This window comes from Natrix helvetica (assembly GCF_964273705.1).
Source record: "Natrix helvetica genome assembly, chromosome: 7".
Classification (NCBI taxonomy): Eukaryota; Metazoa; Chordata; class Lepidosauria; order Squamata; family Natricidae; genus Natrix; species Natrix helvetica.
Genome location: NC_138558.1, coordinates 54,374,559 through 54,518,737, shown reverse-complemented (window position 1 = coordinate 54,518,737; position 144,179 = coordinate 54,374,559). Strand labels below are relative to the sequence as shown.

The window sequence follows — 144,179 nt, the reverse complement described above, 5'->3', positions numbered from 1 at the left end:
CCCGTATGCCACCAGGCTCGAAATGTTGGGCTTGGACAACCTGGAACTACGCCGCCTATGGTCTGACCTAAGCATAGTACATGAAATTGTCTGCTACAACATCCTACCTGTCAATGACTACTTCAGCTTCAACCTCAATAATACATGGGCAAACAACAGATACAAACTCAAGGTAAACCAGTCCAAACTTCATTGCAGAAAATATGACTTCAGTAACAGAGTGATCAATGCCTGGAATACTCTACCTGACTCCATTGTTACATCCTCAAACCCACACAGCTTCAATCTTAAACTGTCTACCATGGATCTCACCCCATTCCTAAGAGTGTGCATAAGTGCACCAGATTCCCTGTCCTACTGTCCCCTTTTATTTGTACTCATTTCCTCTGTTCATAGCCATGTTTATACTTACACCTGTTATCCTGTACATGTTTGACAAACTAAATAAATAAATCAACCTCATATGGCTACCAAAAGCAGCTCCCTAGATAACAGAACTATTAATGCCCTATCTGCATCGTAGGATGGGCAGATGAAAGTGGGAAGAGGCTGCCCCTCAAATAACCTGGTTGCATGACTTGAAGGGCTTTAAAGGGCAACAACAACACCAGTGAAGGCCTTGAACTGGATCCAGAAAAATGCTGGTAAACAATGCAGCTTGTGATGTGCATTCAATTCTTAAAGACTGCCCAGTTAACTTGACAGTTTTACTGTCCTTACATTGCTCTCTCGACTCAGTTCAAAACAACCTCATTTCAACTCTGCTAATTAGGGCATGGTTTATTTGAAAGCTAAATCGGTTCACGTCAAGCTCAGGCCATTCCCAATTTTAGACATTTCTATTGTCTAAAGTTATCAACTGCAGAAAGAAGCTTCTCTCTGTGGAACATAATCAATCCTGAAAACCTCCATATGGTGCAGTTTGCTAAAGTGTGCTTGCATATACATGTGCATAAATTAGGAATCTCAAAGCTAAGCTGCAAAGAGCTATATAGCATTAGATGGCAGGAAAGAAATACACAGAATGCTAACGTTCAGCTTTCAGAATTTCCCAAACAACAGGGCTATTACTGAGAATTCTGGGAGCTGAACTTAGTTGATGTGCCTGGAAATTGTCATTGACTGGAAAACACAACATGGGACAAAATTAAGTTAATCTGATAAAATTTAGCTTCAATTCATTTTGAATTTGGTGTTTTTAATGTATAATTATTATTATTTTAATTGAGTAACTTCATCTGGTTTCATCTTCCTGGTGTCTTGGGAAGATTTTATTTTTCACAGCTTTAAAATAATCCCCAATGACAACAGTAAGTCCCTGAATTAATTGAAGGCACAATATAGCTTGGAATTGAGAAGATTTTATTTTTAGGAAGAAAAGTAAGAGCAACACCTTGGAGGATGGGGGAAATGAGAAAGTACATAGGTAGAATATATTTTCCTGTCCTGCCAGTGTTAGGCTGCATCAAGCTTAGTCTTGCTGGCTTTGAGTGTGTTGCAAGCTCTTTTATTGTTGTTGGGAACAGCAGAGAGACAGACACTGAATACAGAAATATAACCATGATTTTAGTAACAGAATCGGAAAGGACTTTAGAGGTTATCTGGTCCAACCGCCCTGCTCTCAGAGGAGACTTATACTATTCTGATAAATGGCTATCTGGTCTCTTCTTAGAAGCCTCCTGTACTGGTTAGGAATTTTCTTCTTAGTTCTAGGTTGCTTCTCTCTTTAGTTCGTTTCCATCCATTATTTCTGCCTACAGGTGCTTTGGTTAAGAAATTGGCACCCTTCTGTGGCAGTCCTTAAAGTATTGGAAGACTGTTATCATTTCACTTCTTTTCACTAGACTAGGTATATCCCGTTCCTCCAATCATTTTTCTTTTGTTTTAGATTCTAGGCTAATCATTTTTGTTGCTCTTCTTTGAACTCTTTCCAAAGTCTCAATATCTTTTTTGTATTGGGGTGACCAAACTGGACGGTCCCATCAAAGCTTGTAGAGTGTTTCTTTATATGATCTTGATTCTATTCCTCTCCAGTTGGGATGGTGCCTGATTGGGCCATGTGATGGACATGTGGGTGCTGGGCAGGGGTTTGGACTTTCATTTGGGTGGAGGAAACCTGGAAGCTTTCAGATTCAGGTTTTCTCAGATGTGCCAATATGACATCTCTAATAAAATGTAACTTTGAGGAACTTGAAGCCTTGGAGTCTTTTTTCGTTGGAGGTGTTACTTGTAACCCTGACATTAACCCGAATCTTCTTTAAAACTCCAACCAGCTCCCCAAAGCATCGAGGATCCTGAGCCTCAAACGTCAAGTTGGCACCGGTTGGCGTGAAGACTCAGGGAAGACGGAGGAAGAATAGGTGCCCACAGAGGGAGCCACAGGGCCTGGTTCAGAGATTTATGTCAAGACCATCTATTCCCTTTCCCAAGCCATGGTGGAAGCAGAGATGGCCACAGAAACAGAACATCAGCTGGGTGCCTGGGCCAAAAAGCCAGTTCCCGAGCAAGCCGTGCAGCCAGACTTTGCTCTATGGGGCAAAGCCGCAGTAGCCACGCTACCCCAGGAGGCGATGACCGGGACGATGCTGCCAAACCAGCAGATGGGAATGAGCAGAGTGGAGCAGACCCAAGCCCTTGAATGGAGAACCTCACCGTAGGTACTCCTGAAAATGCAGTTTTTTGCTGCCATCATGCAGCCAGTCATTGGCAAGCCTCCCGGAACAGTTCAACCAACTCAACATGGGTGTCAGCTTTGGAAGCCATATTAACACTGGATGCTTCCATGCTGCTACATTCTTGTGCCTAGAAAAGCAGGAGGGGGGATTTGGTAGAGGGGGTGTAGTTAGATAAAATAGCATTCTTCTTTTCAGTCAAGGTCATGCATCTGGAGAAGGAATGGTTGGAGTGATGTCTCAAGTTGGGATGGATTGGGATTGGACCATGTGATAGACTGATGGGTGAATGGGATGGGTTTGGACTTTTGACTTACTGAGGGAAAATCTGAAACTCTCAAATTTGGATTTTCCCAAATGTGTCTGTATACCTACTCTAATAAATGGGAGCTTTGAGAAAATGCCTGTCTTGGAGTTTCATTGGAGTTGGGGTTTTCAGGAATGCTGACATTAACCTGAATTCCTAAGTAGTCAAACAACACCATGAAAGGGGGCTGTCCGGGATGCTGAGTCCCAGCACTGACCTGAACCTTGGGGATGTGAAGACTCAGTGAAGATGGAGGGGAGAGAGGAGATTGCAGAAGGAGCCATGGGAAAGGATACCAGAGAACTTAGCGAGGTCCAGTATTATCCTTCTGAGGACATGAGGTGAGCCCTTGAAGCTGCAGAGGCAACACAAAGTCTAGGTGCCCTGCCCAAGGAGACAGATTCCTGGAATAACTGCCAGTATGATCCAACTCCAGAGATGGGACAGGAGAAGAGACCACCTGATTATCATTCCGGCTTCATCCCAATGCAGACAACTCATGGGCCCGAATGGAGGGATGTGAGAATACTGGGGTCTGACAATTCCCGAGACTGGAACCTGATGCCTCCGTCTCGAAGTCAATCATTGACTGGGCTCCCAGAGATATTTGAACAGCTTGAAGTGGGAAGTTATGCACCACAATCCCAGCCTCCTCAAGTGAGATGGAGTTTAACATAACCCACATTCACTTTTCCTGCCCCAGGACGTCCCAGTGGAATTAGCATGGCATCAAACCCTTTCTACTCAGCCAGAGATGATTGAGGGATTGGCTCGGGACAGCAGGCTTGAACAGCAGGATGGAGACAACAGATGCAGACAGTATCAGGGATGCTACAACCGCCAGCTGCCCTCCTCACCAACCTGCCTTCATGCTTTCCCCTGCGGAGTGTATCCCCCCAGGCTTGGGATTCTATCCCAGCCATGGGTGGGTCCAGTGCCAGTGGATGCCAGCCCCATTTCCTCCACCTTTTTTGGAATCTCATGGGCCCAACATGCCCCAATGATCCTGGCATAGCAGTAGGGTCTGATCCAGCAGCCAGCTGGAGCCCCTCTCCTGTTGCACCTCAGCTGCCCGCGCAGCAGCCAGCTGCATCACCACAGCAGATTACAACTCATCCCCCAGCGTTCATCCCGCTGCCCGCTGTAGTACCCCAACAAGACGCTGCAGGGGAAATTCCACAAGTAAGACCACCGCCCCCATGGTTTAAAGCAACTTTTGATGGTAAGCCTGCGAAACTGGCTTACTTTCTCAGCCGGGTCTGGGCTCATATAGACCAATATCAGGAGAAACAGATTGTGACTTAGTATCAGCGATCACAGAGGACATGAATGAAGGAGACACTTCCGAGTGGGTGGCCCAGCTGCACAATGAAGGGACTGCTGAACTAAATTACACTGAGGGCTTTGTAGAATTTCTTTGGGCTAGATTCGAAGACCCAGACTGAGTCAATGAAAATGAAACCACAAAAAGATGATGAAGCAAGGTAACCGACCCATAAAAGACTTTGTATGGGACTTTAGATGGGTTGCAAGAAACTTGGCCATGATTCCTAACTAGGGGGGCACTTTGGATTTTTAAAAACCCTCCATTTGGTTAGGGGACAATTCTGGTGGACACGGATGAAATCCGACGCAGAAGGCTATGTTAGAAGCTACGCTATTTGTGCCACCATGAAAACCAGAACAGGGAAACCCCCTGGCCTTCTCCAGCAAGTGGCAGAACCCACAAAACCCTGGGAGCAGATCGCAATGGATTTTGTTGTCAACCTCCCAGAAAGTGAAGAAAATATGGTAATCTGAGCTGACATTGATTTATTTTCCAAACAAGCCCGCTTCAATGTCTGCAAGGGACTGCCTTCAGTCAAAAAGCTGGAAAAACTTTTTGTGAAGCACATTTATAGACTTCATGGCGTTCCAAGGAGAATAATATCAGATTGTGGGGTCCAATTCACTGTGAAGTTATGGAGGACTTTCCTGAGGTCCATTAGATCATCCTAAGGGCTTAGCTTGGCATTCCATCAGCTGAAAAATCCAATGCCATGGTGGAACAATACATTGGATGTTATGTAAATTATCAACAAGAAAATTGGGCAGAGTTAATACCATTTGCAGAAGTGGCTTATAACAATGCAGTACATAGCAGTGACTCCTTTTCAAATAACTATCTCATGGGAACCAAAGTCATCTCCACAGGTGTCAGATGAGAGTGGAGAAGAATGCCTAGGGAGCCCACCAATGAATCTAATTGGACAATGTGACCTGTGACACTTGGGGGGGAGGTGATCATTTACTGTTTTAACTGTACTGAAACCACAAAAATATTCAGAGTTGGTTTTACATCTCATCATGCCAATATGATGTGCCCAATACAGAAGTTCTTTGAGAGAGATCTGAGTCTCATAGTTCTGATTTATTTGGGCTAGTTAGTCATAACCTTGATAGTTAATTTATATTCTGTAGCATTCTAGTTGTGGTGACTGATGGAACCTTCCTTCTAAGGGACAAGCATTTCCACTTTCAACATATCTTAAATCTGGTAAAGCCATTTACTCCCTCAGAAATTAGTGAGCTGCCTTTATGTATACTAAATCTCTCCTGCTCATGTTGTGTGAAGGAAATAAAGTATTACCATCATTTCAAGTATTCCTTTTCTAATAGAATTAGGTATTTAGCCTTTGCTAAATATCTCTAGATTTGTCATTCCTAATTATTAAGCTGTCCTTGAAAAAGTTTGTTTAGATTATTAGTCTGAATAAAGATATGATCAAGGAAAAATACAGGGATTAGTGTAGTTTGGAAAGGAAGGCCAAGTAAATTGAATCAACCTCATGACAGAAATGACAGAAACAGATTGATGGTGAAGTATTTACTTATTCTTTTTTTAAATATTTTTTATTTTCAAAACAAACACAACACATCCTTCTTTACATACTGTAGAAAGTGTATCAGTTGGTTACAAAAAGGCTTTCGTGCATCTCTTCCACAGTCAACAAACATAATTCATATTAACTCAAGTATTTTAACTCAGATATTTATACATGTTACCATCATCATACCTCCATTTTCATTTGACTATAATTGTTTAAATGTCCTTCATCATAAAATATACCAAGATTTAATACATAACCACATACTGGCATTTCATTTACTATTTCTAAAATCCTCCAATAACACTGAATCCTTATAGCCTATTCTAGCTAAACATCCATAATATTTAATAACAAAGTTTTCTAATCCTCCTTTCCAAATCACTGTTTACAATTTACATCCAGTTTCCTTATGTTGTACCCACACCTGTATATACGTTGTTATCATTATCCCTCCTTTATTTAACTACATCCTGCATCATAACATTTTCCCCCTAATAGTCAAGACTTGTCTGTCTGTCTGTCTGTCTGTCTGTCTGTCTGTCTGTCTGTCTGTCTACTTAGTTCTTTTTTATTAACCTTTATATATAATCCAAAAGGATTTCTAATCTTCCTTTCATGGGTACTATTCAATATTCATATCCAATTATTACTTATCATAACACTACATATTGTATACATAATTATCATTTATTTATTTAACTATATCTATTGTCACTAATTTTCACTAAGTTTAACTTGTTTTAAATTATACTCTTCCATCTATCAACCTGTATCTTTCCAGTAGCAAAACAGTCTCATATCTTCTGCCATTTGTGATGTCAGTCCTCTAATCATCTCCTTAATCAACTTTGTATGGACTTCTCTTAGCAACTCCTTGCTTATAAAATCTCTTATGTAATTTTGATGCCCTTCTTCTGTTTCCTTAATCAGCTTATCTTTGATTGTTGGTAGTGTTATCAATGATATTGCTAATAAAATTTTTCTCTTTAAATCCATAAATTCTTTTGTTTTTCTTCTTCTTCTGTATCTTGCCATCTGGGGTAGATTTTCCCTCTATTTAATTCTTCTTTCAGTATTCCACTCTTTCCATTTTCATAGACAAACCAATCACCATAAATATCAGTAATTTTAATTTCTTTATATTCATTTTCCTCTTTGATTTTTTGGATTTTAACCGCCACTTTTTCCATTTGATGAACATCTTCAACTTCTCCGTCATATTTTGCTGTTAAATGCACAGTCATCCAACTTCTTCTCTATCCTCTCATATGTATTTGATAATTTCTTTATTTCTGAGAATATCTTTTGCAGACTTAAAATTTCTTTCTGCTGTTGAAATTGTGCCATGATCTCCAGCTAACAAACACTGCTGATCTAGCTTGGAAAGTTTTAACAAGATTAAGCATAGATTCACAATAAAGTTTTATTTTCACCTTTCTCTGGTTAAAGATAATACTTCAAAGGAACATCTGTATGCTTTTCTTCTTATCACTCTCTATAAACAAGCAGTGAGACCTTAGAGTGCCAAGCCAGGATAATCAATGAGAAAAGTAAGAGTGTTTCATTTCCAATACACAAACCACCAGCCTCCGAGTAGCAGTGTTATTGTTGCAATCTTCTTTGTTTCTTTTTGTATCTTTTTTGTATTTCAAGTTTTTTAAAAAGTCCAATTCTTGAATGAGTTAGAAGAACACCGACAGTAATGAAAGAGGAGAATTTTAGTCCATAGGTTACAAAGAATAATAAAAGAAAAAAATAGAAGAAGAAAACTTAATCCATTTGTTTTAAAAGGCTTGCATAAATTCCATCCATGAAGATAGCATTTAAAAAGTAAGATAACCCACTGTCCAAAACCATTCCAAATTTAATTCCGCCGCTTATTTCTTCTGTTCTCCAATTTAAATTAGTTTTAAGTTTTTTTATAGGCAGTCTCTTTTAAAACAGTAAAAATTCCTCACCAGCTGCAAACACTTTCTCTTTCCATATCCTTCCATTTTGGAGCCGCCCCGACTTCATCAGCCTAATGGCTGGATTTTTTGTCGCCAGCTTGAAGAACTTCTCTTGGATGAATCAGGGACTTTGCAATATCCTTGAGATCAGCAAGTTGTATTCTTCCTGTTCAATGTCTCTGCGGGATGGTTTAGGTCCGTTTGGACCACCCAGTGGCAAAAGTATCAATGGCAATCTCAGAGCATTGAGATCGCACGTTGTCTCATCGTGACATTGCCTCCTCCTCCTCCGAGGTATTTACTTATTCTTGTAAAGCAAGAGTAGTTGTTTTTAATTAGTTTTTAAAGCCTACTAACATACCATGACAGTTTTATCATATTGCATTAGAGTAAAAATATTCCCCAAGGTTAAGAAGGAATCTAAGGAAACTTGACACATGTGAATACCCAGTTAGGTACTTACTTAATTTTTTTAACAGCTATGTGCATTATGCCTACAGCTCTAGATGGATAAAGAAAATTTGAGCTATAGAGGTACAGAATTGTTGTGGTGGAAAAGGCATCATAACTTCCAACTAGGCCAAGCCCCAAAGTGTCTTTCAGCCACAGTCATTTAAGATGTTGGATAAAATTTACTCCAAACAAATACATTCACTTCCAACATAGGCAGAATGGACTCAAGAATCTTTGGAAGATTCTTCAAATTGCCTTTTTTTTCTTTCTAGACATTCACTGCAGATTTTGGTATGGAAGGCAAAAAAATGTGCATGCCATGGTGAAGTTTGCAATATACACAAAAAATAGGCATGGTGGTGGAAAACACAAGATTCTCATCATTGGGTTTGTTGAACCTCAAAAGGGAAGAAAGAAGCTGACGAAGGTCTAGAGAAAAATGTACCTCACTGGGAAGGGTTACACAACCTTTCTCTTTAGCTCCTCCCTCCAATTATCCTCCTGTTGTTGGGTCAATGTAGGAAGGCACCAGGCACAGCCATAAAGCACCCCAATTTAGGAACTTAAGGTTTTTATTATAAAAGGGATATTTGAGTCCTTTTAGACATAAGTAAGAATTTGTGTCAATTTTTAGCAGGCAAGTATACTGTAAAAGCTCGTCCTGTTGCCCTTCTTTAACATTAATAGAAAGCCTATGCAGCAAGCTATTTCCTATTTTTAAGCCTTATTTTCTACCTCTTCTCATATATTTACTTAAGTCTTACATCTTATCTTACTCTTATCTTTTAGTTTCTGTAGAACAATATGTCATATTCCTAAGATCATTTTACTATTATCTTGCTGTATTCCTCTTCAGCTGCTAAGCCAACATTTTGGGCCTCCCTATACAGTTGCCAGCCTCCTGGACTCTGGGTCCAGTGCTCTGGGCCTTCTTAAAACAATTGTCATTGTCTTCAACCTTCTGTCAGGCCTGCAAGCCATCTTTTCTTTTTGGACTTCAGGCTGCCATACTTTCTACTATTCATTTTCTATTGTGGGAAAATGGGAGGGGGATTATACAGAGTTGGGTGATATGTAGCCGTAATAACATTCTTTCTAGAAAGCCAAGGTCATCCTTTATCTCTGCACCTGGCTGGAACTGGATGGGTTGAAGCTACCAGTGTGGCAGTGGAAGATTGGACCATGTGATGGACTTGTGGGTGTGGGGGCAGGATCTTGAACTTTCAACTGGGTGGGGAAACCTGGAAGTTTTCAGATTCGGGTTTTCCCAGATGTGCCAACATGTCTCTTTTAATAAATTGGAACTTTGAGGAACTTCTTGCCTTGGAGTTTGATTTGTTTGAGGATGCTATTTGGAATCCTGACATTAACCCAACTCTCCACTAAAATACTCTACCAGCTGCCCGAGCCGTGGAGTGTGATCTGGAGTCCTGAGCCCCAGTATCAACCCGAATCTGGGTGATGCAAAGACTTAGGGAAGACAAAGAATAGAAAGAACTGGGAGAGGTTGACGAGGCTTACCACAATGGACAGAGAACCCCTGGGACCATCTGGCGATGGGCTGGATCGGCAGAAAGGAGCACTTGGCTGAGACGCATGCAGCTGACACCTCACAATCCAGACCCAGCTGAGAAAACCCCTGTGGGAGGATCGCCGGAGGGACTGGGAACCACAAACATCCCCCTGAAGACGGGATCGGTACCTACCCACCCTGGGTAAGTCAGGACTGCATGACCCCTGGAGGCGGCCCAAGTTCAGAACATGGGGATCTCACTGTTTTCTCCCAATGGGATGAGCAATGGCTGCATGCAACCCCAAATGGTGTGCTAAGGACAGCCAGGTGAGGCTCACCACTCAGGCCACAGTTGACTTGATTCGCTATGGACCTGCACTACCCCATCGCTGCAGCTACCAGGCCCGATGCCACAGGGGGGGGATGGCTATGCAGTATGTGGCTGGGCAAGCATTCAACGGGTCTTTGCTCCCCAGTCACTGTAACCACTGCAAGGCCTGACATCACCCGTAGGAATCAGCTGCGCAGATCACAGCTGGGTGAATCCACTGTGGATTTTCTTCCCTCCCCCACTGTGGCCGCAAGAGCTATGGCCACCCAGTGGGAGTGGCAATGTGATTTGCAGTGGTGATGGAGTTGTGGGTGTGGGGGCAGGATCTTGAAATTTCAACTGGGTGGGAAAACCTGGAAGCTTTCAGATTTGGATTTTCCCAGGTGTGCCAACATGGCTCTTTTAATAAATTGGAACTTTGAATTCCAATTGAAGTTTGATTTGTTTGAGGATGCTATTTGGAACCTTGACACCTTCTCTATCTCTGTACTACCTTAGATTAATATTCCTACTGGGCCATTTGCTTGTAACTCAGTTCCCTCCAATGGATTTTCTTCCAGTTTTCACAGCACCACTGCCCATCTGACAGCTTCATCTTGATTATGGCTACTCAGTAGCTTGTTGAAATAATTGAAATGGAAAAATATATATAATTATACACAAGTGCCAATGAGTTTACAATATTAACCCAAATATAATTTTCAATTGTAACCTTTATAATAATATTAGTCATTTTTGAAAATGTTAGGTATCATTGATAGAATGCAATACAAGAATCATTGACTTTGCAATCCTTAATGCATTCATCAAAAAGTGAATTGGTTGGTGGAGATGACTTCCGGTTCCCCGAAGGCGACAGACGTGTGCGTCCGCCACTCGTCTCTTCGGTGGGCTCCTCTTAGGAGCACAGGGGGCCCTGGAGGGACTCCCTGCCATAGGGCGGCTTGTTGGGACCCCCTGGATCAGTGGCAGCCGCAGGGGGGTTTCCAGCCGGGGAGCGTGGGGGGTGCATGGCAGCATTTTCTGCTGTCGCTGTGTGCCTTCGCCGATCGGATTCCGGAAGGAAAAAATCAATTAGATGTTACAGCTGAAGAGCGGTGAGGTGAGAGGTTTCCCTCAATCTCCTGTAAATCTATTTAACTGATGAACAGCAGCTTCTCCAAATAGTGGATTCAATCTTTTGAAGTGTTAAGATTGGAGGGGGGGATTTTCCACCTCCCCTCAGAAAAAGCGGCACTTGGAAGATCTCTTTCTCTCAGGGGAGAGAGAGAGAGTTAAAAGCTAACTTTCACTTCCTCTAACAATGGGAGAATGATTTTTGCTACAATTGCAAGGGATGACTGCTGAGTTGTTTTTTTATAAACTACCTTATGAAAACTTTGGACATGTTGCTCCCTGGTCCTTTGTGAAGGCGGAGCCAAGATGGCCAACTTCCTTCTTCTTCTTTGCTTTTACGAATGAAGTTTCCCCTTTGAAAGAATTTCTGGCTTTATATTATTTTACACCCCGGAGATCTCCTGGAACCTGTCTTCTTATGTGGTCCCCTTGGATTTGGATTTGACTCTTATCCTCTGGCTTGCAGCTGTACAGGAGGATTAACTTTCACTTCTGGCTTGTTTGCCTCCACGATCTCTCTCAGCTGTGCATTCCACAGATGCCATTTCTTTTGCATAAGACTTATAGCTATCTCTGAACTTGCTATGGGACCTAAAAAGCCACCGCCTGGTAAGGCATCTTCGGCCCCAACATCTTCTACGTCTAGTCCGATTACACAACAGACACAAATGGCTTCATTTCTACAACCTAAAACAACTGAAGAGAGTTCAAAGGACTTATCTGTTGCCCAAATGTTTCAAACTATTTTGAAGGTACAGGATGAACTGAAAAGCAACACAAAACAAACAGAGAATAGGTATGTTGGAGGAAGACATGACTGGGTTGAGGGAGGAGGTTAAGACAGTCCAGAAGGGGAATAAAGAATTTGAAAATCATATGATAAAGGTGGAAATTGAAAGAATGTCTTTTTTTCTTAGATTTCAAAATTTACCAGAGACAGAAAATGAAGACCTTAAGGAGATTATGACCACAATTTTATCAGAATACATTAAAAGAGACAAACAACAGCTATGGTGGGATATTGATTTGATTTATAGGATCAATTCAGCATATGCTAGAACACACAACGTTCCAAGGGAAGTACATGTTAAATTTCTTAGAAAGACTACAAGAGATGAGGTCTTAGGAGCTCAGAGGGGGGGGGCATTAAAATATAAAGACAAAGAAATAGCCATTCTTAAACAAATTCCGAAGAAGGTAAGAGATAAGAGGAAGAAATATTCCTCTTTATCAAAGAAATTATATGATAAAGGAGTTTGGTTCAGATGTCTATTGCCAGAAGGAATGTTGATTTTTTGGGAGGGCACTAGAATTAGAATCAACACAGTTGTGGAGGCAGAGGCCTTCATTAAAAAACACATTGCCTTTCTAGATGGAACAGGGGACAGTACACAAGATACGAAGGAGGGAGGGGCCATGGCTCTGCCAGAGGACAGGGGGGAGGAAGCAACATCGAGAACACTCAGGTCACAAAAATAAGTTTGAATTATTATTGCAATTGTTGTTATAATGTAATTGTTGGAAGTGACATATAAGATGATTGAATATATTGTTGATATAATGTAAAACAAAAAGCTGCCAATGTTTATATTTTAATTTTTGATCTTTACTTTTTTTCTGTAAAAGTTGTGAGATTTGGGGGGATTTCTACCTTTCGCATGATGTAGCTGTCAAAATTTTGTATACATACCTACCCCCTTCCTATAAATATTTGTAAAAACCAATAAAATTCTTTTTAAAAAGTGAATTGGTTGGTGTTAACATTTTTATTTTAAAGTTCAGGGAACACATACTATGGAGTTTTTAATCAGATAAATGTTTGCCAGTGAAATAATTAGCCTTAACCATTACAATGAACTGGTTCCCAAGTTCCAATTCAGCAGATAGAAATTTTATATAGTTCAGTTTGAGTTGTCTTACATATGTTTTCTCAAGTTCTTTGATAATTATTAAAAGTTCTTGTTTAAAAGTTTTATTCTTATATCTTTACAAAGCAAAAGTAATAAACCGCATATATCAATAAGATCAATAATAACAAATCAATATCAACATATCAATATTTGCATGTCCTTTACTTTCATGACACTACGTGGCTTACAATATATAAAACTGAAAATATCCATTTAAACTTATATAAAAGCACAATAAATAGAATATATGTCTTACAATTTCCTACCTTTACAAAGAGCTTTAAAGAAGAATAAGGGCTTTAAACTAAAATTGATAAACTTATAAACAAAAAGGATAAATATAAAAAAATGAAAAGACTGACACATAATCTAACCAAGGCAGAATACCAGCATACAGCCCATATCTGCAGGAAAACAAGTCAAGGAAACAATCAGTTCTCTAATGGGAGAAGATGGAAAAGAAGTGATGGGCAGAAGAGAGAAAGCAGAGGTGCTTAATTCCTTTTTTGCATCTATCTTCATGCAAAAAGAAAAAAATGGCACAACTTATCACAAACAGAACTGTAAAACACAGATAGAAAAACAAATTAAAATAAACCAGAAAATGGTAAGAGAATATCTGTACTGTTTAGATGAGTTCAATTGTTGAGAATCTGACAGATTACCCAGTTTACAAAAAACGGAACTGCAAATGACAATATAGGAAAGCAAATTAAAATATGCAAAAATAAGCTAAGGGAGCACCTGTCAGCTCTAGATGGATTCAAATCACCGTGTCCTGATGGAACTGACAGGCGTGATTTCAGAACCATTGAAATATATGTCTGGAAAAGAGCTGATGTGGTTTCCCCTCTTCAAAAAAGGAAAAAAATAGAAAAAAGCAGACCCAGGGAACTACAGACTGATCATCAATACCTGGGAAGATCCCGGACAAGATAAACAAGCCACAGATCTGTGAACACCTAGAAGCAAAGTTTTAACCAGTAGCCAACATGGGTTTGCCAAAAACAGATCATTCCAAACAAATTTCTAGTGACATGTTGTGGACATAGTACAGTTTGATTTCAGTAAGGCATTTGACAAGGTAGACTATAACCATAATTAATCCATCAATCTTTTTTTTTTTGTATGGACCCTTTCCCTTTCTAAGCATTTCAAATCCTTTAATTGATCTTATCACAAGTTTTTTAGCCTTTATGATGTCTGCATTTCTTGCTTGCAGTGCATTTGAAACAAGAGAAATTTCATTTCAAATACTGATCATCAATGCCAAATCAGTTACAAAATATATATTTTCAAGACAGGCAGCCATACCTGAGTATTTTTCATTTGCATGAAAATACTGAGGTAGCACTGGATAAGCATGCCACACAGCTAGGGTTGACCTTAAACTACAGGTAGCCCATCTTGGTCCCAAAACTCTACCTAACTTTATGATTTCAACTACATGTTGTTTGGATATTTTGGTAAGTTCTATTTGGCTCCTCCAGAATTTATGAAAAACTGTATATCTTGTCAATAAGTATTTTTAAATGATTTAGCTTAATTTCCTTTATGGAGTCATCTAAAACAAGTTGGAGGCAATGGTTTAAGCAGTGCCATATTATGATGTTTGGAAACTCTTTTGCTATTCTAGTGCTCACTCCAGATTTTCTCCCAGGGATAACACTGGCACCATCAGAGCAAAATGCTACTAAATCTTTTTGCAGGTAGTTCTTTGTAAACCCAACATTATGTAAATTTTCCATAACTGAAGAACATTTTGTCTCAGCATCTTGTTTTTCCAATTCAACAAGCTCAACAAAAAATGTTGGTGAGTTAAGTAAATCCTCAACTTGTACATGAAAACTATCACAACTGGTTTGCATGGTAGCATTGAGGCTTTGTCAATAATCAAACTATTTTCAGATAATTTTCAATAATGTTAGTAAACATTTTGGTTTTAATTTCTTCTGCAATGAAATCAACTATTTTCACTGAAGTTGATTGTGAATGCAATCCTATTCCCATATCTAGCCCTTTTTCCATTTGTAATTCTATCGCATCTTCTATGTCTGAAAATTATTTACATCCTTTTGCCAGGCTGTAAACTGGTTTGAATATTCTACAAGTGGTACCTAAATATTTTTCGGACATCTTATCGATTCCTTTTGTTATAGTATCCTGCTCCCCTTGTTTAAGTTCTCTGTGCAAATGGTGTGAGCTTTTGATGAAAAATGTTCTTTCATTTTTTTCATAGAGACGCTTATTGTACTTCTTGATTTTTCCCTGCTGCTCAATCTTAAAATGTTTCCATTCTTTGGACACATGAACACCTTTCTCTTTTGCGAAGTCATGTTTTGCACAGTACTTGCAACCTATTTTTTTGTTGTTGAAAACTTCCAGTTCCTCACATTTCTTTTGAAAGTTGCTATACCAGTGATGGCGAACCTATGGCATGCGTGCCACAAGTGGCACGCAGAGCCATTTGTCAGGGCACGCGAGGCGCTGCCCTGTCAGCTGGCCAGCGTGCATGCGCGCGCTGGCCAGCTGAGTTCACCTTTTTAAAGGCTATTTTTCGCCTTCCCCAGGCTCCAGAGGCTTTATAGGAGCCTGGGAAGGGCGAAAAGAGCCTCCCCCCCCCCGGAGGCTTCAGGGACCGTCCGGAGGCTTCCCTGAAGCCTTCGGAGCGCTTAAAACGATCCTCCGAGCAAACCGGAAGTGACTTCCGGGTTGCTTGGAGGGTCGTTTTAAGCATTCCGAAGGCTTCAGGGATCGTCTGGAGGTTTCCCTGATGCCTTTGGAGCGCTTAAAACAACCCTCTGAGCAAACCCGAAGTGACTTCCCTTTTGCTCGGAGGGTGGTTTTAAGCGTTCTGAAGGCTTCAGGGAAGCCTCCGGACGGTCCCTGAAGCTTCCAGAGGGCCTCCGGGGGGTGGGGGGCTCTTTTCGCCCTCCCCGGGCTCCCATAAAGCCTCTGGAGCCTGGGGAGGGCGAAAAAAGCATGTAAAAATGGGGTGGGGTTGCGTGTTGTGCGCGCATGCACACTGGGGGGGGGTCGCTTGTTGCATTATGGATGTGGCACACCCGCACACGACCCCCTTGCACTCCCCCCACCTGTGGCACGCGAGCCAAAAAAGGTTCTCCATCGCTGTGCTATACTGTTGCAATGTCCAGCGGTCAGGAAGATTACTTTCACTAATAAGTGATAGAATATCACTTATAGAATGATTGAATTGATATTGACTTGATTTGACTTGATTTGACTTGATATTGAATTGAACTGAATTGAATTGAACTGATAGAATTTTGTCAAGAGAATTTGATGGTCATAGCAAACACTCTTTTCCAACAACCCAAGAGATTACTCTACAAATGGACATCACCAGATGGTCAACACAGAAATCAGATTGACTATGTACTCTGTAGCCAAAGATGGAGAAGCTCTATACAGTCACTAAAAATAAAACCAGGAGCTGACTCTGGCCCAAATCATGAGCTTCTCATTGCAAAATTTAGGCTTAAATTGAAGTAAGTAGGGAAAAGCACTAGGCCACCCAGGTATGAACTAAATCATATCCCTGAAATAGTAGAGGTGACAAATAGATTTAAGGAATTAGATCTGATAGACAGAGTGCCTGAAGAACTATGAACAGAGGTTTGCAACATTGTACAAGAGGTAGCAGCTAAAACCATCCCAAAGAAAAAGAAATGCAAGAAAGCAAAATGGCTGTCTGAGGAAGCTTTGCAAAAAGCTGAGGAAAGAAGGGAAGCAAAAAACAAGGGAGAAAGAGAAAGATACATCCAATTGAATGCAGAATTCCAGAGAATAGCTAGAAGAGATAAGAATGCCTTCTTAAATGAACAGTGCAAACAAATAGAAGAAAACAATAGAATAGAGAGGACCAGAGATCTCTTCAAGAAAATCGAAGATATGAAGGGAATGTTTCATGCAAAGGAGGGCATGATAAAGGACCAAAATGGCAGGGACCTAACAGAAGTAGAAGAGATTAAGAAGAAGTGGCAAAATTATACAGAACTATACAAGAACAAGCTTAGCATCCCTGATAACCATGATGAGATGGTAACTGACCTCAAGCCAGAAATTCTAGAATGAGAAGTCACATGGGCCTTAGGAAATCTGAGCAACAACAAAGCTAATGGAGGTGACAGTATTCCTGTTGAGATATTCAAAATCTTAAAGGCTGAGGCAGTAAAAGTGCTACACTCAATTTGCCAGCAAATTTGGAAAACTCAACAGTGGCCAGAGGATTGGAAAAGATCAGTCTACTTTCCAATTCCAAAGAAGGGCAATGCCAAAGAATGTTGAAGCTACTGCACCATTGCACTCATTTCACATGCTAGTAAAATTATGCTCAAAATCCTACAAGCTAGGCTCCAGCAATATGTGGATTGAGAACTACCAGGAGTACAGGAAGGATTCCGAAGAGACAGAGGAACTAGAGATCAAATTCCAACATACTCTGGATCATGGAGAAAGCTAGGGAGTTCCAGAAAAAGATCTACTTCTGCTTCATTGACTATGCTAAAGCCTTTGATTGTGTGGATCAGAACAAATTGTGGCAAGTTCTTAAAGAGATGGGAGTACCAGACCAGCTTATTTGTCTCTTGAGAAATCTATAGTATATGCGGGTCAAGAAGCAACAGTGAGAACTGGACATGGAACTATTGATTGGTTCAAAATTGGTAAAGGAGTCCGACAAGGCTGTATACTGCCACCCTGCCTATTTAAATTATATGCAGAGCACATCATGAGAAAGGCGGGGCTAGATGAATCAAAAGTTGGAATTAAGATTGCCAGGAGAAATATCAACAACCTCAGATATGCAGATGATACCACTCTAATGGCAGAAAGTGAAGAGGAACTAAAGAGCCTCTTGATGCAGAGGAAGAAGGAGAGTACAAAAGTTGGCTTGAAACTCAACATTAAGAAAACTAAGATCATGGCATCTGGCCGTCTCAATTCCTGGCAAATAGATGGGGAAGAAATGGAGGTAGTGATAGATTTTATTTTCCTGGGCTCCAAGATCACCGCAGATGGGGACTGCACCTAAGAAATTAAAAGGCACTAGCTCCTGGGGAGGAAAGGTATGGCAAATCTAGACAGCATACTAAAAAGCAGAGACACCACCATGATAACAAAAGTGTGTATAAACAAGGCTATGGTTTTTCCAGTTGCAATGTATGGCTGTGAAAGTTGGACCATAAGAAAGGCTGAGCACCAAAGAATTGAGGCCTTTGAACTATGGTACTGGAGAAGACTCCTGCAAATCCCTTGGACTGCAAGGTGATCAAACCAGTCAGAGAAGATCAACCCTGACTTCCTGAAGATGAAACTCAAATACTTTGAGTATTTCAGGAAACATCCTGAAGATGAAACTCAAATACTTTGGCCACCTAATGAGAAGGAAAAACTCACTGAAGAAGAGCTTAATGCTGGGAAAGATTGAGGGCAAAAAAGAAGGGGATGGCAGATTCTGGAATTAGAGCAAATTCTTGGCTGGTGGCCATGTGTAATGGCACATATCCCATGCTACTGTGGACTGAATGCCACTTCTACAAATGGTAAAAGGTTCGCCAGTCCTTTTGTTGATACTTAATATAGCAGTGAAGGTACTGCTCAGTGGTGGGATTCAAAAAAAAATTATTACCAGTTCTGTGGGCATGGCATGGCTTGGTAGGTGTGGCTTGGTGGGCATGGCAGGGGAAGGATACTGTAAAATCTCCATTCCCTCCCCACTCCAGGGGAAGATTACTGCAAAATCCCCATTTCCTCTCAATCAGCTGGGACTTGGGAGGCAGAGAATAGATAGGAGCAGGGCCAGTCAGAGGTGGTATTTACCAGTTCTCAGAACTCAAACTTTCCACTACCAGTTCTCCAGAACTGGTCAGAACCTGATGAATACTGCCTGGTACTGTTCCAGTAGCCATTTGTATATTCACAAGCTCCATTAGTTTGGAGGTTTTGTGGGGAACTAAGTTCCTGGGAACTTCCCAACAGGTTTAAGAATTATGGGCAAATTTTAGATGTAAACTGTACCCCTCAGTTTGAAATGATTCTCTCTGGAGCTCCATGGAGCCATGGGGTTCCTTCTCACAAAGTTCAATCCAGTCTGCAGGGTGATGGGTTGGGCCTTCCATGACATCAACTCCCAGAGGGAGCACCTCTGGTTCATCTAGACCAGGGGTTTCCAAACCTTTTCAGTCCACTGCCCCCTTGGTGCTACAAACTGATCCTCAGTGCCCCCCACCCAGTGGTGGAATTCAATTTTTTTTTACTACCGGTTCTGTGGGCATGGCTTGGTGGGCATGGCTGGGGGGTCATGTGACTGGGTGGTTTGTAACAGGAAAATTCAAAACTATAACAATTAATTGCACATTTATTCAAACTCCAATTAAAAAACCTTTTTAGTTAATGTTAATTCAACAAAATTGTTGAACATGATCCAGCGATACCAGGTTTTCAAAGTCTGATAGTCATTTATCAAGAACCTTAGTAACTAGTAACTTAGTAAACTCAATAAAATTTAGTAACTACTTCACTGATCAGTAAATTCTTAATGTGATGGATGGGCTTGATGAAGTGATACCAGTTTCCCAATGTCTAGTTTTAAGTCACTTAAATATCAGAACTGTTTTCCTCTCCTCTCCTATTACAGTATCAGAGGAGCCTTTTCGGTGGCATTAACTCCTGGCTCTAGTTTCCAGTAGTTTTGGGTGATGGTTTGTCTTAAAAGACACTTAAAAAGAGCGGCCTGTTTCCTACCAGTTTGCCCCTGGAGTTCATGCAAAACTTGCTTCGTCGTCGCCCACGTCAAAATTCCCTTTGGCCATTGCCCGGCTGCCCCCTTCCCACCCAAGGAACACCATCCACCACCCCCTTTTTTGTGTCGCTGGAGGATTTTAATTGCCACACACACATATGGGGATCCCCGGTCCTGGAATCGCTCTTTGCGCGCCCCCAGAAAAGAGGGCTCCCTGCCTGCGGAACACGATACTGCCATCCTTGGTGCATAGTGCACAGATCGGCAGAGCATGCGCCAACTGATTGGCTACCCTGAGGAATGTGCGGTATGCAAGAGGCCAGAAGCAACCATTTGATGGGACTGGGAGGGGGAGGACGGGAGTGGCCCATGTCTGCGGCGGGCTCAGGGAGCATTCATGTTCTGAGCCGTGGCACTCGGTCTGGAGAGGGGGGAGGAAAAAAGCCTGAGCGGTGTGTGCCTAGCCGCCACATGGAAGCGGCTCAGTGTCTTCTGATTTATTTGTTTCGACTCCCTCCCCTCCTCTGCTCAGTTGCACGCTCTCTGTATGTTTTCTTTCTCTCTCTCTCTCTCTCTCTCTCTCTCTCTCTCTCTCTCTCTCTCTCTCTCTCTCTCTCTCTCTCTCTCTCTCTCTCTCTCGCTATGTGATGGTTGAGGCCGCTGATAGTTAGGAATGATTCTGCTGTTGCTTAAGTTGCCGTGACGGACAGCAGCAGCAGTGAGAAGCAGCAGTGGTAGTATCGAGTAGATCAACGAAGAAAAGGCATTTATGGCAGGCTGGCCAGCTGAAGCTGTAGGCTCAGTGTAGCTCCTTTTCTGCTACCTGCCACCCCCCTTGCCTCTTAACACCCCACTAAGTCATCCCACCGCCCTCCACAGGGCGTTACCGCCCACTTTGGGAACCACTGATCTAGACCAACAGGGTTTGGTTCCACCCAGCAAGCCCTTTTACCAATCTTCTGGTATCATGGCTGGGGAATATCAGTCTCCCTCCTGCAGCCTTTGGCCAGACGCCAGACTCAAGCTGGCCATCCCAGTCTCCCTGCTGGGACCTGGGAGTTTCTTTTTTTTTCCTGGTACTGTATCTTCCATCTCTTCTGGCTCCTTCTCTGGGAAGGATATACTCACATAATTTTTGCAATGGTTTGGATCTCCAGATAGATTGTTGTTGCAGATCTGGCTTTATATCAGCCATCCCAACTTGATCAGTTAGAAAAAAAAAGACTTTCAAATCCGTTTGTGACAAAAGTATATTTTACTAAAGCCAAGTGGTTACAATGTAGCAAAGCCGGATATGAACTTTCATGCCCAAAGCATCTGTGGAACAGCTTGCCTTCACAAATTGTGGATGCTTTCATCACTGAAGGTTTTTAAGAAGAGACTGCACATCCATTTGTCTGATATAGTATAGGGTCTACTATTTGAGCAGGGGGCTGGACTAGAAGACCTCCAAGCTCCCATCCAATTCTATTCTATAGCATGACATACCTACAACTAGTACATTCTGTTCAGGAAATAGCAGTGGCTTTCACCTTTTCCTTCCAGCTATAAAAAGATATAGAAAAAAAGGTGCACGACTAAAATACAAAAACTAACCTTGGAACACAAAATATCTCAAGAGTGCATTGATTTTGGCCAAATAATTATTCTGTTTGCTAAGAAGGAACAATTCTTCTTTTTAATTTAAGTGCCAGGGAAAATTTCCAATCTTAAGAATTAGAAATATAGGCCTCTCTCTGCCAGTACAGGATGTAGATTTCATGGGGTGGCGGTATTTGACTAAGAAACAGTGAAATAGGATAGTAAAGCCATTGTAAGCCAGTTTTAATAGGATGCATAAATATTATCAAATCATTTTTTTTAAGTTTGTGAAACTGCATTTCTGCTATTTAAAACACAATAAGGCTACTAAACACACAGTTGAGTCATGCTCCCCTATTGCACTAACATAACCAATTAGGATCCTGTCAATATCAGAATTACTATCCAATTTATGTTTCAATTTGAGCAGAAGCTACTATTAAATTTTTGTAGCTCTGTGTAAGTAGTTTTATAGGAGTCCCGGCACCTAATATTGCCCTTGTTCAAAAAAAGAAACCATTCTCACACCTGATTGATGTTGTTATGTATTGAGTGTATATAGCTGTGTTAACTGTGCTAAAGTGAAACTAACTTTTAAATGATCCTAACTGTTCGCTCCAACTGTTTAGGAGGGAAATTTAGAACATTCATATTTGGGTGAGCTTTTTCTAGTTATATGATTGGTTAAGGCCCTGCGGGCTAGAGTATAAATCACAGGCATTTACCTGCAGTTCCTCAGTTACTGCAACTATGCTGGTCCGGGTTTTGCCTACTGAATCCCACTACACAATAGTGGTGATGAAGGTGGGATGCTGCAGGGAAGAGAGCTGCTGCTAACCAAGAGACCGAAGTCACTGGGTGGTAGGGTGGGTAATGAAGTCCCGGCAGGACTAGTCTTCACCCCGCCTGCCAATAAGCCACATTAGAGGCACACTGAAATCACTGGGGGTCAGACCAGATTTTAAAAAAAAACTGGTGGAACCATGCTCCCTGCCCCGCCTGCCAGTAGGGCACACTGGAGGCACAGAAAGATCCTGAGGGATCTGTCCCCAGGAGCAGCCCAGCTCCACCTGCAGTAGGACAGGCATTAACCAGCACCATAGGGGCCTTCTCAAAATGGCTAAACTGGGAAGACTCAACAAGTTCGACATTACTCACTCGGAACAGTGGAGCTCATATGCCTCTGAGTAGACAACTATCTCTGGGATAACCAGATCACGGACAATGGCCTGAAGGTGGCAACGCTGTTATGTGTCTGTGGACAAGCCACGTTTGATATAATTGAAAACCTGGTAGTACCGGCTAGCATAGAGACAGTGGCCTATGCAGAGGGTCTAGGACTGTTCGCCTTGTACCCTTGGCTGCACCTGGTTCCCCACCAGGGTTCCACCCCCAGCCATTAACTCCTACTGTTTCCTCTCCGCTGACATGCCCCTAGCTGTTTGCCCTGGCCAATGAGCCACAGCCTCTTCTGTCCCAAGCCATTTTTTACATGCTTTTGAACTGGGTTGGCAGAAGCTGGGACAAGTAACAGGAGCTCACTCCTTTATGTGGCACTAGGGATTCGAACTGCCAAACTGCTGACATTTCTGATTGACAAGCTCAGTGTCTTAGCCACTTAGCCACCATGTCCCTTCATTACTGCTGGTAGATTTTTGTAAAGGGTGACAAGTTTTGCTTGAAAATTTTAAGGTTATTGCATTAAATCAACAGCTGAATTCTGGCAATGAAAGAAAAAGAAAATTAAGGATCCTTAGTGTTAATGGTCACATTTTTTTAAAAAAAATACTTCAATTACATTTTGATATGGCATCTTTCTGAGTAACATTGTGGGAAAGTAAATAGTGACCTCTGCTGGAAGTTGACAAATCATTTTGTCTGAGTCATATTAAGATATTTAATCTGTTTTACAGCTGATTTCTTAGCAAAAGATGATTAGTATCAGTGGAGGAAGACATAATTATTGCATTGAAAGATTTTTCTCTGTCTGGAGGAAAAATGAATTAAGACCATTTTCACTGAATAATTTGGACCCCCTGGGTTCCAAGGAGATCCTTCAAGCTACTTCCCAATTGCAGGGCATGAAATAGATACAAGGTAGTTGCACTTTGCAATCTCACGACTAAAATATGGCCCAAAGCTTTATGTGATAGATTCACAAGTGGTACTTTCAGTGTGAAAACATCAGTTATTTTAGAATTTTAGCAGATTGGAACAAGATTTCTAAAACGCATGGCAAGATATTGCAACAGTGTAGCTTTTTTGGCAATTGGGTAGCCAGAAAGTAAAAAAAAAAAAAATCGCTAGCTGCAAATTTCTCATCAGCTGAATACTTTAGGTATAGTCACTTTTGCAACTTGATTAAAATATTCTAATGAGAACCATTATTGATTTCCACACATAATCACATTGGGCAACTAACTACCACAGCTTTGAATTCAGCTTTAAAGTACTCTCTCTCTCTTTTTGCAATTCTCATTATTGACAAATCAGAGAGCAGTAAATGCAAACAAAATGGCATCAAGGGGAAAAAAAGGGAAGCCAAAGAAAACAAATTATTACTGAAAAGTATTTCTAAAATGAATGAATATTTTCAATCAGATGAACATGGCAAATAGGAAATTCAGCACAATCAAAATTTAGCTGCCAATACATCTAATATCTTAAAATTGTAGTTTTTCTGTGCATTTTTCTCAAAAAAAAGGTCATATCTAAAAGATTATTTAATATCAATTAGCTTTGACTTCCCATGCCTGAAAAAACAACAAGAAATGACAACCACAGGCTATAAACATAATCAATAAATGAAAAATATTGCATTTGTAAATCTTTTAGAAACTTTTAAAAATTTGTTTTAATATATACCTTTCTTTCCTTCTCATAAGTCTTGAAATGTTACAGATATTGTGAAAGAATTACATTTGAAAATCTGAAACCTATTCTTTTCATCTAGCAGCTTCTACCACCTATAAAATATAATTATTAGCAGTGTTTAGGCATCTTTGTTGGAGAGTGGATTTCAGACTGAAAGATTATGCCATGAGGGGGGAAAAAGTAGCTTTGGTAAAATGCTATAATGGTTGCAGTCTTTTTTTTACTTCTGCAACTTCAGTTTCCATGGAAACAGAAATGAGAACCATTGGAAAAATACCCAGCAGCATCAGTAGAATTGACTCATCTTCTCGTGGGCTGTTTCCATTACCCATCCAGCTTCCATGACAACAGATGTCAGACTAATGCACAAATGGTAATGTTTTTTAAATGCTCTCTTAAATAGAAGACAAAACTGACTCTGACTTCTGAGTAGATTTTTAAAATCTGGTCTCCTACATGAGCAAGATAGAAAGATGGTTGTTTAGGAAAGAAAAAACTTCTGACTGAAAAGGGAAATAAGAATACTAATTACCAAGTCATCTTATCCTGATCCGTTGCATGATATTTCTGAAAAATTAAATTAATTTTAAAAATGATATCGTATAACCAAAGTTTTTAGCCCAAGCTATCGTTGTTTCTTTCACTTGTTCTTCTTCTAATTTAATACTCAGTAAATAGCTATGCAGTTTTTTTATCATCCTCTCTTCTATTCCTGTTAATATCTTATCTAATTCTGTCCATTCCGTAAAAAAACCATACAATTTAGCATCTTTTTCATACCTGGATTGTATTTGCAATTGTGTACACCAATCCATATTGATCCCTTGTTTTTCTAGATCTTGCTTAGTTTTATGCTCCCCTTTTTCAGTCAGGATAACTTTATATCTCACAATATTTCCCCAATTCATAATATGGATATATTAATGTTTCCGTTGTTGAAAGCCAGACTGGTATCTTTAAGTAATGTTGTTCTCTAGCTTTCTCCCAAATAAACAGTAAAGCATTTCTTAAATAATGTCTTTGAAAGTACCTATGTATCTTATTTTTCCCATACCATAAAAAGGCATGCCAACCCAATTGCAAGTCATGTCCTTCCAATGTCAATAATATTGTATTTCTCAATGCAATCCATTCTTTCATCCACATTAATACCTCTGTCTGGTAATATAATTTCCAATTTGGTAGTCCAAAGCCTCCTCTCATTCTTGTATCTTGTAGCAGTTTTAATTTAATGCTTGCTTTTTTCCCTTGCCAGATATATTTTATAATTAGTTTATTCAGGTCTTCAAAGTATTTTTTCCCAGCCTTATTGGAATTGTTTGAAATAGATATAATAGCCTTGGTAGTATATTCATCTTGACTGTAGCTATTCTTCCTATTAACGATAGTTGCAAGTTTTTCCATTTTTCCAAATCTGCCTTAATTTGTTGTATCAATTTGTAATAATTATTTTCATTTATTGTTACGCATCTTGCTGTTAATTGAATCCCTAGATATTTTACTTTCTTTGTAATCTGAATGTCTAGCCTGTTCATTAATTCTCTTTTTTACTTTTCCATAATATTCTTTTCTAAGATCTTAGTCTTTTCTTTATTTATTTTCAGACCTGCCAGTTCACCATACTCTTCTATTCTTTTTGACAATTTAGGCCCTGTTTCTTATGGTTCTTTTAAAATAAAGACTAAATAATCTGAAAACACCTATAGTTTATATTCTTCCTTTTTTAATTTCCATACCTCTTATCTCCTTATGCTTTCTAATATTTCTGTTTAATACTTCCAATGTCAGTATAAATAATAGTGGGTTCAGTGAGCAGCCCTGCCTTGTCCCCTTTGTTATGTTAACCTTTTCCGTCATGTCTCCATTTACTATCATCTTTGCAGTTTGTTTATAGTATATTGTCTGAATCATTTTAATAAATCTCTTGCCAAAGTCCATGGCTTCTAGTTGCATTAACATAAACTTCCAGTTCACATTGTCAAATGCCTTCTGCGCATCAAGGAACAACAGCACCATTTGCTTCTCGAATGTACTTCATAATATTCTAGTGTGTTTAAGATTATCCTCATATTATCTTTTATTTGTCTCTTTCGTAAGAAGCCATTTTGATCTGTATGTATAAATTGATTAAAAAATCTTTTTAATCTTTCTGATGTCAGGGTTCCAAATAACATCCCAAATTAAATCAGAGTCCAAGGCAAAGTATTGCTCGAAGTTCCAATTTATTAAGAGAGTCATGTTGGCATATCTGGGAAAAACCCGAATCTGAAAGCTTCCCAGTTTTCCCCACCCATCACATGGCCCAATTTTCCACTGCCATGCTGGCAGTTCCACCCATCCAGTTCCGGTCAGATGCAGAGATGTAGAGACAAAGGATGACCTTGGATTCTAGAAAGGAATTTTATTTTGACAACATCACATTCTACTTCTTACTATTCCACTTCCCAATTCCCCACTAATGAAACAGCATAGTAGAATAGAATATTAGTGTGGCAGGCCAAAGATCCCAAAAGGAACTGACTGCAGGCCTGACAGGTGGCCTCTCCTCAGAAGAAAACATTTCCTGAAAAGAGAATAATGTAGGAGTTAACATAACAGAATTAACCACCACTCCCCCCACCCCACCTAGTTGGACCCTTTGGCTTATCGGGAAACTTATCATGGAATTGTTTATTAACTTATCCGCTTTTAAGTTCCAGCTTTTCACCCAAGTAGCTTCAGACAAAGAGTACCCCTTCCAATGCACTAAATATTATAAGTGACCCCTATACAGCCTGGAGTCTAAGATTTTTTTCACCTCATAATATGTTTCCCCTTCTATCACTACAGGAGGTCCTTGTGTGGACCCAATGGACCTCATGAATTCTCTCAAGAACTTGGAGGTGAACTGAACTCCGCGGTCTGAAATGATCCTCTTGGGCACCCCGTGCAGGTGATAAATGTGTTTCACAAACATTTAAGCTAATTTCTTTGCAGACGGCAAGCCTGAGCAAGCAATGAAATGTGCCTGCTTGGAAAACAAATCAATAACTGTCCAGATTACTCTATTCCTGCTGCTGTCTGGGAGCTTGATGATGAAGTCCATTACGTTTTCCGTTAGACTCAAGGAAGGGGTGACTCCTGGGATATTCTCACAGATTGATTGGTCCAAAGACTGAGGGAAATCTCTTTTAGCTTCCTCCTTTCCCTGTTGGCTCCCAGTTCCTCTCAGTCTTTGGTCCAAGCACTGTGTTTTTTGGTTCCCAGAGAGAGTGAGTAAATTTTTTTTTAAATTGAGTATCGAATTTGATCCATTGGCTACTTTAAATTCTAACCTTTCTGAGCTGCTATCTTGCAGAGACAGGGTCCTCCAACTCACAGCAAGCCGAGGGAGAGCTAATTGGTTTCACTGTCATCCCTCATGTATTGTAGGAGCCCTGGAACTGCAGAGGTGTCAGGCTCTATTTCCTGTAGCTCCGTGGGAAGGGCTGCCAGCGGTATGTGCTGATCGGGCTGCGGGTGGCTTTCATAGCCACAGGAAGCCGTGCCTGGGCAAAACAAGCCGTAGCAAGCTTTTTTTGAGCAGTGGCTGAAGAAAAAAGGCAGTTTAAAGCGTTCGGAGACCTTTGATGGCCATTTTGGAAGCTGCGAGTGGAGGTGACCATTTTAGAAGCGGGCACATGGAGGCAGCCATTTTCTTTCACGTTCCCTCAACTTGCATCACGGCCGGAATCGGGCAAGCTCCAACTCAGGCAACCTGATATTCATTCCCACAAGGCCCTTGCACCAGCTGGTGGCTCTGGGCACTGAAACTTCTGAGACATGTGAGTGGCACCGATGGCAGAGAGCAGGCAGGCCACTTCACAGGCCCTGGGGAGGGCTCAAACTGAAGCCGAGGAGGGAGAAATGGTTGGGCCCAGAACAAGGGCAGCAACAGCTACATCTTCAGCAGCCCAGCGCCCCTCCAGAGCAACCCAGAAGGATGAAAACCGGCATCAGAAGACCCTGGAGAAGAGGATCGCTAGGGCAGAACAAGCCCAGGCCAACAAGTCCTCTTCTCCAGTTAGATCCAGGTCTCCCCTAAGGCCTGAATCCCATCAATCAGCCTCTCCCCCCAGGGTGTTCAGCCCTTCTTCCCCTTCTGTCTCCTCCACTGGGGCATGCAGGCAATCCGGCCTGGAAATTTCATCATCCCCTCCTGTCTTGCCTCAAGGGCTCAGGGAGGTGGTCAGGGATCCTTTGGAGGGTTCATCCTGGGATTTACTTCCCCCCTACACCTTAGCTCCACAGGATCCTGCCCCGGGACATTCGGAGGATGAGTTTGAGGATCTTGAATTGCTCCCTGAGAGCATTAAGAGACTGATTTTCTTGCCTCTTTCAACACAGCGTTGTAGACTTCTAACAATGTTGGGACAAGTATATCTTGGAATTCTTTATAAATTTCCGCTGGCAACCCATCCGGCCCTGCAGCTTTATTATTCTTTTGTCTTTGTATGGCCTCGGTTATCTCTGATGTTTTAATGTCTTCATTGAACATGTCCTTAATCTCCTCTGGTACCTTTGTGTTGAAAGAGGCAAAGACACCGTTGTCATGGACGGAGGCTAACATTGTACTATTACCTAAGGCGGATACAGACCAGGTGTTTATACAAAACTACAGACCAATATCACTGCTAAATGCAGATTATAAAATCTTTGCCTCAATAATAGCAGAAAGGCTGAAAAAATTTCTTACATCGTTCATCCATACAGACCAAAACGGATTCCTCCCCAGAAGACAAATTAAAAACAATATGAGAATTATGTTGGTCATTCTTGAATATTATGAAGTGCACAATGATAAACAGGTTGCACTAATCTTTCTCGATGCCCAAAAGGCATTTGATAATGTCAACTGGGAATTTTTGCACCAACAATTAGAATATATGGATTGTGGGGACAAATTTATAAACACGATCAGAGCAATTTATACAAACCAAAAAGCCAAAATAATAATCAATGGTGAACTAACACAAAGTATTGTAATCCAGAAGGGTACAAGACAAGGTTGCCCCCTATCCCCCCTGTTGTTTATACTAACCCTAGAAGTACTAGCCAGGAATATACGTAAAGAGGTACAGATAAAGGGACTAGAAATTAAAAAGGAGCAATTTAAATTACAGGCCTTTGCGGACGATTTAGTGTTTGTGCTAGAAGATCCTATGGAATCTGGTACGAAACATTGAGAAACTGACAGAGTATGGGAAAATAGCGGGTCTGAAGATAAATATGACAAAGACCAAAATGCTGACTAAAAATATGAAATCAAAAGCAAAAGAGGAGTTAACGAAGAAATTGGGTATCCAAATTGTCAAAAAAGTCAAATATCTTGGTATACATTTATCTGCGAGGTGTGTGACCATCAAAGAAGACAACTATACCAATCTGATTAATAAAACTAAGAAGGACCTAGAAAGATGGAAAAACCTACAACTGTCCCTGATGGGCAGGATTGCAGTTATAAAAATGAATATACTACCCAAATTTCTTTTCCTATTTCAGAACATACCCATTAAATTAGAAAAAGGTGTCTTTAAAGATTTGAATCAATTGGTTTCAAAATTTATCTGGCAGGGAAGAAAACCAAGAATAAAACTTAAGGCTATGCAAGACACTAAGGAAAAGAGAGGATTTGGTGTACCAGATTGGGAACTCTATTATACTGCGGCTATATTAACATGGCTAAGGGAATGGATAATGCTGAGAAATAAAAGATTACTCAAATTGGAAGGTCATGACCTCCAAGCAGGCTGGCATGCCTTCCTCTGGTATGAAAAAGGATCTGCACACAAATATTTTAGTAGACATTACATTAGACAATCTCTGTTAATCATATGGAATAAAATTAAACATGACCACTATACTAAAATACCTATTTGGCTATCTACGATGGAAGCATACATACACCCAAATTTAATTAACATGGAAACTATAGTCACATATAAAGAGCTATTGAACAGGCAGGGGGAGATCAAAACTAGAGCAGAATTGACATCACAAGGAATACAAGTAGAATGGTGGTCTTATTTACAGATACAATCAAGGTATGCACAGGATAGGAAGAACGAAGGTATTGCCAAAGACTACACAATATTAGATTTATTTATTTATTTATTTACTGAGCGCTTATAGACCACCCCCTCTCCCGCAAGGGACTCGGGGCGGTGTACAGTCCATATCGGAAATACATCATATAATATAACTATAAAATTAAACAATTAAAATTATTAAATAAATAGATAAATACGAAGGAGGATAAAAAGGTTTAAAGAACTGTACAGATGAGTAAATAATTTAAAACCCCAACAAATATCCCATAGAATTAAATTTAAAAAACAATTCCCCTAAAAAACCAGTTAAGAAATATGTTTGCCAGGAGGTAGCAGTTATGATTATGCCAGGCCAGCCAATCAGAACAGGTGTGTCTTCAATTTTTGTCGGAAGGAGCGGAAGTCGGTGGTGGTTCTAATGTCGGGGGGAGGTCATTCCAGAGGGTTGGGCCCATCACAGAGAAGGCCCTACTCCTTGGCGCCGCCCGTTGGCATTGCCTAGTGGACGGCACTAGGAGAAGTCCCTCCCTGTGAGAGCGAATTGGCCGCAGGGATGTATGTGGAGAGATGCGATCCCGCAGGTAGCTAGGTCCTGTGCCATGGAGCGCTTTGAAGATGGTGATCAAAACCTTGAAACGCACCCGAAAAACCACAGGCAGCCAGTGCAGCTCGTGCAGGAGTGGTGTTACGTGGGAGTACCTAGTACTCCCCATGACAGCCCGCGCGGCTGCGTTCTGGACTAGCTGCAGTCTTCAGGCGCGTCCCAAGGGAAGCCCCATGTAGACAGCATTGCAGTAGTCCAGGCGAGACGTCACCAGTGCATGAGTGACCGTGCGTAGGGCATCCCAGTCCAGAAGGGGGCGCAATTGGCGCACCAGGCGAACCTGGTGGAACGCCCCCCTTGCCACGGCTGCCACATGGTCATCCATTGACAGCCGGGCATCTAGGAGGACGCCCAAATTGCGCGCCCGTTCCACAGGGAGCAATTGTTCGCCCCCTATGGCCAGCAATGGAGTCAGCTGGCTGAACCAAGGTGCCGGTAGCCACAGCCACTCAGTCTTGGAGGGGTTGAGTTTGAGTCTGTTGTCCCCCATCCAGACCCCGACGGCTTCCAAACATCGGGACATCACTTCAACAGCCTCGTTGGGGTGGTTTGGGGTTGAAATGTACAGCTGAGTATCATCAGCGTACAGATGATACTCAACCCCAAAACCACGGATGATCTCCCCCAGTGGCTTCACATATGCGTTGAACAGGAGAGGCGAGAGGACCGACCCCTGCAGCACCCCACAAGTGAGTGGCCTCAGGGTCGACCTCTGCCCCCCTGTCAACACACATTGCGTCCGGTCGGAGAGGTAGGAGCCGAACCACCGCAAAACGGTGCCTCCGACTCCCATCCCCTCCAGCCGGCGCAATAGGATACCATGGTCGATAGTATCAAAAGCCGCTGAGAGGTCTAATAGGACCAGTTTAGAGGAACAACCTCTATCTCTGGCCCTCCAGAGATCATCAACCAACGCGACCAAGGCGGTCTCTGTGCTGTGCCCGGGTCGGAAGCCGGACTGGCGTGGGTCTAGATATTCGGATTCGTCAAGGTGTCGCGGAAATTGCTGTGCCACCACATTCTCAACAACCTTCGCTAGAAAGGGAAGGTTGGAGACTGGACGATAATTAGCTAGCTCCGTTGGGTCAAGTGAAGGCCTCTTGAGTAAGGGCCTCACCACCGCCTCTTTCAAGGCAGTTGGTAAGGATCCCTCACCCAATGAGGCGTTCACCAGGCCCAGAAGCCAGCCTCGTGTCACCTCCCAGGATGCCAGTACCAGCCAGGAGGGACACGGGTCCATTGAACATGTGGTGGGTCGCAGCCGTCCACGCAACCTGTCCAAATCTTCGGGGGCAACAGAGTCAAACTCCTCCCAGAATGGTCTCACAAGACTCACTGTTGACGGCTCATCCGGTCCACTGGAGGGGGCCCATCCGCTCCGGATCTGAGCGACTTTGTCCTGCAGATATTCCCCAAACTCCTCTGCTCTTCCCTGCAAGGGTGCCCCCCGCGTCCCCTGCGACAAGAGGGAGCGGGTCACCCTAAACAGGGCGGCAGGGCGGTTATCCGCGGACGCAATAAGAGCGGCACAATGTCTACGTTTGGCCGCTCTCAATGCCACAAGGTAGGTCCGTAAATAGGCTCTTACCTGTTTTCTGTCTGTATCAATAGATAAACTGTTGATACAGACAGAAAACAGACTGATCAAAGTGCTGTATAGATTTTTGTTGGAATATAAACTAGAGGAAGAACATGTCAAAGAAAACATGGTCGCCTGGGCGAAAAATTTCGGTTACAATGTGGAATTGGCTAAGTGGGAAAAACTTTGGATACTTAATCAGAAATTAACATTGGCTACGGCGTATAAAGAAAATCTTTACAAGATGTTCTACAGATGGCATCTCCCGCCAGCACGGCTATCTAAAATGTTCAAAAATTTGGCCCCAAATTGCTGGAAGTGTAAAAAAACACCAGGCACCTTCTACCATATGTGGTGGATGTGCAATGAGGCAAAAAAATATTGGAAAATGATCCAATCATGGTTAGAACAAATGGTGGGAGAACAAATTATGTTTAAACCAGAAACTTTTCTCCTAGGCATAATCCCGGAGGGGTTTAAGAAAGATACACTCTATCTAATTATACATATACTGACTGCACCGCGCTTAACCTATGCACAGCATTGGAAAAAAGAAAATACACCATCAGAGCTAGATATAATCAGAAAAGTGTTGGCCTGTGCAGAAGCAGATAGGCTCACTTTGGAACTTAAAAATAAAGGGGAATCAGAATATTTTGAGGTATGGAATAGATTTTATGACTGGTATAAGTTAAGATGACAAGACTGGAACAAATGTATATATGGCGATCGAACAGAAGGACAGACAATGTATTAAGTAGAATAACTGTTAATGGTTGAAACCAGCTGTACATAATGTGAATATATGATCACCCTGACCCCGCAGCATTGCATTGTTTTAAATGTAAAAAAAATAAAAATATATTTTAAAAAAAGAGAGACTGATTTTCTCAGCCATTTCAAAAGGTATTGTTTCTGAAGTTTCCTTGAGGAAACAATATTCGCCTAGGGCACCTAGGTCCCAGGTTTATCACCAGGCCAGGAGCTCCTCAGACAATCATCAAACAAGGCCTCCTTCTCCCTCAGTAGTCAGTGAGGGTTCAGTGTTAGGGGATGACCCCCGTCAGGACATGGGGTTTTCAGAGGACGAAGAGACTGTCCTCCCGGATCCCCCGACCTTCCCAAATCTCTTTGCTCCTCCAATGTTTAAACCCTTGTTACATAAAGCCAGGAAGACCACTAAGGTCGGGACAGGGGATCCTGCCATTTCTCCACCTAGAGACCCTAATTGGTCATGTTCTCCAATACAGCAACCAATGAGGAGGAGGTCCCAGCTCCTCCCCTTTTTCTAGAGGTGATCATGAATCAGTGGGCTCGCCCTTTCACCTTTCCCAAACTGGGAAGCACTGACAGTCGCTTTTACAAAATGAGTGGGCCTTCCCTCAGGCGCTTCAATTGCCCAATGTGGACACCTCGGTAGCCACCCTAGCCAACGCCTCATCCATAGTGTCAGGGGATGCGGCTGATAAGTTGAAACCGGAGGACAAGCAGGCGGAACTTACGTTACGTAAAAATTTCAACACCTCCGTGTGGGCTGTAAAGTCTGCTGCAACTGCCTCTTATTTCAATTGATCAGCGGTCATGTGGCTCTGTCAGTTACATGATTGCATTCCTGTTCAGGACGAGCGACTTCACCAAGATATCCCAAAAATAATTGCGGCCACACAGTTCTCGGCAGATGCCACCCTTGATGCTGTGAAGTACTTGTCCTGAGCTTTAGCCACCTCGGTGACTTCCAGGCGGTTGTTATGGTTACACAATTGGCAAATGGATAACAAGTCTAAGTGGAGCCTGGTGGCTGCCCCATACACTGGGACTAATCTATTCGGCAAATCCTTAGACCTGATTCTCTGGTGAGGTGGAGCGTTTTTAGGAATTCAAAGTGGCCTCCTAGTTCCACCTCATGGCTTCACTGTAGAACTTCCAGCCTCAACCCCACAGGGACATACAGTTTGGACCCCTTCCAGGCTAATCCATTTTCCATCGTTAGGATTTCCTGGTTATTATTGAGCCACTGGTCTGTTGGGAGTGCCAATTCCATAGCTGTCATCAGCTTTTCCTGGCTTCCATTACTGTCTTACTGTGGTTTTCTCGACAAAACATCCCCCAACAAGTTTTTTGGTACTTGTTGGACCCCTGGGGTTTTTGTCTCTGCTGCAGGTGCTGCAGGTTCTGGGCTCTTGGATTCAATCATCCCTGGCTGGCCCCTTTTCCTCCACCGCTCAACCACAATCATCTATTTCCTACCATCATCTTCCCACTTTATCATAGGCTTCCACGTGTCAAGCCATGCAAGCCCCAAGATTATTTTTTCCAGCATCTCTGGGGCCACAATGAATCTGAGAAGCTCATAGTGGTGGCCCACTTGTAACTTCATCAGTTTAGTTATTAGCCTGGCTGGGGCCCCTCCAATTAGCATTCCATCTACCTGCTCAACCCGAATGGGACAGGCTAGAGGTGCGTATGCTTAGTTGCTTGACAATCAACTTGCTAATTAAGCATCGAGTGCAACCGGTGTCCACAACTGTTTCAACTTCCCCTTCCACCCCCATCTCAGGTATTTGGAGGTTGACTTGGAAGGTGAAGGGGTGGATTTTCCTCCTCCGAGGCCTCCCCATTGGTAGGACTCTTCATCACCTTAGGTTGGGGATCCTCTTTCAGAGGTTGTTGGCCCTTTTCTTCCTCTGAGGCCTCCCTCTTGGAGGACTTTTCATCATCTTAGGTTGGGGATCCTCTTCCAGAGGTTGTTGGCCCAGATGACTCTTTTCTGGTGGCATCTGGGGCTTTTTCTTTATTGCCGTGGCAGTTGGTGCGCACGTTTGTGGTATTGGGGCTAGAGCCAAGCACTCTGTGGCCAAGTTGACAGCAACGGTGGCATTTTATTTGCCCCCATGAGGAAAGGAACCTAGTTACATATCTAAACTTAGGAACTGCCTCATCACATTGTTCTGCTATCCATCCTGTAGCTTCCCCCTTGGTAATCCCTTCTTCCATTGTTGAGAACCTTTCTCTGTAGGAAGGTGGGGTAAGAACCTATTGGGGCATTGCCACTGCCCAGTTATCTGCCATGGTGCCATTTGCTGAGGGAGGGCAGGTGCCCATTGGCATCCCTTCCATCCATGACCAGGGGTTAAGACCCATCCTGGGGGCTCCTGATTCACAGGTTGCAGTTCCACCAACAGTGGAGGGTTGTGTGGGTTGGTTTCACACCAGTAAAATCTATATCTGTACTCAAACTGTTTTTGCTTTGCACAGGTCACCTTCAGGAAGTGAGGGAAGCCAAATGTTAACTTGCAAAGAATTCCTGACCTGCTGTCAAGTTGTCATAGGCAGGGGGATGGGGAATCAAGTTGATGCTCAGTTCGTGCCAACATGAAGCTCCTTATAAATAACTGGATTTCTTTTGAAACTTGTCTTGAGACTCATGATTTAATTAGGCCATTGGTCGGAACCATGACAGGTACCACAACTATCTTGGTGGTGGTGGACATGCTCACCAGGATGGCCCATTTTATTCCATGTGTGGGTCTCCCTACCACAAGTGTGATGGCCCAGTTATTCATCGCCCATGTGTTTCGGCTGAATGGGTTACTGGACCGAGCAGTGTCTGTCCAGGGAGTGCAATTTACAGCACATTTTTGGCAGACCCTACTAATGTACCTGCAGTTACAGGCGTGTCTAAACGAGGAGCTGGGTTGAGGTTTTAAAGCAGATTCAGGTTAATGTTAGGGTTCCAAGTAATACCCCCAACCGAATAAGACTCAAAGGCCATCAGTTCCTCAAAGTTCCATTTTATTAGAGATGTAATATTGGCACATCTGGGAAAACCTGAACCTGAAAGCACCCTGGCTTTTTCCCAATCAAAGGAAGTCAAAGTCCCTTCCCCTGCACCCACAAGTCCATCATATGGTCCAATCAATCCACTGTCCCAACTGGAGATGTTTCTCATTCACACCTCTCCAAGTGCTAAATGTGCTTGACTACCAGAGAAAAGAATGTTATTTTGATTATCTCTAACCCCCTCCGTGCAACCCTCCTCCCAGTTTCCCACAACAGGCCTATGGACTAAATGTGGCAGCCTGAAGATCCAAAGGGAAAGATGGCCTCCAGGGCTGACAGAACATCCTAATATAGAAGATTCTCAGAGCAAATATAAAGATAAAACCAGCAACTTTTCTTTTGGGTTTAATGGGAAAAAATTGGGGAAAAATGGGAATTGATGTCCATATACTGTATTTTTTGGAGTAGGTAGGTAGATAGGGGGATAGAGAGGGAGAAAAAGAGAGAGAATACAGTAGGTAGGGAGAGAAAGAGAGTAGTTAGGTAGGTAGGTAGGTAGGTAGGTAGGTAGGTAGGTAGGTAGGTACATAAAGGGATAGAGAGAGGGAGAGAAATAGAGAAATACAGTAGGTAGGTAGGTAGGTAGGTAGGTAGGTAGAGAGAGTGTGTGTAGGTAGGTAGATAGGTAGAGGGAGAGAGAGAGAGAAATACAGTAGATAGGTAGGGAGAGAGAGTAGTTAGGTAGGTAGGTGGATAAAGGGATAGAGAGAGAAAGAAAGAAAGAAAGAGAGAGAGAGAGAGAGAGAGAGAGAGAGAGAGAAATGCAGTAGGTAGGTAAGGAGAAAGAGTGTGTGTGTGTGTGTGTGGGTAGGTAGGTAGGTAGGTAGGTAGGTAGGTAGGTAGGTAGAGGGATAGAGAGGGATAGAGAGAGAGAAATAGAGAGAGAGAAAAATACAGTAGATAGGTAGGTGTTTCTGCTGGCACAGCACTTGATCAATGTAATTCTCATCAACCAGTTAAAGAGCTTTCCAAAAGGAAGAAAAAGTTTTTGCCCTCTGCAAACTTCCCAAAAATGGCCCATTTTTCATGAAAATGGGCCCATTTCTTTTTTAAAAAAAGACATGAATAGCCTTGGGGGTGCTTGCAGAGTGCTCCTGGGGGGTGGGGGGCCAAAAATGAGCAAAAAATGACCCGTTTTCCACGAAAATGGGCCTGTTTTTGTCAAAAAAATTGCATGCATACTGTAGCCTTATGAAGGCTTATAGAGTGCTGCTGGGGACTGGGGGGCAAAAAACGGCCCATTTTTTGCTCATTTCTGCCCTCCCCAGCCCCCAGGAGCTCTCTGAAAGCCTCTATAAGGGTATGCACGGCCATTTTGATGGGGGCGGGGCTTCAGGAGGCAAAAATGTTGTATTCGGTGTATAAGACGCACCCAGATATTCACCCACATTTTTGAGGAAAAATGGTGTGGTCTTATACTCTGAAAAATTCGGTATGTTGAAACAACAAGATTAATTTATGCACAAAAATGGAAGAGCACTTTGATTCCCACAATGGATGAATGGCTGCAAAAGTTTATGGAGTTAGCAGAGATGGCAAAATTGACTCCTTTCATTAAAGAAAAATATATAATTGCTTTTGTCTTTACTTAAAAACCACTTCTGGACTTTGTGCTTGAGGTGGAAAAAAATATTTTTTTGATTTTGGGTTTTTGGGTTGATTTTTAGGTTTCTGGTTATAGAAATGGCTAGTTTATACTATTATGTAAAAGTAAACAATTAAGGTTTAATATTATTCTACTGCACCAAAGGGAGGCAGAAGTCAATGCCTTTTCTTTCTTTTGCCCCATTTTCTCTTTTTTCCTATATGTTTCCCTTTCCTTTCCCCTGCCCTATTTTTCCTACTATTTTCTTTTACATTTTTTTTTGTTTTATATTATAAATTAATTTTAAAAAGAAGCAGGTTGTGGTCTACTTTGTCAAATGCCTTACTGAAGTCTAAATAAATTATGTTTACACAACATTTCTCCAGTCCACTGATGTCCAAGAAGGCAATAAGGTTTTTATAACATGGACTGTTTTTAACAGACCCTTGTTTGTTTCTGGAAATCACTTTGCTCATTTCTAGTTGCTTCCAAATCCGTTCCTTGATTATCTTTTATAGAATTTTCCAAGTTACTGATGTCAGGCTGATTGGTCTATAGCAGGGGTGTCAAACTAGATTTCTTCAAGGGCTGGATCAGCATTATAGTTGTCCTCCGTGGACCAACTGGCAGGGTGGGGAGAATGGGACAGACTCCTCCTGCAGCACTCTGCCAGCCAAAATGGGGCATGGGTGGGTTTGACACCCCTGGTCTATAGTTTCCTGGATTTTTTTTCTTTTTTAAAGATTGGATCCACTTCAGCTCTTTTGCAGTCCTCTGGCAGTCCCTAGTGGCCAGGATTTTGATTTTTTTTTTTTTTTTTTTTTTTTTGTGCTTCCAAGATCATGTCTGCAGATGCTTCAGAACTTTGGGATGTAGTTTATCTGCTCTGGGCAATCTGAACTCACCCAGATTGAATAGGTATTCACTTTATCATTTTCTTGCTTATTTTGATTTCTATCTTCTACTGTACTACTTTTGATATGTTGCACTATTTTTTCCCTTTTGCATATAGCCGTAGCTTTTCAGAGTTCATCCTTGCAGATTCAAGCTATTTGCTGGTATTCTGATTTAGATATATGTCCCTCTTTCCATTTTTTATACTTTTTTTGGGGGGTCTCTCAGTTTATCAGAAAGATCCTTATGCAAGCAGATGATGCACAAGGCACCTAAATCATTAAATGTTTAAACCCACTTACCCTGTTTGAGGAGTCTATTTTCAAAAGGAAGGAAGAAAAAAAATGTTGAGTTATCATTCCAATTCAAATCTTGCACCAAATGATTAAAAAGCATATTGTATAATCCACATGTTTGCTCAAGACTGTCACTCTGTATATGTCTCAATATGCTTATGAAGAGGAAAGTGTGTAACCTAATAGTACTACTTGTATGTGCATTCTTAAGGAAGTGGAAGCTGTCACAGTAGATACTATAATTTGCTTAACTGAGATGACATAGTTATCCAGGCGATTTGTTCCTCTTGTCAAGCCTGCTTCATAAATACAAAATGTGCTTTTGGCTGGAGTGTTGGCAAGTAAAGTCAAATGACACCAATATCTTATTATAAATTGATGCTTGGAAGACTTCATGAATTGCAGAAGGGGCCAGGTGTTTTAGCAAGTTTATAGTACTGCTCTCAAAATGAAAGAAGACACATTTTAATCTTTCCATATGAGAAATTGTTCCAAGTGGTCTGCTGTACCATTTACTTTAAGATAAGCAACTAGAACACTTTAGGATGTAAGATAATATTCTTCTACATACCACATGTATAATACAACCAATTTCCATACTGTACATAAGCAAACATTTACAAGTTGCACGAATATGCTAGTAAATCTCTATTTAAGTTTCTCTAGAAGAAAGAAAAAATACATAATAATTTAAATCAAAATAGCAAAACAGTTAACCTGAATTGAAATAATTGCTATTTATTTTATTGAGTCTTCTTATGTATTTCATTAAATGGAGTAAAAATTGCATTATTGACCCTCATAAAGGCAGATGATGCCATTCTCATTTCCATTCCTTGGATTCTTTAAACATCTAATTCAAAATATTCATATTGCTTCTCCCCACTCTGGCAATGACTCATTCTCAAATTATTGCCAGCTCTTAACTGCAATTGTTGTCAATAATATCAGACAGATAATATCTTTCTTCTGTTCCTACAGACAGTGAATCTAACTTTATGATGCAGCAAAATTATATAATTTTAATTATTTACTTACATGTACACGGAATTAAGAGTCAACTAACTTCACAAGACTCTGAGCAACTCAAACTTTAAAAGCAAGAAAATGCTAAAGTAGGAAAATTATTTTTTTGCATCTGGAAATAAACACATAATAAATAACATTTGAAGGATCATATGGTCATAGTCTCTGACACATGCCATTTCAACTGAATTTGCCCAGATTTGTTTATTCTATTCTATTCTATTCTATTCCATTCTATTCTATTCAGAATAGAATATCCATTGACTTCCAGCAGTCTCATAATACACTGAATGACATAGTAAGACTGCCAGGATTGTTGTTGGGCCTAGGAGGCAGCGAAGAGAGCAGAAGCAGAGGTGGGGATGCAGAGCTGGTTTGCTAGTTCGGTTACAGAAGCAGCCTCACAGACCAGCATTACCAAGCATTGTTCTATCCAACTCTAGATCCTTTGTCCACAAAACTGATGAACTAGAGCAAATAAGGCAGCAAATAAGTTCATTCGCGACTGCAGTGTGATGGAGACCTGGCATCATCCACTTGTACCGGATGCGTCAGTGCAGCTAACTAACCGCACCACACACCACTTTGACAGAAACAGCAACTCTGGTAAAAGCAAAGGTGGAGGACTTTGTATTTACACACATAATGACTGGTGTAGTTACTTATATACACAGTTCTCCAGATGTGTAATTTTGAACTGTCATTTGTTGGCCATTTTATTTTCCTAGAGGGATTTCTGTTATAGTTATCACTGCTGTCTATATTCCACCTGATGTAAATGTTAGCACAGCGCTTGCCAAGTTACATGACACCATTGAGAGGCAGCAGCAAATTTACCCTGAGAATGCTTTTGTTGTGGCTGGGGATTTTAATCAAGCCTATCTAAAGTCTGTTCTCCCTACGTTTGTGCAGCATGTGCAGTGTACCACCAGAGGTAAGAACACTCTAGACCAGGGGTGTCCAAACTTGGGAACTTTAAGACTTGTGGACTTCAACTCCCAGAATTCCCCAGCTGGGGAATTCTGGGAGTTGAAGTCCACAAGTCTTAAAGTTCCCAAGTTTGGACACCCCTGCTCTAGACCATATGTACTGTATCTTTCGGAGTGTAAAACGCACCAGAGTATAAGACGCACCAAGGTTTTGAAGAGGCAAATTTAAAAAATAGTTTTTGCACTCTGCAAACCTCCCAAAAATGGCCTGTTTTTTTGTGAAAATGGGCTCGTTTTTTGTCAAAAAAGGGCATGAATAGTCCTTAGGAGGCTTGTAGAGTGTTCCGGGGGGGGGATGGGCAAAATCAAGCAAAAAACGGACCGTTTTTCATGAAAACAGGCCCATTTCTTATCAAAAAAGGGCACTTGGAAGCTTATAGAGTGCTCCTGAGGGCTGGGGGGGATTGAGAAAGAAAACGACCCATGTTTTGCTCATTTCTGCCCTCCCCAGCCCCCAGGAGATCTCTGAAAGCCTCCAACAAGCTATGCACGACCATTTTGGTGAAGGGGTGGGGTTTCAGGAGGCAAAAAAATGCTGTATTCAGTGTATAAGACACACGCAGATTTTCAGCCTCTTTTTTGAGGGGAAAAGGTCTGTCTTATACTCCAAAAAATACAGTACTGAAACTTAAGACAGGCATATAGAGCAATCCCCCTCTCTTATCTGGGTATGTCTGACCACATCTCTCTGCTACTGTGCCCAAAGTATATCCCCCCTTAGGAAAAGGATATGGCCAGTCAGGAAAACTGTCAAAATCTGGCCAGAGGAAGCACTCTGTCAGTTGCAGGACTGCTTTGAGACTACAGAGTGAAGTATATTTGAACATTTGGAGCTGCAAGAATTCACTGATGCTGTACTCTCATACATTAAAACATGCACAGACAATGTAACAATGAATAAGTATATCAGAGTTTACAGTAATCGTAAACCCTGGATGTCACTTCTGAGAGCCCGAAACTCCACCTTTAAGGCAGGAAACAAAGACAAATACAATGAGGCCAGGGCAAACTTGAGAAGAGGCATTAAGGCACCTAAACAGAAATACAAACAAATGATAGAGAAGCATCTGGAAGATAATAATTCAAGACAGGTGTGGCAGGGGCTACAACACATAACCAACTATAAGGGCAATACAAAAAAAATAGCCAATACTAATGCCCTGCTGGTGGAGGAGCTAAATAACTTCTTCACCTGCTTTGAGGTCAAAATACCTGTCTCTGTGACTCTAGCCCAAAGGCCCTCTAACCTCCAGCCACTCACCCTGGATGAACATCAAGTGAGAGCTGTGCTGAAGGCTGTAAATCCCAACAAAGCTGCAGGTCCAGATGGGGTGCTGGGGAAAGTGGTAAAAACCTGTGCTGACCAATTAACAGGGGTCCTGACAAGGATTTTTAACATCTCCCTGCAACAGGCTAGAGTTCCATCATGCTTGAAAGCAGCGACAATTATCCCAGTTCCAAAGAAAGCAGTCATAAACAGCCTGAATATAGACCAATTGCACTGACGTCTATAGTGATGAAGTGCTTTGAGAGACTGGCCCTACAACACCTCAGGTCCTGTCTTCCACCAAATTTTGATCAACACCAGTTTGCTTATAGAAGCAACAGGTCGACAGGGGATGCCATCACCACTGCTCTACATATTGCACTGAGCCACCTTGAGAAATCTGGGAATTATGTCAGAATGCTTTTTATAGACTATAACTTGTCCTTTAACACCATCTTACCAGGCATTCTCACTGAAACACTGACTGACCTGAATTTCCCTCCCCTCACTTGTGACTGGATCAAAGACTTTGTGATGGATTGTCCACAAACAGTAAGGGTTAGGTTCTTTACATCTTCCATGCTGAAGCTCAGCATAGGCTCCCTTCAGGGCTGTGTGCTCAGCCCCTACCTGTACTCGCTGTATACACTTGACTGCATATCCTCTGATCTATCCAAAAGTTTGCAGACAACACAACGGTGCTGGGTCTCATAACTGGAGGGGACGAATCAGCATACAGGGAAGAAGTCCAGAAGGTATCCCACATGGTGCTCAAAAAACAACTTACATCTAAATACTAGCAAGACAAAGGAGATGGTGCTAGATTTCCAGAAGTACAGAGAGGGACCTGCCCCACTGTATATCGAGGGGGGCTGTGTGGAGAGGGTTTTCTCTTTTAAATTCTTGGGAGTGCTTATTAGTCAAGATCTCATGTGGAAAAACAACACGTCCCTGGTGATTGGAAAGGCCCAACAGAGACTTTATTTCCTTAGAGTCCTGCAAAAAAATCAGGTAGAACAATGGCTGATGACCTCTTTCTATTGGTTCACTTTCTATTCAGTCAGTGGTGGGTTTCAAAAATTTTTAGAACCTCTTCTGTAGGTGTGGCCTGCTTTGTGGGAGTGGCCTGCAGGCCATGTGACCGAGTGGGAGTGGCTTGGCAATCATGTGACTGTGTGGGCATAGCCAACTTGTAAAATGTGGTGAAACTCACTTAACAACGCTCTTGCTTAGCAACCAAAATGTTGGCTCAGAAACTCTGGCATTTGAAGCATGCAAGTCTTAAAAAAAAACCAGGGGTGTTCAAACTTGACAGCTTTAAGAACTTAAGGTTTAGATAGGACTCTTAGAGGTGGGCGGGGCAATTGGTGAGCCAGGCAATCAGTGAGCGGTGGGCGGGGCAAGCATGGTGTGGACGGGCGGGGGGAGGAAGCTGGAACTGTTTCTAAACAGCCCTGTAGATTTGTGGAACCTCTTCTATAGAAGAAGTTGGAACTGGCAGGAACCCACCCCTGTATTAGGTCCACGATAGAAAGTGTCCAAACATACTGCATTGCAATATGGTATGCTGGATTAACTGCTGCAGACAGGAAGGCCCTACAGAGAGTGATCAAATTAGCACAAGAAACCATTGATTGCCCTCTAACACCACTGGATGACATCGTCAGGTCTCGCTGTTTTAGCAGAGAAAGGAAGATACTCAGAGATGTTTCACACCCTGGTCAGTGTCTCTTCGCACTTCTACCATCGGGCAGAAGCCATCAAAGCATAACCAGCCAAACAAATAGGTTTAAAAATAATTTCTATTCTTGTGCTGTCAGACTCTTAAACACAACCACAATCATTCCACACATACCCGGAAACGTATGGCTAGTTTTTCTTTTTCTTTTTTCTTTCCCCCTAATTACTTGCATTGGGATTATTCTTTATACCAGCGATGACTAACCTTTTTTGGCTCGCGTGCCACAAGTGGGGGGAGCACAGGGGGGTCGTGTGTGGGCATGCCACACCCATAATGCAATGCGTGAACCTCCAGCACGCATGTGCGCACAACGTGCGACCCCCCCCATTTTTACATGCTTTTTTCGCCCTCCCCAGGCTCCAAAGGCTTTATAGGAGCCTGGGGAGGGCGAAAAGAGCCTCCCCCACCCCCCCGGAGGCCCTCCGGAGGCTTCAGGGACCGTCTGGAGGCTTCCCTGATGCCTTCGGAATGCTTAAAACCACCCTCCGAGCAAATCGGAAGTGATTTTCGGGTTGCTTGGAGGGTCGTTTTAAGCGTTCCGAAGGCTTCAGGGACCGTCCGGAGGCTTCCCTGACACCTTCGGAGTGCTTAAAATGACCCTCCAAGCAAACCGGAAGTCACTTCCGATTTGCTTGGAGGGTGGTTTTAAGCATTCCGAAGGCTTCAGGGAAGCCTCCCGATGGTCCCTGAAGCCTCCGGAGGGCCTCCGGGGGGTGGGGGTGGGGGAGGCTCTTTTCACCCTCCCCAGTCTCCTATAAAGCCTCTGGAGCCTGGGGAGGGCGAAAAATGGCTTTTAAAAAGGTGAACTAAGCTGGCCAGCACGCACATGCGCGCTGGCCAGCTGACAGGGCAGCGCCTCGTGTGCCCTGACAAATGGCTCCGTGTGCCACTTGTGGCATGCGTGCCACAGGTTCGCCATCACTGCTTTATACTATTTATGTTGTTTGTATTTGTTGTCATGGATTGTACCAGTGGGCTAAAACCAATTTGTTGTATTTATTTTGTACAATGTCAATAAAGGCTGTACTATACTATGCTATGCTATGCTATGCTATGCTATGCTATGCTATGCTATGCTATGCTATGCTACGCTACGCTACACTACACTACACTACTTTACTCTACTCTACTCTACTCTACTCTATTCTACTCTACTCTCATTCCATCCCACCCCACCCTACCCTACTCTCCTATTCTTGATTTATAAGGCTGCCCAATTCCAACAATATAACTGTGGGTGATGCGCTGCATTAAAAAAAAAAAATAAACCAACATAATATATTATTACAAAACATGTATAAAATGATGAACAATGCAAAACAGAACAACCAAACATAGCTCTCACTCAACCATCCCCCTGGAAAGAGCCAGGCTTTTCTAAAAGAGACTATTGTATAACAGTCCTAAGAAGCTGATGCTCCTGTGACAACTTGGATAGCAGCAAGCCACAGTAGCTGCAGACTCCATGGATTTAAATTCCCGCTAACTTGATCCATTGCTCCAGCTCTCTCCTGCCCCACTTCAGAACAACTCCTCAAGTTCCTCTCCACTTCACAATAAATATGCCACAAGCCATGAATGTATAAGCAGCATGTTAATGGTCCTGATTGATATGCAGATAACTAATATCTGCTACTCAGAGTCACCTCAACCCTGAAATGGGTAGGATATAAAGTTAACAAAATAAAACAAATAAGGGTCATTACAGTATGACCCTTGGATATGTAGACAACATATATACTGTGAGCTGACAGAAATATTTTGGCCTATTCCAAAGTGATTGGTTTGAGTACTTTAACTGTTCTGCAAACTCTATCAGAGTGACTCTTAACATACTTATAATACTTATTAACAAAACATTAGACTGTAATCCTACAGAAATGACAGGATGAACACATTAGAATCCCATTTTTCTCTAGCAGGAGCAAAAGTAACCAGATTATTCCCTTATATTTGAGGGGGTCCCTCAGTTACCATTAAATATGTTTAAATAATGATCTGCCTACCCTTCTTGATGAAGGCAAAAAATGGAAACAAATATTTAATGATTATTTATTCATGCTCAGGCTAGTTTTCTTGTGATAGCTTCTGGACAGCTGTAAAATAATATAGCATTGTATTGTAATGCCTCATGTAAGTGGCATCAAGATGAGGGAGTGGGGTTGGGGGGGAGAACATTTCCTGAAGCAGAGAGAATTGCAACCTTCTGCACGGTCATCCCATTATACTGCAGTGCAGTGAAGATTGTGTACTTCTGGACTAAGCCAACTGAAGCCAGGTACTTCACTTGGCATTGCTAAAAGTATTTTCTTCAGTGCCAGCTACTCCACAGCTGTTGATCCTTTTGATTTCCATGTTTAATTGCTCAGTTGATCTCATTTGCAGTTGCTCTTCTTTTCCTATTCAGCAGGATCAAAAGTCAAGTAGTTATGACAGTTTACAATTTCAACTGTCAGAATGAATGAATCAACCCAGGTTCTGGGCCACTTTCTTTATTTTCTGCCTCCCACATTGATTGGAGCCATCCCCGGGCTTTATTTTTGTTGCATTAGCCTACTTCAGACATGTTATGTGAAAACCCAGCTCTCTGAAAAAGGCTTTATTGGTGAGAAAGGTCTAAGACAGGGCTGTCAAACTCACGGGCCAAATGCTTCACATGATGGCCCTGCCCACACCCAGTTTAGCAAAGTGGGGGGGAGTCCAGTACAGCACATGATGCCATCGTGACAATGTGAGTTTGACACCACTGGTCTAAGAAGACTGGGACGACAAGCAACACCAAGGTGGATAGGCTCTCTTACAAGATTTTAAAGATCAGAAAAGGAACAAATTGTCATGGGCAAAATCTATCCGTGGGATCACTAGAAGTTGAAATTAAGTCTGAGGTCCCAATAGGCAGGGAGTGAAGACCCCAGTAGAGAATAAAAATAAATACAGGACATAAAATAGAAAATAAAAGATAAATAAATAGGCAAATAATAAGGCTAAGAGTGGATCATTAGAAATCAAGCAAGAATAGGATGAATATAGATTAATCAAATAAATAAGGCAAATTTTAAACTTAATTAAATAATAAGGCAGGGAGGAATGGGAGCTCAAAAATGTAAAAAATATAGGGAAGAAAAGGATAAATAAGACTAAACATAACAGTAAGCAAAGTTAAATAAATAGCAAGGTAGAAAAAGGAGCTCAAAAAGACAGAAAAAAGGATGAAAAAATAAGGATAATTAAGAACAGAGAAGATAGAAACAAGGCTAAGAGCAATGCACTATACTTCCATCATAAAAAGGGATTTTCAAATTGTAAATTTTTAAACTTTTAAACTTTTAAAACTTTAAATGAACTATTACATTTTTAAATGAAATTCCTTTTCTTTTGAAAAACTGGCAACATCTTCCACATTCTTAAATGAATTACCAAAATGAAATATTTTAAAACTATTTTTATAGTTTTAAAAGAAAACAAGCATATATATGCTGGTCTTGTTGCATTCGGATTTTTACATGGGAAAAGATACAAATACAACAAGACCAGCATACCTACACCCATGAAAGTCTACGAAAACATAGATAGATAGATAGATAGATAGATAGATAGATAGATAGATAGATAGATAGATAGATAGATAGATGATAGATAGATAGATAGATAGATAGATAGATAGATAGATAGATAGATAGATAAAAAAAATCTTCTACTTTTACATACTTTTTTTAATCCTTAAAAGAACCAGCAAAAAGAAACAAATTCATGGAACAGATGACTGACATTACTGTGGTATGCAATATATGTTCCATGTATGTGCTTATGCCCAAAGAACACCCAAATTATACATGTATTAAATGTAAACTATATGAACTACTAGAAAAAAGGTAAAGGATCTAGAGACAACTCTAGCCTTATTCCAACTTACACAAGAAGTCTATACCCAAATCGAACCAAATAATGAAAAAACAACTCCCAGAGGATTTGACACTATGGTGAATCTTTGGAGGAAAAGAAATGGAGGCACATCACACATAGAAAGAAACATGACAATCAAAGAAAAAAGCAGAATACATCTAACAAATCCCTACTGCCCAATCTAACCCACTGTCAGATGCCTAAAAGTGATATTGCTATTCAATTGGGGGAGAGGAGAGCCTTGGAGTCGATTTATTAGCAGTACCGGTGCAACTGATATTTTACAACTGGTTTCCTGGTGCCAAAGTGCCTTGAGATCCCCTCACCTTTTGGGGGGAATGTTTATGATGGCCATGTGAGACATTTCACTTTAATGTCTAATGGAAGACAGCCATGGGAATGTATGTTTATTCGGCTCTCAGGGCAGTTGATAAAGGAAACATCTTCACACTTGTTAAAATCTGCATTCTAACTAATGGGAGGGGTCTCTACTGCTTTAATTCTACTTGCATTGCCTAAGGGAATTCAGATGTTGTATTGAATTCAATGGCTGCCATTCTACTTAATGAAAGGTTCCTTTTGAAATACTCCATTTCAAGAGTCTTCACTTTCTTAAGTTAGGAGAGGACCCTTACAAAAAGCAACATCTCTGCAAAACGGTCAGCCCAGAGAAGCAATATTTGCTCTACTGAGGGGACCCTGCAAACTATGTCCAAGCACAACAGTGAGAAAGGGGAAGCTGAATGCTGGAGGGAGACATCAACCCCCCTTCACAACCGGAGGCCTGCTCCATGTCCCCTGTCAGAGAGGATGAAGTGAACCTGGAGGACCCCAAAAAGCCCCCCTGGTCAATCAGAATCGGGATGAAAGACGGCTGGAATGGGAGGACTAGAGGAGTCACCTTCACCCATGGTAATCGAAAACCAGGGTGGAAATTGGAGCTAGAAGACCCCTCTGACCAGGAGGAGCTAAATCAGCAGTTCTCAACCTGTGGGTCATGTCCCCTTTGGAGGTCAAACGACCCTTTCACAGGGATTGCCTAAGACCATCGGAAAGCACATATTTTTGAAAAATATGGAAAACATAAAATAATTTTATGGTTGGGGTCACCACAACATGAGGAACTATATTAAAGGGTCGCAGCATTAGGAAGGTTGAGACCCACTGAGCTAAATGAAGCCTCGCTGAGAGAGGATCATCTGAAGAGACATGTAACCCAGTTGGTGGTAGAGATTTTGGAAAATCTCAACATCTGGGGGGAGCCAGAACGGCAGCCAAGAAGCATTGGAAGGGCAGCAGCTGTGCATGATGATGCCAGGGCGAGTAACAACCCCCTGGGCCCTGCTGATCAAGTAGATGGCACAGCAGCAACAGCAGGGGACCCAGCAAACCCTCCCCCCAAGCTGGCGCAAGGATTGGGGCCCACTCCCAAATAACCCCAAAACCTGCAATTAGAAAGAAAACCTCCCTCCCTTGGGGTAAAGTTTGATGGGAACCTGAAAAAATTGGGATTCTTTGTGGCACATGTGCTCACCTACATGCAAGAATATGGGCATGATTTTCAAACCCAAGGATCCCGAGTGTGAGTGGTTACCCTGGAAGGAGCCACCGCCATATGGATGGTGACCCAACATGATGCCGATGCGCCAGAACTGTGGGACTTCAACCGTTTCTTGATGGCCCTGTGACGACGTTTCGAGTACCCCCTCGCAGACTGCAAAGCATGCAACTGCATTAAAGTTGTGAAGCAGGGACAGTGGCCAGTAAGAGAGTATACCTGTCAGCATTTGCTTCGCTTGCTTGCTTTCAGCCTCCATGGAAATGGGGAGTGTAGGGCATGGTATTTGGGATGGGAATAAATGGTACAGGAGTGATAGTCAAAAAGGGAGTTTTGTTCTCACCAACTTCTGCGCATGCGGATAGCTGATGTTTGGACCTGGTCAAGACCAACTGTCCTGCATATCAACCTGATGATGTTTCTTGGAGATGCAACCCACATGACACCCAAGAGAGTTGCAGATAGGGCAATGGGGTGGGGGTTGTTGGAGGGAGGGTGCTGGGCAAATGTTCGATATGTATGATTTCGTGCTTTTCTGACTCACACCTTGCTTTACTTTGCTGCTATCTATTCATAACCAGTAAAAGTACTTTTAATTCCACAAACAATGGAGTTGGGAGGTTTCTTTCTTGGTTACTGAAGGAGGCACGCCTGACAATAAGCAAGGTCTCTGTTCGCACTCATCCCGGAGCTAACACCTTTCGAGGGGAGCACAATAAAAACAAAACCTCCAAAGAAATGTCCAACCCAGGCAGTGACCAGGAGGAGAACATGGGGGTTGCCGGATCCTCATGTCCCTTGGAGATGGAGCAGATGGCGGAACTGGACTTGGAGGAAAGATCCGTTCACCCTAGGTGGTCATTGGGAGTGGGGCAAAGATATGGTTCTGAGGAAATTCCTGCCAGAGTTACCACCAGCTGACGTCGGCGACCTGCAACTGCCTGGCAGGAAATCAAAGAAGAGGATTTCATGATGTCCCATGCTATGAAACTCTTCCAAGAGGCTTGGGAGAAATGTCATAAGCCAGGCTCTTACGTCCGTAAGAGCCTGGCTGAGAGGGAAGCTGATTTTCCTGATCAAGAAGAGAGACGTGCAGAGGACCTGTCTCACCCTGGGGGGGGGGGGGGGGGCTGGGGGCAGACAGCAGAGCTGATCAGGATGGGAGAGCCCCAGCAGCAGGAGCAGCAGCATCTGCGTGAGCCTTTCCAAGGGGGAGAGACTCCCCCCGCAGATGCAGAATGGCAAAAGTTCCTCCTCTTGGTGTGAAATTCGGAGGTGACCCCAAAGAACTAGGATTTTTCCTGGTCCAGGTCTGGAATTTCATGCAACAGTTTGGAGAAGATTTCCCCAACAAGGAAGCCAAGGTGAGAGCAGTGACTATGGCATTGGAGAATAAGGTGGCAGCTTGGATGGTCGCCTTGCATAAGGATGATTTCCCCCTGCTGAGGAATTACAATGTGTTTATGGCCGCCCTGAGGAAACACTTTGATGACCCACTAGCTGAGCATAAGGTGAGAACCAAGATGAAAACTTACTCAGGGAAGAAGTCCGGTGGACGAGTACATCCAAGAGTTTCGTGAGCTGTCAGTGCATATGTGGTGTGGTCCGAGGAGGCTTTAATGGACAGTTTTATGGATGGCCTGAACCAAGATATATACCAGTCTCTTCATTCTTTCTGCCATTATTGATGTGAAAATTTTGTAATCCGTATTTAATAGTGAAATAGATCTGTCATTCTTTATTTGTTGTAGGTCTGACTCTCCTTTTGGTATAAGTTTATGTATGCCTCCGGCCATGTTTCCGGCATCCTTGCCTCACTTAGTAACTCATTAAATAGTTCCAACATTACATTACTTAATACTTCTTGTAATGTTCCTTTATGAGATAGAGATTTGTCTAAACAATTGTAGTTCAGAAATAGTTTATCTAACTGTCAGTTATCTTCAGATTTTTCACCAAGTCAAAGTTATGCTGTTTATGTATTTTCCCATTCCATTTTTATTAGTAGATGGCACTGTTGCTCTATTTCTCTCTGCTCTTCATCTTTTTACTTAATACACTCTATTTCAAATTTATAAAAATAATTTTAACAAGCTCTGTGTTTCCAACCTTTATAATATCCAAAATCTTCTCATAGTCAGTTTTGTACTTGAAGTACCCAGTCCTGTTTTCTAATTAGAAAGTTTTTCCACTCTTTTTTAGAGAGTTCTTTGACTTTATTTCCTAGTCTAAAAATGGCTTCCCTAGGCTTCTCTTGCCACTTTTCTAGGAGGTGGAGAAAAAACAAGTCCACCTCCTCCTTTTAGGTCCCCCTTTCACCCAGGTATTTTCCAGGGAGCTCTTTCTTCCATGAAAGTTCAAAGTTATAAATCTCTCACCCAGATCATTCACACTGTTATATGAGTCTTTCATGCTTCCAGTCATCTGTCATAGCTTTGGTCCAGCATGCAATGGCCGGCTTTCCTCCTACTGAGTTTGAGAGCCTTCTCCAGGTCAATCAGGGAGATTGCGAACTCCCTGAGACCAGCAGAGTTTGCTCTTTTTATTCATCACCTCCAAGGTGATTTACGTCCATCTGGACTTCCCGACAGCCCAGATTTTGGCACATCATCACAGAGCCCCATGAGACACATCATAACACCGCGATTTCAGTCCCACCTCAGATTTTTCATAGGTTTTGCCAGATGTTAGCCACACTTTAATTTCACCTCCTTGCAAGGTCAGTTCTTATTAGGAGGGCTTACATGGAGGGCTTTAAAACTAAAAGGGGGGAGGGAAGGGTGATCAACCTCTAGGGGCTTTAGGACGTAATCCCAAGCATAAACCACAAAACAACCAATCAAACAAGGAGGTAGGGCGTGATGGGAAGGAAGAAAAACTCAGATACAAAGTAGGAGATGTTGGGAGCATACGTAGGGTCAGCCATAAAGGACTCAGATCAGTGGTTCTGTGGACGTGGCTTGGTGGGGGTCATGTGACTGACTGAGTGGGCATGGCCAACTCGATGTCACTCATCGAGTGGGACAGCATCTTGCTGTGAGTGACATTGAGTTGGCCATACCCACTCAGTCACATAACTGATGCTGCAGAGACAGGGTGATTTCCTACATACCTCCTCCTATTAATAGGAAATAATGCTGGAACTGAAGTTTAAAATGAAAGTTCTCAAAAAGAAAATTATTAATTAAAGTGACTTTATAACAGAATGCTTTTGATTGTAAAATTTGGGGGCTAGGATGCAGAAATCAGACCCTTCCAGTGACATTTCTGAAACAGATTGTATAATATGCTTTTTATTTGAAATAGGATCCAACACACCAATCACTCCTATGAACATTTACAGATAATGCTTTTTTCCTTCATGCATAGTCATAGTCACAGCATGCACTATGTGTTGCTAATGACTGCTACATAAATATATCCCTGTGTTCATTCTAAACTAAAATGTTTTCTTATACATTGTATAGAGAATCAGTTTATATCAATTCAGTCTTTTTTTAGATTAGGAATTACATGAAGGAATTACATGGAAACCCATGCAGGCAAATGAGTGGGTTGGCAGAATAAAAATGCTCAGCTCCTCTCTAAATAAGAGAGTTGCTGAGAAGAGTGCTTCCAACATAAAATATAGCTCTCTTCTCCCATGAATGCAATTCCCCAATAGCCTAGGAAAACAATATAAAAATGTACTCAGGTAGTTGCAGTGTTTATTAAGAGGCCTGATTTAAATGACCATCTGCTCTGTCATTCATTTTAGTGCACTTCCAAGATGTATAATAACATCAACATCACAATCCTTACTGGCATTCTTGACTATCTTAAAAATATGCCTCTTTTCTCTGCTGATAGTACCACCTGGCAGACACTTGACTTCTTTCAAAACCTCCATATCCTTTCATAAATATACTGTACATCCCTTTCAATTGACTCACCAACCAGAAGAGGGCTTCTCTTTTTGCATGCCTTGCTCTTTTTGTGTGATTGATGTATAATACCTGATTCACATTTTCCCCTATCCAAAGTAAATTCTTCATCTCGGACTGTGATCCCCTGCTTATTTGAGTTATCATCATCACAACTACCTTGACCTGTCACTTTAGTGTCCCTATTAAGGTCAACAAGGGCATTGTATCTGTTATGCTGGCCCCACAGTGAAAGCTTTGTGTTTATGGTTCACAGCTGTCACCCTGCCAGATCCCATGGTTGTCCATAGTGCCCTTCTCCTGCAGGATCTTTGTGGTAGAGGGGGCTGATAGTACAGAAGCTCAATAGAGTAGAATGACTGAATTGGACACCTAAGACTCTAGATAGGTAATCTGTTCATATAGATTAGTAATTTGTTTACAAATAGGACAGTATCCAAATTTGAAAAAAGTACTGTGAAAGACAGCTGTAAAACAAGCATTGCACTGAACTAAGATGGTCATTCTGAAATAAATAAAATAAAATAATTCCAATCTCAAGTGTACTTACCCTGAATGTATTTTTGCTGTTTTTGATTTTTAGTTATATGTTGGTATGCAGGCCGCTACCTTTGTCCTCTGCACTTCCTCTCAGTCCTCCCCCACTCACAGGCAACAGCTCCTCCCAGCAGCCTCGGGGAAGTTAAAATGCAATGGAGATGTAACCAGTTGCCTGCCTTTGTCCACTGCACTTCCTCTCAGCCCCCCCCCACTCTAATAGTATACTATACTATACTATTACCCCACTCTATAGATTATTAAGGTCAAGCAGAATACTGTAGGGCAAAGCCAGAATCTCTTAAGTTTAAATTAATTGTTTTTGGAATGGTCCTTTCAACTGTGGACTGGCTGATATGCAGCTGCATGCCATTCCCACCTGTCTGACCTTGAAACTATGACTCCAGAATATATAGTGTGTGGTGAGCTTCCTCCCCTCCTTCCCTTCTCCCAGGGTTCATGGTACACTGCTATCAAGTGAATTCAAAGCACAGGTTTAGGATGGCAGTTCTGACATTCTGTCCCTCTTGAGAAAAGGGTTACACATGGAGAAAAAAAGAGAGACAGTGGTTAATAAAGACGATTCTTGAGTTAGTGTCTGCTTGAATGAGTGAATCGTGTGACTGCAGGGAGGAAGGTGCTCCAGCTCACCTCATGGATGAATCTGTTTGTTTTTAGGGGGAGGGAAGAGTGGCCGTTTGATTGAGTGTAAGTGGGAAAAGAAACCAGTTAGATAGTGTCCATTAGCCTTGGAAGGCAACCCATGTAGGAGAAGAAAAACTCCAATCTCAAATCTCCACTGCCTTGTGGCTATACCATCTGTGGGAAAGGCTTCAGGAGTCAATCTCGAGGAAAAATCTGGAGCAAGAGTCCTGGAGTGAGGAAGAGTTATGGAGAAGTAATATCTCCCTAAAAAACCTGCGTCCAGCTGGCCCAGCTGGTAGCATCTTGTAAGGGCCCCTTTCCAGGATTACAGGAGAAGGTGGTTAATGGTTTTGAAGGCGGAAGAGAGCTCTATGCCCCAACGACAGATAAAACAGCAGAACCATCTTCCCTCTAAGTCATCCCACTGCCCCCCAAAGGACAGTACTGCCCACTTTGGGAACCACTGATCTAGATCTTCTCCTTTGTCCTTTCCATTTTATTGTGATTGGATTGTGGTCCGCCCAAGTACTTGTTTATTTGTCAATATCCTGCATGTTACAAATCAATTGTGTTGAAGTCTATATCATATCTATTCTGGACCATGATAAATGTCTATTTGAATAGAAGGTATATTGATTTCATCAGTCATTTTGAAAAAGGATTTTGGAAGAGTCTTTCTGTTTAGTTTTGTTGTCTTTTGTGTTTTAAAGTCCAAATATTGATCTTCAATTCAATTAAAATCTCCCACCATGCAAATATTACCATAGTTCAATTTAATTATTTTCATGTGTAGTGTTGTTGGCATATTTTTTGTAAGTTTCCCTAGCATTGTTTAGTGCAGGGGTCCTCAAACTATGATCTGCAGGCTGGATATGGCCTGCCAACGCAATGTATCCAGCCCATGGACTGCTGTGATTCAGCCCCACCGCTCGCACTACTCCTCGCCCCTCTCCTCCCAGCCCCTCCTCATGTGGCAGGCGTTTCCTGTCTGATGGAGACCTGGGGAGGAAGCCACAAGGCTGCACCACCTTCATCACCCACCCTCCAGCTGTCGGCCTTATCTTCCAGCTGCACTTCTGCTCATTTCAACTGCACTTCTGCCCACTTCTTCTCACTGCACCATGGCTGCCCACAAAGTTAAGGCTGAAAGGCAAGGGCTAGCGAGTGGGCAGGGGAGGGCCAGCTCCAGGGGACAGTTAAATGCAGTTTTCCATTTGTCCCCTTCTTGGATTCTCACTTTTTCATTTCTAATTGATTTTTAGATTCTTAGCTTTTCATTTTTAATTGGTAGTTCTGTGTAACCTTGATTTCCAGCTCAGAAACTAATATATACACCTGTTCAGATAATACATTTATGTGTGGAATGGACCAGAAGCACACTAGTGGGCAATCCTTCCCCTTTCCAGGCTGTGAATCTGTAGCAAGAAGCCTTTGCAGACATGTGAAGTTTAACAGGAAGGACCCACATACTGTTTCTAGGTATTGTTGTGGTCTCCAAATATATCATCTGATCAGATTCAATTTCACCAAAAGGCCTTTAACCATGTGATCTCCTATTTGATAAATTAGACAGTTGTCGGGCCTGCAGCCATGTTCCTTTTGGGATCTTTGGCCTGCCACACCTCTATTCTACTATGTTGTTTCTATGGTGGGGAATTGGGAGGGGGGATAGTAAGGAGTAGAATGTTACGTAGCCAAAATAAAATTCCTTTCTAGATTGCCAAGGTCATCCTTTGTCTTGGCACCTCTGCACCTGACCTGAACTGGATGGGTGGAACTGCCAGCATGGCAGTGGAAGATTGAACTATGTGATGGATTTGTGGATGTGGGGGCAGGATCATGAACTTTAACATGGATGTGGAAAACTGAGAAGCTTCAGATTCGGGTTTTCCCAGAAGGTTGCCAGCATGGCTCTCTCAATAAGTTGGAACTTTGAGCAGTACTTTGCCTTGGACTGATTTAATTTTAGATGCTTATCTGGAATGCTGACACAGCCCTCATTTGCCATAGCAAACATTTGGTAGCAGGTACCAGAAAATCGGAAGCTTCAGATTCCAAGTTGCCCAATAGTGATAGCCATATCTTCTCTAGGGCTTAATCCTTATAATATCTCTGGAATAGGAACACCAGTTCTGAGCAATTTTTGAATCCAGCCTCCTATTTCCCATTGTTGGAAGAAATATCCATCTGGTTCAGTTCCAAGCCGGGAGAAAGACACTGAAAATATGGAGGCTTTGAATAGAACTAGCTATCTTTTTATTTCTTAAGTGCTGACATCTACTGAGGGATATTAAGAAGACTGCTTTCCAAGAGCATTTCTCCATTTCTCATCCAGGGAAATATAATATTCTGCCTTTTTAATATTTCTCAAAAAATTTCATTGTTCTAGGAGAGGGGTGTGTGCTAACATTCTACACCATCTACATACCCAGTTGACCCCAAGCAATGCTAGCATCCAAAGCTACCTGCCTCCAGGAGCTTCACACCTCCAAAATAACCATGAGGAACAATTGCAGCTTCTCACCTTGGCTACCTGTAATCCTTGTGTCTCTGAGTAGAGAAAGGGTAACTCTCCTCAGCCGTTTTATGCACTGGCACCTTAGGATAGAAATCTTCTTGCCATCAGTCCCATGGAGTAGCTATATGGGCATTCCCACCTTCAACATTAGTCTTCAACTGGTTCACAGCACCTCCAGCATTTACCTTTGGCTGGGACACTTGTCCCTGTCCTGTAATAGTTAAGTAGGTCTGCCATATCTCTGTCATTTCATTATTGCTTCACCACTTTCTCCTTGCAATGGACCTACAAACTCCTTAGCTTTCTTTTGATTTCTAGAATACCCAAATAACCTTTTATATTCTTTTTTGCATCTCTTCCCAAACTTTTCTTTTGAGTTTTAGCTTTTCTGACATAAGTCCTATGGTTTCTGGAGGGTCCTATGTGTTCTCCTTAATTTAAGTTCCTTCTACTTTCTGTGTTTGTCTTGTTTTTTCTTCAGCATTTTAGGGAGTTCTGTATCCACATGGGGCTCTTTGGGTTATTCTCATCAGGAATGGCTGTATTCATTGTGATAAAAAGAAACAAAATACCTCCTTTAAAGGAGCATATAAAAGAGTCACACTAAAACAACATACTTCTCGGGACAATGAGGCTTTAAATATTTAGGGGGGAAAAGTATGTTTTCTAAAAGAATGATCTGCCTGAATTTGAAACTTCAAAGACATGTTGAGTTTCTTTTTAGTAAAATATAGATATGATTAAAATTCATTTTCTTTTGGTGCAGTTTAAGCTAGTTTCCCAATTTATTTAACTTATGCAAGGAACAAATCTTCACAACAAATGTTTTCTGATCCAACAGAATTTAACTTGCATATAAAGTATCACTTCCTCTAAAAGCACAGGTAGAAATTCAATATGCTTTCTTTGGGCAACAGAGTAGAAAAGAAAGATCTGTTTTCTCTGAGTGAAGGTTTTTTTTTTTCCTCCCTGGAAACTTAATTGGGAGAAACAATTGCTGAATATATTGATTGTGAGATCTGGTAACCTTTGATCACAGCTCAGGATTCAGAACAATACAGCCTTTTAAAATGTACCATGAATAAGTTTAATATTTATTCTCTAGTTTCCTCGTTGGAGAATACTGCTACATCTTAAAAGGAAAAAAATACACAATTTATTCTCTGAATCCTTAAATATTCATATATAAAGAAGTTCTGATAAGAGAAATTTAATCAAAGAAAATAATTGGTTTTCAACAGTGAGAAGAACCTTAAAGTTTAAAGATGAAACAACTAACATTTCAGAATAAAAGGTTTATTAAATCATAATGCTCTGCTTGGAAACTGATGGTTTTAGATGAATCAGTTTGCTATTTAGGATATAAGGTGAAATTTTCAGTACAGGGAATGCATTTTTGTTATAGGAAAATTTCATGTACATCAAAAGCAAGTTCTTATGTAATCCAACAAATTATTAGCAATTTATAAAAATTTTCAGTTACTTGATTTCATGGTCAGCTTCAATCTACTAATTATAGTCACAAGCTCTTCCTCTTTTTAAATTTTTATTTACAAACATACAAAATACACACAAACCAAACTCAGACATAACTACATTTACACAGTACATTGGAACTTCATGTTCCTTCTAATAGCAGTTTCAAATTGGTACAATTCTCCTTATATTATTTCCCCTTCTAATATATTTCATTTGAGTTTCACCATTTTTAACTCTCTTATTTTATTCATCTATCTGATATATTGGGTGATTATCTCGAATAACTTTAAACGAGAGAGAGAGAGAGAGAGAGAGAGAGAGAGAGAGAGAGAGAGAGAGAGTATGTGTAAATTCATTGGGCTTCATTGGCTTCTTTCATTGATCCTTGTTTCTTTCCTCCATCCACCTATACCATTTTCCCCATATCTGATAATATTCTGTCTGTTCTTTTCCCTGTTCTTTGGTTAATTTGTCCATTTCGGCACAGTCCATAACCTTTCTTATTATTTCATCTTCGCTTGGTATCAATTTATTTTTCCATTTCTGAGTGAAGGCAATCCTCACCGCCATAATTATGTGTAGAATTAAAAACTGGATTTCTTTTTTATATTTTGTTATCATTATTCCTAATAAAAATACTTCTGGTTTCCAATCAAATTTGACTCCTGTTATCGATTCTAGCCAATTTTTAATCTTTTTCCAATACTTTTTGACTTCCTCACATGTAATAATATGTTCCGTGTGCTATTTCACATTTCCAACATTTTGGTGAAATATTTGCTGAGATTTTTGCTAACCTTGCTGGTTATAGGTGCCATCTGTAAAACATTTTGTACTCGTTTTCATTGTAAGCAACCAATAGTGTCATTTTTAAATTTGTCCCCCAAAGTTTTTCCCATTTATCTAATTCAATATTGTAGCCAAAGTTCTGTGCCCATTTTACCATTTGTTCCTTCACAATTTCTTCTTCCATTTTATATTTCAGAAGAAATTAATATATTCTCCATATCATTTTTCTTTCTGTACTTTGAATTATTTTGTCTAATTCATGTGGTTCCATTTGGATGTTGTATAATTTAGTATCGTTATTGTGTTTAGTTTTGATTTGCAAGAAGGTTAGCCAGTCAACTTTCATGTTTTGTTCTGCCAATTCTTCGATTGTTTTAAAATTTCCCTGTCCATTAATTAAGTCTCTGTATCTTATCACTTTAATCATATCTGTAAAATTTGGGTGCATCGTCCTTTCTGTTGGAGATAGCCAATTCGGGATTTTCACATAGTGGTTTTTTTAAATTTGGAGCCAGTTTTTCAATAGCACATTTCTAATTAGATGTTTTTGAAAGTATTTGTGCGTTTTGTTTTTATTATTCCATAAGAACGTGTGCCAACCTACTTGCAGATCGTGACCTTCTAAGGTCAAGATTCTTTTATTTTTTAATTCCATCCAGTCCTTCAACTATATTAGTGTTTTCTTCCGATTTATGTTGAATATTTCCCTTGTCATCTTTTAGTTGATATATCTTTCATTTTTCAATCTGTATGCCAGCCGTCGTCCGGGTTTGTTGTCTTGTTCTAAGTAATTTTCTTTGGCCACTTTAATTTTCTGCACTAATTCTTTTTGAGTTATTAAGTTAATCTTATGTTTTATCATCTCTCTTTTTTCTTTTTTAGTTTTATTCTTTGGGTTTTTCAGTAATTCAGCTTTGGCTTCCCTAAGTTCTTTTTGCATTCATTCTTGTTGTTCTCCCCCCCCCCCCCTATTTTTACTTGCTATATAGGTGATCATGATGCCTCTTATGTATGCTTTCATTGTATCCCAGAGATTTTGTATTGAGGTGTCTTCTTTTTTGTTCATTCTAAGAAATAATTTTAATACTTTCTCTAGCATTTGAATGTATTCTGTTTTTTTCACGATATTTGGGTTCATCATCCATCTTTTTCTTCTTTTTTGGCCTTTCCATTTTAATTTTATTGGGTTATGATCCAACCATTCATTTGTTTCAATTTCGATTTCCTCCAATTGGTTACGTAGTTCAGATGATGTCCAGGCCATATCTATTCTCAACCAAGACTGGTGGGGTTTCGAATAGAAGGTATACTGCTTTCTTGTTTTGTGCATTTCTTTCCAAATATCATGTAGTTTATATTCCATTGCCATCTTGAAAAATGATTTAGGTAATGTATTTTTTTTGTTTTATTATTATTTTTTACTTTAATAGTCCATCTTTTTATCCACTATTGCGTTATAATCCCCAATTAAGCAAATATTTTCATATTCTAATTCATTTATTTTATTGTACAATTTCCCTCTTATTTCTGATTTGGTGCATATATCACTATTAATAAGATCAGTTTTTGTGTTGTTTCTAATTCAATCAATAGAATCCTGCCTCATCAGAGTAGACTGATTTGGAGTTTATTTTTTCTTTTATATAGGTTGCTATCCCTCTTTATAGTTATATATAGCCGGTGCTGTATATAGTTAACTGCCTTCAGTTTCCTAAGTTTACTAAACATCTGTGCTGTTATTTTGGTGCATTCAATCCATTCAAATTTACCGAGATAATTGCTGTTTTCTGTTCCATCATTAGTTGGGGTGGTTTTTATTACTTCTGGTTTGTACCTGACTTTTTCCTCTCACACCTTCTTTCCTTTTCTTCTTCTTCTTCTTCTTCTTCTTCTTCTTCTTCTTCTTCTTCTTCTTCTTCTTCTTCTTCTTCTTCTTCTTCTTCTTCTTCTTCTTCTTCTTCTTCTTCTTCTTCTTCTTCTTCTTCTTCTTCTTGACTTCTACTTTCTAGCTCCTCTTTACTTCCTTGTTCTTCTTCCCTTGTGAAGTATTTTTTGTATAATTCTTGAGCTTTTTCTATGCTTCTATTTTATATCTTTTTTCTTGCCAAGAGACAAATATCCCTTCCAGTACCAATCATCTGTACATTATTCTGTTTTTATTTAACTGATTAGTTAAAAATTGGTACCGTCTTCATTGCTCCCTTACTCTCCCTGGTATCTGTTTCAGAGTAATCTACTCTTTTTCCTTGCATGTTATTGTCCCTTCTCTGGGTTTTTTGTACATTTTGTCTCTGGTTGTTCTTTTGGCAAATCTTACATGCACTTCTTTTGGTAGTCTATGTCTTCTGGCATAGTTGGTGTGTACACAGTAGACCACATCAATATCTCCTCTCATCTCTTGTTCCTTTCTCCATAAAATTTCAGTGAAAATTTCAGTCATTTTTCCTTTTAGGTCTTCCTCTTTTTCTTCAACTATGTTTTGGAATCTTAGATAATATGAAGCTCTTTCCATTTTGAGGAAGGTTATTGATTCTTCTAACTCCTTATTAACTTGTGTATATTTTAAATTCATTTTTTCCATCCTCTGATCTGTATGTTCTATTTTTGTTTCGATGTTCTGGATTTTCTCTTCGTTGACTGTTATGGCGTTCTGTATCTTTTCAATTTTGTCACCCATGTTTTTGCTATCTCCTTTCAATTCTCCCATTTCATTTTTAATTTCTTCATGGTTCCTCCTCATCTCTTCATGACTTGTAGCTATCACTTCTTGGGTTTTCGTCATTGCCTCTTGTATCATCTGGAGCATTAATTGCATACTTTGCATTGTTTGTGCCAGTCCCGCTGTTCCTGCCGCCACTCTGCCTTTTTCCAGCCCCAATGCATTCTCGATAGATCTTGGTTTGAGGGTGAGATTGCTGCTGATGCAGGGTTGGATGTTGTTTTTTTCACTAAATTCATTAAGGTAGTAATAGTTGCCATCTTTATCTCTCTGTTTATCCTTGCCCACAGTTGCCTACAAGTTCTACCTTACTTCTACCTTATTGCAAATATCAATATGTATGTGTGTGTGTGTGTGTGTGTGTGTGTGTGTGTTACAACCCCTGGTATGCCCAAATATGGGAGGGAGCTCACTACTCCCTCTTTCTGTCCTTCGGCTCATCACAGAAAACCATGCAGGCAGAAACCCATATTTTTATTTTTAATGTTGCCTTTTTATATTTGTGTTGTATTTGTGCTGATAAATAAATAAAGGGAGACTAGTATGGATCCATTTCAAGCTATTTAGCTCTCATCAGCTAGCCATACCCTTACTGGGATTCGAATTACATTGGCCTAATAAGCAATACAGCCCTGGTTCGAATGAGTATGAGTATATGATCACCTTTTTTTGCAAATGCTCAATACATCTGCAGTTTGAAAGATTCCAAAATTTGGGGATTTAATTTAACAAAACATGATATAAAGGGTCATATCAGAAACCCGATTTCCAAAGAGCAAACACCTTGAACAAACAAACAGGGAGCACAAAGAAATGTTTGGCAGTGAAGGTCAAGCAAGAGGAGCATTTTTCCTTTCCTAATCACAACCATCTCAGTAATCATGATCTGACCCTTTGGAACTCACAAAATTTCAGCACTTCCTAAAGATGCTTATGCCAAGTGGATTCATTAGTCATCATTCTTTTCCTCCTCCAAAACTCATTTTTCAGGTCCAGCCAGTTCCTTTCTTCTTTCCCCTAGTCCGTCAACCCCGCTTCCTTGTAAAAAAAGGTTTCTGATTCCCAGAAGTTTATTATCTGTTCTTCTCCCAGACTGCATTGCCAAAGAAAAACAGCTCTTCTAGTTCATGTGACAGAATGTCAGACAATTGTTAGCTTCTGCACACTGTCACTGATACTATTGTGGGAGCTGACTACAAACTGGCTGGAGAGGCAGAAGATATGAGGCCTTTCTAAGTCAGATGAGAAGTCTTCCAAAGAGTTATATGATACCAAGAATGGGGATTTCAACTATCTTGACATTTGCTTGGAATCAAATTCTATCAAGAGTTAAAAGTCCAACAAATTCTAGTCCTCTCTTTTTAACAATTTCATTTGTCAGATTGGAAGAAATAACAAGTAAATTTGCTATCCTTGACCTAATTGTGACCACTTGATTTGAGCAAATTACAGGATCCTCTGAATGTTGGTCTAAGTTGCAATAATTTAGATTTAGTCACTGATACAATAAGTAATAATGGAATGTTTTTCATTTGTTACACCACTGCAAATGAATAAAAAATAAACTGAAATTCATCTGGGAGTTTGATGGCATAAAAATGTAATAATTTTGTTATGATTCATTAAACAATCAGCCAGAAGTTCAGACTGGATTTGGCATTTTTGTCTGCCTATCAAGTTCTTCTCAAGGACCTGGGATACACAAATGTGGCTGTTGAATGCTGTTATACATATCACGCAGAATGTAAGTGATGCTTCCAAATAAAATTGCCTTTTGCAATTGACTGATGGTGAATTTGTCACTGCTGATGTGTTGAAGCGGTACTCCAGTTTAGTGGAGTTTACTACCGGTTCTCTGGGTGTGGCTTGGTGGGTGTGGCTTGGTGGGCATGGCAGGGGAAGGATACTGTAAAATCTCCATTCCCTCCCCACTTCAGGGGAAGGTTACTGCAAAATCCCCATTTCCTCCCAATCAGCTGGGACTCAGGAGGCAGAGAATAGATGGGGGCAGGGGCAGTCAGAAGTAGTATATACTGCTTCTCTGAACTACTCAAAATTCCTGCTAATGGTTCTCCAGAACTGATCAGAACCACTGCTCGAATTGTTTTGGGATTGCACCCTATTACTATTGGTATTATTTTTGCTTTCTTTTGCTAAAGTTATTTGCAGGTCTTTGTATTTTGTCATTTTGTCCAATTCTTTCTCTTCTATTCTGCTTTCTACAAGTAGTACCATATCCACTATCCAGACTTTTTTTGTCTTTGTTATAATAATTGTTCAATCTGGGGTGTTGTGAGGCAGGTCCCTTTCTGTTTGTATTCTAAAATCCCAGAACACTTTAGCTTCTTCATTTTCTATCATTTTATCCACTTTGTGGTTTTTGCTTGCAAGCAAATGATATTTTAAATCTCACTATGTTTAAGAGGAATTTTAAGGGAGACTAGATACCACACTCCAGCCCTAAGACCTGCAAATGGAAATAGAATAACTGAATTCACTTGTTCAGTCAGAAGTGATACTGAGTGGACACGCTAAAACAAAATTATAATACAACATGAACAAAAATCTTTTTGCAGAAGAAATGTAAAATCTTTTTGCATTGCATAAATTTACACAGGTTTTCTTTGTTGATAGTCTTGCTCTATATTTTTCCTACAAGGGGCAACATAGCTTTTGTCAGGACTGCTGGCTGGACATTTTATATTTTTTCTTATTTTAGTATAATTTGTAAACACCATGTGTGGTCCAGCATGTAATAGCACACTGTCTCTCCTTTTTCAGTTTTCAGTTTGGATTCCCAAGGGTACATCACTTGGCTTTCTTGTTGATTAGCTGTCTGGCTCTTCTCATCCTGTTCAAATGCCTGCCTGCTTATAGCTATTGCATTCATTGCATCAAACACACCATTATCCATGTCCACTTCTTAAAGGGTCATTTTGGGGTTGCAGAGTAATTTCATATGCATATGGGAATTCTCCCTTGAACTCAACTGGTTGTTCAATGTCAAACTTAGACTGAACTGTAGCATCTGGTTGCATTTCAACAGATGGTAACTTATCATGTTTCCTGACTGTGCATTCAAGAATTTTGTGGTAATTTAAAGAAGAAGAATGCACACAGAAATACTGTGTAAATTGTGTACTCTTTTTTTGAAAAAAAAAACTTTTTTATTTATTCTTATTCTTCCTGTTCACTGTGTCTTTGGGACAGTTTAGATCCGTTTGGACCCCCCCAGTGGCAAAAGTGTCGACTGTGATCTCAGAGCATTCGTGCCGTCGCGACTTCGGCCCAGATAAATTGTGTACTCTTAATAAAGTATTATTAATTGTTCAATATTTATTATTATTATCTTTCATTTAGGGTCATCATTTTTTTCCATTACACATAAATGCATCCTAAAACACAAAGGCATGGAATCACATTTCAGGAGCAGATTAGCTATATAGCAAAAATTATCAAAGTCTGCCTTTCTCTATGTTGCCCTTTGGTTTAGTTATGTTACCAAGATGACATGCAATCATCTGTCCTTGTAACAGTACCAGATGTAGGAAACAAAACTGGTTGTTCTGCATGACAATTGAATTGTTACTGAATCACTGTTTACCTGGGAACTGGTTTATCTTGAAAGTGCCTAAAGATACAGGAACATCCAATCTAAGGGGTAATGAGCTGCCACTACCAGATTATCCACTAAACAAAACCAAGTAACCGGTGCAATTCTCTGTAAGAGAACCAGAGGCCAGTTTTTTTTCAAAAACCATTATTTAAAAAAACAGAAATGGTTGTGAGAAACCTCCTTGGCTATTAGTCACTTTATAATACTGTTTAGTGACATTTTCAGTGTGGCAGCTTGAAAATACTCAAGGAAGACAATTTAGTTGCTTCCAACTATGCTCTGCATGGGGTTGCAATTAAAAAAAACACCCAGAAGCTCCGATTGGTTCAAAATGCAGTGACCTACATGGTTTTGTGCAAACTCAGCTGTCCACATATATCACCTCTCTTGCAGGGGTTGCAATTAGCTGCTGATTTGCTTCTGGGTGCAATTAAAGGTGCTGGTTGTCAGCTTTAAAGCCCTACATGGCTTGGGACCATTTTATCTGAAGGATCACATCTTCCTGGTTACATTCACCTAACTTATAGCAGGGACTTATGGCGTGTTCCGTTTCCTAATGAAGTACAACTGGTGGGACCCAGAAGAAGGGCTTTCTCCATGGTGGCTGCCTCCCTTTGGAATATCCTCCCCATAGAGATTAGACTGGCCCCCACTTTGATAAACTTTTATGAGAACCTGAAGACCTGGTTTTTCCAACCAGCCTGGGGAACCCAGAGCAGGATGGAGCTCATCACGTGGCTTGTTTGAATGCTTATTTTTGCCACAGGGGAGGTGGGGGTATTGTTTTTACTCTTTTTATATTGGGATTTTTATTGTTTGCAAGCTGACTAGAGTCACTGAAAGTGAGTCGGCAGCCTTATAAATTCTCTAAATAAATAAATAATCCAGACTGGATCATGTCTGTGAATGACAAATGGAAACCTACCATTATCTTCATGTCTTTGAAAGCCCCACTTCAATGCAGTCCAATGTAGAACAGCCTGCAGTTTAAGGCAGGTGTTAATCCTAGGTGGGGATTTTTCCCTCCTGGATACACAGCCATAGTTGTGCAAGATGTTTTGCCAACTGAGCACATGCTCACTTCTAGACAAGTGCTGCTCCTGGATCCTCCAGCCTGCTTCTGGAGGAAATTGTCTTTTCACCTGGTCACCCCTGGCTTATTTCTTTATATTTCAATATTTCAATATTTTCTAACTGGGCCAGAGTGGAAATGTGTCGCTCTATTAGAAGCTTATGCATGAAAACACATTGATATTAAAGTAATATAGTATTTATTAGCTCAGGGCTCATTTCTTTGTTATCATGGGGAACAATTACTGACATCCATATATTATATATTGCTTAACTTTGATTTTTTTGCTCACACAGAATTTAAGTGAATTGAACTCTTTTTCCTGCAGTCTGCCTGCAGGCCTCCCCCAAGGCCCCAGATTCTTCCAGGGACCTTTTTTGCTTCTGGTGTTTGGGCAACATCTTCAGAATCAGAATAGAGCTGGAAGGGACCTTGAAGGTCTTCTAGTCCAGCCCCCTGCTGAAGCAGGAGATCTTATACCACTTCAGACAAGTGACTGTCTTCTTTAAAACCTCCAGTGATGAAGCACTCACAATTTCTGAAGTCAAACTGTTCCACTGTTTAATTGTCCTCACTGTTAGGAAATTTCTACTTAATTTCAGGTTGCTACTCTCCTTGATTATTTTATACCTATTGTTTCTTGTCCTGCCTTTTGGTGTTTTGGAAAATAAATTAACCCCCTCCACTTTGTTGTACCCTCTCAAATACTGGAATACTGCAATCATATCACCCCTAGTCCTTTGTATCTCTAGACTAGCCAAACCCAAATCCTGCAACTGTTTTTCATATGTTTTAGTTTCCAGGCCTTTAATCATCTTAGTTGATCTCCTTTGCACTTTTTTCAAAGTCTCTGCAATCAGAACCACTTCAAAACCCATCAAGCTGCAGGAGCTTCAAAGGGGAATTAAGCATAAAAGGCTCAGAGTCACACTTCCAAGTTTTCTTGCAAGCCAGGAACACTCGAGCTGTGTAACTACTTTTCTTGCCTTCCTGAATTAAAGGATCGCCTTTCTGGCAGCTGGCTTTCATGTCTACCGTATAAGGTGCACCAGAGTATTTTGAAGAGGCAAATTAAAAAAAAGTTTTTGCACTCTCCAAACCTCCCCAAAACAGCCTGTTTTTTGCAACCCCCCCCCCCCCAAAGGCATGAATAGCCTTTAGGGGGCTTGCAGAGTGCTGGGGGGGGGGAGCAAAAAAGCTTCCTACAAGCTATGCATGGCCATTTTGGTGAAGGGGTGGAGTTTCGGGAGGCAAAAAATACTGTATTCAGTGTATAAGACGCACCCAGATTTTCAGCCTCTTTTTGGAGGGAAAAAGCTGCATCTTATACTCCGAAAAATATAGTATTTCTTTTCCGCATCTGTGATTGCTTCCCAGCTGGGAATGTCCCTCTCACAATTACTGTTTTGGAGCTAGGTTTCGCATAATCTGCACTTGTATCTTTGATTTTTTTCTGTCCAGGTTTAAAACCTTGCTTTTCTCCACATTAAATTTCATTTTCTTGGCTATGGCTTATGGTACAAGTCTGTCAAGATCTTTTTGGATCCTGAGCTTGTCTTCTGGGGTGTTGGTTAGTCATGCCAGCTTGGTGTCAACTGAAAATTGGATGAGTTCCCTTTCTACTCCCTCATTTAAGTTATTTATGAAGATATTGAAGAGCAGTGGGCCTAAGATGGAACCTTGTGGTACCCCACTGGTTACTTCTCTCCATGTAGATGTAGTACCATTAAGGACTACTCATTGAGTATGGTTTGTCAGCCAGTTACAAATCTATCTTGTGGTGATACTGCCTATTCCACATTTTTCTAGCTTACCAAGAAGTAGGTTGTGATCAGAGGTGGAATTCAGCCAGTTTGACCCAGTTCAGCCAAACCGGTTGTTAACTTTGGGGCCAGTTTGGCTAACAGGCTGACCCGACCACTGGCTGGGCCTGCCCCTTGCCCCTCTGCTCTCTGGCACTTCCTTCTTTTTGACAGCCACCTCATTTCCAATGGGGGGGGGGAATCCATGCAGAGGGAGGAAAAACATGGATTCCTTCCCCCCACTCCCATTGGAAACAAGGCAGCTGTCAAAGAGAAGGGAGCGTGCCGCGCATGGCTTTTTCCAACAGCCGAAGAAGGAATAGGAGGGGAGTTGGGCTGTTGGAAAAACTCATGTGGCGTGCATGTCCTTATCTTTGATAGCTGCCTCATTTCCAATTGGGGGGATCCATACACAGAGAGAAAAAACATGGATTCCTTCTCCCAACCCCATTGGAAACCAGGTGGCTGTCAAAGAGAAGGAGCATGCGTCATGTGGGCTTTTCCAACAGCTGAAGAAGAAACAGGAGGGGAGTTCAGCTGTTGGAAAAGCCCACATGGCGCATGCGCCGTTCTCTTTGACAGCCACCTTGTTTCCAATTGGGGGAGAAATCCATACAGAGGGAGGAAAAACATGGATTTCTTTCCCCCTCCCCCCCCCATTGAAAACCAGGCGGCTGTCAAAGAGAAGGAGCACGCACCGCATGGGCTTCTCCCAATCCTTCGCTCTGGCAAAGGAAGTGGGTGGGCAAGGCAAGCCTGGTGCAGACGGGGGGGGGGGGGGCGAGCGAGCAAGGGGGCAGGCCAAGGGAGGGAGCATTCAGGTACGCAGCCTCTGGAAGAACGGGTATGGGAAGACATGCTAAATTTCACAAATGGGTATGGGCATACTGGTGCGTACTGGCTAAAATCCACTCCTGAGGTGGAGATACATTAAATAATTTTGTTAAAAAATAGGAATTCTAACTCTATGTGCCATATTTTTCGGAGTATAAGACACACCTTCCCCCCCCATAAATGAGCATGGAAATGTTGGTGCATCTTATGGACCAAATACAGCCATTTTTGGCCTCCCAAAGCCCCCCCCCCCTGAATTCCATTTTTGCAAAAAATGGGCCATTTTTCACAAAAACAGAGGATTTTTTGCCTTCCTGCAGCCCCAGCAACCCTCTGCAGGCTTCAGCAGGGCTGGGGCAAGGCAAAAATGGGGGGATTTTTTCCTTGCCCCAGTCCTGCTGATGAGTGCAGAGTGCTTTATAGGAGCCTGGGGAGGTTGAAAAGAGCCTCCTCCGCCCTCTCCGAGGCCCTCCGGAGGCTTCAGGGACCGTCCGGAGGTGTCCCTGAAGCCTTCAGAACGCTTAAAACGACCCTCTGAGCAAACCGGAAGTGACTTCCGGGTTGCTTGGAGGGTGGTTTTAAGCGCTCCGAAGGCGTCAGGGAAGCCTCCGGACAGTCCCTGAAGCCTTCGGAGCGCTCAAAACGACCTTCCGAGCAACCCGGAAGTCACTTCCGGTTTGCTCGGTGGGTCGTTTTAAGCCCTCTGAAGGCGTCAGGGAAGCCTCCGGACGGTCCCTGAAGCCTTCGGAACGCTTAAAACGACCCTCTGAGCAACCCGGAAGTCACTTCCGGTTTGCTTGGAGGGTGGTTTTAAGCATTCCGAAGGCTTCAGGGAAGCCTCCGGATGATCTCTGAAGCCTCCGGGGGGGCGGGGGAGGCTCTTTCCGCCCTCCCCAGGCTCCTATAAAGCCTCTGGAGCCTGGGGAAGGCGAAAAATAGCTTTTAAAAAGGTGAACTCAGCTGGTCAGCGCACATATGCGCACTGACCAGCTGACAGGGCAGCGCCTCGCGTGCCCTGACAAATGGCTCCGTGTGCCACTTGTGGCACGCATGCCATAGGTTCGCCATCACTGCCCTATAGCATTCTGGACAAATGGCTGTCCAATATCTTCTCCTCAAGATGCCTCTCCCTCCTTCTTTCTTTGTTGTAGTGGGCTCTAGAGGAGGGGACGCTGTCTTCCCCATTGTGAAGCATGCTAAGTTTAAGTGCTGCACATGAGGCGCTGCAAGAGCAGCAAGCACCTATGGAGGCGGTGAGAGGAATATGGGGAATATGGCTGTGGCTGATGCTGCTGCTCTTGCCTCCTCCATGGCTGCTCACTGCTCTTGCAGCACCTGCTGCAATACTTAAACTTAGTGCGCTTCATAATGGGGCAGACAGTCCCCCTCCTCCTCCTTGAGCTCATTATAATGCAGAGTGAGATGAAAAATGAGAGAGAGATGACAAAAAGAGAGGGAGAACCATTAAACACCATGGTCGTTAAGTGAACCTTGTGATCATTAAGTGAACATTGTGGTTATTAAACAAGTCAATTTTTCCCAATGGACATTTTTAATTGGAAGGGATTGTTGGAAACTGGCAAAAAACATAACAAACCAGAGTCACATAATTGTGTGGGATGTTTTAACTGGTCATAAATTTTGTGTGTGTGTGCGCATGTGCACGCGCACAGCTGTCAAAACTCCAAAAACAGGTCAAGTAGCTCTAGGGGGGGGGGTCAGTCATAAATTAGAACACTTGCTAAGCAACCAGCCATTAAGTGAGGGCCACTTGTATTTGGTTTGCCTAAAAAGTTCAGAGCTGTATGGAATCTGGTTTCCTTTGACCCTTTGGGGGATTGCAAAAGGTCTGAATGGTGGAATCCTCATGAGGGGAACTAGGATCGTGTCCACCATTTTTTGGAAAGTCACTGTCCCACATGTGGTTGTAAGTCCTCAACTTACAACCACAATCGAGTCCAAACTGATTTATACTTAACCTTTGTTAAAATGATAGAACTATTAATACAAGGTACATGGAGAGAAATGAATCGAGTCCAAACTTTTTTATACTTAAAACAGTAATTAGGGCAAAGAAATGATGTTGAGTTGGCCACGCCCACCCAGTCACATGGCCATCTAGCCATGCCCACCCAGTCACATGGTCACTTAGCCATGCCCACAGAACCGGTAATTTTTTTAAAAATGAATCCCACCACTGGTCTTATAGGAGACTTTAACGCAATAGTTGACACAAAATCTGACTACAAAAGAAATAAAGTAAATAAAAAAACAAGAAGGACCCTGTTCAGAATCTTTGTTAAATTGATAGAAGAACTGTCTATACAAGATACATGGAGAGAAATGAATCCAGGAAAAATCATATACATTTTATTCAAATTTGCATCAATCCTGTTTGAGAATAGATTTGGATGACTCCGGAATCGAGGGCAAACATACAAGAGACAGAAATAGAAACAAATCTATGGACTGATCACAATTCAATTAAAATTTGTTGGAAGGGACAAAAAAAGAAAAGCAAGGGGGGCTTTAAATCAATCCATAACAAAAGACAAAGAACTTATAAGATGATGGAAAGAGAACTGTTTTTTTTTAAAGGGAATACAAAAGAAGAGACCTCACTACAGAACATGTGGGATACAGCCATAGCATATATCAGAGGATTAGCTATAACCTACATAGGGAAGGGGGGGGGGGAGAAACAATACCAAAAGACTTTGGAAGAATATAAAGAACTAGAAATATAAGCTGGGTTGACAAAATCACAAATGAGGTGGTGATAAGCCATCTGGGAAAGCAAAGGGAAATCATCAAAGCCATTAAAAAATATGCACGTTAAGAATATTTTGGACATGCGACGCGACATCCAGAAAAATACAGCATCCTTCACTTAATCTTCCAAGGAAAGATTGAAGGCAAACGAGGACAGAAGACCATCATGGCTTCAAAGCCTAAGGGACTGGTTTGTACAAAACTCAGCAGCACTTTTTCATGTGGCTGTTGACAAAAATAGGATCCCCAACATCTGATGACGGATATGGCACAAGGAGGTTAAACTGTGAGTAAGGAAATATAAAAATTAATTATTAAGCATACTACTATGGGATGAGAAATGATCTCAACAGATCACCTCTTAGTGATTTTTTTTTCAATAAACTCCACCGTTTTAAGGTAATTTTTTGTAAAAAAAATGTTGATCAATGAGGACGTCTATTTCAAAACTGGGTTCTTGTACGCTGGTTGTGTGAAATCGGTCTGTTTTTATGCTTCTCTGTATTTTCTATTTTGCGATCGGCTCACTGCAAAGCGCAAAACATGCTATACGCAACATAGAACACTTTAAAATGTATATTCCATAGCGTACTATCAAGATATCCTGAACATAGGTATCCCTAGCATCGTACAGAAATACCCCAGCTCTATTTCCCCAAGGACCCTTCTCCCTGCTAGCACACTCTAGGGAATCTACTCGCTGGCAGCCGAGGCTTGGAGATGCACTTCGGCCCCGCCAGGCGCGTCACAACTATTGACAATCCCTAGCAACCCCATTCCCGCACGACAACAGAACGGGGGGGGCGCTGTTTCCTGTTACGTTACTTCCGTCGCTCTCCTTTCGTCGGCTCCAAGATGGCGGATGGCAGCGAAGTAGAGCTGTTGGTCCGCCGGCGGCGCGGGCTAGGGAGCGGCCGTGGACCGGGACAGGACAGCAGGACAGCGGGTAAGTGTTTGCTGACTCGAGGAAGCGGGCTGGTACACGAACCGAGGGGCTTCGCCGTCTCCTGCAGAGGGCAGCGTCCGCTCGATGTCTACCCTGCTCTGGAGTGCCTCACATTGGGTGCGTCTGCTTGCACGGGAGGCGGCAGCAGCACTTTCCATTCGAGGCGCTGACAAATATTTCTGGGGGTCATAGTTCAAGATGATCCCGAAGCCACTGATCGGTAGCAGGCGGCTTCCAGGCGTGTTCGGCCATAGGGCGGGCATCCCCTCCCCATCGTGGTCCACCGAGTCAGGCAGGGAAGACGGCTGGACATAGCAGCTTCCTTAGGGAACCGGGCCCTATGTCTCGGAAGGCTTTCCAGCCGACGTCAAGCCCTTGGAAGCGAGCGTAGGAGGCCCCTGGCAACTCGAGAGGCAGCGGACTCCAACCTCTCTCCCCTCTGGGCCGCGGTAGAGCAGTTTGCGGTAGTCAAGCCGCGAAGTGCGTTGGTAATCCAATCGGGAGGTGACTGGCAAGAGTGACTGACAAGGTCCCCAGGAAAGGGCAGACTCCCAATATCCTTCTGTACTTCACTAACTCCTTTTAGCTGAATTTGATATCAAAGTAACAATTGCGTTTGTTTATTTATTCAATGTATAGACTGTCCATTTCCCAGTAACTCTGCAGTTTACAAATGTGAAAAAAATGAAAGAGCAGCAACTAATAAAAAGGAGTGGAGATGGCAAAGACAATCCAGACAGAAACAAGGAAAAACAATGGGGGATTGATCCACACAGTCTGAGTGAAGAAACCCAAAACATGCCAACCCAGCCAGATTGATCACCTGGGCCAGATAATATATATTAACAAACAATACAGTACAGTATTGGTTTGGTTTCATTATGCTGAACAACACATTAGGTTGACTTCAGGTAAATTATTTCTGTTTTCCTTAGGCAAGAAAAACCAAATGCACAGGTATAGAATAGGTGGTACCTGGCTCAATAGCAGTAATTGCTAGACAGGTCTAGGAGTCCTAGTGGACAATCACTTAAGTATGAGCCAGCAGTGTGCTGCAGCCGCTAAAAAGGCCTATGCAGTCCTAGGCTGCATTAACAGAGGGATAGCATCAATATCCTAAGAAGTGTTAATATCGCTTTATAAGATTTATTGCCTTGTTAAGACCAAACTTGGAATATTGCATCCAGGTTTGGTCGACAAAATATGAAAAAGATATATCTAGAAAGAGTGCAGATACAAGCAACAAGACGATTAGGGAATTGGAGGCTAAAATATATGGAGAGGATCAGCCTATTTTCCAAAGCATTTGAAGATAAGAAAAGAAGCAATCAATGAAAACTAATCAAGGAGAGAACCAACCTATAGAAATAAGGAGAAATTTCCTGACAGAACAATTAATTAGTGGAACAACTTACCGTTATATGCTGTGGGTGTGCCATCACTGGAGGTTTTTGAGATTGAACAGCCATTTGTCTGAAATGGTATAGTGTGTCTTGTTGAGGAGGGGGTTAGACTAGAAGACCTCCAAGGTCCCTTCCTATTATTCTGTTATTGAGATAAAATACCTCAGGAATTTTACCACAAGTATATGTAATTTTAAATGCACTGCTTGAGTGTAGATTAAATGTAAGATAGCTGTTCTGATGGCTTGAATTCGCTCTCAGCTTTTACGCAGACAGGTATGCTGCTTTAATATTTAGTGAGGTCTAAGAGGATTGAGTAGGATTTCTCTCACACTGCATTGTATCACAGAAACTAACTGGAGGAATGGAACTATAAATTGAAAATAGTTTACTGGCATTGTTTGCCATTTTATTTTGACATGTTAGAAAAGGGTTGTTGGGTGGGCTTTGGAAGTAGTTTCTTTTTGAAGTTTTATCCTTTTTCTTCAGACAAGGTTCTACTGCTTCCTGGTACAGTCATGCTTCATCTTCTGGAATCCTGCTGTTTGCTCACAGGATATGCTTTCTAACAGACATACACGAAAGTTGAATGTGTTCAGGTTTAGTAAATTGTAACTAAGAATGAAATGACAGTGTTTTGTTTTATTTATTAACATTATACTTCAGCTACTACATTTTACAGAATAACAGTGGTTTTATTTTTACAGTTCCAGGTACAAGCATAGAGAAAAAGGATAAGCCTCTCCCTAGGCTTAACATTCATTCTGCATTTTGGATATTGTCATCGATAGCTATTACATATTATGTTGAATTTTTTAAAACTGTTAAGGAAATTATTCAACAAGAAAGGTAAAGAAATAAAAGTTGTTAATTTATTTGAAAAACATGTTCAGCTTAGATTTCAGTTTGGAAAAATACTTAATAAAATTATTTGTAAATCCTGCCACCTATCATGTTACCATTTGAGAAAATAAATTTCTTATTCTAAAATTATTTGAATGCTAAGTCAGTATTCCTATCTATACCTAGATTGCAAAGTTTTCATAGAGGACAGTAACTGAAGTAGTTGGGGTGGGAAACTAGCCGAGAAGACTCATTTAAATGATTTTATTATCTACCGTGTTTCCCTGAAAATAAGACCTGAACTTATTTTCTTTTGACCCCTGAAAAAATGGCTAGGGCTTCTTTTTGGGGGTGTCTTAATCCCCCCCCCCCTATGTACCAATATGAGGTGGGGGGAGCGAGCTTCCCCATGTGCCTTGTGCCATTTGCATGTTTGCACCAGCTATCCACATGAAACAGCCTCTTGACGGCCTCTCCAGCAACCCTGACCACCGCGCCGCTTCTGCTGTGTAATTGTGGCCACAAAAAAACTGGGATGCCAAGTTACGTGCCCTATGTGCCTCGTGCCAGCTTACCTAACGTTTGCACCAGCCATCCACAATTTTTTTTCCTGGTGTTTATTTTGTCCTGACCTACATGGCCCAGCACAGCAAAGAAGAGCTGCTTTTTCCTTGCAAAAAAGTCTCTCGTTGCAGGAGGTTTTGGATTCGGTGCTGTTAGCTGGGATATTTGCAATCTCTTCTTTCCAAATATCCCACTGAAACAAAAGTGACCTATGCCCATTTTTCACCCAGATGCTCATGGCAACATTGCCTGGGTGTGACATTGTCAACATTCAGTAGCTTGGCAACTGACTCATTTATGACGGTTATAAACTGTGGTCATGTCATCCCCTTTTGTGACCTCCTGACAGGCAAAGTCAAGGGGGAAATCCACATTGACTTTTAACAACCATGTTGTAACTTAACAACTTGCCTTTGGCAAGTGGCAGGAAAGGTTGTAAAATGAGGCAAAACACATTTTTTGCCTCATTGCAAAAATTTCAAATCCCAACCATCATTACCCAGGGCAACGACAATGCCAAATCCCAATCACCACCTCAGGACAACAACAATTGCAAACTCTAAACCCCCACACAGGGAACCCACAATCTCATATATGCTACAACAATCTATTCAAATTCAACAATTTATTCAAACACAGTTATGTCATCTTCTGAAACATCGTCATAACTCTCCAAACCCTGAATTCTGGCCTGCATTTCGTTTCTTTTTTTAAAAAAATTTGAATAAACACAAACAAGACACAAAAAACACCATAAAAACATCTTCCATTACAAATTGTAAAAAGTGTGTCATTTGGTTACAAAGAACTTTTGTGCATCCCTTCCACCGTCATCACCTATAATTCATATCAAGTTATATATTTTACATCAAATATATTTATATATATTACTATCATCATACCTCATCCTTCATATGATTATAGTTGTTTTAATGTCCCTTTATAACAAACATTCCAAAATTTAAAACAAAACCACATAATGGCATTCCCTTATCTATTTTCAATATCATCCAGCCACATTATATCTTTATAACACATTCAAAATAAAAATTAATTATGTTTAATTAAAAAAAAATGGATCTCTTTTCTTAATCACTGTTTACAATTTATATCCAATTTCCCTTTTATCATGTCAATACAAATATTGCATTATTATCATTATCAGTCATTTATTTAACAATAGTTTGACTAAGTTTAACTTACTTTTTCCCTTTTTTTCACCATTTAAAATTTATACCAAATTTCCTCTTAGCAAACCAATACATACCATGTTTCCCCGAAAATACAACAGGGTGTTATATTTTTTTGACCCACGAAATATGGCCTTGGGCTTATTAAAGGGGAGGGCTTATTGTTTTTGGCTTACTGGGCAGCTGCTCCCTTGCGACCGGACTCCCGAATTGCTGGGCACAGTCTCAGGGTCGAATGGCTGTGTTGTGCTTTCGCAGCAGCAACACAGCAGCCATGAGGTGACCACGCTCGCGAGCAGCCGCCCGGCAACCCCCCTTTTCAGCCAGGCACAGCACCGCTGACCGACCTAGCAGTACCCGGAAGGCACCAAGCAACGCGAGCGCCTGTTCGCTGCCCTCCACGGCTCGGCATATTCAGAATGTCCCTAGGTGAGTGAATGGGGCTCTGCATGGCTGGAGAGGGGGGTTGCACGAGCGGCTTTTCTGCTCCCCGCTTGCGCGATTTGCAGGCTGACGATGCCCTTGTCTAACTACAGTACCTGCAGAGCCAGGGCATCTCCACTGCTGGCGCCGCCTGCCGCTTGGTTTTTTTTTTTTTTTTTTTGCAGCTTTCAAAGCATGGAGTGTACAACCATAGAGCGTACTCCCAGAGCGGTATCCTACCGCCACAACGGAGGACGGATGCCGCTCTGGGAGTACGCTCTATGATTGTACGCTCTATGGTTGTACGCTCTGCAGTCTCGGTCCATGAATCTGGTATCTTTGCTTCATTAAATACTTCTAACAATATATTACTTATCACATCTTGTAATGTTTTATATAATTCTGCTGGGAGTCCATCTGGTCCCCATGTTTTGCAATTTTTTTGTTTTTTAATTCCTTCTGTTATTGCCATCATTGCTATTCTTTCTTCAAATGTCTTTTTAAACTTCTCTGGTGTTTTAGGTAATTCAGCTTTTTCTAAATCCGATGGCATAATATTCCTTTCTCATCACTTAGTTGATTGATTAGCTTTTTCTCTCTCTGGTTTTTTCATTTTGTATGCCAACCATCTTCCAGGTTTATTTGCATTCTCAAAAAAGTTTTGTCTAGAAGTCTTTATTTTAAGCACTAAATCCTCTTCTTCAGTTAAGTTCAATTTGTGTTTAATCAAATCCATTTGATATTTGGTCCCTTTTTTTCATGTATCTTTCTGTAATTCTGCCTCTAATTTCTTACACTCTTCTTCCAATTTCTTCTGGTTTTGTCTTTTATTTCTGTTCCTTATTCCCATGTATGTCATTGCCAACCCTCGAATATACACTTTTGCTGTATCCCATATATTTTGTAATGAAGTAGCTTCTTTTTTATTTTCTCTGAAAAAGAAAGTCAGTTCCTTTTCCATATATTATTGAAATTCCTTTTCATTTAATATTGTTTGGCTTAATGTCCATTTTGATCTTTTTTTCCTTCCCCTCCAAGTCATTGTAAGTGGATTATGGTCTGCCCATGTACCTACTTCAATATTTATATCTTCTTTATTAGCTACTATATCTGTTGACATCCACATCGTATCTATTCTGGACCATGACATATGCCTATTTAAATAGAATGTATATTGCTGTTCTTTTGGATATCTTCCTCTTCAAGCATCTTGGAGACTTAACTGCAATTGCAAAAAAAAAAACCATTGCAAAAAAAAAAACGCCTTTGGAAGAGCTTTTCTCACTTTCTTATTTTTCGTTGTGGTTTTGTAATCAAGATCCACATCCAAAGAGTTTTAAAAAGGAAATATTTGTTTTAAAGTACAAGTCTCTCACCCAGATGATTCATACATCAAAGTTAAAGTTCAAGTCCTCTGTTAAGAATATGTTATTGTAATTTACCTGTAGAAAGTCTACAACAGTTTCTTACCTACCACAAATTGCCAGTCATTATCTCCGGACTATCCAGGATCAAATATCCTTATTTAGCTCTTAATAATAAAATCTTTCCTTAGGTTTTCAATAGGGAACTTTGCGAACAATTACATCTCATTTCCAAAATTTATAAGTCTATTGTAAATATCTCTGCAGCATCTATTGAAAAATTCTTAAAAACACATCATTCACCTTGCCAAGAAAAGCTTTGTCAGGGTGTGAATTAAGCCCTGTAATTTAACGAGATATGAATCGTGCTATTTCCTTGAAGCATAATTTTTAAATAAGCAAAATAAACCCGAGATATATTCTAAGAAAAACATTTTATTGTAAAGAAAGTAAAAAATACAAACTTACTAAGCTAATGATTACATTTTGGCAAAATTCCTGTCTGCCTTGGCAGACGGACAAAAGAAAAGCAAAGTGAAGGTATGAAAGAATGTGTGACATGCGCAGTGAAGCTTAGATAAGAGACAGTTCATTCTACCGTAAAACTCAGAATATGAGCACAGCTGCCAAACCAAATAAACGTAGTGACAAGCTTATCCTTCATTGATTCCATTATCTCAGAATTACTTAGGTTCATATTCATTTCAATGTTTTCTGGCAGATCTCTGATTTTCAAACCAAGTAATTCACATCTGGCAGCAACAGATCAGGTTCCAATTCATGAAATTGAAAATGAAGTTAATTTATTATTTCCTGCTTTTGAATAGCATCCTGGATTTCAAAACTGCTTTTGACCCATCAATTTTTTATTTATATTTTCAAATAAAACCTGTAAGTTAGAGAACATTCTTTTTTCAAATGCTTCTCAGAAAAAATCTTCTAGAAACATTTGGGGAAAAAAACACTCTTCTTTCCAAGGACAAGAGAAACAGACAAATCTTTATTTTTTTTAAAGAGCTAGAAATAACATAATATAATCCTATATACATGTTAGTCCAATTGGATGACTTTCAGTGGCAGACAATGTATTTTCACCGCAGATTTCCTTATAGTGAAATGAGTTCAATAGTTAACAGAGCAAACAGGAAAAAAAACTGTAAAAGTCCAGCAAGGGGTTATAAAATAGGTAAGTTGTAAATCAAAAAATAGTAAAACTTGTAAAAGTGCAATTAAAACCCAGTCATGCTTAGGAAAAACAAACAGCTAAAGAGAAAAGATGGTAACAGACCTGACCTTCTGATCACTTCTTACTGAGATTTGCAGAATTATCTTCTACAAGATCACCACTTCTCCATAGATGCACAATTATCCAAAAGCTGTCTTGGGTCCTTCCTAGTCCCTCTTCAAAAAACAGGGTAAAACTGCCAATAACTACCTTTGGCAGTGAAATCATCTGTTAATCAGTGGGAGAAAAAAAGCCATTCAGCATGTAATCTTGGGAGAAATCCAAGTTAACATTTTCACAGAAACACCATTTTTCAGTTTTACTATTTAAAAAGTATAGCAAAATTTAATTTGAAGTTACAATTATCTTAAGCTATCTCCATTTTTACAAATCTTTAAAAGAAAAATCTTAAAATCCAATTTAAAATGAAAGCCATTTTTAAAAATATATTTATCTACTCTCTGCTCTCTTATTTAATGCCTAATAGTTGGTTAAGGAGATATTTGGCTCTTATAAGAGATTCATATTTTCAATATTTAATAAGAGGATATCCTTTGTCCTTATTTTATCAGGATCATCATTACATTTTCATTTTACCTTTTTAATTTCCTGTTTAGAAAATGTTTAATTGTTTTGTCTAGAAAAATGTAACAACCTGTCAAGGCATTCAAATGTTTAATTGTTTTGTCTAGAAAAATGTAACAACCTGTCAAGGCATTCTTAATTCATCTTTCAGTCATAATTCAATTGGTTTTTTTTCTGCCAGACTGGTCAACTTTATTATTATATTTCTATCTTACATCTATAATGACTTATGTTCCAAAGGCCAGGTTCCTTGAAGCCAATATTTTGTCTACTAAGGCAACCTTAAATGTAGCATGAGAAATTGCAGAGATTTTTCAAAACTCTTGGCAACTGTGAGTTAACCTATGTGTTTTCTTAATTGATCATGGAAACACTCAACCTTATTTAAATCCTTTAGCCAAAGGATTTGGCTAAATACCCATAACATTTCAATGCCTAAGCTAGCTAAATACAGGCTGAATGGTATGATAATTTAGTGGTTAGAAAGTGATACTCATCAATAGTCCCAAATAAAAATAAAGGAAAGACTGAATGGGTTGCCACAAGATTCAGTCTTGGCTCCTTATTCTTCAATGATTTTATTTATCATTTTGATGAAAAAGTGAAGGAAATGCCTTTTAAAAATATATATTGTCAAGAACATTTGGTATTAAATTCATATAGTTATTTCTTTTAAAATTTATTAAAACTTAAAAACCTTTACAATTAAAATGTGTTTCCAAAAACTTTAATACTATGAATTATATGAAAGCTAAATAGAAATATAACTATATATTTGTTCTTTTCTATGAGTATGCTTTCTGGCTGCCTTCCTAGCAAATGTATCCAAAGTTCTTCATATATCCAGTGACGAAATAATGTGAACCAAACTTCTCTTAGATATTCTCTGAGATATTCCTAAAATGGCACCTGCTCCAGGACAGCTTGAAGTAGTTTCTGTGAAGGAAGGCCACATGGCGCATTGATTACCTCTTTTTCCAAAATGCAATTTCTGAAGACCACCCTTTAGAAAGAGAAGCAGTTCATACACTGCATAGGATTTTGTGGAGGCTGTCTTGCACCATTCTGGACACAACTACCATTCTCACGATCTCTCAGAAAGAAAACCTGAGAGATTGGATTGGAAAATCATTCTCTTCTGAGAAATCATACAAATGGCCCCCACTCCAGAATGGCACAAGGTACCCTTTGTAGGAAGGCCACATGTCACATTATCAGGGCACTCTTGGAAAGGTGGTTTTTGGAAGAGTTGAGTGGAGCAGGCATGATAGCGGGAGAGAAGGTCTAAGGGTATGGGACCCAGCAGGGCAGCAAGCTATGCAAGGGGTACCTTGATCTAGGGGAGGACCAGTGCAGGTGCTGTAGTGCAATTCTCCCAGGGCTCCCCTCCCCCACTGAGACTCTGTTTAATGACCCATGTGGTTGCTTAACAGTTGCAAAAGGGACAGCCAGAATTGGCCCTTTGTTGTTGCCTTTGGCATGGGGAGGGCCAATGGCCCTCTACAATAGTCCCAGTTTTTCATATGGTCCCTTGGGAAAATTAATTGCTCACTCCTGGCATAGAGAATACTGATGTTAGCAAATATACAGTGCAGATAATATATTAATATAGAAAATTAAGATATTAATAATTTTAAAAGGTTGTAATTGAACACAAAAAATACAGAATGTATCCCCCGCCATTAAACCAATTACAAGAAAAAACAACCCTATTACTTCCATAGAGAATTATTTCCCCACCTCAATCCCTTCCAATTTCTCTCTCCGTTTAAAAAAAACAAGAAACAAAGTTAATATTGGAGCAGGTACAGAAGTCCTCAACTTATGACAATTGAGCCCAAAATTTATGTTGTTCAGCGAGACATTTGTTAAGTGAATTTTGCCCCATTTTACAACCTTTCTTGCCACAGTTGTTAAGTGAATTACTGCAGCTGTTGAGTTAGTAACATGATTATTAAATGAATTCTGACTTTGCTTGTCAGAAGGTTGCAAAATGTGATCACATGATCCCAGGACACTGCAACCATCATAAATATGAGTATGAATATACCAAGCATTTAAATTTTGATCACGTGACCATGGGAATGCTGCAATGGCCATGTTAAAAACAGTCATAAGTCACTTTATTCAGCACCGTTTTAATTCAGATGGTCATTAAACAAACTGTTGTACGTTGAGGAGTACCTGTACTAATATTCTGCATAATTACTGAACCTTTTACGGAAAAAAGAGTCTAAAACAGCTAAAACAAGCAGCTGCAAACTTTTTTTTCTCCTCTCCTACTTGATTTCTCCTGGAGTTTTGTAACCTCATTTGTTTTGCCCCAATTCCCAGCACTGTAAGGAGACATTTAGTTCCATCCTAGTTTCTACAAGGCAAATGTGTACTCAAGCTCAACCACACTATTTTGGATAGTAAGCACTAGACTTATTGTTTTGGGTTGATTTGTATCTGCATATCTTTGAACTAATTAAACTTCTCCATTAGAGTGTCTGTGGAGATTCTCAGACATCCAGGTCATGGTTGTCCCAAAGGAACTTTTTTCAAGAGGCAACTTTATATTTGTCCATCTGCATTTAAAAGACAAAGGCCACTCTTTTGAAGACAGCAAAGTCCACATTTTGGACAGAGAGGATCACTGGTTTGAAAGGAGTCAAAGAGGCCATCTATGTCAAAATTGAACAGCCCTCTCTCAGGGGAAGGGATACATCATCATCTATCTCCAGTCTACAACACAGTCCTTTCAAGAGTTCCAAGAAGGCTCCACACCCATTCGCACTACAGGTGACCCTGATGACACATAAACCTCCAGGTGGCCTCAACGACTAAAAGAATGCAAATGACCAGCTGTCTGCAAGGAGTATTAATCCTTCCATTCGCCACCATCCAGGCAGTGCTGAAGAAGTTTCTTGAATGAGAAGCAAAACATCTTCTAAGAAAAAACAGAAAGACCACTTGTCTCTTGAAAAAAAGCACCTTTCGGGGTTCCCCATTAGAGATTTCTGAATAACTCTTGTTCTGAACATAATGATTCCTGGGTGTATAGTATGTACATATTGCTATGTAAATCAGTTCCTTTTAATAAGCTTGTGCAAATTTGAATCATTTCAAAATTTCAGGTAAAAATTGGGGTTTGAGATTTTTTCCCCCTTCATTGTTAAATAATTGAATTATAGTTAGAATTTCAGCATCTTTTTATTTATAAATTAAACTTTACATTGCTCTATTTTGCATTAAAAAAATCAGTGAACACATCCATGCTATTTTCTTGACATTGGATGATTTCCCATTGCCTTCTTACAGGATGATTTTTAATCATGATTTTCTAGCCTAATTTGTTTTTAAATTTAATCTCATGAATCAGAGTCCCTAGAAATCATCTAAATATCAACCAGACTTAATCATGTTTAGCTTCTGAGCTCAAAAAAGGTTGTCCAAATGTTCTACTTAAACTCAAGCCCTCTTCTCTCCCTCTCCTGTGTTTCTAGTCTTAGTTTCTCACCAAGACTTTTTCTTGCTTAAAAGCCCCATACCTGATTAACACTTCTTAACTAGTTGAAACCTGAAGCACCACACTTACATCTTTCTCAGCCAATGTAAGAACTGTCCTGATCTGGATTAGCCTCCTAATTGAGCCGATGTTCATAACATTGATGTATACTTAATACAAGATCAGCTAGCTTATTGTGGCACTTACTCAGCTCTCCTTTTCTCTGTTTTGCAGTGGGTGGTTTGTCCTTGGCAGTTGTTTATTAGCAGTCAGTCTGTCAGTGGCATTTTACTGCATCATATACCTCGAATGGTATCATGGAATTGCAGACTATGAAACTAGGTATCCCACTCTCGTTCCCATCACAACTGCTAGCTTTATTGCTGCAGCAATTTGGTAAGTTGACCATTCATAGAATAAACTGATATTAACGGAGACACCTGATTTAAGAGTAAAACATTTGTGGGAGGAGACTATAAGATCATTTTTTGTAATGCTGTTCTATCATGTTAGCTTTAGCTCTCTTGAAGCAATTTTTAAAGCTTGTGTAAAATTTAACATGTTTAATTTAGTGTTTCAGAACCATTTATTTAGCTTCACCATGTGTTGTTGAGGCTTTTGGTCCTGATGAAGCTCCAGATTTGTTAAAGAATGAACTGGGGTCTTCTAAGTGAGAAACTTAGATAAATTGGTATAAAGAAAAATATGTTTCCAGCAAAGTAATATATTTTATTATTACATTTATATCTCATTGCAATCAAACCACTCTCAATGGTCAACACAACATAGAAAAAAACAGTTAAAAATCCCTAATAGGAATAAAATCAGCATAAAATCAAAACTATAATATAATTATAATAACATAATATAATATAATAAATATAATAATGTAATTTAAGAATAAAATAACTCAAAAGCACCAGAGAGGGATCTAATATCATCACCCTCCAGAACAGCGATGGCGAACCTTTTTTGGCTCGTGTGTCACAAGTGGGGGGAGCGCAGGGGGGGATCGTGTGCGGGCGTGCCGCACCCATAATGCAATGCGTGACCCCCCAGTGCGTATGCGCGCACAACAGGCGCGGCCCCCATTTGTACATGCTTTTTTCACCCTCCCCAGGCTCCAGAGGCTTTATATGAGCCTGGGGAGGGCGAAAAGAGCCTCCCCCGCCCCCCCGGAGGCCCTCCGGAGGCTTCAGGGACCGTCCGGAGGCTTCCCTGAAGCCTTCGGAACGCTTAAAATGACCCTCCGAGGAAACCGGAAGTCACTTCTGGTTTGCTCGGAGGGTCGTTTTAAGCGTTCCGAAGGCTTCAGGGACGGTCCGGAGGCTTCCCTGACGCCTTCGGAGCATTTAAAACGACCCTCCGAGCAAACCGGAAGTCACTTCCGGTTTGCTTGGAGGGTCGTTTTGAGCACTCCGAAGGCTTCAGGGAATGTCTGGACGGCCCCTGAAGCCTTCGGAACCCTGACAAATGGCTCCACGTGCCACCTGTGGCACGCGTGCCATAGGTTCGCCATCACTGCTCCAGAACTTAGTTTTCAGCAACTTTTTGAAAGCAGTTACGAAGGGATCATACTGATTTCCATATAGAAGCTATTTCACAGAACCACTGCTGCTACCAAGAAGCTACCCCTCCTGACCAAACCTCCCTAGTCTGGCACTAGGAGCAGTTTCTCCCTAGATGGCTCAATAGGTTGACCAGCTCTTTGGCCCTAGAGGTACCTAAGTAGCAAGCCATAATGGTCTTTGAATTAAAGCCAGCATTTTAAATTGCACCTTTAAGCTAATTCCAGTGGGTTGAACATAGAATAATTTTTCTTTGTCCACTGCTATTCTAGGTGTTTCTGTTGCTTCACTTCTCATGGCTTCTCAGAAACTCTCAGGTTCAGTCAGCAGAATGAGGCTGTTCAGAAGCAGTCTTGTTCCACACCTGACTCACCTGGGGCATTTCCCAGGAGCCCTCTGGAAGCCATACAAGTCCATGAGGCATCCATGGATATTCATGAGAGTTCATCCATATTCCATATAGCTTTTTTCTGTTATATTTTAATGTATGCCATATTGCCAGATTGGCATTGCTTCTGAAGTGTTTAATTTAATTAAAGGGGTACTTGATTCACTCTTTTTATTAAAAATAAAAAGTGACTTTGTATTGTCCAATTGCAATTGCATTGCATTGGTTCATTGTACATGAAATAGACAGGTGAAGGAAGAATACAGATTTGTTCACTGTTTTGAAAGTGAATTATTTTATACTGTTACAGGATTCACCCTGGGTAAAAGATGTAATTAAATTGCATTTGCCCTTGTTTCATAATAGTGTTGCTGTGAAATAGACTAGACTGATTATATATATTTTTTCTTCCTAGCATTTTCTGGCAAATGCAGGGTCCACTTTTTTCAGATCAACTGATTGCTGCTCCATTGGTTGTGATAGGAATTGGCCAAGCCTGACATCATGAGCTAAGAGGGAAGGACTGGCTCAAAGTCACCCAGCTTTGCTTTCATGCCTCAGACTTGCAAACAGAATTGATGATCATCTGGTTTCTAGCCTGGTGCCTTAATTTCTAGATCGAACTGGCTCTCAACTAGATTGATTATAAATAACCTAGGAAAAAAAGCTAGTTTTAAATCATTGGTTTAAATTAGATGCTAATTTATATTACATATATTTCCTAAATACCAGCATAACCTAAAGCAGGGATGTGAAACTGGCATTGTCACGTCGTCGTCATGTGACATATCGTGACTTTCCCCCCTTTGCTAAACCAGGGGTGGGTGTGGCTAGCACATGACGCATCCGGCCCATGGGCCACGAGTTTGACACCCCTGGCCTAACACTTGATTTAAGTTGTTTGCAAATGTTTGTAGGCATCACCACATACCTACACTGCAAAGGGGTTGATGGGTAAGTGTAGGTTGCAGATAGCTGCAGAAGGGACCATAAAACACTTCCAAAATCCTTGTTGCGCATTCTATGGAGGTGAATGTCCTTACATGCTGATTGGTTGATCCTACTAACTGTTCTGTGCCTTACTGTTTGATCATCCAGAATGTTACTATATGCAGAAATAGATTGTAGACCTGTGCAATCATACCCAAATGACAAATGCATACATTCCTGACATGCAGTGACAGAGAATTCTAATCTAGCCTTAATTCCTTGATGTATTTTATGAAGTAATATTTTAATCTACACATTTATATTATCTCAAGAACAAAGTTTACGAATTGCTAGCTACTTCCAGAATGCACACACACATATATCTATTACAGTTAGTCCTTGCTTCATTCAGTGACCATTCATAGCTACAATGGTTCTTCATAGTTGTAGCTATTGTAGCATCCCTTTGGTCAGTCATGTAATCTCAATTTGGCCACTTGGCAACCATATTGCACAATGACAGTTGCAGGATCATGTGATCACAATTTGCGAGTTTCAGAGATGCTTCCACAAGCAAAATCAATGGGGAAGCCAGCAGTATGAATTGTAGTCATGTGATGTGTTTACCTAACCATGACAATTCATTTAATTATCCTGACAACTGATGATGTAAGTCATGTGATGTAATTGATGACTGCAACTGAAGTTGGTAGTCCCTATTACGATCAGTGAGGACAATCTGTATTTATCATGGTTCTTTTTATAACTGAATTTATTTAAATTTAAAATACTATAGAGAAAAAAGTAAGAGACTTAGCGAGAATAAAAACAAAGATACCATGTTTCCCCGAAAATAAGACAGGGTCTTATTTTCTTTTGACCCCCCCCCCCCAAATTTTGCTTGGGCCTTATTAGCGGGGGTGGGTGGGGCTTATTGGTTTGGGGTTGCAAGGGGCTGCTCTCTTGTGAGCAGGCGCCCGAAGAGCCGGGCACAGCCTCAGGAGCAAACGGCTGTGTTGCGCTGTCTCAGCAGTGCAACAAAGCCGCCCTGAGGTGATCATGCTCATGAGCAGCCGCCCGGCAACCCCCCTTTCTAGCCGAGCAGAGCGCCACTCACCAACCCAGTAATATCCCAAAGGCACTAAGCCGCATGGCGCTCTACCCTGCTGGAAAGAGAGGTTGCGCAAGCACTTGTTCTGCCTCCAGCTCGCATGCCTCCCAGCCTCACCATGCCCAGCTCTCCCTGCAGGACTGAGCCAGGGCGGCGGCGCCACTGCAGCCCTACTGCCGCCCTACTGCCACCGCCGCTGCCATGCTCCGTGCATAACCAGCTTCCAAACTCCGGAGATCCCCTGCCGAGTCCACAATCATAGAGCCCACAATCATAGAACATAGTCCCAGAGTGGCTGCTGCTGGAAGACTCAGCAGCGGATCTCCGGAATTTGGAAGCCGGTTATGCTCGGAGCACGGCGGCGCTGGCGGCAGCAGGACTGTGGCAGCGGGGCCAGGGCAGCACCGGCGCCCTGGCCCGGCCCTGCAGGGAGAGCTGGGCATGTTGAGGCTTGGAGCCACACGAGCTGGAGGCAGAACAAGTGCTTGTGCAACCTCTCTTTCCAGCCGGGCAAAGTGCCACGCGGCTTAGCGCCCTTGGGATACTATTGGGTCAATGAGTGGCGCTCTGCCCGGCTAAAAAGGGGCATTGCCGGGCTGCTGCTCGTGAGAGCAGCCGTCCAGTAACCCCCCGCTCCTGCTGGGCACAGCGCCACCCACCAACCTAGCAGTATCCTAAAGGCGTCAAGCAATCTGAGCGCCTTTGCCCCCCCTCCCCCTGGCTCCTGTGGCTTTGCGCCTTCAGGATATCGCTAGGTTGGTGAGTGGTGCTCTGCCTGGCTGGAAGGGGGGGTTGTCCATGGGCTTATTATTGGGGGAGGGCGTATATTTTTGCCCACAGGAAAAATATGGCATGGTCTTATTATCAGGACATGTCGTAATTTTGGGGAAACACGGTACTTGTATTTCTGTGTGTGAACATATATTTATTTATTTATGAATAAAGATGTTTCAAGATGAATGAGAGACTTTAAAAGTAGTAGATTAAATATAAGAACGATAAACTACATGTAAAATTGCTAATATTACACTAAAATTGATCCTTTTTTTTTCATTCCCAGTTTTAACATTTCCTTATGGCCTGTGTGGTCATTTCTGACACCTCCGGTGCTCTTCATCCAGTTTATGGGTATAGTCATGCTTGTGTCCCTTTTGGGCTAGACCTTGCAGGTAAGACTGTCTGGGTGCTTAACTCTGTTTTTCTGAATGATCAAATCTCTTAATTATCATACAATTATAGACTTGGAACATGTTCTAAGGCTGATCACAGAAATTAAATGTAACTATTACTTTCTGTGGTTTGGAAGGTGTTTTCTGAGCAACAGACTTCCTTTTTCTATCTTCTTTTCATCTTTTCCATATTGTTTTTTTCATTAAAAGTTTTTTTTTATTTTAAATTTTCAAAACAAACACAACACAAAGAACCCTCCTTCTTTACATACTGTAGAAAGTGTATCAGTTGGTTACAAAAAGCTTTCTTGCGTCTCTTCCACTGTCGTCACTGATTACCTATAACACCATGACCATGTTGCTAAGATTATTCACTGGAAATTGTGCCAAAAGTTTGAGATAGTAGCAGACTGGAAGAAGAAAGACACAGCTTGAATGATTACATCCAGAAAAGTGAAGAACCAATGAAATAAATAAAGGAGGCCTTTTGAAGACAATTAAGTTAAAAGCTGAATATAAGAAAGAAGTAATTGAGGAGCAAGCTGAAAATTGGAAAACAAAGCTATGCATGGCCAATACTTGAAAAGTATTGAAGGCAAAGCTGACCAAAAACTTACTTGCAACTGGTTAAGATCTGAAAAAAGAGTACTGAAAAAGAAACAGAAGGCTTTATTTTGGCAGCTCAAGAACAAGCCTTAGCCACAAACTGCATGAAGGCAAAAATTTTACATGTTACCACCAACAGCAAATGTCGCCTCCGTAATGAGAAAGATGAGACAGTTGATCACTTGATCAGCAGGTGCAGCAAAATTTCACAAACTGACTACCTACCTACAACGCCATGACCGCGTTGCTAAGATTATTCACTGGAAATTGTGCCAAAAGTTTGGATTTGAGTACAGCAAAAACCACTGGGACCATCAGGTTGAGAAGGTTTTAGAGAATGAGAAAGTCAAGATCTTGTGGGACTTCAGAATCCAGACTGACAGGCACTTGGCCTACAACACACTGATATAACAATAGTTGAAAAGAAAAAAGTTTGGTTCATTGACAATGCAATACCTGGTGACGTGTGAATTGAAGATAAGCAGCAAGAAAAAATCACAAAGTACCGGGACTTGCAAATTGAAGTTGAGTGACTGTGGAAAAAGAAATCGTATGTTGTCCTGATTGTAATTGGAGCCCTTGGAGCAATACCTATAGGGCTTCCTCATTATTTGGAAATTCTAAATTTACCTGACTTGAACGTTCTGATTTTACAAAAAATCACCTCACTTGAACAGCTTATATCCTCCGGCATTACCTTAACAGTTCCTAGGTCATTGGTTAGGACTCAAGCTGTTGAGCCACCAACCAGCCCCAAAGGCTGTGAATCTCACCAAAGATTAACTAAATATAAATATAAATAATATAAATATAAATAATATAATAAGATTGAGTACTTGAAAATTACTTTCTGTCTCACTGTTACATTCTCGAGACAGTATTTCTTTGCTTACAAATTGTCTGTAAGCATTTCATGGTGATTTCAAGATTTGGAAAGTCCATTTGTACAGTAATCTGTGGAAGAATTACCTGATGAGAATAAATGAGAGATGGTTATTTTGTTAATATGCTAACTCATGCTGATTTCATTGTTGCATTGTTTTTATAAACTCTTGCCTGAAATCCTTCATAATTTGTTTTAGGTTTTTTCTACTCTTGATATAAGAGTGAATTGTCTGGATTTAATCATTCTCCCCATTTTGAAGTTTGAGACAACACCTGCTTTCTGCCATTTCAACTTCGGATAGAATACATAAAGGATCAGCAAGACAGTCATCAAATTTCTTCAGTACTGTAGAATGGAAGATTTAATTAGAAGTACATCGAGAAAACTTCATTTTTGTTCCTCATTCTGTTCTTCACCATTTCTTGTTGAGCAACACTGATACATTTGCATTCTAAAAAAGATAACCAAAAGCTGTGTTTAAACAAAATGCCATTTGTTTGTAAGCTGAACTGCCAGCTGGCAGAATTTGAAGACCAAACCTGCAGGTAATAAAATTTGGACAGTGTAAAATCTCATCTTCACTGAGCAAAGCAGTTGAACTAAAATATGGTTATGAAATTAAGTATCATGTCATATTCTCTGAACTCTTTTTAATGTTTCAAAATACTTACAGTATATCATATTGATTGTTGATATATCCGCTTCTTTGGGAGGGGGTCTTATTTCTCTCCCCCCACACACACACAATGTACGGGAGGTCCACTTGTATTTGTTCATAGCAAGGCAGGGGGCCGCACAGCATGCCAGATTCTTAAGTAGGCCTTATTTTGCGGGTAGGGCTTATATTAGGTGCACACATAAAAATCATGCTGAGCTTTATTTTCTATTTTTTTTAATCTATAAGTATTAGTACCTCTTTAAAAAGGCATTAGTAAGAGCAGACTTGGAATACTGCATCCAGTTTTGGTCACCATATTATAAAAAAGATGTAGAGACTCTGGAAGGAGTGCAGAAAAGAGCAGCCAAGATGATTAGGGGGCTGGAGGCTAAAACATATGAAGAACAGTTGCAGGAATTGGGTTTGTCGAGTTTAGTGAAAAGTAGGACTAGGATAACAGTGTTCCAATATTTGAGGAGCTGCCATAAAGAAGAGGGGGTTCAACCTATTTTCCAAAGCAACAGAAGGCAAATAAGAATTGATGGAAACTAACAAAGGAGAGAAACAACCTAGAAATATAAGGAGAAATTTCCTACAGAACACCAGTGGAGTGGCCTTGCCTTCAGAAGTTATGGGTGCTCCATCACAAGGCTTTGAAGAAGAGACTGGACAGCCACTTGTCTGGAATGGCATAGCATCTCCTGCTTGAGCAGGGGGTCGGATTAGAAGACCTCCAAGTCCCTTTCAACTCCACTATTCTGTTCCTCCAAGAATTATATATATTATGAAAGACTAAATGCTTGAAAATGTGATACAACATTTAAATGGTGGCAGGCTCCACTTGGAAGAAAAAGCAATTTATAAGTAAAATTGTTTGCATGCCTTTGGGATCTTCATTTAATGAGGTGTTTTTATTGTACTTTATTTCATGGAAAGGCAAAAAACACTGTTTCTTTTATTAAACAGCAAGCTAACTGGGAGAGTATGTGTAACAAAATCATTTTAATCCTTTGACAGGATATTTAGTATATGATGCCTTTAGCTGTTGGGATCTAGCGTACTTAAAATTCCACCTTTCTCCTATTTTATGCTAAGCCATTGCAATGGGTCCAATGAGAAATAGCAAGTCCTACAAGGATATAAATCAAAGGGCCCCGAGCTGATCTTGAACCCTATATATTGTTCTTCTAACCACATACACGCTTCACAACTTCACTAACTGTCACTTTCCGTGAACATCTTTCTACATTTCTTTTCAATTCCTCATTTCCAAAGTTTCATTCTTCCTGTTTTAAACGAATACATACAAGTGCATATTTTGCAAAAAAAACATATTTCACAGTTAGCAACAGCTCAGCAGGATTACAAATATTTCTGGTAAATTTTGAAATCATCCTAGCTGAAAACTTTGGTTCATATCTCTTTCTTCTGGCCTGCTATCATCCATAGCACTTATTGAACCTAATAGATCAATAGGCTATATTTCATGATTCTCACAAAACCCTTCGTCTACATATTTTTCTATTGTTCAAGCATCACATTATATCCAAAATTCCTTGCCCACTGAATCATACAATGTTTTATGTTTATTTTCCAAATTCAATTTCAATAACATTTTATAGATCTTAGCAATAATATGTTCATTGTTGCCACATAATGAAATTTCCAATTCATTTTTAACAGTCAAATCCATAACACTTTTTCCCCAGTCTAAATGTTTCTTTCAGTTGTTGATAAATAAATTAATGGCAAACATAATCTGGTTCAAGTTCTTCCCTTGGCTTTAGCATTGGATCACCAGAGTTGAAAGTTAAAATTTTACCATACATCAACCAGTCTGGCTTCACCACCATTTCTTTTCTTTAAAAAAGCTTCCAGGGGTGACACCCAGAGGTGGTATTCAGCAGGTTCTGACCAGTGGTGGGTTCCTACCAGTTCGGACCAGTTTGTCTGAACCGATAATGGTTTGGTGGCCTGGGTCGCTGGAACCAGCAGTGTCCCAGGCCTGCCACGCCCCTGAAACAGTTCTTCGGATGGTGCCACAGGTTCCACCATCTTGTTTTTCAGTTCTATGCATGCACAGAACAATTTTAATTGCACTGTGCTTGCATGCGCAGAGCTCACACACAAACAAACTGGGAGTAGTGCCTGACGGAACCCAACCCTGCTTCTCACCAGTTCTGGAGAACCGGTAGTGGAAATTTTGAGTAGTTTGGAGAATTGGTTAAATGCCACCTCTGACTGGCCCCATCTCCATCTATCCTCTGCCTACTGAGTACCAGCTGATTGGGAGGTAATGGGGATTTTGCAGTAACCTTCCCCTGGACTGAGGAGGGAATGGAGATTTTACACTATCCTTCCCCTGCCACGCCCACCAAGCCATGCCCACCAAGCCACGCGCACAGAACCTGTAGTAAAAGATTTGAATCCCACCACTGATGATACCCAAAGGGACAGCTTCAACAAGAGCCTTGTTTTATTCCAAACTATTAGTATGGCACGTCTAACAAATTGATTATTAAAATCAACATTAAGTTTACTTTTATCATACTATAAATAGCTGTGCCATCCAAACCTTAATTCATGGCCCTGTAATTCAGGTAACCTCTTATTCTGGAGACTCCAATTCTTTTGCCTAGGTCAAGCAGCATCCATCAAAATACAATTTAATATCTGGAACACCCAAAACCCCTCTTTCCTTAGCATCTTGCAGTAGCTTGTATCTAATTATTGGGTTTTTCCCTTGCCATATGAACTTAGAAATGTCCTGCCATTGTTTAAATAGATTGTCAGTTTTAAGTATTGATAACATCTGAAATAAAAAAGCATCTTTGGTAAAATATCTTGATTACAGAGATTCTTGATCAGCATTGTTGTTTTCTGTTTGTTTATTTTGAAACCTGCCAAAGCCCCAAAGTCATTCAATTTCCTTATCAAATATTCTATTTTATGTTTTGGGTCCTGTAAAAATATAACCAGACCATCAGCAAAGGCCCTCAATTTGTAAACTTCTTTGTTAATATTTATATCTCTTATTTTTTCCCCTTGTCTAATATCTCTATTTAGAACTTCCAATACCAAAATAAACAATAGAGGAGACTTTTAGAATTCCACATGAGTTAGTTAGATCACCATTTATAACAATTTTTACATTTACATGTAAATCACTTTAATTCCTTGGATAAAATTCACTCCAAAGTCCATTTCTTCCAACAACTTAAACTTAAAAGCCCAATTTAAGTTGTCGAAGGCCTTCTCTGCATCTAAAAATATTAAGGCTGCCTATTTCTCATTGTTATATTGTAAGTATTAAATAACATTTAAGACAGTCCTCACGTTATCTTTTAGCTGTCTTTTTGGCGGAAAGCCTGCTTTGTCTTCATGTATATATGCCCATAAAATCTTATTTAGTCTTATTTAGTCTTTCTGCCAGAATGGTGGCAAAAAAATTATAATCCTTGTTTAATAATGAAATTGGTCTATAATTCTTTGTCTTTGTAACATCTTGACCCTCCTTTGGCAACAACACAATGTTGGTTTCTCTCCACGTCTGGGGTATCTTTGCCCCCTATAGTATATCATTTATTGCATCCTTTAGTGGTTGGAGAAGTTCATCCTGAATGCACTTATAATATTGGCTTGTAAGACCATCTGGGCCTGGGGCTTTGCTTGGCTTCTGGTGGGATCCTCGGACTTCCGGCAGGATCCTCACCTTTGATGGCAGGGGGACTTTTAGCTCTCCTACAGACTCTCCACAGTTTAAGGCTTAGAGTGCTTTCTAAGCCATAGGAAACCCTGTTGGGATAGGGTGAGGCTTTGAAAATCAACCTTTTTGCTTCCCTGGGAAGCCGGGCACTCTGACTGCCTCTTGAAGAAAAAGAAGTAATCAGGTGAGTCCCTGGCTGCGGCGAGGTAACCGAGCAAATTCACTGTAGAAGAATTAGCAATTCTAATGGACAATAAAAGTTGCCACCATTTCTTAGGCATTAGGGTTTTGAGGGTTTTTTTGTTTTTGTTTTTTTTGCATATTTACCTTTCATGTTGAAAGAGGCTTTCTCTAGTTGCAGCCTGCTGTTTCCTTTTTTTGGTGGAATTTCCATCATTTTTCAGGCTTTTTGATTTAAGATGGTGAGAGGGAGGAGCTAAGATAACCGAGCCAGAACAAGAAGCCTGATACAAACTGAAACGAAAGCATGTGGAAACTTTCTGAAACTATTTTTATAATTTTGGCTTAAATGTTTCAATATATTATTAGCGGACTTAGTTTTCAGAATTCAAATAAGAACTTTTTGCATGAAATGTGGAGACTGTTGTGAGGGGGTGTATGTGAACAGTTTCGTTTTTAATAGCTTTTGATTGGTTATTTGTGGTCATATGCTGTAAAGCTCTGAATCCCTGAGGCCTTTTTGTATAATAGTGCTGATTCACCACAAGAGTGAGCCAAAAGACTATAATATTGCTGACTCTTTTTAACACTCTTAGTCTTATTAAATCCAGTGAAATATAGGTTTCAAGTCTATAATTCTGTAATTTATAATTTTAAAATCTTGGGTTTTTTAATTTCAAGACTTAAAGTATGGCCACAAAGAGGAAGACAGAAAAGACAGAGAAATTAGAATGACAATCAGGAGATATAGAACTTTTAAAGCCATTTATGGATGAGTACATGTTAAAAATTCAAGAGTACATCCAAAATGTCAGATTAAAGCTGGAAACCAAGTTTGATTCGCTCACAAGGCAACTCCAAGAAGAAATAAAATGTCTGAAAGAAGACATGAAACAGGTGAAAGCCAGTGTACATTGTATGAAGCATGGATTGGAGAAGACAAACACTTTATGTGAACTGGATAACAACTCTGGAAACTCGGATTAAAGAATTTCAATTAAGATTTTATGGAATACCTGAACAACCAGGTAAAGATATCAGATTAAGAATGGTAAAGGACTTGGCCGAGTTAATTAATAAAGAGGAAAACAAAATTTTGATTTTGATAAGTTATACAGAATAAACTCCAGATTTGCTGCTACAAGAAAGTTTCCAAGGGATGTTCTAATTCAGTGATGGTTAACCTCCTTGGCACTGCGTTCCGAAACTGGAGCGTGTGCTGGAGCACCGGAACCCAGAAGAGAGCAGCTGGCGGGTTCACATGCATGAGGCGTAGACTTCAGGCTGTATAGGGATCACTTACAATATTTAGTGCATTGGAAAGGGTGCCCTTTATCTGAAGGTACTTGGGTGAAAAGCTGGAATCTAAAAGTAGAGAAGTTAGTAAAACAATTCCATGATAAGTTTCCCAATAAGCCAAAGGGTCCCCCTGCGGGGGGAGAGGTGGTTAATTTTGTTATGTTAACCCTTATGTTATTCTCTTTTCAGGAAACATTTTTCTTCTGAGGAGAGGCCGCCTATCAGGCCTGCAGCCGGTTCCTTTTAGGATCTTTGGCCTGCCACACACTCACTTATTTTACTATGCTGTTTCATTAGTGGGGAATTGGGAGGGGGAATAGTAAGGAATAGAATGTGTTGTCAAAATAAAAAAATCCTTTCTAGAAACCAAGGTCATCTTTTGTTCTCTACACTTCTGAGCCTGACCGGAACTGGATGGGTGGAACTGCCAGCGTGGCAGTGGAAGATTGGACCATGTGATGAACTTGTGGGTGTGGGGGCAAGATATTGAACTTTCAACTGGGTGGGAAACCGGGGAAGCTTTCAGATTCGGGTTTTCCACAGATGTGCCAACATGTCTCTCTTAATAAATTGGGACTTTGAGGAATACTTTGCCTTGGACTCTGATTTAATTTTGGATGATATTTGGAACGCTGACAGCAACCTGTTCCACTGGAGTTGTTCCATTGTTAGTTCTAGGAGTTCTTAGTTCCCTCCTGTGGCTAATGTTGAAATAGAACTTAAATGCAAGTGAGGTTGCCCTCTAGATATATTTTGTAAGGCACAGATGTATTAAAAAATGACAGATGAAAAAAAGCTGAAAAGAAAAATAAAATCTCAGCTAAAAAGAAAAAATAATATCTCAACTGAGAGTAATGTAGTATATGTAATACATTTGGCCTTCCTAAACATTAAATTCTATACCTAAATTTTATTGGTTGGGGCTGTAAATAAATAAAGAGGTATAGAAATAAATACATGTAAATAAACAAATGATATCAAAAGGTACTGCAAATTTGACTAACAGGACTCTCTTCCAGTCCAATTTCTAGCAAACATCATTCATCAAGATAACTAAAGAAGTTAGTTGATTATCAATTCAGTTTCGACATGCCTGGCTATTGTTTTCACAGCCACCTTGCCCAATAATGGAAGCTGGCCTATAACTTAAAAAGTTTTCCTGTTGGGTTTTTAAAAAAACCAAAACTGATGTAATGCTTTTTGAGGGGCACTTAGGAAGATTTTCCATTTTTAAAGAGCTTCTGATATTCTCATTAGTAAAACTTGCAATGATTTTATTTAATGTAAGGAACTCAAGATTTATACATACCATATACCATATTTTTAACAGTATAAGACACATCTTTTCCCCCTTAAAAGAGGGTGAAAATTTGGGTGCCTCTTATACACCGAATGTAGCCCCATCCACCCACCAGCCCCCCCCCACCCTTTGGCCTCTGCCTCCCAGCAATTTACCTCCTTGCAGCAAACAGAGAAAATGGGGCTTGTGGAGGCGGCAATAGGCTATGTATGGCAATCCCTACAGCCTTTAACAGCTGATCATCAGGAGCCCCCTGCTTAAACTGAAATTGAAAGTGAAACCACCTGATTGCTGCAACAAGACAAATTACTGGGAGGCAGAGGCAGATTTTTTTTCTTCTAATCAGACTAAACTGAAACAGGCTGATGCAAGGAGGTAAGTCAATAACTATAAATGCCTATAGGATGTTCTAATTATTAGACTTATTTTTTAAAGACTGCTTTATTGTTCTAGACAACCTAACAAAATGAAGCTTTTTAAAATAAATGCTTGATCTGAAGAAGCCTAGTGCTATTGTATCTTCTTTTAAATAGCAGAGAATAATGTATACTTCCAGAAAGCCACATCAATTTTAACAGCATTTGTACAAGTATAGTCTGAAATTTAACACCACAAACAGTGTATATCTTCTGTACTGTTTGCTGTTTGATGCAAGGAGGCAAATTGCTGGGAGGCAGAGGCAGATTTTTCTCTCTTGTTTTCCTCCCCAAAAGCTAGGTGCGTCTTATACTTCGGAGCGGCTTATACTCCAAAAAATACTGTAGTTTTAAATGTCCTTAAATTAGGGTAGTCTAATGAGGCAAACGGAAGGACAGCTAGGCCCAGTTTGTCTAGTGATGAAGATACCAGGTTAGAAAACAGGAGACTGAATTCTACTCCCATCTTAGATATGAAAGTTATTTGGAAAACTTTGGACTAGTCCTCTCTCAGCCCAATATATTTTACAGGGTGGTTGTTGTGGGGAAAATAGGATGATACATATTTGCCTCCTTGAGTCATTTATAGAAATAATAAAAAATAAATAAAAAATCTTTAAAAAAAATAATTACAGATTATGTAGATTGTGAAAGAATTGATCTGGGAACAGGGCCAGCATCTTGGGGAGGAGAGGATAAACTCCCCTCAATGTGAGGCTTAGCAAAGGACTAGCAGTGCTACTGTTGCTGTTGGAAATGTTTTCCCCAAATTAGTCCCTGTGAGGTTTGACCTGACCACTCCTTTTTTATTTGAAAACAATCCCAGTTTCCTAGTGGTCAGTGTTCGGTAAGCTCCCCGTTAGGAGAGTGAGTGTGCAGAGAAGCATAATGAGTGTGGTGTGGAAGAACACGCACAAACCAGCATACAGGGACACTGCAGTTTAAATAGGTTTTTACTTTCGTGGTAAATAGGGATATTCAGAGTTCAATTTACACACATTTCAGTCAGTTATCCATTGAACACAATCCAGTATCATATAATCAATTCAGCACACAAAGTAGCTAACAGTAGCAAAACTCACAGTAACACACGATACATCTAACAAGCAGTATTCACCGATCAGCATCTAACAAACAGAGCTAACAGTCATTCTGGCTCCCTCTTATGGCTTCTTGAGGTAACAGCAACCAATCACATTACAGCAGTACTTAAAGCTAAAGTACTACCATCATGGTTTATATATTGCTGACCCAACTGTTAGCTTACATTCCTAACAGTCACTATCTCTGAAAAACACTGGTACATTTATACATACTATTCTGCAAGCACAGGACTCAGGATTAGCCCCATATTACCTTTATGGAGTCAGAAATTGGCAATCCTCTTCTCTCATTCTGTTTAGGATTCAGAGCACCCATTCTATAGACAAATTAATGCCCTGGGTGATATGGTGCACACTCCTCCCCCACAACCATTGCTAGATTTTACTGGGAGATGTTTGTATTTTGTCTCATTTTCATCTCTCCTGATGTCAACTGCCCAGAGAACATACTGTAAATAAATATCAGTTAGAGGGTAGCCCCACGGGGAACTTTAAAACAATGCTTGAATTACCAGGCAACCCTAATTGTGGTTTCTCTTCTTTGTTATACTAGCTAATTACTAGGACATCTCTCCAAGTCTCTGACTGGTTCCCTTGAACCTCAGTTGACTGCCTCTCTGTCCTCCCTTGGGAAGAATCACCATCATCAGTAACGATACTGAAGAAAGACAGCTGATACACTCTTGCCACATCCCTCTGAGGTCCTACACAGCCTTCTATGCAAACTCTGGGTGATTTTGCACATCCGGAATTATAATGTCAAAATTCAAAATAATTCCATAGAAGAGAAGGAAACTAACTTGGATGGTCATCAGGAAGAACCAGATTCATCTCTGGCTTGGAGCACATCTAAAATTTCAGCTGCTCAAGATCAGCAGATTAGTATTTCCCAAACTTTTTCCTTCATTACCCCAAACTGCTTATCAGAAAGCCAAAAGCGTTGCAGCGAGACTGGCTGGAAAAAAGCAGGCTCTGCGGAAATCCAGCCAGACAAACCGTTGTCAGGAAGTCTTCGGACTGAAACCTATCCTGGAGGGAGAGGGGAGAAGAAGGGACAGCTTAGATGACCCAGAGGAACCGTCAGTTCCTCAGGAAGTTGGAGAAAAACCCTTCAAACCGGTAGCGGGGGAGGCAGCCATAACTGAATGACCGCTACAAAGCTGGGGCACCTGGACTAAGTTATTGTGTTGGAGTGGTGTCTGGAGCGAAGTGTTGAAACAAGGTGAGTGATTGACCAACTCCCAGAAAAAGAAAAAGCTGATCTTAATCTTAAAAAAGATCAAGAAGCAGAATTAGTGGCTAAGCACCAAAGCGTCAGAGGATTTTGTCTTCTGCAATTTGGAAGTGAAGAACTAAAAGGAAGAGCTCAGGGGAAAGTCTCCATTCTCCTTATCTTATTCAAAGATCTTCAATCTTAGTGGATTGATGGCTATTGACAGGTAGCTGTGGGATTGCATTGCAGTCTGGAAAGAGCTATTTACCAGAGAGCAGAAAATACTGCACTGACTAGTGAAAAAAAAGTAATAATAGAGAAAAGTCCTCCCCCCCCCTTATTTTAATTTTATTTTTTTGTGGATATAAAGCGCTTTGAAAAAAAGGGGGAAATAAAGTGAGTTGCAGCTGAGTATGGCCTGGATACAGGAAGAGACTTACAAAACATTGTTTTCACTGTAACTCTGTACAGCGGTGGAAGAGAAAGGAAACCTTAACTTGGATTGGTCTGGATTAATTTTAAAACTGAGCAGCAGAATTTGGAAGACCCTAAATTTGTAATTAAATGTGGTAGATAGAACCCAAAAATTTAAAAATCTGCCAAACTAGTTAAATAGTTAAAATAATTGAACTTGCATAATGGAGATTTGAATGTATGATGAACTATTCATGAAGCTGAAAAGCACACGTGAAATGTTAATTGGTAAAGAAAAGCCAGGAAATCAAAGGAACACACAGAACAAGGAATAGGTGAAGAGGGGAGCACAAATGAGGTACAGGAAGATAAGGTGGGACAAAGAATTGAAAATAAAATGCAGATTGAAGATTTCACTGGGATTTACAGTCACAAAGAAAAAGCAGATAAAGAAGCTCTCCCAAAAAAGAAACCACAAAATAGTAAGAAAAGGAGAATAGGGAAAATCCTGAGGAAAGTTACTAGAATAAAAAAAGTAAATACTCTGAAGAAAAGATACAATAATCACAAAAATAAGGAAAAGAAAAAAGTTAAGGGAAAGGGAGAAAAGAAGGAAAAGAATTAAAACTGGAATTTTTCAGAGCCTAAGAGAAAACGGTTAAAAGAGGAAGAAAGGGAAAAAGTAGATTAAAGAGAATAGTAGTAAGATTGTTATTGTGATGTAACTAATTAAGAAATAAAGAAATGATAGTACATTGCTAATTGTAGGAATTTTTTTTGAAAGAAATGCTCTCTATACTTAAATTGAATTAGAGAATGTATGCGGTTTATAGCAAAATATACCAATGGAGAAAATAAGAAAGGAAAATTTGGTGTAACTTTGAAGGGGCAATTGAAGATATTGTTTATGTATAAAGAAAACATAATCATAAAGATGAAAAATAATGGAAGAGAATAATTTGGCAGAAAGTGAAAAAAAACTATGATGTAAAAAGGACTATGTAAATGAGAGGATGTAAAAGAAAAGACCCGAACAACTCTTTGTTCCTATAATACGTATAATTGGTATTAAAAAATAAAAAATCTTGAATGGAAACAAAAAAAATCATTTTTACCCAATGTAGATAAAATACTTTAAAGTCCATTAAATGTTTTGGTTGTGATTGAGTAATTGATTTGTGTGTCACTAGCCAAGAAATACCCATTTTGGGCTATTTGGGTTGGGAAGCACTGATTTTCAATCAATCAATCAATCAGAATAGAGCTTGGAAGGGACCTTGGAGGTCTAGTTCAACCCCATTTAAGCAAGCGATCCTATATCATTTCAGACATGTGCCTGTCCAGACTCTTTTTAAAAAACCACCTGTGATGAAGCTCCTTGATGAAGGCAAGTGGTTTCACTGGTTAATTGTCCTCGCTATTGGGAAGTTTCTCCTTAATTCCAGGTTGCTTTTCTCCTTGATTAGTTTCTAACTTTCCATCCATTGTTTCTTGCCCTCTGATGCTTTGGAAAATAAGTTGACCCCCTTCTCTTTGTGGCAGCCTCTCAAATACTGGAATGCTGCAGTCATGTCCCCGTCCCCACCCATCTTTCTTTTCTCTAGACTAGCCAAACCCAAATCCTGCAACAGTTCATGTTTTAGTCTCCAAGCATCTTAGTTGCTTTGCTCCTTGCACTTTTTCCAAAGTCTCATCTTTTTTATAATGTGATGATCAAAACTGGGTGCAGTATTTCAGGTGTGGACTTTATAAAATGGAACTAATACTTCATTAGATTTTGATTCTATGCCTCTGTTTATACAACCAAGGATTGTTTTAGCTTTTTCAACTGCTGCTGCACACTGCTGGCTCATATTTAAGGGATCGCCCACTAGGACTCAAAGGTCCCTCTTAGAATTACTGTTTATGAGCCAGGTTTAATCTAATATCTACTTGTACCTTTGGTTTTTCCTGCCTCGGTGTATTTGTCATATGAAGCTGTTCTCGGTGTTCCTTAGCTTCTTGAATTTGAAAAGTACTTGTTATAAATATTCATGTCACATCATCTGATATTTTGTTGAAGTCGTATTTAGTATTGCCAGCTGAAGATAGCCTCGGCCCCTACTAAGGACTCCTCGCCTTCCGAGATCCGTCGAGAAATACCAGTCTATTGGGAGCCGCCCTGGCAGAGGGCACCGGCTGCGGTCTTCCTTCCAGGAGCGTCCCTATCCGTCCAGGGTTCCCTCTGCTCCAGCGACCTAGCTGCGCAGATTCTCCGGAGCGCCGCCTTCACTCAACCGACGTTGGGAGCACTTCAGGCGCAGAGGAGCCGAGGAAAAGGGGTCGCAGCCCAGAGTCTACAGTGATTGAAATCCGATGCTTTCGGCGGCCCGCCCAATGGTTCTGCGGCTTCTCCACCCCATAAATACTCCACGGACACCGTCTTGGGAAAGGAAGCTCTTTAGGAGGATAGCAGGCAGTAGAGCAAGAAGGCGGCTACGACGGGGAGGTCTTGCTGCAGAGCCGTAACCGAGCGCACTTTCCGTCCGCCAATCCGCCTCCAAGGGCCCAAAGAACGGAGGGCGGCTCCGCCGGGACAGCAATTGGCGAAGCGCGACCCCTGGGAACATCGGCAGGTGCGCCTGCCCGCCTCTCCGCTCCGGGGATGTTTCCGTGCTGAGCTAGCCCGCACCCGTTGGCCCTCCAACAGTGGGCATCTCCGTGCAAAAAGCGTTTCTCGCCCATGGGTCTCCAAAGAAGTCACTTCGAATCCGCCTCGACGGGCCCCAAAATCCGCGCCCAGACCAGCTCCACGGCGGATGGCTGGGAGCTGGAGAAGGCGGCCGAGGAACCCCAGACTCCGCGGATCCAGCAGCCCAAAGGAGACGAGGGCCGCCGATGGCCTCTGCTGTCCAGGGGCGGACGAAGCTGTCCGCAAAAAAGCGCCGAGATACTGAGCAGCCAGTACGGGCTGCATCTCCTGCTGGCCGGGCTGCTGTTGATGTTCGCCTGGGCGGTGCACGCCATCGGGGTGGCCAAGAGTGCCGTCCTGGCCTACCTCCTCTCCCTCATGGCGCTGCAGCTCCTCTGGATGGCTTGGTACCTCTGCCGCCGCTGTGCGCACAAGAGGCTCATCCAGGACAAGGACACCCAGGCCGGGGCACGCTGGCTCAAGTGTGAGTGGGGCGGGGCGAGGGCACGCCCGGGGCTGGGAAATCCGATAGAGGTGGTAGACCAAGTTGCTGAACTTTTGGAGTCCATGAAGCAGTTAAAATTCTGTAGTTATTCGGTACAAACTTGGCTGCGTTTGAGTGAACTTTTCTCCCTTAATCTCTCACAGAATCCAATACAGTACTGTATGAAAATTCCTCTCTTTCAGAACCCTGGACGAGGTAGAGAATGTACTATGTGACCTACAAGGGTCAATCTAGAGAAAAAAAATCATTGGCTGTGTCATTAGGAGTCCAGCTGGACCCTATGCATATTTGTTTTGACTAGATGACTGTAACAAATATATTGATTTAAACTTGATTTATTTTTTAAGCAAATTCAATAAAATCTCAGTTTAACAACTTCCATTGGGGATATTTTATACACAACAAGAAATGTGGACTCCCCCTGCAATAATGAACAAATTCTTTGATGAGGCATTAATCCTTATTGATTAATCAACACCTCTTCCCAGACTGTATAAAACTGATATTTTACTTAATACTTTAAGGGAATAATTCAGTTTGTAGTTTGTTCATAATAGGTGTGCATAGAGTTGCTGCCTTGGATTCTAATCCAAGACAAAGACGCTGATTTCAGTGGGTGTCCTCCCAGGTAATCTTTTTCTGGAGGATTTGGGGGAATTACATGTTGTTGCTGCTTCAGCATATGCATCCCTATTTCAGCAATTCAACTGAGATTATGCTTCATGATTCCAAATTTCATAAGAAAATGGTTATAGAAACAAGAATGCAAAACCCATAGATTTTTCGTTTACTTTAGTAGATGTTTTGGAAGAAGTTAAATGTTTGGTAAGGCTCAAGATGAGGAGTCTCAGAATGGTGATAGCTCCTCACAAATGTGATATGTAAAAAGTTTAACTCTCTAAGTGAAGGGCCATTGAATCCAGTGTACACATACTGTACACATTTTTCTGTTTGTTATCTTCCTTCATAAAAACCAGAATGATAGTATTTTGGAGCCAATGTTTTAGGGTAGCCTGTAAAGTCACCAATAACATATCTTTGCATTACTGACTCCAATCATCCCACTTATTGTGACAAATATCCTCCTAAAGGTAAGTTAGAAACCCCATTGCAAAATTCAGCAGAAGATGGCATTCCAACTACTTCTGGAAATAGGATGATGAAACAAAAATGTTTTTTTTAAAAAAAGGAAGGAAGGTAGGAAGGAAGGAAGATTTAAGATCTATTACGTTAACGAATAATGGGAACACCACCGAAGTGAGGGAGTTAATCCTTTCCCTCATGCCCTTGCTCAAAACTCCATTTTCCCGAAGAAACTGGTAGCTGTTTTTTGGGGGGGAGGGTGCGTGGAAGATACCGTAAGTGTCAGTGCAGGAAGTTGAACAGGACAAACAAGCTGTTTTTTTTTTTTTTTTTTTGCTATTCTTTTAGTACAAGAAATGTTAGGTTGCTGGGAATACCTGGTATATGAAAATTAGGAAGCTTTTAAAGGCCATCCATGATAACAGTTTTGGTGTATCCACAGTGAAGCTATTAAATAATTGTTTTCTTCATATATTTTCTACAATTGCTAGAAACATATGCCAATGTATTAATTCAACATCATTTTCTGTCTGTTTGCAAACATCCTTCGACCAAATGGTAATCTACCAAATACAATTCATGCTTTCTGAGCTTGATCTGTTTCTCAATAGTTGTGCACGTGTAGAAAGGACTTAACATGACTTGCCATACAGAACCTCAAAATAACTGAAGGGAGTTGGTACCTTGGGCATAGGAGAGGGGGACAATTCCAGGCCACCCCATCACTGTTTAATGTGGACCCTTTTGAGATCCAAAAGCCACTTTTCTTGCATATCTTGATCTGTACTGTGTGGAGAAAGGGGAATCATGCAGCAGGACATTTCCTGTTCCTGAAAATATTTCTTGTTAATTTTAGTGTTCTATTCTTTTTTTGAAAGGGTGCAAAATATATTACTGGAAATTGCTAGCTCTTTCTGTGTATATTTGCTGGGGTTTTGGTGCTTAATTTTAGACAGTTATTTTGAGTGCAATATGAATAGAAATGTAGGCTATAAATTGAATCAATACAGAAAAAATGAAAGACTTTGGTCCCTATGATAAGTTACGGCTTACCAAATAGAGAAAATAATTCATCTACCTCCCACCTGCCAGATTTGGAATGCTGCAACATATCTTGGCAACATTATATGGTTTTTTTAAATAAAGTTTTTTATTTTTCATTTTCATAATAACCACATGTATACTATTACATAACCAACATCATATTATATTGTTAAATGTTTACATCAATTCGTCTTACCATCAACTTCCAAAAATGATTACTGGCTCTTCTGCTCTCCATACACTGTATTTGTACCCTATCCATCACTTTCTTCTCCCTCTCTCCTCCTCCTCCCTACCTCCTTACTTCCCTCTGTCGTCTTTCTCTTCTCTACTTCCCCTTCCTCTCTCCTTCTCCTTTCTCCCCTTTCCACTCCTTCTTTCTCTCCTCCTCTCCCCCCTCCTGCCGCCTTCTCTCCTATCCCTCTCTTCTTCCCTTTCCCTGAAGTGCGAAGTAGAGGAGACTCTACTTCACACTCTTCATCTCATTTACTTGGTGTATTTCAGCCTCTGAGCAAGCTCCATTTTATGTTGATGGTATTTATAATTCCATTTCAATACACATTTAATTTTACCATATATCTTCCTCCTTTTTTAAAAGAAAAAAAGTATACATATATAGTAATTGTATTTTTAAATTCCCCCCCCCTCCCCAGCCTATTTTTGGCCAAGATGTAGGCCTGGTTATGATTCCCAGATATTCTCATCATTATATTTATATAGTTATGCATCCTTACAAACCCCAGATTTGTAGTTCTGTCTTTATAATCTCAATAATTTTCCATTATAAATATATTTCATGTTCCCTCTCCATTTTTCCATATCTTGACTTAGCTTACCCTTAATTGTCTTTAAATAACAATCATTACTGTTCAATGTTCATTACAATTCCCTTAATCTACTATATAGAATAACAAGCGGTATACATATCACTTTGTTCATCATCTTAAGAGTTCTATATGTGTCCATATTTCATGTATTTTAACCTATACTTAATTGTCCTTCCATTGTCATATTCAATCAATTAGGAACTCAGTCTAATTATCATGTATAAAAGTGAATTACATACCTCTACATTCTCCACATAACAGTTTTATATTTGTCCATATTCCATATATCTTTATTTAATTATCTTTCCATTATCATATTCAATCAGTTAGCAACTCAGTTTTATTATCATATATAGGAGTAAACCACATATCTCAGCTTTATATTTGCCATATAACAATTTCTAATTGTCTGATTTTTTTCCTAGGAAGTCTTTTGTCCCACTTCTCTATTCCTGTCTTCTCCCTTTTCTTTGTTTTGACATGTCCACCCTCTTCAATTTTCCCCAAGCCACTGTCAAACCCAGTGAAATCTTTTGTATTTCCCTTTGTTGGGGCATAACCCCCCTCTTCAATTTTCCCTATGCCACTGTCAAACTCAGAGAGATCTTTTGTTTGCTTTTTATTTCCTTTTGTTGGGACACATCCCCCCTTTTCAATTTTCCCTATACCACTGTCAAACCCAATGAAGTTTTTTGTCTGCTTTTTATTTTCCACCGTTTCTACCCCTTCATTATCCCCCCTCTTCTTCCTTCACTTCTTCCTTCAGTTCCTGCTTCTCCTCAATATCTAACTTCAAAATTCTATTTAGACTTGATTTTAATGATTTATGCATATTTTTAATAGTTTCACATAGCTCTTCAAATCCCCACCTTTCCATAATGTCCAGTTCCAGAATTACAGTTAGTTATACAGTTCTTATTTCAGAGTTTTGGTCCACCTTAAATTTAGCTAATTCAGCTAATGTGAAGAGGAAGAGAAGTGGGAGCCATCTTGATCCTTTGTTCTTTCTTCGGCAAAAAATAAAAACTTCGTATTTTCCCAGTTCTTGATTTTATTATTATTTTTCCCTTGTTACCTTCCACCTCTCATTGGTTATAATTGCTTAAAATATATTAATTGGAACAAACTCAAACACAGCAAGTCTCCAGTATGTTTCTCTTTGCCTCCTGCTTTTCCAATTTCTGGTTTATGACAATTGATTAATTAAAACTTCCTGCTCAGTTTCACATTCCATTCGCAGCACAGGCAAGATTAGGTTATCAGTGAGAAAATAGTGCTTTTTTCTTGATTTTTTCCCCCTGTTACATTCCACCTCTCATTAATTGGAGTTGCTTAAGATATGTTAGTTAGAAGAAACTCGAACGAAGCAACTCCCCTCAGTATGTTTTGGTTTCTGTTTCATCTTCCTAATCTTTTTTGAAGACACAATCTTTTCAAATTCAAATCCAAATTTGTGTTTGAATGGGTTTGTCACTTCTCTGCTTTCTTCTTTCTGTCTCCAAATTGTTTAAAGCAAATGGCTCTTTTTGGGCTAGTGATTTAACCCTCCATTTTTCCTTCCTTCCTTCCTTCCTTCCTTCCTTCCTTCCTTCCTTCCTTCCTTCCTTCCTTCTTTCTTTCTTTCTTTCTTTCTTTCTTTCTTTCTTTCTTTCTTTCTGTCAAAATCCTGATCTGTCCATCAATATTATTTATACTCTCAAGGTTCTTTGCCTTTTCCAAATTCTGATTTATGACTGTGGGTTAATTAGATCTTCTTACCAGGCTTTTCATCTTGTCTCTTGCACGCTACTGCTCAGTTGCTTTGGCCTGAAGTCAGCTTCTTGTGCAGCCATGTTGCCATGCTGCCTCCCCGATGCCGATTCAGAGAGCAAATCTCTGACCTATGAGGGACCTATTGCACTCCCTCTGGGTCTGATGAGACGCTGCCCCAGTGGTGGGTTTCTGCCGGATTGCACCGGATCGCGTGATCCGGTTGGACAATGAACCCGGAAGTAATTTCCTGCCCCGCCCCCTTGGCGTTTTTTGCATCGGGGCTGACTCCCCGCCACCACCGCTGCGCTACCTCATGTTCCTTGTCTTCTGGCTGCGGCCCCACTCCATGGAAAACATAGGCGCAATTACAGCCCGGAGCAGGAGCAAAGCCCCTTTTCCAATTGGCCTTTCCTCGCTTGGAGGGCTTCGGATGGAAGCTTCTGCAGAAGCCCGGGCGAGTGACAACAAGTTCCCACCGTTACGAAGTCTCGGAGGCTGTAATTTTCTGAGCTGTGCGCGCGGGCCTGTTTTCCAAGGCGTGGAGCAGCAGCGAGGCTCTGCGTGGCGAGCGGTGATTCCGGATGCCATCCGGGAAGACGAGGAATGCGAGGGGGGACCGTTGATGGCCTACGGAATCACCGCTCACCGCACAGAGCCTCGCTGCTGCTCCACGCCTTGGAAAACAGGCGCGCGCGCACAGCTCAGAAAATTACAGCCTCCGAGACTTCGTAACGGCGGGAACTTGTTGTCACTCGGCCGGGCTTCTGCAGAAGCTTCCCTCCGAAGCCCTCCAAGCAAGGAAAGGCCAGTTGGGAAAGGGGCTTTGCTCCTGCTCCGGGCTGTAATTGCGCCTATGTTTTCCACGGCGTGAAGCAGCGGCGAGGTTCTGCGTGGCCGGCAATGACTCCGGGGGCCAACCGGGAAGACGAGGAACGCGAGGGGGGACCCTGCCCCCCACTGATGGCCCCAGAATCATTGCCAGCCACGCAGAACCTTGCCACTGCTCCACGCTTTGCTCCTGCTCTGGGCTGTAATTGCGCCTATGTTTTCCACGGCGTGGAGCAGCGGCGAGGTTCTGCGTGGCCGGCAATGACTCCGGGGGCCAACCGGGAAGACGAGGAACGCGAGGGGGGACCCTGCCCCCCACTGATGGCCCCCGGAATCATTGCCGGCCACGCAGAACCTTGCCGCTGCTCCACGCCGTGGAAAACATAGGCGCAATTACAGCCCGGAGCAGGAGCAAAGCCCCTTTCCCAACTGGCCTTTCCTCGCTTGGAGGGCTTCGGAGGGAAACTTCTGCAGAAGCCCGGGCAAGTGACAACAAGTTCCCGCCGTTACGAAGTCTCGGAGGCTGTAATTTTCTGAGCTGTGCGCGCGCGCCTGTTTTCCAAGGCGTGGAGCAGCAGCGAGGCTCTGCACGGCGAGCGGTGATTCAGTAGGCCATCAACGGTCCCCCCTCGCGTTCCTCGTCTTCTCGGATGGCATCCGGAATCACCGCTCACCGCGCAGAGCCTCGCTGCTGCTCCACGCCTTGGAAAACAGCCGCGCGTGCACAGCTCAGAAAATTACAGCCTCCGAGACTTCGTAACGGTGGGAACTTGTTGTCACTCGCCCGGACTTCTGCAGAAGCTTCCCTCCGAAGCCCTCCAAGCGAGGAAAGGCCAGTTGGAAAAGGGGCTTTGCTCCTGCTCCGGGGTGTAAGCTTCCCTCCGAAGTCTTGGGATGTTCTGAGGAGCCCCCCAAGGAAAAACGCCGCTGCCAGGTAGTTAAAAGTACCTCTCTGATTCTGTCAGACTCTGTCAGTCTCTCTCTGATTCCCTCTCTCACTCCCTCTCTCTGTTCCTCTCTCTGTCTGTCTGTCTGTCTCACTCACTCACACACACACACTGTGGTCACCTTGTTGAGTGTTCCAATCACATTTGAAACACTCAACAACTGGCCTGCATTTATGGTATTTTGCAGCATTCTGCAGTCATAGGACCAAAATATATGGTTAAAAGCATATATTTTGGTCCTATGACTGCAGAATGCTGCAAAATACCATAAATGCAGGCCAGTTGTTGAGTGTTTCAAATGTGATTGGAACACTCAACAAGGTGACCACAGTGTGTGTGTGTGAGTGAGACAGACAGACAGACAGACAGACAGACAGAGAGAGGAACAGAGATAGGGAGTGAGAGAGGGAATCAGAGAGAGACTGACAGACACACACACACACACACACACATACACAGAGACAGAGAGGGGGAGGGAGGGAGAGAAAGATAGACAGACAGAGAGACACACACAGAGTGAGTGATTAAGTGAATGAGTGAGAGACAGACACACCCACATACACACACAGAGTGACAGAGAGAGAGGAAGGGAGGGGAGAGAGACAGAGGGAGAGACAGAGACAGAGACAGACACACACACACACACAGAGTGAGTGAGAGACAGACAGACAGACACACACACACAGAGTGACAGAGATGGGGGAGGGAGGCGAGAGAGACAGAGATACAGAGAGAGAGAGAGACAGATAGACACCCAGAGAAAATGACAGAGGGACAGAGAGAGGGAGGGAGGGAGAGAGAGACAAAGAGCCAGAGAGAGAGAGAGAAAGAAAAAGAAAAAAGAAAGAGTGGGAGAGAGAGATGAAAGAAAGAAAGAAAAAGAAAGAGAACTTATGACCACAATTGAGCCCAAAATTTTGGTTGCTAAGCAAGAGCGTCGTTAAGTGAGTTTCACCACATTTTCCAAGTTAGCCATGCCCACCTGGTCACATGACTGCCAAGCCACTCCCACCAGGTCGCATGGCTGGCAAGCCACTCCCACAAAGGAGGCCACACCCACAGAGTAGGTTCCAAAAAAATTTGAAACCCACCACTGCACTGCCCCTTCTTCACCCGCCCCACAGAGAGATTCTGATCCAAAAAAGATCTCGGCATTGGTTTGTCAGACAGAGTTCATGTGAAGCTCTTCAGCGCTCACACCTCCCTCATCTGTCCAGCTGAAGAACTTCTGGTCAAATCAACATTACATGATTTTAAAGGAGTTGGCATACAGAATAGTAGAGAGAAGTTAAATTGATCTGTACAGCCTGATAACCTGGTGAGCAAATGTTTATGTCGAATAGAATATTCTTTATTCTTATGTGTCCAATCACACTTGGCCAATAACGAATATTCAATTTGATTTATTTATTTTATTCTAATTCTATTCTTCTACATATACAACCCAGTATTTGAAATATTGCTGTTAGCCTGTTAGGTCTGGAATAACTTCTGTGAATGAAGTTGAAAAAGGCTACCAGCTAAGCTATGTCAAAGTTCTTACTTTTAGTATAACTCTTTCGTTTAACATTTGTTTCAGGTGGAATTACTTTGTTTGCAATCATTACTTTAATTATGGATTCTTTCAAAATTGGATACTTCGTTGGATTTTCAAGTTGCTTATCAATTACAGAAGGCATTTTTCCAGTTGCACATGCAGTTCATACACTTTTGCAGGTAAAACCATTTGGTCTCTTATTATTTCAGATGGATACAACTCTTAGGATTGTATTGTTGATGTGTAAGAGCCTAAAATTAACTAACTTGGTTCAAGATTTTTTCACCCCTCTAATTGTATTTTCTCAAAGTTCATTAAAAACAGTATCACAATTACTGGATTGGCAAGGAAATCCCTATATAATGAAAAGTAACTTCCTTAAAGTATTGGTAATCCTGCATGTTTTTCTGTGCCAGTCCATTAAAACGCTTGAGAATTACACAAGATAACAACCATGCTCCCATTCATTTTAGAAGGAAAATCCCCTGTGGCTGGCATTACAAGGACTGTAAAACAATTTAGTTACAAAAAGTTACATCTTTTGATTTAATGGTAACATCTAGGTTTTTTTTGCATTCCATGGAAGGTCTTTAATTTTGATAATTTATTTTTCATAATTAACTTACTAAATAAGTTTGAAAGTAGGGAAGCCTGATATACTGTTAGTACTAATGAACTTCCATCTTGAACTAAGCAGTTTGATAAAAAGTTACATTGATATCATCATTTTCAGGACAAAAAAGAAAGAAATGACAAAAAAACTATTAGTAACAGTTAGAAAAGAAAAAATTAACAAAGGAAGGAACATTAAAAGAACATTAAAGGAGTTCATTAGAGCTGCATGGGGAGGTAGGCCCTGGTACACAAAAGCCGGTCGCAATGTGCGACCGAGGCCAGTTTTGAAATGGTGTACTTACAACCGTTCCGGCCATCTTCTCAGCTTGCCAGACAGCCATCAGAACTCCTTGATATATTCAGCCGCCTGCCTGCCACATTGCTGGGCCGCCAATAACTCCCCCTCTGTTCGCTGAATTCTGGTGTTGTCCTCAAATTGCTCCTGAAGAGCTGCTAGGAACATGTCAGTGTCTCCCAGCTCTGCAGCATGATCACTGTATAGGTCTGCAACCCTGTCAGTTGCTTATCCTTCCATTACTATGGCTACCGCCATCACCATGGCCCATTGGGTGTATGTATTGGTCCATGTGATTGAGCACCTGTCCCATAAAGAGAGCCACTTTATCTGAACTACCATCAAAGGACATTCGCTGGGCCAAGGGCTTAATGCTCTTTGGTCATACCCTTTGGTTGTACCCTGCTGCAAGCCAGGAAGGTGTTGTTATTCAGCTCTCATGTCTTAAGGGCCTGCCAGACTCTCTTCACTCTCCATAGGGAAACTGGGCAGTACGTGCCATCACTGGTCTTTGTTCTACCTCCCTAATCCGTCCCAGCCTTTCATAGTGTGGGTTTGGGCTAACCAATCGAAAGTGGCTTGAAGCCCTTGCTTGGTATTGATGCTCAAAAGGAGGGTGGGTCACCTCCCCTTCCCCCCTCCATCCTCTCTCAGGACTCATCTCTCTGAACCTAGCAACTCCAAATTTTTCTCTCAGCACATCCATTGTTTTGCTGCCTATTGCTGCGGAGTAACTCCATTCGCCCTCAGAGATACGTCGCTCCTTCCACTGAGTGAAATGGCTCCTGAAGGGAGTAACAATGGGAAAGGGGGGTAGAGGGGCCCCATATCCCACCGGACCCAAGGAGCTCAGCCACAACTCTCCTGTTCCACCGGTTTTCCAGCCCACACCCTTGAAGATTTCTGTGAGGCCTCCTGGCTGACTAGGGGCTTTTTGGAACCTGGACGTTCCTTGGTCCGGACGTCCAGGGAAGGGTCTTCTGAAGGCACCAGTAAGATCTCCAGAGGGGCAGGTTCCATTTGCTCCGTAGTTTCTACCTAGTCTGCAGCCTCCAAGCTCAGTTCTGTTCCCTCTGCCATCCGTGTTATTAAATGGTGAGTCCTAACTTCCTGTCAGGTTCCGATGTAAACGTGAGAAAAAATGTCGAAAACACAGTTCTGAAGTATAAATTTTATTTCCCTCATAAACATCAGCACAAACTGACATCCAACAACAGGAAATTCAAAGTCAGGACTAACCTTCCAGTAACTGTCACACTGTTTTAAACTCTTCCCTAGCTTCATAGACATTAAGCAGGGAAGCCAGCAGAGTTCCATTGCCAGTTCGGTGTTGATGTCAGCAGCAGCAACAGGTCTGGTGTGGACTTGGCGGTCCAGTAGGTTTAGCTTCACGGTGGCTGTGTCGTTCTTGGATCCCCGCGTAAAAGACAATCCCGGTTTCTCTGTTATCCACCAGAATGGCAGTTGACACTGGGCACCCAAAAGTCCTTGAAATGGGCCAGATGAGATTGGTTCACATCTCTCCTTCCTGTCTGTACTGTTCTCTCCTGCTTTTCCCCTTTCCCCCTTCCCCTCCCTCTCAGGATTGTGATAGGCTACAGCACAAGTGACCGTGAGGGCAGACTTACATGCTGCCTCACTTCACAGGAACATTAGTTCTGCAAAGAGAAAGAGAAAGATTAGTGCTGTTCCCCTTTGATCAGGTGACTGGAGGGGTACCTGTCTTGCACTACTGATCTCGTGTGATCTTACAGTACAGTACTTTAGGCTTCTGTTCTTGGTGAGCTGAACTTGCACCAGATCTGGCCAAAGAGCATTTGCAAGCCAAGACTTTGGGCAGCGAAATTGTGTTGCTTCAAGCCTCCCATTGGCTTGCAAATGCTTTTCACGCTGAGACTACATTCTATTTTTTTTAACAATATTTTTAATTTTTTAAATATTTTTAAATATTTTGTGGATTTTTGTGGACTACCTTGTATTATCTTTTTATGCTATATGTTATTTTTTTATACTAACAAGCTGCCATTTCATTTTTTTTACTCTTAGCTGAGATACTATTTTTTTTCTTTTAAGCTGAGATTTTGTTTTACTTTCCAAATTTTATTCATCTATCATTTTCAATACATGTGTGGATTATGAACTATTTCAAGAGGCCTACAGGAGAGAACAAAAAGAGAACTTGAATTCCTAGAACAAAGAGGTGAGAGGTGGCCCAACTAAGAGATGTTCCAGTTGAAAAGTGTCCTGGTGGCCCAATTGAGAGGTGGCCCAGCTGATAGGCAGCCCAGTGTCCAACTGAGAGATGGCTCTGCAGCTCATCTGAGAGAAAGAAAGACAGCTGAGCTGAGAGATGGAGAGGCAGGCCAGTGACCCAGCCCAACACCTGAGTGGAGGCAGTGTGGTGCAAACGGAGGCGACTGATATTTTATTTTTGTATTTTATTAGTTTGTCAAATGTGTACAAGATAGCAGGTATAAATATAAACATGGACATGAACGAAAGAAATGAATACAAATAAATGGAGACAGTAGGACAGGGACGGTAGGCACACACCCTTTACAGACATCTTAGGAATGGGGTGAGGTCCACGGTAGACAGTTTAAGATTGAAGCTGTGAGGGTTAGAGGATGTAACAATGGAGTCAGGTAGAACATTCTAGGCATTCACCACTCTGCTGCTGAAGTAATATTTTCTGCAATCGAGTTTGGAACGGTTTACTTTGAGTTTGTATCAATTATTTGCTCATGTATTATTGAGGTTGAAACTGAAGAAGTCGTTGACAGGTAAGATGTAACACAATTATACTGTGCTTAGATCATACCGTAGGCGGCGCAGTTACCGATTGCCAAACCCAAAATTTCAAGCCTAGTGGCATAGGGAATTCTATTGTGAGTAGAGGAGTGGAGTATTCTTGTGAAGTACCTCTGGACCCGCTCAATCGTATTAATGTCTGATATGCAGTGTGGATTCTAGGCAGACGAGCTGTATTTGAGAATTGGTCTGGCAAAGATTTTGTATGCCCTAGTTAGCAATGCAATGTTACTGGAGAAGAAGCTTCGCAAAATTAGATTAACAACTCTTAATGCTTTTTCGGTAATGCTGTTACAGTGGGCTCTGAGGCTTAGATCGTTTAAGATGAGTACTCAAATGAAAAAGGATTCATTCAACCACGTATCGCAGACAAAAATTAGGTCCAATTAAAACCTACTTTTATCTTTCCAATGTTTTAAAATAACAAACCTCATAACTAAAAATTGAGTTAGTTCCTTACACTGCATTGATTAGAATGCATCATAAGATAGGGACATTGATGGGGCGGCCTGCTGAAATCCCCCGGATTCGGCAGCAGCCGGTGGGGGTGCTTCCAGCCTTGCCCCAGGGGCCGGGGAGCGGAGGGGGGCATGGAACAGCATTTGGCTGTCTGCCCTTTCACTGAATGGGCTCCAGGAGGAAAGAGCTAATTAAGGAGGAGCGGCTGGAATGCAGGTGGTGAAAGATCCGTCCTAATCTCCTTAACTATCGTTAACGGATAAGCAGCAGACTATTGTAAATTCGTGTTCAATCTTTTTGAAGCTGAAAGATTAGAGGGGGGTTCTCCTTTCTTTTTACCTCCCTCGGATAAAGCGGCATTTGAATTATCTCTCTCTATATCGGAATGGAGAGAGAATAAAGGCTGACTTGTCACTTGTATTAACTATGTGGAAAAGATTTATATCACAACTGCAAGAGGTGATCTGCTGAGCTGTTTTCTTAAAGGGAAAAAAACTTTATGGAAATCTTTGTTCTTCTCCCTGTGAAGGGAGGAGCCAAGATGGCTTCCCTCCATCTTCATTTTTGTACTTATAAATGAAGTCTGCCTTTTGAAACTACCTTTGAAAAAAATCTCTGGCATTGTATTATTACTCTCTCTGAAGGACCTCTGGACCTCCCCTGTTATGTAGTCTTCCTGGATTTTGATTATTTGAATTTCCCCTTTCTGGTGTGCCTCCTGCCTTGGAACTGTATTGGAGAATTAACTTTTCACTTCTGGACTTGCCTACCTCCTTGGATCGGCAGAGCTGCACACTCCACTGATGCCATTTCTTTTGTAAAAAATTTATACCATCTCTGAACTCAGATATGGGGCCCAAAAAACCACCAACGGGCAAGTCACTCTCAAGTCGGCTCCCGCGTCTGCCACCTCCAGCCCAATTATGCATTAGATGAAAATTACTTCATTGTTACAACAAGAAGGGACTGGAGAGAGCTCAAAAGACTTATCCATTACCCAAATGTTTCAAGAAATTATGAAGGGTCAAAATGAGCTGAAAAAAGAGGTGACAGACCTCAAAGAAGAACTCAGAGGTGTACAACAACATATAATAGAAAACAGACTAAGAATTAGTGTGTTAGGGGAGGGGGCGGCTGGGTTGGGGGAGGAGGTTAAGGCAGTCCGGAAGGGGAATTTAGAATCGGAAAACTTTTTGGCAAAGATAGAACTTGAAAGAATGTCCTTTTTTCTCAGATTCCAGAACCTACCAGAGACAGAAAATGAAGACCTTAAGGCAGGCATGTCCAAAGTGCGGCCCGGGGGCCAAATGTGGCCCTTTTTCAAATTTCAAGCGGCCCGCAGGCTTAAGGACATTATGAGTACAATTTTAGCAGAATATATTAAGAGAGACAAAGAACAGTTGTGGTGGGATATGGATCTGGTTTATAGGATTAATTCAGCATATGCTAGAACACATAATGTTCCAAGGGAGGTACATGTTAAATTTCTTAGGAGGACCACAAGGGATGAGGTGCTAGGGGCCCAAAGGGGGGACCACTAAAATATAAAGACAAAGAAATTACCATTCTTAAGCAAATTCTGAAAAAAATAAGAGAAAAAAGGAGGAAATATTCCTCCTTATCAAAGAAATTATATATTAAAGGAGTTTGGTTTACATGGATATTGCCAGAGGGAATGTTGATTTTTTGGGAGGGAAACAGAATTAGAATTAATACAGTGGGGGAGGCAGAAACCTTCATTAAAAAACATAGTTCTCTCCTAGAAGATGAAAAGATGGGAGGTAGTGAAAAAGGTAGTAATGCACAAGATATGAAGGAGGGAGGGGCTTTGGCTCCATCTGGGGACAGGGAGGAGGGAGCAATTTCGAAAAGGCTCAGGTCACAAAAATAAATGTATTTGAAATGTTACTGTAATTGTTGATATACTAGAAGTGACAAAAAAGAGATGATTAAACACATGTTTGATATAATGTAGAACAAAATTCTGTTTTTGCTTATCTTTTATACGTTGTTTTTAACTTTGTAAAAATTGTGAGATTTGGAGGGATTTCTACCACTAGCATGGGAGCTGCCAAAATTTTCTATGTACCTTTGTACCTTTCCCCATAAATGTTTAAAAACCAATAAAATTCTTTAAAAAAAAAGAAGATAGGGACATTGAATCAAATTTGGTATATAGAAAGGTTGTTGGGTGATTTTTCCAATTGTTTTTATTAAAACCAAAGACTAATTGGGCATCTATTTCCCGGCATTGAAAAAAATATCATGTTTATAATATGAATGGTTAACTAATTGGGAAAGGGGTCAGGAGTAGAAAGAACACTGGAGCACCATTGGATGAAGACTCAAAGTGAGTCTGATCAGATATTAAGGATTACTTCATGGTGGTAAGGATTGTGAAACATCAATATATCTCCACCATTATTACATCTGCTGAAAGCTATCCAACAGCCCTTTCCAAGGTGACTTGGTCCCTATTGGGTAGGGAAGGCCCCTCAGATATCTGTCTGTGAATTGAGGAAATGAATAAAATGTCGTGCACATTTTTCTAGATTCTTTTAATTGTTTTTTATAGATGATTAATTGAGTACTACTTTTTCCATGGGACCCATTATAATTTATTCACATTTGTTTTCAGGTATATTTTTTATGGTGCCACGCAAAGGATGTTATCCAGTCCTTCAAAACACTGGAGAGGTAAAGTGAATACTGTGCAGGGAGGGAGGTAATGCAATGTTTTTAATGTTTAATTAAAATGTAGCAATAAATCTAAGAAATGAGTATAACCATTGATTGCAATCAAACAGTAGAAATAATTGTTTGATGTCAATATTAATTATAATTTTTCGGAAGTATGGCTGTAAGAAATGTCATGTCTCCTAGTGCTAGTTCTAAGGTATTTTTCTCCACCTATAAGCCTTATGAGCCATGAGCTCCCCTTTCAGTCAATATTCAGGCTAAGTACTGAGACACCATTGATTGTTTTTGTGGATGATCTTGGAGAACTTGAGACGTGAGTGGTGTGTTCACTCTGGCTCTTTTGGAATTCTCAGCTGCTTTTGATATCATCAAACATTTTGCTGGACCAGCCTTGAGGAGAAGCATGGGAGGACACTGTTCTGCTGTGGTTCTTTTTTCTCCATGGCAATCAATGTTGGTGGGGGAGGAAAGGTCCATCTCTCTAGGCCCCTGTTATCTGGGGTGCCTCAGAACTCAGAAAGTTTGCCTCTCTTATTTAATATCTATATGAAGTAGAGAAATTATCTGCTGGCAAATGGTTTGGTATCATCATTATGCTATGATAGCTAATACATCAGTACCCTGTGTGGGCAGATGCTACTTCAGATCCTGGTTCAATGTTTGGAGGTTGTGAGAGTCTGGATGAGGAGAAACCAGCTGCAACTTAGTCCCCCCTGCCCCTGCCTCCAATATCAGGAGAATTGATATCTCTAAATCTGGATGGGGTAACTGTCAGGCTTGCCCCAGCTATTGTAGGTCTCTAGGAAAGAAAGACCCTCAACTCCATCCAGAGGTGGGATTCAGCTGGTTTACACCAGTTCAGGCGAACCGGTTAACTTTTTGCACAGTTCAGAGAACCGGCAAATCCCACCACTGGCTGGGCCCTCCCCCTCCCGCCCCTCCCAGGAGTCTCAGCCACTCCTTATCTAGCCTTCCCCATCTTGGCCAGTGCCTAGAATCATGCACACAGCATATTTCCTGCTGCTCTCTGCCTCCCTCACTCGCTAGCCTTGACCACACAGCTCCTGCGGTCCAACTTGCCTGCCTTCGCCCTGGCCTTCCACACAGCCCAGCTCCCTGCCTACATGGTGAGCCTTCCTTCGCCATTCTCCGCTGCCTCCCTTGTGACGCAGTTCGCTACAGCAACAGCATTCATCTTTCATTGCAGTACATTTGCACTCAAGTTAGCCCTTGCCTCCTGCCGCTACTTCCAGCCTTTGTTGGTGCAGCTAAGCACGGGGAGTGACCTGCTCTCCACCCTGTTAGGAAAATTTGGAAACACTAAAAATAGAAATGCAAACATGCAACAACAATTCAGCTTTGAATCAAAAAGTTTATTTTTCCATGGTTAGTTCAAACATGAAAAATGCCAGAGTTTTATACTAATATTTCAGTAAGACTGTACTTACTTGTAAGTATTGCAATACGGTCAGAAATAGCAGCTATGTCTGGTGAGGAGATGTCTTCAAGCCCCATTTACAGCATTGCAGTAATCCAAGCAGGAGGTAGCCATCACTGCTTCGGCCCTCCTGCATCACCCCGCCTTGCCATGAGTGATGTCATGTTGGTCACGCTCACTCAGTTAAATGATCCAGCCAGCCACGCCCACTCAGCCAGGCATTAGGAAGAAACAGTTGTTAAAATGGTTGAATCCCACCACTAACTCCATTTAATAGAAGTGATAAATTCTTTTATTAAGGATTAATGGTTGCAGTGAAAGCAGGCTAGAACAAAAATTCCTGTATAATAATCCAAACTCCCATCATTTGTAACTGCATTATCATAAATTGCCAGTTCACGTGGTCAAAAGCCTTTTTGTGTGTCCAAAAATAGCAGCGCCATTTGTTTCTCTGGATGAGCTTCATAATACTCTAATGTGTTCAGTACAATTATATCATCTCTGATCTGTCTCTTAGGTAGGAACCCATTTTGGTACATACGTATAAATTCGTTTAGGAGTCTCTTCATTCTTTCTGCCATTATTGATGCAAAGATTTTGTAATCCAAATTTAGTAATGAAATTGGCCTGTAGTTCTTTACTTTCTGTAAGTCTGACTCTTCTTTTGGTATAAGAGTTATGTATGCCTCAGTCCATGTATCTGGCATCTTTGCATCCCGTTAGTACATCTTGAAGGTTTTGTATAATTCTGCTGGTAATCCATCTGATCCTGGTGTTTTTCCCTTCTTTTGCCTTTTAATTCCCTCCATTACCTTTATCATTGTTATTCTTTCTTCTAGTGCCTTCTTAAATTTTTCTGGAATCTTAGTTATTTTAGTCTTTTCTATGTATTCTTATTTTTTCCTCAGGAACCCTCTCGTGTTGGTACAGTTTTTTGTAATAATTCTCAATTTTTTTTTCTTTTTCTCATTTAAGTGTTGTAGATTCCCTTCTTGGTCCATCAGTTGGCTTATCAGGTTTTTTTCCTTCTCTTTCTTCATTTTATATGCCAGCCAGCGCCCTTAAACCAGGGGGAAATATATTAAGAATGTTGGAAGATATGTTTGAAGGAAACAGGGGCCTTGATAAAATTTTCAGAAAATAGGCTCTCCATGGGAGTGGGTAGAAGTGGGAGGAACATTTAGATGGTACATCCAAGAAATAGACATAGGTGGAGATTTAAGAGAGGAATTGGGGAGACAAGCCCAAAAGAAAGCATAGCAATTGAATATCGAAGCAGGCAAGATACGATAGGTAGATGATATATTTCTTCTTTCTTTCATAATTGTTGTTTTGACTTGCTTTTCCCTTTACCTCTCTTTTCTTTAAAGTATAGCAATTAAAGTATGAAGCAGGCAAGAGATGAGGGAAGAATGGTCCCTGTTCGGTGTTGTGCTTCTGGATTTCTTTCCCTATGTCTCCCTCTCTATTCTTTTTCTTTTTTCTTTTTTTTTCTCTTTTTGTAGGCAGATGACACATTAGATAGGAAATAAAGAAAAAGTTTTTTTAAAATAAAGGGTGATATGATTAAAACTAGAGTAAGAAATAGAAATAAAGGGAATATTAATGTATTACATTTTTATTTGATAAAATGAAACTAATAATGAGAATTAGGTGGAATAATTGAATAATGATAGACTGTAACCTAATATAGATCTGTATTGTTGTGGGAATTTCACAAGCTGATTGAATGTAATAATAATGTTTAATCTCACTAGTTTTGTTTGTATTGGAACGTATGGCAGCCAGGTGCCACACTGTTCACACATTGATTTACATTTTTATTAAAAAAAACCTTAAAAAAAGATTTCATACTGTGGAAAATTATGTGTATAATATAATATGTTCGCATTGTTTATTTTTTAGGTTTGGAGTAATTCATTCAGTGTTTACAAATTTGCTTTTGTGGACAAATGGTATATTAACTGAATCAAAGCATCAACTTAATGAACACAAGGAAAGGTTAATTACTCTTGGATTTGGAAACATATCAATAGGTGAGAAATGGTCTTAGTACATTTGGGGAAGTGTTTCTCTCTTAATTGACCTATAACTAGGAATTTTAGAAAGTAGGCTGAAGTTGGATCATTGCACTCAATATCTTAATTGTGTCCTTTTTTTCCCTTATTGTTTCCTAGAACTATATTAAAGCCGCAGATGAAGAAACAGGGTTGAATAATTTGGGGGTCGTATTTTGCACGGTGTTGAAAAGTATAAATGGGAGCAGTAGAAGATCCATTTTTACTCCACTTTTAAACTGTAGAAAAAGAAAAAGCAATCCTAAACTCCCACTGCCAATTTTTGATGCCAAGACTACTGACACTTGGCTCTGGATCCTGGGCAAATTCCCAGACACCTGCCCATCCTTAATTTTTTGGATAGTAAGGGGGAGAAAATTTCTATTAAACACTTTGCAGCTACATTTTGGCAGCCTGACTCATACGATCCAGGAGCTGGAGTTTTGTTTTCAGGTTCTCAATGCTGCGGGATTCATAGTTTTAGATATACAGTTCCTTGCTCCTGATATGGGTTCCTGTGATTTGCTCTTTAATGGGAATTTATTGTATGTGTACAATAAAGAGAAACCCACTGAATAGAGTGGGACTTGTTCCTAGAAAATGGTGGAGAAAAGGGTAGCCATCATCTTTGACATATAGGTTTTACACTAAATAAATTTTACTAAAGGTGTCAAGTATGTACTTCTGTATTTTCCACTTAAACTATTAGGATTTAAAAGAATAACAGAGTTGGAAGGGGCCTTGAGGGTCTTCTAATCCAAACCCCTGTTCAAACATTTCAAAGAAATGGTTGTCCAATCGTTTCTCAAAAATCACCATTTTTTGAGTACCTACAACTTCTGGAGGCAAATCATTCTACTGATTAATTGTTCTAACTGTCAGGAAATTTCTCCTTTGTTCTAGGTTGGTTCTCTCTCTGATTAGTTTCCATCCATCACTATTTGTCCTGACTTCAAGTGCTTTGGAGAATAGGTTGACCTCCTCTTCTTTGTGGCAATCCCTTAGATATTGAAATTCTGCTATAATGATACCCCTAGTCCTTCTTTTTATTATATTAGACATACCCAATTCAGTGGTGGGATTCAAATAATTTAACAACCGGTTCTCTGCCCTAAGGACCAGCTGGGTAGGCGTTTCTTGGTGGTCATGTGACTGGGTGAGCGTGGCCAACTCAATGTCACTCACGTCGATGGGTTCTTCGCCTTAGCTGTTACAATCTGATAAGGGTTAACGAAGAGGCAGTTTCTATAAGCAGGGCAATAAAGATTAGGCTAGAAACAATACCAGAATGTTTCCTTCCTGCCTTCAGGATTAGCCCCATAAAGTGGAAAAAAACCAAAATGAGATTTCTTCCAACAACCATTTCTCTGAACTGCTTTGAAAGTTAACAACCAGTTCTCTGAATAGGTGCGAACTGGCTGAATCCCACCACTGACCCAATTCCTGCAGCCATTCTTGATATTTGAGCCTCCAGTCCCCCTAATAATCTTTGTTGCTGTTCTCTGCACTCTTTCCAGAATCTCAACATTTTTTTTATATTGTGGCAAGCAAAACTGGATGCAATATTCCAAGTATGATCTTATCAAGGCATTATAAAGTGGTACTAATACTTCATGTGATCCTGATTCTATCCATCTGTTAATGCAGCCTAGGACTGTCTTGGCTTTTTTGACAGGTACAGCACAGTACAGGCTCATATTTAAATGATTGTCTATTAGGACTCGACGATCCCTCTCACAGGGGATTTAGTCAGGTACCACCTATCCTATACCTTTGCATTTGGTTTTTCTTGCGTAAGTGTAAAAACCTTACTTTTCTCATGATTAAATTTCATTTTCTTAGATAGGGCCCAGTGTTCAGGTTGGTCGAATTCCTTCTTTATTTTGAGCCTATCTTCTAGGATGTTGGCTGCCAGCTTGGTGTCTGCAAGTTGGATAAGTTCCCCCCTTCTATCTCCTCATCTACATCATTGATGAAAATATTGAAGAGCACTGAACCTAAGACAGAGTCTTAGAGCACCCTGCTGCATACGTCCTTCCATGTAGATGCAATTCCATTAAGGACTACATGCTGAGTGCAGTTTGTAGCCAGTTACGAATTTCGTGGTGATGCTGTCTAATCCACATTTTTCTACCTTATCAAGTAGTAGGTTGTGATCTACTTTATCTAATGCCTTATTGAAGTCCAAGTAAGTTATATCCATAGAATTTTGCTGGTCCACTAATTTTGCCACTTTGTCAAAGAATGCAATAAGATGTGTCTGGCATAATCTGTTTTTGAGAAACCTATATTGGCTTCTGATTATAGCTTTATTTGCCTCTAGGTCAGATGTGTCAAACTCATGGTGTCACATTGTCATCATGTGACATATCATGATTTTTCCCTCTTCGCTAAAATGGGGGTGGGCATGGCCAGCGCATGACACATCCAGCTCACGGGTTGCAAGTTTGACATCCCTGCTCTAGGTGTTTGCAGATTTGTTGCTTGATTATTTTTTCCAGAATCTTCCCAGATATTGATGTCAGGCTGATGGGTTTGTAGATTCCTGCATCTCCCCACCTCCCTTTTTGAAGATGGGAATTGCATCAGTGTTTTTCCAGTCATCTGGTAGTTCCTTGGTGCGCCAGCATCTTTGAAATACAGTATATGGTTCAGTGATTTTGAAATCACTTCTGCCAATTCCTTCAGAACCTTGGGATGTAATCCATCTGCTCCTGATGATTTGAGCTCATATACGATGCATAAGTGTTCTCTTACCATTTTCTTGCTTATTTTGACTTTGATTCCTAACCTGCATTTTACAGGGTTTTTTTAAAATAGGTTGGACTGTTTTTTTCATTTGTGTAGACAGATGCAAAAAATGACTTAAGCAGTTCTGCTTTCTCCCTTCTCCTTATTTCTCCTTATTTTCTCTCCTTAGTGGACCAGTGACTTCCTTGACTTTTTCTTGTTTTTTACATGTTGAAAGAAGTTTTTTGTTATTTTTTACACAAGCCTTAATTCATTTTTATGCAAATCATAATTCATTTTTAGCCTTAGCTTTCCTGACTTCATTTTTCTAGATTCAAACTGTTTGATGATGTTCTGCTTTAGTTATTTGTCCATCTTTCCATTCTTATACTTGTCCTTTTTGTCTTTCAGTTTATCAGAGAGTTATTTATTCAGCCATGCTAGTTTCTTTTGAGATATCTTATTTTTCTTCATTGGAATTGTGGTAGACTGGGCTTTTATAATATCATTTTTCAAAGTTTCCCAAGCTTCTTGGGTTGTTTTCTTCTTGAGGATTCTCATCCATGGAATCCTTCCCATGCGCTCTCCAAATTTATTGAAATCAGCTCAGTGGTGGGTTCCTGCCGGATCGCACCGGATCGCGCGCGCTCCCTTTCAGCGCTCCACCTGGCTCGCGCGCTCCCTTCCAGCGCTCCACCTGGCTCGCGCGCTCCCTTCCAGCGCTCCACCTGGCTCGCGCACTCCCTTTCAGCGCTACACCTGGCTCGCGCGCTCCCTTCCGGCGCTAAAGCCGGAAGTACAGTTTTGCCCGGCCCTGGCGAAGCAACGACGCCTGCCTGCGCTCCACCAGCTCGGCTGGGAACGGAGATGTTTCCTCAGCGGAGCGGGGCGCCTGAAAAGTCTTTTCAGGCGCTCCGCTCCGCTGAGGAAACATCTCCGTTCCCAGCCGAGCTGGTGGAGCGCAGGCAGGCGTCGTTGCTTCGCCAGGGGCGGGGCAAGACTGTACTTCTGGCTTTAGCGCCGGAAGGGAGCGCGCGAGCCAGGTGTAGCGCTGAAAGGGAGCGCGCGCGATCCGGTGCGATCCAGCAGGAACCCACCACTGAATCAGCTCTTAAAAACCTTTAATCTTGCCTTGATTTTTAGTTGTCATTATGGGCTTTATATATTTAGGATAGAATAGAATGAATAAGCCCCACTACTTCTCTCCATGTGGATGTTGTACCATTAAGGACTACTCATTGAGTACGGTTTGTCAGAGTGCACACAGCTTTTCTCAATGCTTGTCTACAGTTAAAAGCTTTGTTAACATATCTGCTATATTATGTTCAGTTGAACATTGCTGTAATCTTACCAGTTTATCCTTTACAGCTTCCCTAATATTACAATACTTTATGTCTACATGTTTACTCTGCTTCCGATGCATTCTCCTGTTGCCATTTTTATACATGCAACCTTGCCTTCAAATACTGGTACAGCTTCCTCTACATGAACATTTACATCCTTTACATAAATTTCTGCGCAACTAACCATGCCTTATATACTGCAGTTCATTTTTGTGTAACATCTTTTTATAGACCCATTTACACCCCACTGCCTTTTGTCCTTCTGGTAATCTCATGGGGGTAAAAACCATTCATAGACTCCATTTCACTGTCCATAGCTTCCTTCTTTTTGTCCTGTTGTGCCTTAGGCAATAACCACAGTTCTTGGTAATTATGGGGTTCATACCAGGCACTACATACTCTAACCCCATTTGCAGAGAACCGATCAAGAGGTACACCTTTATTGCTTCTTTCAGATCTCCTCGGTATCATCTGTTCCTGCAACTTTGTGACTTCTCTTTTTATCTCAGGTCTATCCTCTTCTATGTAAGGTTCTTCTGACCTGCTTTCCTATTTCCCATTTATCGGGCTTGTATAGCTTCTGTTTTCGGAGAACTAGTGCTATCCATTGGCATGAACACCTCAGAATTAGCATGCACCCTATTCCGAATATTTTGTTCTGCAAAACTAGCAGATTATTAAGTTAGCACCTTTCTGGTTTCATCTGTGAATCTATAACCTTTGGAACCTGGCTCATATCCAAGAAACCTAAGTTTCCTGGCATTTTTCTGTTCTTTTCTTCTGGTGCTTTTGGGACTATATACCCAGGCATAACTGCCAAATGTTCTTAGGTGAGACAATGAAGATTTTCTTCCATATAATAGGAAATATGGAGTTTCATTTATAGCAACATTCCATACTCTGTTTATCAAATAATTGGCTGTTTTCATGGCTTCCCCCCAGTACAGTCTACTCATTTCTGCATCTGCAAGCAGTGAGTCTCTCATGGTTTGCATTACGCCATTCCTTCCTTCAGCCACTTCTTTTTTTGCTGGTGAGTACCAATTCATACGTCTATGCCTTATGCCTAAACCCTCAACCATCTTTGAAATGATCAGACATGAACTATGTTCCCCTGTCTGTTTGCAGCTGGCATACTTTACAGCCATACCTGCTACTCTACAAGTCTTACTCATTGCTTGAACTTTTGCAATACTTCTGTCTTGCTTTTTAGCACATAGCAAAATCCGTATCTAGTGCAATCATCCACTATGACTAGGGCAGTGGTGAGATTAAAAAAAAATTACTACCAGTTCTGTGCGCGTTGCTTGGTGGCTTTGGCTTGGCTTGGTGGGCATGGCTTGGTGGGCGTGGAAGGGGAAAGATATGCAAAATCTCCATTCCCTCCCCAGTCTAGGGGAAGTTTACGGCAAAATCCCCTCTCCTCCTGATCAGCTGGGATTTGGGAGGCAGAGAATAGATGGGGCAGGGCCAGTCAGAGGTGGTATTTACCGGTTCTCCACTACTGGTTCTCCAGAACTGGTCAGAACCTGCTGAATACCACCTGTGGACTAGGATATACCTAGCTCCTCCTAGAGAGGGTGCCATAGGGCCAATCAAAGCAGCATACACTAACTGCAAGACTCTGTTTGTTTGCCTTGAACTTTTCTTACTCACAGGATACACCCTGGACTTTACAAACAGTGCTATTCTAAGTATATCTTGCATTGCATTGCTTTAGCTTAAGTCCCTCAGCTAGGTCTGGCATCTTCTGCAGTACTCTGAAATTGGTATGCCCCAATCTCCTATGCAAAAAATGTACACAATTGTCGTGTGTGGGAGTGTTTGTAAATGTCCGTGCCCTACCATTCCCTTGCTTTCCTAGTAAGTACAGATTATCCTGCTTAACACCCCTTGCACAAATTCTTCCACCTTTCCTTATGGTGTATTGTTTTCCAGAAATAGTATTTCATATCCCTGACTATCTATATTTGAAATATTTAATAAATTATGGTCTAATTCCGGTGCATACAATAAATTCCCCAATGTTTCCCCAATCTCAGGTACGTAGACTTTATAGCAGACCATTGTCCAAATTTGCCAAACTGACAAATGTTTGCTTAGCTGGTCTCAAGCCAGAAAACATTGTGGGTCATTTGCAATATGCTGACTCGCTCCACTATCCAACAACCAAGTATTTCTAGTGTTTTCAGACAATGTTGTTGGGAATAAAAAGATGATAAAAAACCACTCCTCATAGGTTGAGTAGCCCTATGCCCTTCTCTCACCGCTCCTCTGTTTCTCTTCTCAGGGCACTATCTCTGGAAAGCTTCTGTAGAACCACACATGAAGCAATGTTTCACCGTTTAAATGGTCTCAGCTGCTCTGCTAGCATCCTGGGATGTTGCAGTTGTTGGCCTGGGCTGAGCGTTATCGCCTCCCCTTCTTAGTCACCTCTCCAGCCATTTCTGTTCTTCCTCCGGCAATCAGCCAGTCAAATGCATCATGGTTAAGTTTCTTTCTTGCATAGACTCTAGGCCAGTGATGGCGAACCTTTTTTGGCTCGTGTGCCAAAAGCGGGGGGAGCTCTGGGGGGGGGAGTTGTGTGCGGGCATGCCACACCCATAATGCTATGTGCAGGACCACAGCGTGTATGCACGCACAACCAGCTCTCTTCCCCATTTTTGGCGTGCTTTTTTCACCCTCCCCAGGCTCCAGAGGCTTTATAGGAGCGTGGAGAGGGCGAAAACAGCCTCCCCCGCCCCACCCGGAGGCCGTGCAAAGGCTTCAGGAACTTCCCTGAAATCTCCGGAGCACAAAAATATGTTGTATTTGTGCTGATAAATAAATAAAGGGAGACTAGTATAGATCTATTATTTATCAGCATAAATACAACACAAATATAAAAAAGCAACATTAAAAATAAAAATATGGTTTTCTGCCTGGATGGTCCTCTGTAATGAGCCGAAGGACAGCAAGGGGGAGTAGTGAACTCCCTCCCATATTTGGGCATACCAGGGGTTGTAACACACATACATACATACATACATACATACATACATACATACATACGTATGTATATATAAATTATAACAGTATTTTGATCCTGTTTTAGGAATTTTTAGAAAGGAATTTTAGGCACTCTGACTAAGAAATGATTTAATTCTCTTTTTCTTTTCTTTCTTCATAGAGCTGGATGACCATACACCACTTTGCAACTGTACCTACAACACCCTCTGTTCCATATTTTCCCAAGGAATATATTATTTATACCCCTTCAATATCGAGTATCACATTTTAGCATCCACCATGCTGTATGTGGTCTGGAAAAACATTGGGCGTAAAGTTGAATACCTACAGACACATAAGATGCCATTCAAGTTTCAGGGCACAGCAATAGGCAGCATCTTAGGTCTAGTAGTATTTATTACAACAATAGCAGTTGTAGTTGTTTATCTTATTCAGATTGGGCGTTCAAAATTAAAGAGTGAACTAGCACTTATTATGTTTTACTTGTATGCCATCACAGTACTAGCACTCATGTGTGCAGCAGGCATTGTGGCGATTCTAATCTATAGACTTGAAGACAATTCACTAGATATTTCTAAAAATCCAGCTAGAAAACTTGATGCAGACCTCTTGGTGGGGACAGCCTCGGGCTCCTGGCTTCTTTCTTGGGGTTCTATTCTTGCAATTATCTGTGCTCGGTCTCATCCAGCATATACATGGTTTAGTTTGCCCTACTCTGTACTTGTTATCATTGAGAAGTATATTCAGAACCTCTTCATAATTGAATCTATACATCGTGAGCATGACAAGAGTAATGGTGATATTAAAACTCTGCGAATATTAACAGTGTCCAGTGGAAACAATCTCTCCCCTTCGGCTTCCTATAAAGAAATCTATAACGGAACAAATGGGAAGTTGTCGTCCACATTTTATGGAATTAGTTATCCATCTGAGAACAGTTCCAGTTGTGCTTTCCATGAAAACATTAATCAGAGCAAGATTCCAGTCCCTCTATCTCCTACAGATTTTTCATTCACTCCGAGAAACTTCTCTGTCAACAACAAAAGAAGTATCTTGAAGAATATTGCTGTATTTTTGTTCTTGTGTAATCTCTCAGTAAGTATTTAAAATAATGCAATTTATTTCTCTAGCGGGACAATTGCCCTTAGTGTGTTTTGTCTTTAACATTAACTTCAGTCGAAGTTAATGTTAAGCAGAAATCAGAAGATGAAATTCTTCCTTCCCATGTACGAGCACAACCACTGGAGGTCTGATGAACTGTTGGACATTTTGTCCTTGGTCCTTTTATCTTCCAAAGAGTAAGCAAAGATTGAACTTGTTAACTGTTGTATCCTGCTCTTCAACCAACAAAGATAGCCAAATTAGCGTAATTTTAAAAACCACTTCAGTTTCTGCCACAAACCAGCAACCAAGCAGCATTCTCAAAAGGGACAAGAATTGAGAAGCATACTGTAAGGTTTGAGAATACATTGAGACCCATAGAAGTTTGAGAATACATCCAAGTCACAATGAGCAAAAAATGAGACTTAAACAGAGGCTTGAATAACAATCAGTGTTTAATCTTTGATCAAAGTTTAGAGTCATGATGGTCAGTTGTTCCCAATATACCCCAAGGATATGCAGGGAAGGACTACACTTCAGAGAAGGTATAACTCCTTTTTATACTGTTAGAAATGTTATAAACATCAGTAAAATCCCCCAATCCTTGATTTGTTTATCCTCTGGACAGGATAGAGTATTTTAATTATCCCCTTCAGGTATCTCCTTAACTCTCTCAATTGATCACTTAGCTTCTCAGTGAGATCGAAAGGTGTAAGCTTCACAGCCCCTGAATTACAAATTATGCTAATTAACTTCTAGAAACATTATTTTTTTATGTACCAATTAGAAAAACCAGATTAAATGTTATTAAAACCAAAATCAGTGCACCACAGTAAACATCTCTATAATTCAATATGATTCTCTAGTTAGCTGAGACTTTCTTCAATTCTTCCAAGGCACTGCATTTTAGAAACAAAACGGTTTTTGAAGGATTTCAGTTGAAGGCTTGGAAGTACATTCAGAAATGGCTGTAAAGAAGCATTCTGTTTAGAATGTAGCTTGGTCTTCCATTGGAGGTCATCATATCTGGACTGCAGAAATCTAAAGGACCATTAGATGACAGCAGTAAAATTGTGATGGAATCTCCAGCTAGACTTAGGGAGGTATTAAGAGGGGGGGCAAGTTTAGTCTTTTCACTGCAGAAATCAACAGAAAGCTGCCCTCCCCCAGAATTGCTGAAACCTTATCTGCTCAATTCCAAGAGAATGCAATTAGTCTGGTGAAATTCTTGTAACGTAGGTGACTAACAGCAAAGCTTCTGCTTGAGACTATTCACAAGTAGCTCTGGTTGCTTGTGCCTCACAAAGTTCATCCAGTGTTCTTTAGAGTTTTGCAATCCAGTGTTCTCTGGAGTTTTGCAACTCAAATGACAGAGATGACTTCAGAACAGGAAAACATATGCAAGCTTGGAAGAAAATTTCTCCAGGTTTGATGTATTTCATTTGTTAGATTTTGTTCCAGATCAGAGTCTTTAAAGTGATTTATATTACATTACCTCCTGTATATTTTCTCCTGTGGCATTGTGAGTTGGATTGAGATTCCACCAAGGTACTTCCATTGTGGGAAGGGGAGTGCTAGAAAGTGGGAGTTTGGTCAGTCTAATATTTTCACTGCTTTGATACTCTCCTGATAGTAGCTGAGTTGATGGGTAATGGCACATCTCATTTATTTAATGAAAAGAAACAGTGAACTAATGTCCAGAAGAAGACCTGTCTGCAGTGATTTGCTCCCTGTTTAGGGAAGGAGGATATTAATGACAGGACTAATATGAGCTATGCTATTAAATTATATTAAAATAAACCTTTATGAATTCATTTAATCAGATTTATCTCCATATTTAAGAAGAGATTGAAGGATTAAGCCTACATCTCTCGGTTTCAGTATGATAGCTAAGATATATTTTAAAATATGTTTCTAATTTTTGCTTACATTGCTGCATTTTGTACCAGATGTAATTTTTTTTGATGATTTTCAAGAACATCCGCATGTAAAACACATTGCAGTAATCCATATGATTAGACCATGAATATCTGTCTGAAGGGCCACCTAGTCAAAGAAGAGATACAATTGTCACACCAGATGAACCTCGGCAAAGGCCCTCCTGACCACAGCTGCCACCTGTTCTTCAAGCAGTTGCTATGAATCCAGAAGGACCCCCAACTTGCACATCAATCTTGACGGGCAAGTGAAGCCCCCTCCAAGACTAATAATGTCACTGACCCTGGGGCAAACAGATCTAAACATGAGGTCAATATATCAGTAACTTCACCTGTACAAGCTGTGGTGGAGATATAAATGTACTGATGATATCAACCCCGAACAGATACTTGCCCAGTACTAAAAAGGAAAGGGGAACACATGAAGCCCTGAGTCATCCTACAAATGTGTATGGTATACCAATATAAAAAAGAACAAATATTGGGAATAATCAGGTCAGTCCTTTCCTTCAAGAGATTATAAATGCCCCAGGAGTTTTCTCTAAGTAGCAGATTAAAATAGATACCATTCTGTATTCTATAGAGTAATCCCCCCCCCCACCAGTTTCAAACGTTGAAGACTGGTAAAGAAAGGAACATTTTTTGAGACAATGACATTTTTTCTCTACAAAAAGTGATTACTGCAGTTCTAACATGTCTACAAGGGGACGCAGTGGCTCAGTGGCTAAGACATTGAGCTTGTTGATCAGAAGGTTGGCAGTTCAGCAGTTTGAATCCCTAGCACCATGTAACGGGGTGAGCTCCCGTTACTTGTCCCAGCTTCTGCCAACCTAGCAATTCAAAAGCACATACAAAATGCAAGTAGAAAAATAGGGACCACTTTGTTGGGAAGGTAACAGTGCTCCATGTGCCTTCGGCTTTGAGTCATGCCAGCTACATGGCCAAGAACATCTTCGGACAGTGCTGGCTCTTCAGCTTAAGAAATGAAGATGGGAACTGCCCGTAGAGCCGGAAATGACTAGCATGCAAGTGCGGGGGAAACCTTTACCTTAACAGGTTTACAAAATAAGCAAACCTGTTCATTAGAAAAGAAATAAGAACATGAATGTAATCTTCCTTCCTAGATCTGCTCATAAGAGCAGCAAAATGAAAATTTCCCAAACCCTCTTTGGCTCCAGTTCTGATACATTTCAAGCTGAGTATGTCCTGAACAATCTTGTCCTCTCTTTATCAATAATTTAATTACCTGGCTAGCCCATTGGAAAACTGTAGACAGTTTCTTTCCATACAACAAGGCTGAAAGTTCCCCCATTAGCTGGGAAGCTCCCTAGGTTGTTGCAATAGGGAAAAATAGGACGAGGGAGTCTTAGCCACTGTGAATGAAAGACTGAACATAACTCCAATTAACAGTAGCAGTCATTTACCAGCAAAAGAGTCAGCTTCAGGAAATGGTGGAGTTTCGTATGCTGGGGGGTGGGAGGGTGAAGGCTGGAGATGAGGGATGCTGCGGTCATGGATTACTGCAAAAGATGCTTTCTGGTGTCCCATTCAAATTTGCATCTATGATTCTATGGAAAATATGAGATGGGGATGCAGGATTTCTGAAGTGGCAGATTGGAATGATAAAGATCAAGGAGCATGTTCCTAGCAAGACTAATGCTGGATTACCTTTAGGCTAAAATAACTAAAGTTTACTGTAGGCAAGTCAGTAAAACAGCATGAGGGTACCTTGGTAGACCAATCAGATATAGCATTAAAGGCAACAATAGTGAGGTCAGAGATGTAAATGCATTTAATAATAAAATATTTTAAGAATATCCTAGGAGATCATGAAGTGATTGGTCCAGAAAAAAATTCATGTAGTAGCAGTTGCAATCAGAAGCCAGGTGCTGTGCCTGACAAGATCAGTTATGCCCTACAATGGCTTATGAAGTACAAGGAGTCCCCTTGCTACTCAGCTATTTTTAAAATTATTTATTTTGTTCAATTAATATTAAGTTCTATTGTTTATTTCAGTGTATAATTTTAAACCCAAGAAAAAGATTTTGAAACCAGGACAAAGATTACATGACCTTGTGAACAAATACACAATACAAAATAAAATTTAGAATTCTGCAACTGAATTTTTAGTTAAATTATTTGAATAAAGCTGGAAAATATTGTTCCCAGCATAATTTCAAGGGTAATTTGTAATGTAGATTTTTTTTAAAAAAAAATGTTCTTTTTTTATAGCTTTGGATTCCACAAGCTTTTGGTTGCCGCCCTGAATATGACAATGGCCTGGAAGAAATGGTTTTTGGATTTGAACCTTGGATCATTGTGGTGAATCTTGCAATGCCCTTTTCCATTTTCTACCGGATGCATTCAGCAGCCTCCCTCTTTGAGGTTAGCTGCAAAATGTAAATTGTATAATTTCATCAAGAAGGAAAGATAAAAGTCTGGGAAGGTAAATACACTTGATAGATCTTGAAGATCCAAGATCATTTAAATGGATTCTTTTGCCACCTCCTCGCTCCCTTGGGAAATTTAAGCAAACATGAATACATCTCAGTGGTGGGTTTCAAAATATTTTAGAACCTGTTCTGTAAGTGTGGCCTGCTTTGTGGGAGTGGCTTGCTGGCCATGTGACCGGGTGAGAGTGGCTTGCTGGCCATGTGACCGGGTGGGAGTGGCTTGCCAGCCATGTGACTGGGTAGGCATGGCCAATTTGTAAAATGTGGTGAAACTCACTTAACAACACTCTTGCTTAGCAACTAAAATGTTGGCTCAGAAACTTAGGCATTTGAAGCACACAAGTCTTAAAGCTGTCAAGTTACAAGACCCTTGCACCCTTAACCCTTTAGAAAAAAAACACCCAGGGGTGTTCAAACTTGACAGCTTTAAGACTTGTGGACTTCAACTTCCAGAATTCCTCCTCCAGTCATGTTGGCTCAGGAACTCTGGCATTGAAGTGTGCAAGTCTTAAAGCTGTCAAGTTACAAGACCCTTGCACCCCTAACCCTTTAGGAAAAAAACCCCAGGGGTGTTCAAATTTGACAGCTTTAAGACTTTAATACAATACAATACAATAGTAGAGTTGGAAGGGACCTTGGAGGTCTTCTATTCCAACCCCCTGCCTAGGCAGGAAACCCTATACCGTTTCAGACAAATAGCTATCTAACATCTTCTTAAAGACTTCCAGTGTTGGGGCATTCACAACTTCTGGAGGCAAGCTGTTCCACTGATTAATTGTTCTAACTGTCAGGAAATTTCTCCTCAGTTCTAAGTTGCTTCTCTCCTTGATTAGTTTCCACCCATTGCTTCTTGTTCTACCCTCAGGTGCCTTGGAGAATAGTTTGACTCCCTCTTCTTTGTGGCAACCCCTGAGATATTGGAACAATGCTATCATGTCTCCCCTAGTTCTTCTTTCTCTTAAGCTAAACATAGCCAGTTCCTGCAACCGTTCTTCATGTTTTAGTCTCCAGTTCCCTAATCATCTTTGTTGCTCTTCTCTGCACTCTTTCTAGAGTCTCCACATCTTTTTTACATCGTGGTGACCAGAACTGAATGCAGTATTCCAAGTGTGGTCTTACCAAAGGATTATAAAGTGGTATTAACACTTCACATGATCTTGATTCTATCCATCTGTTGATGCAGCCTAGAACTGTGTTGGCTTTTTTGGCAGCTGCTGCACACTGCTGGCTCATATTTAAATGGTTGTCCACTAGGACTCCAAGGTCCCTTTCATAGTTACTACTACTGAGTAAGGTATCACCTATACTGTACCTGTGCATTTTGTTTCTCTCGCCTAAATGTAGAACCTTACTTTTTTTACCATTGAATTTCATTTTGTTAGATAGTGCCCAATGTTCAAGTTTGTCAAGATCCTTTTGTAGCTTAAGCCTATCTTCTGGAGTGTTGGCTATTCCTGCCAGCTTGGTGTCATCTGCAGATTTGATGAGTTCCCCATTTATCCCCTCATTCAAATCATTGTTGAAGATGTTGAAGAGTACTGGGCCTAAAACAGAGCCTTGGGGTACTCCACTGCATACTTCTCTCCATGTAGATGCAGTTCCATTGAGGACTACATGTTGAGTGTGGTTGGTCAGCCAGTTACGAATCCATCTGGTGGTGATGCTGTCTAACCCACATTCTTTTACTTTATCTAGTAGTAGGTTATGGTCTACCTTATCAAATGCCTTACTGAAGTCCAAGTAAACTATATCGATGGCATTCCTCTGGTCCACTAATTTTGTCACATTATAAAAGAATGCAATAAGAGTAGTCTGGCATGATCTGTTTTTGACAAACCCATGTAGGCTTTTGGCTATTACTTTGTTTGCTTCTAGGTGTTCGCAAATTCGTTGATTATTTTTTCCAGAATCTTTCCTGGTATTGAGGTCAGGCTGATAGGTCTGTAGTTTCCTGGATCTATTTTTTTTCCTTTTTTGAAGATGGGAACCACATCAGCTCTTTTCCAGTCCTCTGGTAGTTCCCCGGTCTTCCAGGATCTCTGAAAGATATAATTCAGTGGTTCTGAGATCTCGTCTGCTAGTTCCTTCAGAACCCTGGGGTGTAATCCATCTGGTCCTGGTGATTTGAACTCGTCTAGGGTAGACAGGTGCTCACTTACCATTTTCTTCCCTATTTCAATTTGTGTTCCTAATCTGATTTTTGTGGTGCTGTTTTTAATAGGTTGGACTGTTTTATTCCTTTGTGTAAAGACAGATGCAAAACATGAGTTAAATAGTTCTGCTTTCTCCCTGTTGCTTGTCACCTTCTTGCCACTTTCTCCTAGCAATGGACCAATTGTTTCCTTAACTTTTTTCTTGTTTTTAACATGTTGGAAGAAGCTTTTTTTGTTAATTTTCGCTTTTGTGGCAATCCTTTCTTCATTGTGAGCCTTAGCTTTCCTCACTTCATCTTTACAGGCTCGGGCTATTTGCTGATATTCTGCCTTAGTTATGTCCCCCTCCTTCCACTTTTTATACTTATCTTTTTTGTCTTTCAGTTTGTCAGAGAGTTCTTTATGCAGCCATGCTGGTTTCTTTTGGGATCTGTTATTTTTCTTCTTCATTGGTATTGTGCTAGACTGGGCTTTTGTAATCTTGTTTTTCAAAATTTCCCAAGCTTCTTGAGTTGTTTTCCCCTTGAGGATTCTCATCCATGGAATTTTTCCCAAGCTGTCTCTAAGTTTATTGAAATTAGATTTCTTAAAATCCAAGACTCTAGTTTGACTTTGTTCTACCAATTGTGTTTGCATAATGTTGAATTCCAATATTGCATGGTCACTTGCCCCCAGGGCACCTGTGGTTTCAACACCTTCTATCATTTCCTCTCTGTTAGTGAAAATTAAGTCCAATATGGCTGAGCCCCTTGTTCCTTTCTCTACTTTTTGGAAAACAAAGTTGTCTGCTAGGTTTGTTAGAAACCTGTTGGATCTTCCACTTGGTGCAGAGTTTGTTTCCCAGTTGATGTCAGGGTAGTTAAAATCTCCCATTACTATTGTGGTGTGCTTCCTATATACCTTAGTTAGCTTACTAGTAAAAAGTTCATCTACTTCCTCTGCTTGGTTGGGTGGCCTGTAGTATAGACCTATGGCAATGTCATTTCCCCCACAACCTTTAATATTGACCCAAATGCATTCAAGATAGTTCTCATCATTGTTGTGCTCTATTTCTCTAGAGATGTAGTTATTTCTTATATATAATGCAACTCCACCTCCTCTTTTATTTGTCCGAGCAGGGAAGAAAGCATAGAGATGGAGAATGCAGACTTGCCACGCTTAACACCGATCCCTGCAAACATCCCAGGACTGATGAGAATCCCACAACTGGAGCAGAAAACACCACCCCTCAGTGTCAAGTACAATGGCAACCCACAACAATTGGGTTTCTTCCTGGCACATTTCCAAACCCAGGGTGCCCTCATCAGAGTCATCACCCTGGTCCTGGAGGGCGTAGTGGCTAGGTGAATGGTAACCCTCCACAATGCAGATGCCCTGGAGCTCGGAACTTTGACCATTTCATGATGGCGCTCCGCTGCAGGTTTGAAGACCCACTAGCAGATCAAAAAGGCCATGATTGCATCAGAACAGTGAAGCAGGGCCACCAGCCCGTGGCTGAATACACCAAAGAATTCCGAGACCTCACCTTTCGCATGGACTGGCCAGAAGACATCCTAGTAAGCTGGTTCAAAGATGGGCTGAACCTCTACCATGCCTGCCTAGCCCACAGAGCTCCAAATTACATACATGACCGGTACATCCTGGCAGAGGAAGTATAAATCAATCTTACCAGAAACCAGTACTGAGCTGGGAGGACCTGGAAAAGATTGCTGCTCCAAGGGAAGTGAGACCTATTCAAGCTTCAGGCTGCTTCCTCATCATGATCAACTGCCTGCTTCAAGTGTGAAAGACTATTCATCCCAGCCAAAAAAAGAGAGTAAGACTTTCTACCTTCCTGGACTTGGGGTGCACTAGGTGCTTAATAAGCCCAACCATGGTGGGGAGATTGGGCATTTGCCAGTGGAAGCTAAAAACTCTGATTTTATTTTGTCAGCTAGATGGGCCAGTTGTGGGCAGGGAACCAGCCACTCTTCTAATGGAACCCTTGGAAATAGCCATGGAAGCCTACAATGAAAGACTCATGTTCACTGTGACACTAGGAACAAAGTGGCCACTGGTTCTGGGGCTCATCTGGCTGAAGCAGTGGAATCCGAGAGTAGATTGGAAAGAGTAATCCTAAGATTTCGTTGTATTTAAGTACAATGACAATAAAAATTATACTTAAGATTCCAGTGGGGAGTGATCAGACCTGATAACTGCGAGGAGGAACTGGGAAAGCCCCAGAAAGGAAACAGCCACTGCGGGGAAGGGCAAACTGCCACAGGGCATTCCTCAGGAATACAGAAACTTAACTGAGGTGTTCAGCAAAGAGAGCTCTAATGAGCCCCCCCCACCTCCCCACAGACGGTGCAATTGAATAACTCTCGGGGGTGAAGCTACTGAAGCCAAAGCTGTATTACATGTCCCCAAGGGAACTTGAGGAATTGCGGACTATCATAGACAAAAACCTAGCCCAGGGTTTCATCCAATCAGCCCAACCTCAAATAGCAGCTCTGGTGTTGTTCCAGGAGAAGAAAGATGGGTCTTTGCACTTACGCATCGATTATAGGGGTCTGAATATTGTTAGCATGGAGAATGTGTACTCCTTTTACTTTTTACTTTACTTTATTTAGAATTTATAGACCGCCCCCTCTCCCCGAGGGGACTCGGGGCGGTGTACAGACAAAAGCTAAAAACCATATATACAATAACCAAATTAAATACCCCTTTTTAAAAAACAAATTAAATATAGAGTCTGTACAATGATAATAAAAATTAAAACAGGTTAAAAGGACAACCCCTTAAAATTTAAAATGCCGGCCAGGAGGATTGAAAATTAAAACTACAATTGGGCCAGGCCAGCTAATTGAAACAGGTGGGTCTTGAGTTTCTTGCGGAAGGAGCGGAGATCGGTAGTAGTTCTGATGTCGGGGGGGAGGTCATTCCAGAAGGTCGGGCCCATCACAGAGAAGGCCCTACTCCTGGGCGTCGCCCGCTGGCATTGCCTAGTGGACGGCACCCGGAGGAGTCCCTCCCTGTGAGAGCGAATTGGTCGCAGGGATGTATGGGGTAGGATGCGATCCCGCAGATAGCTAGGTCCTGTGCCATGGAGCGCTTTAAAGGTGATAATGAACACCTTGAAACGCACCCGAAAAGCCACAGGTAGCCAGTGCAGCTCGCGCAGGAGAGGTGTTATACGGGAGTACCTGGTACATCCCATGATTACCCCCGCAGCCGCATTCTGGACCAGCTGCAGCCTTTGGGTGCATCTCAAGGGGAGCCCCATGTAGAGAGCATTGCGATAGTCCAGGCGGGACGTCACAAGCACATGGGTGACTGTGTGAAGGGCGTCCCGGTCCAATAGGCGCAATTGGCGCACCAGGCGAACCTGGTGGAACGCCCCCCTTGCCACGGCTGTCACATGGTCATCCATCGACAGCCGGGCATCCAGGAGGACGCCCAAATTGCACGCCCATTCCACGGGGGCCAGTTGTTCGCCCCCGATGGCCAGTGATGGAACCCACTGGTTGAACCGGGGTGCCGGTATCCACAGCCACTCCGTCTTGGAGGGGTTGAGTTTGAGTCTGTTGCTTCCCATCCAGACACGTACGGCCTCCAGGCACCGGGACATCATTTCGACGGCCTCGTTGGGGTGGTTCGGGGTGGAGATGTACAGCTGAGTATCATCAGCGTACAGATGGTACTCAACCCCAAAACCACGAATGATCTCACCCAGCGGCTTCATGTACGTGTTGAACAGGAGAGGCGAGAGGACCGACCCCTGTGGCACCCCACAAGTGAGTGGCCTCAGGGTCGACCTCTGCTCCCCTGCCAGCACGCATTGCGTCCGGCCGGAGAGGTAGGAGGAGAACCACCGCAAGACGGTGCCCCTCACCCCCAGCCCCACCAGGCGACGCAATAGGATACCATGGTCGATGGTATCAAAAGCCGCTGAGAGATCTAATAGGACCAGGATGGAGGAGCAACCCCCATCCTTGGCCCTCCAGAGATCATCCACCAACGCGACCAAGGCTGTCTCCGTGCTGTGACTGGGCCGGAAACCGGACTGGCGCGGGTCTAGATAATCAATTTCCTCCAAGTGGCGTGGGAACTGTTGCGCCACCATACACTCTACAACCTTTGCCAAAAAGCAAAGGTTGGAGACAGGACGATAGTTGGTTAACATAGCTGGATCCAGGGAAGGCTTCTTGAGTAGGGGCCTCACCACTGCCTCTTTCAAGGCGGCTGGCAAGGACCCCTCTCTCAAAGAAGCATTGACTACCTCCTGGAGCCAGCCTTGTGTAACCTCCCAGGATGCCAGTATAAGCCGGGAGGGACACGGGTCCAGTAAACATGTAGTGGCTCGCAGTCGCCCACGCAACCTGTCCATATCATCGGCAGCAACAGAGTCAAACTCCTCCCAGAATGGTCCCTCAAGACTCGCCTCCGACGTCCCCCCTGGACTACTGGGGGGGACCCACTTGCTACGGATTTGAGCAATTTTGTCCTGCAGATATTCCCCAAAATCCTCTGCTCTACCCTGCAAGGGGGCTTCCCGCGACCTCTGCGAAAGGAGGGAGCGGGTCACCCAAAACAGGGCGGCAGGGCGGTTATCTGCGGACGCAATAAGAGTGGCGCAATATTGACGCTTGGCCACTCTTAATAACATAAGGTATGTCTGTAAATAGGCTCTTACCTGTGTTCGGTCAGATTCGGAGCGTGAAGATCTCCATTTGCTCTCTAGGCGTCTCTTGCGGCGCTTCATCACCCTTAGCTCCTCGGTAAACCAAGGGGCCAGGGTGGCTCGCTGCCGCAGGAGAGGCCGCAAAGGCGCAACCCGGTCCAAGGCCCCGGCAGCCGCATTGTTCCATGCGGCCACCAGGTCCTCCATCCGGCAGCGGGTCAGGGCTACAGGAAGTGGCCCAAGCTCCGTCTGGAACCTTTCAGGTTCCATCAGGCGCCTGGGGCGGAACCATCTAGGACCTTCTGGTTCCACCTCCCCGCGATGGGGGGTAGCGCCTGGGAAGTCGAGCCGGAGAAGTGAGTGGACTGACCATGACAGGGGTGTAATAACTAACTCCCCTATTCCCAGATCACTCTTCCACTGGCCGGAGACAAAAATAAGGTCCAGCGTGTGGCCTCCCTCGTGTGTGGGGCCCTGAATTATTTGGGTCAGGTTCATGGCTGTCATGGAAGCCATGAACTCCCGAGCCGCCTCGGATGACTCGCCTATCGACGGCAGGTTGAAATCCCCCATAACCAATAGCTTGGGGGTCTCAACCGCCATCTCTGCAATCATCTCGAGGAGCTCAGGCAGGGCCACTGATGCAGAGCAAGGAGCCAAATATACAATCAGCAAGCCCAACTGTCTCCCTGGGCCCCACTTCACGCCTAGAGACTCACACCCGGATATCTGTGGCACAGTGAACTCTCTCGGCTCCAGATCCTCCTGTATAATCACCGCTACCCCGCCACCCCTACCCAGGGCCCGCGGCTGATGGAATGCATGGTATCCTGGTGGGCATATTTCCACGAGGGGTAAACCCCCCTCGTGGCCCAACCAGGTCTCCGTTATCCCTGCAAGGTCTGGCACCCCCTCCAAGATCAAATCATTAATGAGGGGGGCCTTATTGACAACGGACCTCGCGTTGCACAACATCAGCCTCAGGCCCTGGCTCTGTAGATCCTGGCCACCTAGGGTGCGGGGGTTGGTACAAATGACCGGGCATGTCCAACGGCCACGGTCTCCCAACCGACTGCAGAGTCTTCATCTATCCTCGCACCCACCCCTCCCTACGATCGTTGAAATAAAAAGACCCTCCGATGGAACATTATTCTCCCTCCCCTCCCCAGCTCCGCTCACTTCCCTCCCGACCACACCTGTTCGCCTGGCACTAACCCCTCCCTTGGCCGGGCTAACCCTCCCCCCCACCCTGGAACCCACTAAAACATTTTAAAAACAATTGACTAAAAACCCCCTAAGTCTCCGCTTCCTCCACCTCTCGAGATTAATAAATCCGTCATCAAGGTGGGCCCTCGAGAGGGCGGAGGGCCACACCTGCGAGAGGGGGGACTCCCCCCCTCCTTACTACTACAGGGTCAGCATTAGGGAAGGAGACAAATGGAAAATCACTCTCAACACCCCGCTATGGTGCTTCCATTTCTACGTACTCCTATTCAGATTGCAGGAAGCCCCAGCAGTTTTCATGCAACAAATGAGGTGCTCCATGAGCACCTCTACAAACGGGTTTTAGTATACTTAGATGACATTTTAATCTACACAGAAATAAAAGTAGAACATGTAAACTTGTCTGTGCGATCCTAAACAAACTTTGTGCTCCAAAGCTTTATGTGAAACTGTCAACGTGTGAATTTCACAAGGAAAGGATAGTGTCAGGCCTGCAGCCATCTTTCTTTTGGATCTTTAGCCTGCCATATTTTCTATTATTCTACTATGCATTTTCTATTGTGAGAAAATGGGAGGGGGGATTGTACGGAGTTATTTACTGTGTAGCCAAAACAAAATTCTT

The 144,179-nt window shown here is 41.4% G+C and overlaps 2 protein-coding genes across 5 annotated transcripts; both read left to right on the top strand.

The window, feature by feature from the left end:
• The first annotated feature begins 73,224 nt into the window (after positions 1-73,224).
• Positions 73,225-97,736, top strand: TMEM128 (transmembrane protein 128). 4 transcript variants are annotated; one of them, XR_014175880.1, is made up of 7 exons: positions 73,225-73,341; positions 75,452-75,593; positions 84,663-84,824; positions 89,486-89,594; positions 91,283-91,631; positions 96,312-96,658; positions 97,119-97,729. XR_014175880.1 is itself a non-coding variant. In XM_081959440.1 (5 exons), the coding sequence occupies exons 1-4, from the start codon at positions 73,251-73,253 to the stop codon at positions 89,583-89,585; spliced, it is 495 nt and encodes a 164-aa protein (XP_081815566.1). In that variant the 5' UTR covers positions 73,225-73,250; the 3' UTR covers positions 89,586-89,594; positions 97,119-97,736. The 4 variants fall into 4 exon arrangements, 2 of the variants coding, with proteins under 2 accessions (XP_081815566.1, XP_081815565.1); XR_014175881.1 differs by lacking the exon at positions 96,312-96,658 and having other exon boundaries at positions 97,119-97,535; XM_081959440.1 differs by lacking the exons at positions 91,283-91,631; positions 96,312-96,658 and having other exon boundaries at positions 97,119-97,736.
• A 6,604-nt stretch (positions 97,737-104,340) lies between these two features.
• OTOP1 (otopetrin 1) lies at positions 104,341-139,163 on the top strand. The gene is made up of 7 exons (XM_081959181.1): positions 104,341-104,530; positions 112,612-112,748; positions 119,388-119,446; positions 122,793-122,923; positions 130,187-131,121; positions 135,297-135,510; positions 138,789-139,163. Exons 1-6 carry the CDS (start codon positions 104,356-104,358, stop codon positions 135,465-135,467), a joined length of 1,608 nt encoding a protein of 535 aa, XP_081815307.1. The 5' UTR covers positions 104,341-104,355; the 3' UTR covers positions 135,468-135,510; positions 138,789-139,163.
• The last annotated feature ends 5,016 nt before the right edge of the window (positions 139,164-144,179 follow it).

Coding starts and splice junctions, on each gene's coding strand:
- OTOP1 (XM_081959181.1), top strand. CDS start 104,356: ATGTTCGCCTGGGCGGTGCACGCCATCGGGGTGGCCAAGAGTGCCGTC. Junction 112,749..119,387: donor CAGTTCATACACTTTTGCAG/GTAAAACCATTT, acceptor ATTTGTTTTCAG/GTATATTTTTTATGGTGCCA. Junction 119,447..122,792: donor TCCTTCAAAACACTGGAGAG/GTAAAGTGAATA, acceptor TTTATTTTTTAG/GTTTGGAGTAATTCATTCAG.
- TMEM128 (XM_081959440.1), top strand. CDS start 73,251: ATGGCGGATGGCAGCGAAGTAGAGCTGTTGGTCCGCCGGCGGCGCGGG. Junction 73,342..75,451: donor ACAGGACAGCAGGACAGCGG/GTAAGTGTTTGC, acceptor TTATTTTTACAG/TTCCAGGTACAAGCATAGAG. Junction 84,825..89,485: donor TTTATTGCTGCAGCAATTTG/GTAAGTTGACCA, acceptor TTTCATTCCCAG/TTTTAACATTTCCTTATGGC.